At 39.8% G+C, this 131,167-nt stretch overlaps 5 protein-coding genes and 100 non-coding genes across 107 annotated transcripts; 2 read left to right on the top strand and 103 right to left on the bottom strand.

Moving 5' to 3' along the window:
- Positions 1 to 26,762: 26,762 nt before the first annotated feature.
- Positions 26,763 to 28,439, bottom strand: LOC6051561 (SET and MYND domain-containing protein DDB_G0273589). Its single transcript, XM_001867943.2, has one exon. It carries the CDS (start codon positions 28,437 to 28,439, stop codon positions 26,763 to 26,765), a length of 1,677 nt encoding a protein of 558 aa, XP_001867978.2.
- Positions 28,440 to 32,904: 4,465 nt separating this feature from the next.
- LOC6051563 (eukaryotic translation initiation factor 3 subunit K) lies at positions 32,905 to 33,977 on the top strand. Its single transcript, XM_001867944.2, has 3 exons — positions 32,905 to 33,086; positions 33,190 to 33,629; positions 33,692 to 33,977. Exons 1-3 carry the CDS (start codon positions 33,016 to 33,018, stop codon positions 33,844 to 33,846), a joined length of 666 nt encoding a protein of 221 aa, XP_001867979.2. The 5' UTR covers positions 32,905 to 33,015; the 3' UTR covers positions 33,847 to 33,977.
- A 118-nt stretch (positions 33,978 to 34,095) lies between these two features.
- LOC119768110 lies at positions 34,096 to 34,214 on the bottom strand. Its single transcript, XR_005277925.1, has one exon. It is a non-coding gene; the product is annotated as a 5S ribosomal RNA (ribosomal RNA).
- Positions 34,215 to 34,511: 297 nt separating this feature from the next.
- LOC119768168 lies at positions 34,512 to 34,630 on the bottom strand. The gene has a single exon (XR_005277985.1). It is a non-coding gene; the product is annotated as a 5S ribosomal RNA (ribosomal RNA).
- Positions 34,631 to 34,930: 300 nt separating this feature from the next.
- On the bottom strand, positions 34,931 to 35,049 carry LOC119768167. The gene has a single exon (XR_005277984.1). It is a non-coding gene; the product is annotated as a 5S ribosomal RNA (ribosomal RNA).
- Positions 35,050 to 35,346: 297 nt separating this feature from the next.
- On the bottom strand, positions 35,347 to 35,465 carry LOC119768166. The gene has a single exon (XR_005277983.1). It is a non-coding gene; the product is annotated as a 5S ribosomal RNA (ribosomal RNA).
- Positions 35,466 to 35,764: 299 nt separating this feature from the next.
- On the bottom strand, positions 35,765 to 35,883 carry LOC119768165. Its single transcript, XR_005277982.1, has one exon. It is a non-coding gene; the product is annotated as a 5S ribosomal RNA (ribosomal RNA).
- Positions 35,884 to 36,185: 302 nt separating this feature from the next.
- On the bottom strand, positions 36,186 to 36,304 carry LOC119768163. Its single transcript, XR_005277980.1, has one exon. It is a non-coding gene; the product is annotated as a 5S ribosomal RNA (ribosomal RNA).
- Positions 36,305 to 36,603: 299 nt separating this feature from the next.
- On the bottom strand, positions 36,604 to 36,722 carry LOC119768162. Its single transcript, XR_005277979.1, has one exon. It is a non-coding gene; the product is annotated as a 5S ribosomal RNA (ribosomal RNA).
- A 294-nt stretch (positions 36,723 to 37,016) lies between these two features.
- Positions 37,017 to 37,135, bottom strand: LOC119768161. Its single transcript, XR_005277978.1, has one exon. It is a non-coding gene; the product is annotated as a 5S ribosomal RNA (ribosomal RNA).
- Positions 37,136 to 37,436: 301 nt separating this feature from the next.
- Positions 37,437 to 37,555, bottom strand: LOC119768160. Its single transcript, XR_005277977.1, has one exon. It is a non-coding gene; the product is annotated as a 5S ribosomal RNA (ribosomal RNA).
- Positions 37,556 to 37,798: 243 nt separating this feature from the next.
- On the bottom strand, positions 37,799 to 37,917 carry LOC119768159. The gene has a single exon (XR_005277975.1). It is a non-coding gene; the product is annotated as a 5S ribosomal RNA (ribosomal RNA).
- Positions 37,918 to 38,220: 303 nt separating this feature from the next.
- On the bottom strand, positions 38,221 to 38,339 carry LOC119768158. The gene has a single exon (XR_005277974.1). It is a non-coding gene; the product is annotated as a 5S ribosomal RNA (ribosomal RNA).
- A 297-nt stretch (positions 38,340 to 38,636) lies between these two features.
- Positions 38,637 to 38,755, bottom strand: LOC119768157. Its single transcript, XR_005277973.1, has one exon. It is a non-coding gene; the product is annotated as a 5S ribosomal RNA (ribosomal RNA).
- Positions 38,756 to 39,050: 295 nt separating this feature from the next.
- Positions 39,051 to 39,169, bottom strand: LOC119768156. The gene has a single exon (XR_005277972.1). It is a non-coding gene; the product is annotated as a 5S ribosomal RNA (ribosomal RNA).
- Positions 39,170 to 39,463: 294 nt separating this feature from the next.
- LOC119768154 lies at positions 39,464 to 39,582 on the bottom strand. Its single transcript, XR_005277971.1, has one exon. It is a non-coding gene; the product is annotated as a 5S ribosomal RNA (ribosomal RNA).
- Positions 39,583 to 39,878: 296 nt separating this feature from the next.
- Positions 39,879 to 39,997, bottom strand: LOC119768153. Its single transcript, XR_005277970.1, has one exon. It is a non-coding gene; the product is annotated as a 5S ribosomal RNA (ribosomal RNA).
- Positions 39,998 to 40,293: 296 nt separating this feature from the next.
- On the bottom strand, positions 40,294 to 40,412 carry LOC119768151. Its single transcript, XR_005277968.1, has one exon. It is a non-coding gene; the product is annotated as a 5S ribosomal RNA (ribosomal RNA).
- A 295-nt stretch (positions 40,413 to 40,707) lies between these two features.
- Positions 40,708 to 40,826, bottom strand: LOC119768150. Its single transcript, XR_005277967.1, has one exon. It is a non-coding gene; the product is annotated as a 5S ribosomal RNA (ribosomal RNA).
- A 297-nt stretch (positions 40,827 to 41,123) lies between these two features.
- LOC119768149 lies at positions 41,124 to 41,242 on the bottom strand. Its single transcript, XR_005277966.1, has one exon. It is a non-coding gene; the product is annotated as a 5S ribosomal RNA (ribosomal RNA).
- A 295-nt stretch (positions 41,243 to 41,537) lies between these two features.
- LOC119768148 lies at positions 41,538 to 41,656 on the bottom strand. Its single transcript, XR_005277964.1, has one exon. It is a non-coding gene; the product is annotated as a 5S ribosomal RNA (ribosomal RNA).
- Positions 41,657 to 41,953: 297 nt separating this feature from the next.
- On the bottom strand, positions 41,954 to 42,072 carry LOC119768147. The gene has a single exon (XR_005277963.1). It is a non-coding gene; the product is annotated as a 5S ribosomal RNA (ribosomal RNA).
- Positions 42,073 to 42,369: 297 nt separating this feature from the next.
- Positions 42,370 to 42,488, bottom strand: LOC119768146. Its single transcript, XR_005277962.1, has one exon. It is a non-coding gene; the product is annotated as a 5S ribosomal RNA (ribosomal RNA).
- Positions 42,489 to 42,779: 291 nt separating this feature from the next.
- LOC119768145 lies at positions 42,780 to 42,898 on the bottom strand. Its single transcript, XR_005277961.1, has one exon. It is a non-coding gene; the product is annotated as a 5S ribosomal RNA (ribosomal RNA).
- A 297-nt stretch (positions 42,899 to 43,195) lies between these two features.
- Positions 43,196 to 43,314, bottom strand: LOC119768143. The gene has a single exon (XR_005277960.1). It is a non-coding gene; the product is annotated as a 5S ribosomal RNA (ribosomal RNA).
- Positions 43,315 to 43,614: 300 nt separating this feature from the next.
- On the bottom strand, positions 43,615 to 43,733 carry LOC119768142. The gene has a single exon (XR_005277959.1). It is a non-coding gene; the product is annotated as a 5S ribosomal RNA (ribosomal RNA).
- A 301-nt stretch (positions 43,734 to 44,034) lies between these two features.
- LOC119768141 lies at positions 44,035 to 44,153 on the bottom strand. The gene has a single exon (XR_005277958.1). It is a non-coding gene; the product is annotated as a 5S ribosomal RNA (ribosomal RNA).
- Positions 44,154 to 44,763: 610 nt separating this feature from the next.
- LOC119768139 lies at positions 44,764 to 44,882 on the bottom strand. The gene has a single exon (XR_005277956.1). It is a non-coding gene; the product is annotated as a 5S ribosomal RNA (ribosomal RNA).
- Positions 44,883 to 45,179: 297 nt separating this feature from the next.
- Positions 45,180 to 45,298, bottom strand: LOC119768138. The gene has a single exon (XR_005277955.1). It is a non-coding gene; the product is annotated as a 5S ribosomal RNA (ribosomal RNA).
- A 289-nt stretch (positions 45,299 to 45,587) lies between these two features.
- On the bottom strand, positions 45,588 to 45,706 carry LOC119768137. Its single transcript, XR_005277953.1, has one exon. It is a non-coding gene; the product is annotated as a 5S ribosomal RNA (ribosomal RNA).
- Positions 45,707 to 46,008: 302 nt separating this feature from the next.
- LOC119768136 lies at positions 46,009 to 46,127 on the bottom strand. Its single transcript, XR_005277952.1, has one exon. It is a non-coding gene; the product is annotated as a 5S ribosomal RNA (ribosomal RNA).
- Positions 46,128 to 46,417: 290 nt separating this feature from the next.
- On the bottom strand, positions 46,418 to 46,536 carry LOC119768135. Its single transcript, XR_005277951.1, has one exon. It is a non-coding gene; the product is annotated as a 5S ribosomal RNA (ribosomal RNA).
- A 250-nt stretch (positions 46,537 to 46,786) lies between these two features.
- Positions 46,787 to 46,905, bottom strand: LOC119768134. The gene has a single exon (XR_005277950.1). It is a non-coding gene; the product is annotated as a 5S ribosomal RNA (ribosomal RNA).
- A 293-nt stretch (positions 46,906 to 47,198) lies between these two features.
- On the bottom strand, positions 47,199 to 47,317 carry LOC119768132. Its single transcript, XR_005277949.1, has one exon. It is a non-coding gene; the product is annotated as a 5S ribosomal RNA (ribosomal RNA).
- Positions 47,318 to 47,610: 293 nt separating this feature from the next.
- Positions 47,611 to 47,729, bottom strand: LOC119768131. Its single transcript, XR_005277948.1, has one exon. It is a non-coding gene; the product is annotated as a 5S ribosomal RNA (ribosomal RNA).
- A 291-nt stretch (positions 47,730 to 48,020) lies between these two features.
- Positions 48,021 to 48,139, bottom strand: LOC119768130. Its single transcript, XR_005277947.1, has one exon. It is a non-coding gene; the product is annotated as a 5S ribosomal RNA (ribosomal RNA).
- A 288-nt stretch (positions 48,140 to 48,427) lies between these two features.
- LOC119768129 lies at positions 48,428 to 48,546 on the bottom strand. The gene has a single exon (XR_005277946.1). It is a non-coding gene; the product is annotated as a 5S ribosomal RNA (ribosomal RNA).
- A 290-nt stretch (positions 48,547 to 48,836) lies between these two features.
- Positions 48,837 to 48,955, bottom strand: LOC119768127. The gene has a single exon (XR_005277944.1). It is a non-coding gene; the product is annotated as a 5S ribosomal RNA (ribosomal RNA).
- A 294-nt stretch (positions 48,956 to 49,249) lies between these two features.
- On the bottom strand, positions 49,250 to 49,368 carry LOC119768126. Its single transcript, XR_005277942.1, has one exon. It is a non-coding gene; the product is annotated as a 5S ribosomal RNA (ribosomal RNA).
- Positions 49,369 to 49,665: 297 nt separating this feature from the next.
- LOC119768125 lies at positions 49,666 to 49,784 on the bottom strand. The gene has a single exon (XR_005277941.1). It is a non-coding gene; the product is annotated as a 5S ribosomal RNA (ribosomal RNA).
- Positions 49,785 to 50,074: 290 nt separating this feature from the next.
- LOC119768124 lies at positions 50,075 to 50,193 on the bottom strand. The gene has a single exon (XR_005277940.1). It is a non-coding gene; the product is annotated as a 5S ribosomal RNA (ribosomal RNA).
- A 290-nt stretch (positions 50,194 to 50,483) lies between these two features.
- Positions 50,484 to 50,602, bottom strand: LOC119768123. Its single transcript, XR_005277939.1, has one exon. It is a non-coding gene; the product is annotated as a 5S ribosomal RNA (ribosomal RNA).
- Positions 50,603 to 50,894: 292 nt separating this feature from the next.
- Positions 50,895 to 51,013, bottom strand: LOC119768122. Its single transcript, XR_005277938.1, has one exon. It is a non-coding gene; the product is annotated as a 5S ribosomal RNA (ribosomal RNA).
- A 292-nt stretch (positions 51,014 to 51,305) lies between these two features.
- Positions 51,306 to 51,424, bottom strand: LOC119768121. Its single transcript, XR_005277936.1, has one exon. It is a non-coding gene; the product is annotated as a 5S ribosomal RNA (ribosomal RNA).
- A 300-nt stretch (positions 51,425 to 51,724) lies between these two features.
- On the bottom strand, positions 51,725 to 51,843 carry LOC119768120. The gene has a single exon (XR_005277935.1). It is a non-coding gene; the product is annotated as a 5S ribosomal RNA (ribosomal RNA).
- Positions 51,844 to 52,141: 298 nt separating this feature from the next.
- LOC119768119 lies at positions 52,142 to 52,260 on the bottom strand. Its single transcript, XR_005277934.1, has one exon. It is a non-coding gene; the product is annotated as a 5S ribosomal RNA (ribosomal RNA).
- Positions 52,261 to 52,560: 300 nt separating this feature from the next.
- Positions 52,561 to 52,679, bottom strand: LOC119768118. The gene has a single exon (XR_005277933.1). It is a non-coding gene; the product is annotated as a 5S ribosomal RNA (ribosomal RNA).
- Positions 52,680 to 52,972: 293 nt separating this feature from the next.
- Positions 52,973 to 53,091, bottom strand: LOC119768115. The gene has a single exon (XR_005277931.1). It is a non-coding gene; the product is annotated as a 5S ribosomal RNA (ribosomal RNA).
- Positions 53,092 to 53,382: 291 nt separating this feature from the next.
- LOC119768114 lies at positions 53,383 to 53,501 on the bottom strand. Its single transcript, XR_005277930.1, has one exon. It is a non-coding gene; the product is annotated as a 5S ribosomal RNA (ribosomal RNA).
- A 295-nt stretch (positions 53,502 to 53,796) lies between these two features.
- On the bottom strand, positions 53,797 to 53,915 carry LOC119768113. Its single transcript, XR_005277929.1, has one exon. It is a non-coding gene; the product is annotated as a 5S ribosomal RNA (ribosomal RNA).
- Positions 53,916 to 54,212: 297 nt separating this feature from the next.
- LOC119768112 lies at positions 54,213 to 54,331 on the bottom strand. The gene has a single exon (XR_005277928.1). It is a non-coding gene; the product is annotated as a 5S ribosomal RNA (ribosomal RNA).
- Positions 54,332 to 54,631: 300 nt separating this feature from the next.
- Positions 54,632 to 54,750, bottom strand: LOC119768111. Its single transcript, XR_005277927.1, has one exon. It is a non-coding gene; the product is annotated as a 5S ribosomal RNA (ribosomal RNA).
- Positions 54,751 to 55,044: 294 nt separating this feature from the next.
- On the bottom strand, positions 55,045 to 55,163 carry LOC119768263. The gene has a single exon (XR_005278069.1). It is a non-coding gene; the product is annotated as a 5S ribosomal RNA (ribosomal RNA).
- A 300-nt stretch (positions 55,164 to 55,463) lies between these two features.
- On the bottom strand, positions 55,464 to 55,582 carry LOC119768262. Its single transcript, XR_005278068.1, has one exon. It is a non-coding gene; the product is annotated as a 5S ribosomal RNA (ribosomal RNA).
- A 298-nt stretch (positions 55,583 to 55,880) lies between these two features.
- LOC119768261 lies at positions 55,881 to 55,999 on the bottom strand. Its single transcript, XR_005278067.1, has one exon. It is a non-coding gene; the product is annotated as a 5S ribosomal RNA (ribosomal RNA).
- Positions 56,000 to 56,298: 299 nt separating this feature from the next.
- LOC119768260 lies at positions 56,299 to 56,417 on the bottom strand. The gene has a single exon (XR_005278066.1). It is a non-coding gene; the product is annotated as a 5S ribosomal RNA (ribosomal RNA).
- A 297-nt stretch (positions 56,418 to 56,714) lies between these two features.
- On the bottom strand, positions 56,715 to 56,833 carry LOC119768259. The gene has a single exon (XR_005278065.1). It is a non-coding gene; the product is annotated as a 5S ribosomal RNA (ribosomal RNA).
- Positions 56,834 to 57,132: 299 nt separating this feature from the next.
- On the bottom strand, positions 57,133 to 57,251 carry LOC119768257. Its single transcript, XR_005278063.1, has one exon. It is a non-coding gene; the product is annotated as a 5S ribosomal RNA (ribosomal RNA).
- Positions 57,252 to 57,552: 301 nt separating this feature from the next.
- LOC119768256 lies at positions 57,553 to 57,671 on the bottom strand. Its single transcript, XR_005278062.1, has one exon. It is a non-coding gene; the product is annotated as a 5S ribosomal RNA (ribosomal RNA).
- Positions 57,672 to 58,131: 460 nt separating this feature from the next.
- Positions 58,132 to 58,250, bottom strand: LOC119768255. Its single transcript, XR_005278061.1, has one exon. It is a non-coding gene; the product is annotated as a 5S ribosomal RNA (ribosomal RNA).
- Positions 58,251 to 58,553: 303 nt separating this feature from the next.
- On the bottom strand, positions 58,554 to 58,672 carry LOC119768254. The gene has a single exon (XR_005278060.1). It is a non-coding gene; the product is annotated as a 5S ribosomal RNA (ribosomal RNA).
- Positions 58,673 to 58,965: 293 nt separating this feature from the next.
- On the bottom strand, positions 58,966 to 59,084 carry LOC119768253. The gene has a single exon (XR_005278059.1). It is a non-coding gene; the product is annotated as a 5S ribosomal RNA (ribosomal RNA).
- Positions 59,085 to 59,378: 294 nt separating this feature from the next.
- LOC119768252 lies at positions 59,379 to 59,497 on the bottom strand. The gene has a single exon (XR_005278058.1). It is a non-coding gene; the product is annotated as a 5S ribosomal RNA (ribosomal RNA).
- Positions 59,498 to 59,793: 296 nt separating this feature from the next.
- LOC119768251 lies at positions 59,794 to 59,912 on the bottom strand. The gene has a single exon (XR_005278057.1). It is a non-coding gene; the product is annotated as a 5S ribosomal RNA (ribosomal RNA).
- Positions 59,913 to 60,213: 301 nt separating this feature from the next.
- Positions 60,214 to 60,332, bottom strand: LOC119768250. Its single transcript, XR_005278056.1, has one exon. It is a non-coding gene; the product is annotated as a 5S ribosomal RNA (ribosomal RNA).
- Positions 60,333 to 60,633: 301 nt separating this feature from the next.
- LOC119768249 lies at positions 60,634 to 60,752 on the bottom strand. The gene has a single exon (XR_005278055.1). It is a non-coding gene; the product is annotated as a 5S ribosomal RNA (ribosomal RNA).
- Positions 60,753 to 61,053: 301 nt separating this feature from the next.
- LOC119768248 lies at positions 61,054 to 61,172 on the bottom strand. The gene has a single exon (XR_005278054.1). It is a non-coding gene; the product is annotated as a 5S ribosomal RNA (ribosomal RNA).
- A 297-nt stretch (positions 61,173 to 61,469) lies between these two features.
- Positions 61,470 to 61,588, bottom strand: LOC119768246. The gene has a single exon (XR_005278052.1). It is a non-coding gene; the product is annotated as a 5S ribosomal RNA (ribosomal RNA).
- A 301-nt stretch (positions 61,589 to 61,889) lies between these two features.
- LOC119768245 lies at positions 61,890 to 62,008 on the bottom strand. Its single transcript, XR_005278051.1, has one exon. It is a non-coding gene; the product is annotated as a 5S ribosomal RNA (ribosomal RNA).
- Positions 62,009 to 62,303: 295 nt separating this feature from the next.
- Positions 62,304 to 62,422, bottom strand: LOC119768244. The gene has a single exon (XR_005278050.1). It is a non-coding gene; the product is annotated as a 5S ribosomal RNA (ribosomal RNA).
- A 298-nt stretch (positions 62,423 to 62,720) lies between these two features.
- On the bottom strand, positions 62,721 to 62,839 carry LOC119768243. The gene has a single exon (XR_005278049.1). It is a non-coding gene; the product is annotated as a 5S ribosomal RNA (ribosomal RNA).
- Positions 62,840 to 63,142: 303 nt separating this feature from the next.
- On the bottom strand, positions 63,143 to 63,261 carry LOC119768242. Its single transcript, XR_005278048.1, has one exon. It is a non-coding gene; the product is annotated as a 5S ribosomal RNA (ribosomal RNA).
- Positions 63,262 to 63,556: 295 nt separating this feature from the next.
- Positions 63,557 to 63,675, bottom strand: LOC119768241. Its single transcript, XR_005278047.1, has one exon. It is a non-coding gene; the product is annotated as a 5S ribosomal RNA (ribosomal RNA).
- A 301-nt stretch (positions 63,676 to 63,976) lies between these two features.
- Positions 63,977 to 64,095, bottom strand: LOC119768240. The gene has a single exon (XR_005278046.1). It is a non-coding gene; the product is annotated as a 5S ribosomal RNA (ribosomal RNA).
- Positions 64,096 to 64,388: 293 nt separating this feature from the next.
- LOC119768239 lies at positions 64,389 to 64,507 on the bottom strand. Its single transcript, XR_005278045.1, has one exon. It is a non-coding gene; the product is annotated as a 5S ribosomal RNA (ribosomal RNA).
- A 295-nt stretch (positions 64,508 to 64,802) lies between these two features.
- Positions 64,803 to 64,921, bottom strand: LOC119768238. The gene has a single exon (XR_005278044.1). It is a non-coding gene; the product is annotated as a 5S ribosomal RNA (ribosomal RNA).
- Positions 64,922 to 65,222: 301 nt separating this feature from the next.
- On the bottom strand, positions 65,223 to 65,341 carry LOC119768237. The gene has a single exon (XR_005278043.1). It is a non-coding gene; the product is annotated as a 5S ribosomal RNA (ribosomal RNA).
- A 294-nt stretch (positions 65,342 to 65,635) lies between these two features.
- LOC119768235 lies at positions 65,636 to 65,754 on the bottom strand. Its single transcript, XR_005278041.1, has one exon. It is a non-coding gene; the product is annotated as a 5S ribosomal RNA (ribosomal RNA).
- Positions 65,755 to 66,053: 299 nt separating this feature from the next.
- Positions 66,054 to 66,172, bottom strand: LOC119768234. The gene has a single exon (XR_005278040.1). It is a non-coding gene; the product is annotated as a 5S ribosomal RNA (ribosomal RNA).
- Positions 66,173 to 66,473: 301 nt separating this feature from the next.
- LOC119768233 lies at positions 66,474 to 66,592 on the bottom strand. Its single transcript, XR_005278039.1, has one exon. It is a non-coding gene; the product is annotated as a 5S ribosomal RNA (ribosomal RNA).
- A 297-nt stretch (positions 66,593 to 66,889) lies between these two features.
- Positions 66,890 to 67,008, bottom strand: LOC119768232. The gene has a single exon (XR_005278038.1). It is a non-coding gene; the product is annotated as a 5S ribosomal RNA (ribosomal RNA).
- A 300-nt stretch (positions 67,009 to 67,308) lies between these two features.
- Positions 67,309 to 67,427, bottom strand: LOC119768231. Its single transcript, XR_005278037.1, has one exon. It is a non-coding gene; the product is annotated as a 5S ribosomal RNA (ribosomal RNA).
- Positions 67,428 to 67,726: 299 nt separating this feature from the next.
- LOC119768230 lies at positions 67,727 to 67,845 on the bottom strand. Its single transcript, XR_005278036.1, has one exon. It is a non-coding gene; the product is annotated as a 5S ribosomal RNA (ribosomal RNA).
- Positions 67,846 to 68,141: 296 nt separating this feature from the next.
- On the bottom strand, positions 68,142 to 68,260 carry LOC119768229. The gene has a single exon (XR_005278035.1). It is a non-coding gene; the product is annotated as a 5S ribosomal RNA (ribosomal RNA).
- Positions 68,261 to 68,561: 301 nt separating this feature from the next.
- On the bottom strand, positions 68,562 to 68,680 carry LOC119768228. The gene has a single exon (XR_005278034.1). It is a non-coding gene; the product is annotated as a 5S ribosomal RNA (ribosomal RNA).
- Positions 68,681 to 68,979: 299 nt separating this feature from the next.
- On the bottom strand, positions 68,980 to 69,098 carry LOC119768227. Its single transcript, XR_005278033.1, has one exon. It is a non-coding gene; the product is annotated as a 5S ribosomal RNA (ribosomal RNA).
- Positions 69,099 to 69,394: 296 nt separating this feature from the next.
- On the bottom strand, positions 69,395 to 69,513 carry LOC119768221. The gene has a single exon (XR_005278032.1). It is a non-coding gene; the product is annotated as a 5S ribosomal RNA (ribosomal RNA).
- Positions 69,514 to 69,806: 293 nt separating this feature from the next.
- LOC119768218 lies at positions 69,807 to 69,925 on the bottom strand. Its single transcript, XR_005278030.1, has one exon. It is a non-coding gene; the product is annotated as a 5S ribosomal RNA (ribosomal RNA).
- Positions 69,926 to 70,227: 302 nt separating this feature from the next.
- Positions 70,228 to 70,346, bottom strand: LOC119768207. The gene has a single exon (XR_005278019.1). It is a non-coding gene; the product is annotated as a 5S ribosomal RNA (ribosomal RNA).
- A 300-nt stretch (positions 70,347 to 70,646) lies between these two features.
- On the bottom strand, positions 70,647 to 70,765 carry LOC119768196. Its single transcript, XR_005278008.1, has one exon. It is a non-coding gene; the product is annotated as a 5S ribosomal RNA (ribosomal RNA).
- Positions 70,766 to 71,060: 295 nt separating this feature from the next.
- LOC119768184 lies at positions 71,061 to 71,179 on the bottom strand. Its single transcript, XR_005277996.1, has one exon. It is a non-coding gene; the product is annotated as a 5S ribosomal RNA (ribosomal RNA).
- Positions 71,180 to 71,481: 302 nt separating this feature from the next.
- Positions 71,482 to 71,600, bottom strand: LOC119768173. The gene has a single exon (XR_005277989.1). It is a non-coding gene; the product is annotated as a 5S ribosomal RNA (ribosomal RNA).
- A 297-nt stretch (positions 71,601 to 71,897) lies between these two features.
- Positions 71,898 to 72,016, bottom strand: LOC119768164. The gene has a single exon (XR_005277981.1). It is a non-coding gene; the product is annotated as a 5S ribosomal RNA (ribosomal RNA).
- Positions 72,017 to 72,318: 302 nt separating this feature from the next.
- On the bottom strand, positions 72,319 to 72,437 carry LOC119768152. Its single transcript, XR_005277969.1, has one exon. It is a non-coding gene; the product is annotated as a 5S ribosomal RNA (ribosomal RNA).
- Positions 72,438 to 72,736: 299 nt separating this feature from the next.
- On the bottom strand, positions 72,737 to 72,855 carry LOC119768140. Its single transcript, XR_005277957.1, has one exon. It is a non-coding gene; the product is annotated as a 5S ribosomal RNA (ribosomal RNA).
- A 302-nt stretch (positions 72,856 to 73,157) lies between these two features.
- LOC119768128 lies at positions 73,158 to 73,276 on the bottom strand. Its single transcript, XR_005277945.1, has one exon. It is a non-coding gene; the product is annotated as a 5S ribosomal RNA (ribosomal RNA).
- A 302-nt stretch (positions 73,277 to 73,578) lies between these two features.
- On the bottom strand, positions 73,579 to 73,697 carry LOC119768116. The gene has a single exon (XR_005277932.1). It is a non-coding gene; the product is annotated as a 5S ribosomal RNA (ribosomal RNA).
- A 302-nt stretch (positions 73,698 to 73,999) lies between these two features.
- On the bottom strand, positions 74,000 to 74,118 carry LOC119768258. Its single transcript, XR_005278064.1, has one exon. It is a non-coding gene; the product is annotated as a 5S ribosomal RNA (ribosomal RNA).
- Positions 74,119 to 74,420: 302 nt separating this feature from the next.
- Positions 74,421 to 74,539, bottom strand: LOC119768247. Its single transcript, XR_005278053.1, has one exon. It is a non-coding gene; the product is annotated as a 5S ribosomal RNA (ribosomal RNA).
- Positions 74,540 to 74,838: 299 nt separating this feature from the next.
- Positions 74,839 to 74,957, bottom strand: LOC119768236. Its single transcript, XR_005278042.1, has one exon. It is a non-coding gene; the product is annotated as a 5S ribosomal RNA (ribosomal RNA).
- Positions 74,958 to 75,260: 303 nt separating this feature from the next.
- On the bottom strand, positions 75,261 to 75,379 carry LOC119768220. The gene has a single exon (XR_005278031.1). It is a non-coding gene; the product is annotated as a 5S ribosomal RNA (ribosomal RNA).
- A 297-nt stretch (positions 75,380 to 75,676) lies between these two features.
- LOC119768171 lies at positions 75,677 to 75,795 on the bottom strand. The gene has a single exon (XR_005277988.1). It is a non-coding gene; the product is annotated as a 5S ribosomal RNA (ribosomal RNA).
- Positions 75,796 to 76,147: 352 nt separating this feature from the next.
- LOC6051562 (39S ribosomal protein L12, mitochondrial) lies at positions 76,148 to 76,901 on the bottom strand. The gene has a single exon (XM_001867945.2). The coding sequence runs from the start codon at positions 76,777 to 76,779 to the stop codon at positions 76,225 to 76,227; it is 555 nt and encodes a 184-aa protein (XP_001867980.2). The 5' UTR covers positions 76,780 to 76,901; the 3' UTR covers positions 76,148 to 76,224.
- Positions 76,902 to 83,738: 6,837 nt separating this feature from the next.
- On the top strand, positions 83,739 to 100,055 carry LOC6051559. The gene is made up of 8 exons (XM_038252715.1): positions 83,739 to 83,980; positions 84,065 to 84,183; positions 84,260 to 85,313; positions 88,859 to 92,492; positions 92,609 to 93,477; positions 93,545 to 94,746; positions 99,034 to 99,528; positions 99,589 to 100,055. The coding sequence occupies exons 1-8, from the start codon at positions 83,954 to 83,956 to the stop codon at positions 99,845 to 99,847; spliced, it is 7,659 nt and encodes a 2,552-aa protein (XP_038108643.1). The 5' UTR covers positions 83,739 to 83,953; the 3' UTR covers positions 99,848 to 100,055.
- A 4,196-nt stretch (positions 100,056 to 104,251) lies between these two features.
- On the bottom strand, positions 104,252 to 108,711 carry LOC6051558 (protein midgut expression 1). 3 transcript variants are annotated; one of them, XM_001867948.2, is made up of 3 exons: positions 105,223 to 105,299; positions 104,675 to 104,710; positions 104,252 to 104,590 (listed from the first exon to the last, which is right to left on the bottom strand). In XM_001867948.2, the coding sequence occupies exons 1-3, from the start codon at positions 105,282 to 105,284 to the stop codon at positions 104,383 to 104,385; spliced, it is 306 nt and encodes a 101-aa protein (XP_001867983.2). In that variant the 5' UTR covers positions 105,285 to 105,299; the 3' UTR covers positions 104,252 to 104,382. The 3 variants fall into 3 exon arrangements, with proteins under 3 accessions (XP_001867983.2, XP_038110500.1, XP_038110499.1); XM_038254572.1 differs by lacking the exons at positions 104,675 to 104,710; positions 105,223 to 105,299 and adding an exon at positions 108,616 to 108,711; XM_038254571.1 differs by lacking the exons at positions 104,675 to 104,710; positions 105,223 to 105,299 and adding an exon at positions 108,207 to 108,387.
- Positions 108,712 to 131,167: the final 22,456 nt, after the last annotated feature.

Here is a 131,167-nt window from a genome sequence, read left to right as displayed (position 1 = left end):
ACCTAATGGAAATATACATCATTTATCATGATACCTTTTGGTACATGATAAATAATGTAAATTTACAGAAATATTTTTTTCTGTGTACTTCTTTTTACTTAAAATATAAGAAATGTTAGAAAAAACACAGCCTAAGTTGACCCCTAAAAAATGACATTTTTAAAAACATTGGCAAATTCACATAAAACAAGTCAAACACCCAACCCATAAATTAAAAAAAAAACTTTAAGAGTTCTTCTTTCTAATGCTTTCTAAAGATCAAAAATTGGTTAAATAATGGATTTTTGGTGATTTTTTATACCGAATCCGTCTAAAGGCGGTGTTGGGTTGTAGAGGGTTAAGTGGTCATAACTCGAGACAGGGTTGCCAGATCTTCTATTTTTTGGTCTCGATGGAAAGGTCTTTTGACTACCTAACCAGCAATGGGTCGATTGATGGATCCGTGCATCGTTTACATACATTTAAGTGAGATCCGGGTATATGTGAAAACACATGTTTTATACATAACTTTTGAACTACTTATCGAAACTTTAAACAATTCAATAGCGATGTATGGGACCCTAGTCAAATGCAACTGGTTTGATCAAAATCAGTTCAGCCCATGTGAGAGAACTCAGTGAAAATTTTAGTCACATACATACATACAAATGAACATATAAAAAAATCTTGAAAATAAAAAAAATACAGATTTTGGGAAATTGAGTTCTGCTAAATATATAGTTGATTCGAACAGGTTTCAAAAAAAATCAAATCAAATCAAATTATTCGCTCTACAGCATTGCCTTGGCGTTCTCGATTTCTAGATTCCTACTCGAAACTAGGTGTCCGAAGGTTTGATTGTTGAGGCAATTGTAAACCTCTTTTTACACCTAAGCTTCTTCCATCCATCCCGGGATTCGAACTGACGACCTTTGGATTGTTAGTCCAACTGCCTACCAGCGACTCCACCGATACAGGACCCAGGGAGACGACTCCTACACCTGGACTGAGCTTACGACCTAACCTTTTTTTAGGTTAGTCCGGGGCCAACATTTACTTCCCTGTCCGACGGAAGGCGTGATCAGACAAACTCGTCTCAAAATTTGCCACCGGGACCTTCTGGGATCGAACCCAGGCCGACTGGGTGAGAGGCAATCACGCTTACCCCTACACCACGGTCCCGGCTAACAGGTTTCAATTGAATCCTTATTTGGTATGGAATTGCTGAAAATTCAATTTTAGGACTAAAATTGTTACAAGCATTAATTTTTCTCTTATTTAAACCCTGTAATTATTAAATGTTGATGAAACATATTTCACAAAATGATTAAAGTATGATTTAAGTTAATATACGTTTGCTACCAAAAAAAATTAAAGTATAAGAATGTTGCAAACATTTCAAAAGTTAATATTTTAAGTGATATTATAAAGTTTTTTCATTGCAAAAGGCAATAATATGTTTTGGGGAATAGACATTGTTTTAATTTTAAGTTTTCAAAAAAAAGAAATTTAAAAAACAGTCGAACATAGCGATTGTGATTCTTTTTTCAATGTCAAAGCTTATTTACAGAGAATTGCTCAATCAAACCATCCAGAGTAATCCTTCCGAAGGGAAATTTTCCGGGCAAGGAGAGGAGGAGGAGGAGAACCGCGTTGTTTCTTCCTTGGGATGATCCAATCAGGCAGAATAATTAACTCAAGGGAAGTTCACCACCGTGATGTTCCTTAAACCCACCCTATCCCTCCTCTACTTAACTTGTAGAGCCCCGGCATTTTTGTTCTGACCCGCAAAAAAAACCCGAACCCTACCCCAACTAAATTGGTCAGTTAAGGGGAAGATTTATTTGTTTTTTCGTTTTGGTCCGCGGGCCCAGCTATGTCGGCCCCGCCAACGTAATGATCATTAATTTTAAAGTGACACTCGGAACGGAACTGGGGTTGTGGCCAGGTAGCGGTCCTTGGAGCTTCATTCACCCAACTGAAGAGTTATGCGCGCCTCTTCTCCACTTTCTTCGAGGGTGTGATGAGGGCACGCGGCCTGAGCACTGCCGAGGTGGGACGTGCGGACAAAAATCTAATTAAAAGTAATTTCTCCAGTGAACGCTAATTAATTGTAATTTGCGCTGTCACACTATACATTGGAATCGTAAATTTTGAGGTGAAAGGTTAATTTTTATGGCGGACCTAAGGGTTAATTTAGAGGGTTGTTTTGGGAGGTAAATTTGAACTTTCCCTTTCCTTCTATTGTCATTTTTTAACCTGTCTTTTGTCATTTTTTTTGTATTTTCTTTATTGTTTATTTTTAAAGAAATCATTTTTTTCTAAGTTTTTCTTCATGATTTGAGAAGTTTTGGATGAAATTTTGCCCATGGATTTCCTATGCCAAATGAAGTCATTTGCATCACTAGTTTTTCCATGCACATCTCCATACAATGTTGATGTCTGCTGAGCATACAAAATGGGTATGAAATAATAGTCTGATCGATTTGGTGTCTTCGGCAAATTGTAGGTTATGATTAGGTTTATTTCAGAAGAAAAAATAGATGCACTTTTTAATAGGTTTTAGGAGACTAACTGTTACATTTTTGAGCCAGATTGCGTGATGGTTCTAAATCTGATTTTAAAAGATATTTAGAGCTTTTTTGTTTGAATAGGTCCTTTAAACATATGAAAGACAATAGTTTCTAGGACCTCTTCAAAATAAAACTCTTGATATGAATAAAAAAACAGTAATTTTTGGAAATATAGAAAATCTGGACAAAAAATGATTACAAGTTTTTTTTAAACGAAATCAAATTTACATTCGAAAGTACTTAGGTTTTTTAGTATAAAAAATAATGTTTTAAAGCCTAAAAATAATATTTTAGGTATGCTGAGAAAATTTCCTAAAATATTCACTCTGGGGCTTTGAAATTGGACAATAATTTCTGGGATACAGCCCAACAAAGAATTTGAATCGATGAACATGAGTTTTACCTAATCAGCCTGTTTTTTTAACTGAAATTGAAATAAGTAAATTACAAATAACAAGCTAATTCGGTCTTAAATGAGCAGTTCTCTAGGATTTCGGTCATTCGATTTTTTTGTATTTTTTAATCCGGCTGAAACTTTTTTGTTGCCTTCGGTATGCCCAAAGAAGCCATTTTGCATCATTAGTTTGTCCATATAATTTTCCATACAAATTTGGCAGCTGTCCATACAAAAATGATGTATGAAAATTCAAAAATCTGTATCTTTTGAAGGAATTTTTTGATCGATTTGGTGTCTTCGGCAAAGTTGTAGGTATGGATACGGACTTCACAATGATACACGGTAAAAAAAATTTGGTGATTTTTTATTTAACTTTTTATCACTAAAACTTGATTTGCAAAAAAACACAATTTTTTATTTTTTGATATGTTTTAGAGGACATAAAATGCCAACTTTTCAGAAATTTCCAAGTTGTGCAAAAAATCATTGAGCGAATTATGAATTTTTGAATCAATACTGATTTTTTCAAAAAATCGAAATATTGGTCGCAAAAATTTTTCAACTTAATTTTTCGATGTAAAATCAAATTTGCAATCAAAAAGTACTTTAGTGAAATTTTGATAAAGTGCACCGTTTTCAGGTTAAATCCATATTTAGGTAACTTTTTTGAAAATAGCCACAGTTTTTCATTTTTTTTTTAATTAGTGCACATGTTTTCCCACCTTGGAAAAAATATTTTTGAAAGGCAGAGGAAATTCTCTATATTTTGCTTCTTTGGACTTTGTTGATACGACCTTTAGTTGCTGAGATATTGCAATGCAAAGGTTTAAAAAAAGGAAAATTGATGTTTTCTAAGTCTCACCCAAACAGCCCACAATTTTTCAATGTCGATATCTCAGCAACTAATGGTCCGATTTTCAATGTTAATATATGAAACATATGTGAAATTTCCCGATCTTTTTGAAAACAATATTTTCAAAATATTCAAATGAAGACTAACATTTCAAAAGGGCTAAACATTCAATATTACGCCCTTTTGAATTGTAAGTCTTAATTTGAAAATTTTGAAAATATTGTTTTCGAAAAGATCGGAAAATTTTACAAATGTTTCATAGATTAACATTGACAATCGGACCATTAGTTGCTGAGATATCGACATTGAAAAATGGTGGGCTGTTTGGGTGAGACTTAGAAAACATCAATTTTCCTTTTTTTAAACGTTTGCATTGCAATATCTCAGCAACTAAAGGTCGTATCAACAAAGTCCGAAGAAGCAAAATATAGAGAATTTTCTCAGCTTTTCAAAAATATTTTTTTCCAAGGTGGGCAAACATGGGCACTAATTTTAAAAAATGAAAAACTGCGACTATTTTCAAAAAAGTTACCTAAATATGGATTTAACCTGAAAACGGTGCACTTTATTAAAATTTCACTGGAGTACTTTTTGATTGAAAATTTGATTTTACATCGAAAAATGAAGTTGAAAAATTTTTGCGACCAATGTTTCGATTTTTTGAAAAAATCAGTATTGATTCAAAATTTCATAACTCGGTCAATGATTTTTTGCACAACCCGGAAATTTCTGAAAAGTTGGCATTTTATGTCCTCTAAAACATATCAAAAAATAAAAAAATTAAAAATAGTGTTTTTTTGCAAATCAAGTTTTAGTGATAAAAAGTTGAATAAAAATCACCAACTTTACCTTGTATCATTTTTTCCCAGTGTAGTCCGTATCCATACCTACAACTTTGCAGAAGACACCAAATCGATCAAAAATTCCTTCAAAAGATACAGATTTTGAATTTTCATACATCATTTTTGTATGGACAGCTGCCAAATTTGTATGGAAAATTATATGGACAAACTAATGATGCCAAATGGCTTCTTTGGGCATACCGAAGGCACCAAAAAAGTTTCAGTCGGATTAAAAAATACAAAAATTAAAATTGAAGAAAAAAGACCGATTTCGTAGAGAATTGCTCAAATATGAAATAAGGCTGGTACAAATTTTATTTAAATTTGTTGTCACACCACACCAATGTCAATCTGTGAAAAAGAATCTCAACAAACTCTTCAAAGTTTCTAAAAGCAACATATATTTAAATTTTGTGATTTAACCTAATTTTACCAGTCCATTTTGTATAATAATTCAGCATAAAACGCTGCGGATTTTATTTTATTCGTTACCTGAAGACTCCCAAACAAAATCGTTCAAGTAGCATCAGGAAACAACTGCACCGTGACACCGGAAACCCTCCCCTGGAGGGTCAACCAAGAATGCAGGCGTTCCGGATTTTCATCGCAGAGTAACATCCAGCGCTGAAGTATCGCCCTCGAAAATAAAACGAGAACAACAGGAAATTCAGGATTGAACACAACAGCTCGAGTGTGTCCTTCATCTTGTTTACCCACTGCAGGATATTATTTTATGCAACAACGGTAACGGGAGATTCTCCTCCGAAAAAAGGGAGCCAAGTTGAATCTGTGTGTGATATCCAATTCTCCAGCAGTGTTGTCAGCCAACTCTTGGTTCGATGGCTAAAGGATGGCCCCGCAGGAGTACAAAATACAAAATCTGTTTCCTCCAACAGAACAAGAAATGTGTTTCCCCTTTTCTGGTGCATACAATGAGAATAAAATACCTTTCTTTTTCGATGTCTTGCAGTAAACATGGATTTTGTGTTTTCTTCGGAAGTGAACTCACTTGCAGTTGACCTAGATTCCCTTTGATGTGCACCAAGCTCGATCGAACTTCAATGAGCTTATCTCAAAGCTTTGCCCAGATTGGACTTTCCCGGAAATTGATACACGATGCTAGAACAACCGTCGTCCTCTAAATCTGATCCAGTCACTTAATAATTAATTTCAATTAGAATGACAAACCGGCGTGTGTGGTGTGGTGACTTCAGCAAAATCTGGCAACCCCAGCCGGAACTTTCGAGGGTGGCAAAGTTCTGCCGAAATCGTTAAATATGCTTCAAACTCCAGCTGATGCTCTCTGGTGGCAACGCTAGAACAACTATATCGCAAAGCCCGCACCCCAACGAAAGCCATATCATACATGTTTCAGTTTGGGCAATCGAGAGCTAATCGCATTAGAAAGGATTTTGCTACGAGTAGCAGCAGTCAGTCGGTCGGTCAAGTCTAGCTTTTTATTGGGGAAGGGGGAGAGGGGGAGTGATTTCTGCACCGCGGGGGTTTCGGGAGCTGGAGTCACAGCTTTCAAATCCCGTACACGCTGCAAAAGTGTCACAATTGCCAATATCCTATTTTGCCAAACAATTCTCCGCGCAAAGAATAAACATCAAAAGTGAATGGGTTAGTGTGACCCTTATTTATATGAATCATATAAAGCTGAAATGCATTTTCATTTTAAACTGTCTTAATATTTCATATACTCCGTGTACGCACGAGAGCAAGCAGCAGTGAAGTGCTCAGTACTCTATCGTTATTTTCGGATTTTTTCGCCGTAATTGATTGTGATTACCCGCGAGTTTGCTTCTCCAGCATGCCGAAGGCCGGCCGTGGCCGTGGCAGTTCGAGTGCGGCCTCGAAAAACCCGCGAAGTTCGTCTACCGGCCGTGTGCAAAAAGGTAAACAAACCAACGCCGTGTCGACCGCCATTGCGCAGGGGAGCGTGAGCGCAGAAGGCATCGACAAAAAGTTACTACACCCCGAATATGTTCCGAGATCACCAGTGCGAGCCCTTTCAGGTACTTCCGGTGCCACAACCAGTGGCACATCAACATCCGCCAACATCCCCATCAGAAACGAGTTCCAGATGCTGAGCGACGATGAAAAAATCTACACATTTGACGAAAAGAACTTTTATCTGGTTCTGGAGAAATTGAAGAGTAAAAACTTCAAATTCTACACATTCGACCCGGTGTAGAAGACAGCCGTTAAGATCGTCTTGCAGGGATACCAAGACCGCCCTATCTTCGACCTCAAGAAGGACCTCTCGGGTGCTGGAATAACGCCGCGTGACATAAAAGTGCTCTCGCGGAAGACTACAGTCACAGGTACACACACACTGTACCTGTTGTACTTCGACCGCGGCATCGTCAAGATTCAAGACTTGCGGCGAACTAAAGCGTTGGACGGGTTTTGGGTAAACTGGCGGCTCTACTCAAAGAACCCGTCGGACGCAGCACAGTGCCACCGTTGCCAGAAATTCGGCCACGGCTCGCAGAACTGCATCATCCCGCCCCGCTGTATGAGGTGCGGTGAATCACACCTCTCTGAGGCGTGTGCACTGCCGTGCAAAGCGGACTTAGGGGACAAGGCAGAGCAAACCAAGGCGCGCATTAATTGCACCAACTGTGGAGGTAACCATACCAGCAACTACCGTCGATGTGACGCACGGAAAATCTACCTCGAAGAGCAGGAAAAGAGGAAGAAGAAACCAGCAGCGTCCCACCCTCCAGAGTTCTTTGCCCTCGCACGGGAGATGATGACGCGGTTTCGGACCTTCCGTAACAAAGCGGAGCAATTCCTGGCCCTTGGGGAGCTGATGATCAAGCACATCTATAAAAGATAAAAATCTGTGATCTAGTTCTAAGCTGTCTCTATTTCTATCCCCTTTCCCTTGCAATCTTAGGCTGGATTTCGTCATATATTTATATGATGCTTAAAAAATCCGTAAGTTAAAAAAAAGTACTCAAACCTGTGTGTTGATCAATTCTCGTTCAATTATTGAATTATCAACATCCAAAATGCTTTTAAATTGATCATCTGAACGTCTTTTGAATGAAAAAATTTTAATTGTTCTAAAGAAAAAAAAAACAAATAAGTATTGGAGGTCATGATAGCCGATACGACGTATTGCAAACAAACAAGAAATAACAATTCCTACTTCAATCTTTAACTCCAAAAAATTGTATGCTTTTGAAGTTCATATCCGTCGCCATGCTTTACGAGTTTAACGCTACAGCATGGTCATCAAAACAAGTACACTACACAGTATAAAAACATGGTAATATATCATCTTTCTTATCTTTATGTCAGAAAGATGTGTAATTTTACCCCTGAAATGTGTAATTTTGCCGCTTTTCTGGTGTAATACCACTTTTTCAGTCTAAATTGAGGTAAAATTACTTTTATGATGTAATATTCAGCCTTTCAAAAATTACATTTTTCAAATTTGCACAATTTTTTACTTGGTACAGGTAAAAAATAATTGATGATTTAATTTTTACTTTAATTTATGTAAAAAGATTACAAATTTCACTACAAAATATTGTTTCTACTCTTGCAATAAAAGAACAAATCTAGAGTTTTTTTTTTTGAATAGGTCCTATAAACAAATGAAACACAATAGCTTCTAGGTCTTAACATTCTTCACTAAACTACTTTACTTTACTAAACTACTCCTGTTTAATATTTAATTCGATATTCAGCTAAGCGTCAAAAAAATCGATCTTGGGTTAAAATTATTGGATGATCCTTTTTCAAAGCAAAAATATTTATTTTTATTTTCAAATTTAATTTTCAACGAACTGCGCATGTTAAAAAATTAAACAGTCAAAAATCTTAAACAAAAATATCGAAAAAAAAAGTTAAGTACAGCTCATAATAGAAAAATCCACAAGCCCGAGGAAATTGCAAATGGAAATCAAATTTAAGAACTGCTCAATGGTTCAATTTCTTTTTCTGAACGAGCTCTTATGTAAGAAAAATTTCCCAGTCACACTACTGTTGCAAACAAGTACACCAAACATGCACAATTCACACACACGCGCGCACAAACAAATATTCCAGAAGCCACTCTTGTGTGGTGGTCGTTTGAGAGAGCCAACCTCAGGAGGAGGCCATACTCATAAATTTGGCGCTGCTGACAGATATGACGGAAATAAATTTCGTTTATTTTACAAAATAGGTACTTATGCTCGGCGGTGGGTGAGGAATTGAATTTAGTACATTGGGGCATACACACAAACATTTGGCTCGATAGGGGGTGGTGGAGCAAGGATAGAAAAAAATCCAACCCATTTAGTTGTAAACAGCTATTGCTGAAAAATTGGAAAGTCAAGTGGTGAAATTTATGCGTTTGGCATTGGATCGGAACACTACAATTTGGCTGTATTATGCTAAAGTGTGTACTGTGGTGGTAGTGACAATAGATCAGTAAAATCTATGTAGATTTGTGTGAGCAAAACAAATTAATAACTGATGTAAATAATAATTTAATAAAATAGCGTGCGTCTCCATCGTTCATACCCATTTCGTGGAGGTACATGATTGTCTTACTTAAAAAAATTCTTTGCATTTGAAAAATGTTCAATGAACTTTTGTAGCTGTCACTAAAACCGAAAAATGAACTTCAGCACATCGTAATAAAATGATGAATGTCACTGACCAGCAAAACCACCTGGCCGAACCACATGACAATCACCTGTGATGAACTAGCAGCAGGTATAGACTCCGTTACCACCATCTGTGGAACGGATCGTGGTTTCGTGTATCTGTTTATACAAACACTTTTCCATCAGTGTCAGAAAAAAAGAGCCGAGAAAATTTCCATTATATTTAATCATCATCAGTGTGTGTGTGTATGTGTAGTGACCTGACCACGATCGAGTGGACCCCGTGTCGCTGTCGCTGATGTTGTTGTTTGTTTGCCACGGTACTGATCAATGTGGGAGGGGGAGGGGCAATTGGGGTAAGAGTGACATCAAGTCAAATTAAAATTCGCTGTGAAACAAATTAAACTTTCTAGAAAAATGTCGTGTTGAAAACATTACTGGTTGTATTTTTTAACATGTAAGATTTTTTTTAAATTGCAATTTTCGAATTCTACGAGCATATTTTATCAATTGATCTGAGTACATTGTTCGTTGTTAGTTTTTTTTTATGGAGCGGCCGTAGCTGAATGGTTACTGTGTTCGCTTTGTAAGCGAATGGTTCTAGGTTCGATCTCCATCAGCTCTCTACGAGAAAGTTAAGAACACAGAAATTTTAAACTATGAATATATGAACGAAAAATCAAAGTCACTCGAGTCGGAGTTCGATCCCCGTCCTTTGGATTGGGAAACAAAAATACTAACCACTAGGCCATGACGACTTGGTGAGCTTGGCCTGGAATTAAGAATACTGTTACAGATAGCGAGTTATGGCGCTATAACCACGGCAATTTATTGTCCAGGGCATTCATGAAAATACGGCGTCCCATCCGAGAGGGCACGGTGCTCCCAAAGAAGCGTATGGTGAGGTGTCCCCACGCTTCTTCCTCCCCTGTCGATTCAGAATTGTGTTGTTATATGAACACTTCGTGCTCAAACTCAACCCACTTCAACGAATCATGTCTCTGCGATACAACTTTACGCAGTAGGCCTGGCCGCTTTAACGTCGGTGGTGTTTCAATACATTCTTATGCAACGGTGCACTACAAATGTTAAGAAGAAGAGTGCTAGGCGTAATCTAAACTAAGGCACTCTCCAGGATCCCTTCGAAAGATTGGCTGCGCTAGGGTTTGATAAGATTTGTTTAGTTTTTAGTAGTCTTTCCGATTGTTTAGTGATGTTTCACGACTAAAAATTTAGTGATTCCTTTCGATCAAAACTAGCAAAACTGTCAAATCTTACTGACATTTTTTTTAAATAACAAGTTACAGACTTTTCGAAACAAAAAGCATTCCAAATAGCTAAACATCATTACGGTTATGCTACTTTTACAAATTTGCAATATATCAAAGTTGTTCTTTAAAAAATGGTGTATAAAGCCATTTGAGCATTTCTCTACGAAATCGGTCTTTTTTTTAGAATTTTAATTTTTGTATTTTTTAATCCGAATGAAACTTTTTTGATGCCTTCGGTATGCCCAAAGAAGCCATTTTGCATCATTAGTTTGTCCATATAATTTTCCATACGAATTTGGCAGCTGTTCATACAAAAACGATGTATGAAAATTCAAAAATCTGTACTTTTTTAAGGAATTTTTTGATCGATTTGGTGTCTTCGGCAAAGTTGTCGGTATGGATATGGACTACACTGAAAAAAATGATACACGGTAGAAAATTTGTTGGTGGTTTTTTAATTAATTTTGTCACTAAAACTTGATTTGCAAAAAAAACACTATTTTTAATTTTTTTTTTAATATATCTTTTAGAGGACATAAAATGCCAACTTTTCGGGAATTTCCAGGTTGTACAAAAAATCTTTGACCGAGTTATGAATATTTTAATCGATACTGATTTTTTAAAAAAATCGAAATATCGGTCGCAAAAATTTTTCAACTTTATTTTTCGATGTAAAATCAAATTTGCAATCTAAAAACTTTAGTGAAATTTTGATAAAGTGCACCGTTTTTTTGTTAAAGCCATTTTTAAGTAACTTTTTTGAAAACAGTCGCAGTTTTTCATTATTTTAAATTAGTGTACATGTTTCCCACTTTTGAAAAAAATATTTTTGAAAGGCTGAGAAAATTCTCTATATTTTGCGATTTTGAACTTTGTTGATACGACTAACATTTCAAAAGGGCTAAATATTCAATATTACGCTCTTTTAAAATGTTAGTCTTGATTTAAAAATTTTGAAATTATTTTTTTCGAAAAGATCGGAAAATTTCACTGTATGCTGTCAAATTTGTATGGAAAATTATATGGACAAACTAATGATACAAAATGGCTTCTTTGGGCATACCGAAGGCACCAAAAAAATTTCAGTCGGATAAAAAAATACAAAAAAAACGTTACTTAATCCACCTTTAGGTGGTTGGCGCCTTCCTCACATTCATAAAGTCAATACATTCAGTAAAAATAGCAACTTTCCCCCTTAACATGTTTAACAAATCAACTTTATTACTCATTTCTTTTGATAGGGTTCGCAGACCTTCAATATTTCTGGCTCATCGGCAAGATCTGATAAAAAAAACCTATCCAACGATAGTTCGCATGGAAGATTCAGACAATATTTCTATCACAATATCTGAAATCCGGCCTTCAAAAAGTGTATAAATAACACTTAAGAGGCAGTATTTGTAGATTCTGCTCGGTTTGTTCTAGAGGTCGTATCGAGGTGCTCCGATTTGGATGAAACTTTCAGGGTTTGTTTGTCTATACATAAGATGAACTCATGTCAAATATGAGCCCTCTACGACAAAGGGAAGTGGGTTAAAACGGGCATTGAAGTTTGAGGTCCAAAACACATGAAAAATATTAAAATTGCTCGCATTTCCGTAAAACTTCATCAATTCCAACTCTCTTAGATGCATCCAATGGTCTTTTGAAGTCCTTCAAAATGTGCTATAGACATCCAGGATTGGTTTGACTTTTTCTCATAGCTTTTGCAAATTACTGTTAAAAATGGATTTTGTAAAACCTTAATAACTTTTGGCAACAGCCTCCAACACCCATACTCCCATAGGTCAAAAGTTAGAGAATTTCATGGACTTTAAGCCTACGGTATTAACTTTTTGGTCAATCACAGTTTTTCTCATAGTTTTACGATTTTTCTAGAGCAAACATTTTACATCGTTAGTTTTTGCCCTGTAGGCCAAGAAGACGGCTCTTTTTGGTCTCAATTTTGTCATATTCGGAATCCTCGGACAATTTCACGTAAGTTAGAAGTATTGGAGTTGTAATTTTGATTTAAAAAATAATTAAATAAACATTTTTGAAAAAAGAAATAGATCTTATTTACCCTGTGATCAATACGTCAAATGCTGTATCAAGTAGGCGAAAACTTGTTTTACCCCTTATCTGACAAAATGCTAAATAATATTTTAATTAATTCTAAATGGCATTTTTTCCAATCAAATTCAAAATTCTAACACCTCAATCTAATGTAAAATTTTCTGAGGATTCCGAATATGTCAAAAAACCAAAAAGTGTCGCTAAGGAGGCCTACAGGGCAAAAACTAACGTTGTATAATGTTTGTTCTAGAAAAATCGTAAAACTATGAGAAAAACTGTGATTGGCCAAAAAGTTAATACCGTAGGCTTATAGTCCATGAAATTATCTAACTTTTGACCTATGGGAGTATGGGTGTTGGAGGCTGTTGCCAAAAGTTATTAAGGTTTTAAAAAAATCCATTTCCAACAGTAATTTGTAAAAGCTATGAGAAAAAGTCAAACCAATCCTGGATGTCTATAGCACATTTTGAAGGGCTTCAAAAGTCTATTTGAATGCATCTAAGAGAATTGGAATTAATGAAGTTGTACGGAAATGCGAGCAATTTTAAGATTTTTCATGTTTTTTGGACCTCAAACTTCAATGCCCGTTTTAACCCACTTCCCTTTGTCGTAGAAGGCTCATATTTGACATGAGTTCATCTCATGTATAGACAAACAAACCCTGAAATTTTCAGCCAAATCGGAGCACCTCGATACGACCTGTTTCACATCGGTGAAAAACTCGCTCTTAAGTGTTAATAACTTTTTATAGGGTTGTCAGATCTTCGGTGTTTTCTCATTGGAAAGGTCTTTTTAATACTTTTCTAAAAATGTATAACATGATAGGTTTTCTGTCCACCCACGTACACACATCCACACAGACATTTGCTCAGCACATGATTCTGAGTCGATATGTATAAATTAAATTCACTTGTTTTCTAAATTATTGGAATAAAAGATTTTTTTTTCAGATTCAAGAAATTAAATGATATGTCAAAATGCTGATAAGCCGACATAAGAAACCCGAAAATGTATTGCTTGGGAATTATCCGGACTTTTTTTTTAAATAAAGAAAAATAATCATTTATCATATACTAGTTTTTATTTCATGGAAAATTATGTAAGCTTGAAGTATAGGGGAAATTACTTAATTAATATTTACATGTAGATTTATGATAAGATCTCCACCTTAACTACCCAGCGTTGTGTATTCTTTCTGATGCACCGATTTTCCCCAGACATAAATTTTATCTACACATTTCTTTAGTTTACTCTTCTGACGAGTGCACTTGATTGAGTCCCTGTGTTCAGCTTCGGTTGTTTCTTGATTTTCCAACTTGGCGTAATCACTAGCCTTGATAGTAAACTGATTTGACGACTTTTGGAATAATGCAAGTGTGCGATTCATTTTGAGTACTGTAAGATGCCAACTGAACTTGTTTATCCTTCGACTAGTTGTTATAGTTTGATGAAGATTGTATCACGATTTCAGTATTTAAGTCAGCGATTTTAGATACCTGAAGGTAGACATTAACCTGTCATCAACCAATAGGTGGAAGAAACTTTAGAATATCTAACTTTACCTGGAAAATCTTACAAACATGCCATCAGTACTTGCAAATTAGGATAATGCCAAATTTAATTTAAAAAAAAATTGTCAAAAACTTTAAAAGTACTTTACCTTACACAACCTCATTGGCAAAAATCAGCACGCATCAATGATGAACTACGAGGGGAGAGAGGTTCTCAGGGATTTGCGTATGTCTGCTGTCGAGCCCACAGTGGAAAATGTAATTAGTCAATCACCCACCCGTTCGCTCATTGATTGATGGATGCTGACCGCATCAAATTGGAATACATACATACCTTACACACACAGACTTACACACACATGCATGCATATAGTGCACTTGGGTGCTCAGTATTTTTGGAAAATCATTTAAAACTGTGCTCAATTACTAGCAAATCAACATCTTTTCAAAGCTAAAGTTTGTTTTTGAAAAAATATATAACAAAATATGATTTGCAAAATTTCTATTAAAGCATAAGATTTATTTGAGAAAATAAATGCTCTCGAAATTGTTGCTGTGCGAATATTTTTGTCACCCTAATACACACATTACTATACTGTCTGCTGGATTGATGGAAAAATTAAGCATTCAAAAAAAAACCTGTCCATACTAATGTATTACGCACTGACCCAGCAAGAGGGAGGAAGGAAGTGGAAATGCTCATCAATGATATTGATAACCTCTGTCATCCAAACTTACAGAAGCCATTAATGTCAAAAGCATAATAAAAATGTGGTTTCAATTTATGATCCGTTTTTTTTTTTGTGATTGATATGCGTAACATGTAGGTCGCATATCATTACTTTGTAAGGGTTTTAAAATTACCTGTATATCAATGTAACATTTTCATTACTATGTCACAGAAGTCTTTGTGCATAAAACTGAGTTGAGAATCAGAAATCAGATTTGAGTATTGATCCACGAAAAAATCACTTGTTACTTTCCTAACCAAATTCACCTAATGGCTTGCATCCTTTTCTGCAACACATGAAAAAAAAACAAAACCCAAATCCAAAAAGTCTTGTTCCAACTTGGACATTAACTTTTAACTTTCCCGACCCAGTCCTCGAGGCGACGCGCAGTCACCCCCAAAAACGCCGTGTATGAGAAAAACACTTTTCGGGCGGTTTGCTTCGTCGTATCTTGAGGGAAAAAAACTCCTCCCTTTCCGGCTTGGTACCGTTGCTGATAGTGATTTTTTTTTTTTTCAATTTGTCTTTTTGCAGGAAGTTAATAAGTTCCTTAAGTTGCTGTTTGATTGATTTAAAAACTAAATAAAATTCTACTTTTATTGTAACCAATTTAAATACCGTTCCAATAGTGTTTCAAAAATGTCTGCTAAAGTCATCTTCTTGAAAATTTCTCAGCTACCATGGTATGTCCATGGGATGTCCAATCTTCAATATTTCTTAGGCGAAATTGTAGGAAATTTTCTGAACTTTACGAAACAATATTTTCAGGAATGGACATCCATGGACACTTTTTTGCCTTCCTCACCTTACTGAGGAAAGGCTATAAAATCACTCGAAAAATGAACTTATTAGTTTGACCTCGTAGACCCACCTTCACGTGTACATATCGACTCAGAATCATGTTCTGAGCAAATGTCTGTGTGGATGTGTGTCACTCGATTATCTCCAGACTGGATGAACGGATTTTGACCGTACTAGTCTCGTTCGATCCATCTTGGGGTCCCATAGGTCTCTATTTAAAATCAGCAAGTTTAGTTAAGTACTTTAAAAGTTATGCTAAAAAAACGATTTTGGCGAATTTCCGGAAGATTGTAAAAAGGGTGGTTTTTGCAAGAAAACTTATCATGTTATACATTTTCAGAAAGGTATTAAAGACCTTTCCAATGAGTCCAAAACATCGAAGATCTGACAACCCTATCAAAAGTTATTAGCACTTTAGTGTTATTTATACACTTTTCGGAGGCCGGATTTCAGATATTGTGATAGAAATATTGCCTGAATCATCCATGCGAACTATCGTTGGATAGGTTTTTAATCAGACCTTGCCGATGAGCCAGAAATATTTAAGGTCTGCGAACCCTATCAAAAGAAATTAGTAATAAAGTTGATTTGTTAAACATGTTGCTATTTTTACTGAATGTATTGACTTTATGAATATGAGGAAGGCACCAACCATCTAAAAGTGGATTAAGGAACGTTTTTAAAGTCAAAATACCGGAATTTATCGACAGAATATAAATTTGGCCGGCTACATTTTGAAAACGGCGCACGAAATAAAAAAAATTGTTAAGTGCTTTTCAATTGCAAATTCGATTTTACAATTTAAAAAATGAGGTCAAAAAATTTAAGTACAAGATTTTTTTAACAAAAATTTCTATTTAAAAAAAATACTTCTGAAACAGGACGTGGCGTTACATCGTGCTGCCACCTGTTTTTTTAAGTGCAAAAGTGGAAAAGTGCTGAGTCATCGTCTAAAAATAGACGGTGTCCTATCTCGCCCAGCAAAATGAAATCGATAAAGTAGTCGGTTTCGATGGAGGAAAAGTGGAAAACGTGGTCTAAAATAGCGACGCCATCCCCGTATGGCTTGAAAGATGCGGGTTTTGAGCCCTAAATCATATAAAAATTTTAAATATTAAAAATTACGGAATTGCCCAAAAATAAATTTTTGAGAAAAAAAAAGTTAATTAAAAAATCATATTTTTCTCCGTGTACCTATTTTTTCTGAATAGTCCTCCTCAATACCTACATTTCCCTCGAAATCTACCATTTTTGGACCCCTCGATTTCCGGGAAATTTTGTCGAGACTCCCGGGAAATTTTAAACTTATAATTATCGAAGCAATATTATATAAACTAAGGCCGTTGCAAATATTTTTTCAAAGTTTATGTCCCTCGGCTCTGACCCAAGTCAAGAAGGGGAGGGGGGGGGGGGGGGGTAATTTATGAAAATGTTTTGAAAGGAGTTCAAACATGATAAATATGATTATAAACGCGAGAAAATGCATTTTAACTGGTTTTCAGTTGGTTAAACTTTAATTTTCATTAAAATTTGGAAGTTTTTCGAAAAAAAAAATTTTTTTGGAGCATATTTGCAACGGCCCAATTAGAAAAAAAAAAAACATTTAAATAATTCAACTTTGTTTAGAACATTGCTTCTCTAATCTTCTTATTCAGAAAGTGTAAATATTAACTTGTAAAAAATCCAATAACTATAATTGAGAGAAGCCTAAAAATGTGGACCCCAAAATTTACCTTAAAAAACTTTGTCGTTACACCCCAGAAATGAGCTCTGGAGTTTTATTTTCAAACATTTTATTTTTATTATTTCTAAGAGTGAAAAGCCTTTTGAAGTTAAGTTCAATTTCCATATCTTCTCTCGGGCAATCCTTATAATCTAGTTTTTTTTTTTGTGATCATTTGGGTTTTCCTAATAACTGTACATTTTTCTTCAATGAATATTTACAGTTGACCTTGAAAATGAAAATTAAAAGTTCTAATTTGCTGTTTTGAGTCGTTGTTTATCACATTGCCAAAATTCCGAAAGCTGACGGTTCCTAATTCCTTTTTGGCTCCGTCCCAAACCGGGTTGGCCGCGCGCGTGTGTTTACAGCTTTGTAAATTGAACAAGGCTGTTTCTCTGTGCCTTTGGGTCTTTTTGGGTGGGTTCTCGCCTTTTCTCCGGGGCGGATCCCGGAATCGCCGGTGATACTGCTGATGCAGTTGACCTGCCGGATGGACCCCGCACATGAGGTGCTCTTCTGAAAGCATCAGCCCCAGCATAATGTATATTTATCGGAAGTGGGATGTTCTGCCCTCCTTTCTTTTTTTCTTCTTTTTTTTTTTTTTTTTTTTTGCTGGAAACAAGTTTTACGATGCCGAGAGCTTTTACCGAGAAAACACGGGTTGGTGCACCAAGCCAGAAGTAGTTTTGCGGACAAATCAGAGCGAGACTCCGGTCAGTCAGACCGGTTTTCGCTTGCCATATTGGAGTACCGTCCCTACCCACCTCTCGTTATTGATGGAGCTGAACCGAACTGTGAACGATTGCGACAAAAGCAGAGATTCCATTCGAAAATAAATAAATCTAGGACTAGCTATTTCAAACCAAAATTTTAGTGATAGAAAAAATTTAAACCAAAGAACTCGAAATTTCTAGAGTTATGATCAATATTCTTTGAAAATGAGCCTTTGCTTTGTTTCAGTGTTGGTATTATCGCGCTCTCGCGAGAAAATTTTCTCTCTCTCGAGTTCTCGCCGCGAGTCTCGAGCTGCCGAGAGAAACTCACCGATTGCCCGTGCTTTCTCGCGAGCCAGAATTGCCCGTTCGCGAGAAGTTGAACGTGTTAGAAACGAACAAAAAACAACACAGCGATTAAAGTTACACCTCTATACCATCGCCTGGTTCGTATTCATAAGCCTGATAAACAAATTGCTAGCTTGGGACGAACGGCTAGCACGAGGCGCTCGCGAGCGCTCGCGGCGAGAGCGAGAACGCGAACGAAAATGCGAGCGCGAGCGAGAAGAGAAAAGAACCTACAAGTTCTCTCCCTCGTTCGCGAGCGAGAAATGCTTTCCTTCTTCTCGCTTGAATTCCAACAATGCTTTGTTTTGATGCCTATTGTTTGCCCACCACATTCTTGTGGTCTTCAGTTGTCCGTTTCAACCCTTCAGGCTTCAGAAACTATCCCAGCGTACAGTTATAATAATCCCAAGTGATGATGGCAGATTTGGTGCCATTACTCAAGATTTATGCGAAGCAGCTCTAAAAATATTAAAATTTTGGACCTTTGGAGCTGCCAGTTCCGCATCCACAACTTCAGGTAACTGCTCTTGATTATCTTACGACTTACACTTTAATATCATCTGTTTCCTTCAGGTTCCTCTGCATCTCCTGATTGTGAGCTATCGCCAGCACATCTACCCATGCCAGGCATACGTGCTATTCAGGAGCTCCGTCTCGCTCCAACCAACATGTTCAGTGTTTGCACCTAGAACGTTTCCGGATTTTACGACGTGGCTGACCCGGAAACAGTTGACCATGTTGTTTTGTCACGCAACCCAGGCCGATGCAGTTCCCCACATGGGCGATGGCACCTCTATTGTCGTTCGTCGTTCACCCACCATTGCTTGGCTATTCGTTCCGGAGGACTTATATTTGTAACGTTCGATTGCAATGTCTCGATAATGATCTTACTATCTTCTCTGTCTAGCTCGTTTTTCGTCGAGCTGCGCGGATTTTGATGCGGTTAGGCGTTGTATTCCCGATTTTTTTTTTTTTTAGTTATTAGAAATCGAATTACCATCTTTTACGTTAGAGTTCTGGATGATGCAAAATTTGGAACCGTCTTTCAAAGTTTAAATTATGTGAAAAATCAATTTTACTCGGTGTCCTCCTGTGCCATCTAATTCCCTAGAGCTGATTTTTCTACTCGCAATATTTTGGAAACTGTTGGTTCGATTTTGAATTTAAAAAAAAATCTTTGTTAAACATTCTAAATCTAGTTTAATATTTAAAAATTTTCAAAATAAAGTATTTCAAAATAAATACTCTTTATTTTAACATTATTTTTAAGGAGTTACATACATGAAAATCGGCAAAAATGTCAGAGGTTGGTTTAAGCACCAACTTAAACTTTTTTTAAATATGATTTAATGACATTAACATATACATTTTCAACAATTAGCAAAATAAATTTTAAGACATTTGGCTGTATCATTGCCAAGATACAGCTATATGAAGTTAGCATTTTCATAAAACGGGTGCCACGATATCTCAACACTGCCTTGACCACCGGTCATGTGTGCATGACGAAGGCTGATTTTCAAAAAGTTCAAAGAGATACAAATATTTTTATGTTTTTCATATAAAAAATCGAAAGTTTTAGATTTTTGTATTTTAAAAAAATGCAATGTTTCAAAATTGAGCTTCGTCATGCACATGGGATATGTCTTGCGAGTCTTCACCCAAAATTTCAGACAATTTGGTCTATCCCAGCCGGTCCCTAAGATGACAGTTTTCGTGAGTTGCGCGTATACACCGACAGATGGCCAGTGGGCTTCGTCGGAGTCCACCAATGAAATACGCAACTCAAAATTTGCATGGGAAACTTTTTTTTCGAGACGGCTTTCGCGGCACGCTCACTTCAACTGTTCTAGACTAATATTTGAACGTGGCGTATCTCTAAACAACTTTTTTTAAGAAAATGATTCCAGACTGCATATTTTGTCGTTTTAAACCGAAACAAGACAAAAACTAAATTTATTTAAACTATTCGCCGTATTCAAAAGTTTGGCAAGATAATATCGAAGGCCGCCATCTTAGGCCCACTGCACAGTGGTCCGAAACCGAAATCTAGCGTGACAAAATTGATAGCGGCCACACGTTAAGATTTAGAGCTTTGGTGTCTTCGGGACAAATGATCAGGGTCAATAGGGGCATCTTTTGGTATGGTGGGCATTAGAGTGGTCCAAATTTTAGGGTGGTTCAGAATTTTTATTTTGGCGGGATGACGAGATAGCACTTTGGTGTCTTCAGAAAAGTTGTAGAGAACATCATTCTGAGCAACTTTGCTCAAAAACACAAAGCTCTATCTTCAAACGGGAAGTTTCTAGAGCCATTTTTGTAATTTAGGTTGAAGTGTTTATGAAAAAATGAGTTTTTTGAATTTATCAACTCAGGCTTGTGTCGTAGCGAGTTGGTGTCTTCTAAACATTTGTAGAACTTATCAAAACACACATTTATCTTCCAAGAGAGTAAAAATCGGACCTTTAAAACGAAAGTTATAGCTAAAATACGACGAAAAAGACGCCATTTTGAAATGTGAATAACTCCAAAAGGTGGTGGAGTTTGACCTCGCTCTTAGAAGCATCTGAAAGTACACATTTTAGAGTACATTTGCTGAAAATATCTCGGGGGTCTTTTTTGTTTAACTTATTTAATCTCAATTTGAAAATGAGCATTTTTTAATCGTTTTTTGCTCATAACTTTTGATAGAATTGACCAAAATTCATTTTCAAGAATAAAATGTTCATTTTGACAAGCTCTACAATTGTCTAGAAGGGCTCAAAATGTACAAAATGATCTAGTGGTTGTAAAAGAAGAAACAAGTTTTGGCTGAAATATTTCAGGAATCAACAAAATAATTTAATTTATTCCTGAAATATTTCAGCCAAAACTTGTTTCTTCTTTTACAACCACTAGATCATTTTGTACATTTTGAGCCCTTCTAATTGTAGAGCTTGTCAAAATGAACATTTTTATTCTTGAAAATGTATTTTGGTCAATTCTATCAAAAGTTATGAGCAAAAACGATTAAATGCTCATTTTCAAATTGAGATTAAATAAGTTAAACAAAAAGACCCCGAGATATTTTCAGCAAATGTACTCTAAAATGTGTACTTTTAGATGCTTCTAAGAGCGAGGTCAAACTCCACCACCTTGGAGTTATTCACAAAATGGCGTCTTTTCGTCGTATTTTAAAGGTCCGATTTTTACTCTTGGAAGATAAATGTGTTTTGATAAGTTCTACAAATGTTTAGAAGACACCAACTAACACAACCTGAGTTGATAAAAAAACTCATTTTTTCATAAACACTTCAACCTAAATTACAAAAATGGCTCTAGAAACTTCCGTTTGAAGATAGAGCTTTGTGTTTTTGAGCAAAGTTGCTCAGAATGATGTTCTCTACTTTCTGAAGACATCTCGTCATCCCGCCAAAATAAAAATTCTGAACCACCCTAAAATTTGGACCACTCTAATGCCCACCATACCAAAAGATGCCCCTATTGACCCTGATCATTTGTCCCGAAGACACCAAAGCTCTAAATCTTAACGTGTGGCCGCTATCAATTTTTTCACGCTAGATTTCGGTTTCGGACCACTGTGCAGTGTTTACTAGAAAAACGCTCGCAATGTTTGACAGTTCGTTTTGCGCATGGCAAATTTTCAGCCTAAATCATCTGTAACTTACTTTAATCATGAAATATCTTCATGAAACTTTCAGGAGTGATTGAAAATCATGTTTTAAGTTGATTTAATAAATTTTCTGTAATATGAAACTTTGTGATTTTCTACATGTATGTAACTCCTTAAGTTAAAATAGAAGAAAGTTTCACAAAAGTTTCATTTTATTTGACATTTTTTTTAAAGCCCTTCTTTTATCATCGTTGATCGGAAGGCACGCCGCTGGTTTTGTTCGTTTACGTTATTGTTTTAATTTCATCTCAAACGTTTACGCGGTGTCTTGCTTTCTTTCAAATTCGTTTTACGCAATAATTTATGACAACTTGCAGTTTTAGTATTAACTCATCAAACTATACATATTATGAAGAGTAATGGGCTATCTACAACCACTTATCTTAACAGCAATTCCCCACGAAAACAGCATGGAAAAAAACAAAAGTGCTCGGATCGGGCTCAAAATTTTTCTGGGGGTTCCCTGGCCGATATAATTAGACCCGTATTTTTTTGTTTGGCCATTAGGGTGACCTACGCCGTGTTAGGGTGGTCTGAAAAATTGCCATTTTCGTCGATTTTCGCAAAAACCACTTTTTTCGAAAAGTCATAACTCCTCGCTATTTTAACCGATTTCAATTGTCTTATACGCAAATGAAAGGTGATAAGTTGGCCTTTCAAAGAAAAATAATAAGAAGTTTCAAAAATCTAGCCTAACATATGAAAAGGGCGTATGAAACTTTAAAATGTCGTTTTGACAGTGTCTGGACCAAAGAGCCTATGTCTGGAAATATTTTTATCGGATTCTCCGGACATTTTTACATAACATACTAAAAAATGGGAGGAGTTCATTAACAGGATTCCGAGATATGATTTTTTGAAAATAAAATCCGTGTTTTTTGACGCGCCGCGCGCAAAAACCGGAGAATGACGAAATTGGCAAAAAATCAACTTTTTTCACTAAAACTGCGATAACTTTAAAATTTTAGCGATGACCTATAGATGTCTGGGTACCAAAATTTTTGTCATTAAAAGACGCAACTTTTGGTGTCCAGACATGTATAGGTCATCGCTAAAATTTTTAAGTTATCGCAGTTTTCGTGAAAAAAGTTGATTTTTTGCCAATTTCGTCATTCTCCGGTTTTTGCGCGCGGCGCGTCAGAAAACACGGATTTTATTTTCAAAAAATCATATCTCGAAATCCTGTTAATGAACTCCTCCCATTTTTTAGTATGTTATGTAAAAATGTCCGGGGAATCCGATAAAATTATTTCCAGACATAGGCTCTTTGGTCCAGACACCGTCAAAACGGCATTTTAAAGTTGCATACGCCCTTTTCATATGTTAGGCTAGATTTTTGAAACTTCTTATTATTTTTCTTTGAAAGGCCAACTTAACACCTTTCATTTGCGTGTAAGACAATTGAAATCGGTTTAAATGGCGAGGAGTTATGATTTTTCGAAAAAAGTGGTTTTTAAGAAAATCGACGAAAATGGCCATTTTTCAGACCACCCTAACACGGCGTAGGTCACCCTAATGGCCAAACAAAAAAATACGGGTCTAATTATTTTGGCCAGGGAACCCCCAGAAAAATTTTGAGCCCGATCCGAGCACTTTTGTTTTTTTCCATGCTGTTTTCGTGGGGAATTGCTGTTAAAACATCTAAGTAAAGTAAAATAGATAAGTTACTTAGGAAAGTACGTAACTTACGGTTGTCATCTACAATCAACTTAGAAAATTGTTGGTCTGCAGTTGTTTGATTTCCTTTGATATTGAAACGTCAACTTGACGTAGATTTTGAAACTTTCCAATCCATACGTCAAGTTTCTAATTTGATTACTTTTCCATTGTAGAAGATCAGATTCATTTACATTGATTCTAATTCCTAAGCTAAGTACAATTTTCTAATTTAAGTGATTTGGATAGCTCATAAAGCGTCTTGTACTTAGTATTTTTGATATTAGCTCACGTTATCTTAATTGTACATAAAGCTTAAACATACTGATAAGTCCATCCCATAGCACTACTGCTCGGTTGGCACGCGCTCGGTCAAAAACCATTTCTAATTAATTAACATTGTATCTTTCCGCAGCCGGCTGCCTAAGATTTTTTAAATTTCAACCGATAACACATTGATCATGGTCGCATAACCAATCTTACTAACCCCACAAAACTCATGTGATACTTTGTCGAAGACGCAGCCAATTTAGCGGTCTCCATCACTCAAGTATCGGACTAATATTCCTATCCACTTCTCCGTGATCTTACCACTGGTCATGGCCGGCGCCGTGATTGATCAGCAAGATAGGGGTCTTTGAAAGTTGTGAAGTGGTGATGATTGGTTCCTACTTTTCATCTGTCCATGGAACAATTTTTGGAGGTTCTGATCAATAACGGAGTAGCAACTACGGGTAGACACCAATGCTATGCTATGCTATGTACCTACAGATCAGATTTATCAATTCGAATGAGTGAATCCGTATTTGCTAATTGGAACGACTGACAGCTGTCAACAGCACGAAACCATGTGCGCGGAAAACTATCAACAAAGGGTCAAAATTTAAACATTAGTTAGACAACTCAATTTTGACGTTTGAGTGCTTTTTAATTCGAATACGTTCGCATTAGCGAGCATTCGAGTCAGCGGACATCCGAAGCAGCGAAATTGGAATTAACGAATCCGCTTTGTTCTAATCATAACATACCTACCATAGGGACGTGGCGTTACATCGTGCTGCCATCTGGTTTTTTTAAGCGCAAGAGTGGAAAAGTGCTGAGTCATCGTCTAAAAATAGACGGCGTCCTATCTCGCCCAGCAAAATTAAGTCGATAAAGTAGTCGGTTTCGATGAGAAAAAGTGGAAAACGTGGTCGCCGTCTATTTTTAGACGATGACTCAGCACTTTTCCACTCTTGCGCTTAAAAAAACCAGGTGGCAGCCACGTCCCTATAACCTTAATGACCGAAGGGCTTTTGTTAATTTGATTTGGTTAACCGCGGTGGATTTTCTTGAAATAATTCGAACTGTCAAAAATTCACCAAAGCATCTACCGCATTGATTGCACAAAAATCTGTGGTAGAAAAGTATCCACCGGTAGATGCCGGTGGATATTTGACAGTTCGAATTATTTCAAGAAAATCCACCGCGGATAACCAAATCAATTTGGGTACTAAAGCCCTGGGTGCTGAATAGTGGTTCGCAAAACGGCCTCAATTTTGAACTGTCTAAGTGGAACCAATTTACTGTTTGCCAAAAGTAGAAAGTATTGTTATCGATCATTAAAAAAGGTTTTTTTTTGCTGGAATGAAAAATTTTTGGCTTTTGAGGAACTGAAGTTGAACTCAAGAATTTATAAGAAAGTTGAAGACGAGATCTTATTTTTTTATAATTATGAATGAAAATTGTTTATAGAGTCGATGCGGTTGTAACCAACTAGAAGCTGTCTTTATTGTTTGATTCCGGTTGAAATCCTACTGGTTAAGTGAAAATCTTCTCAGTTTGTTGGATCAGCTTTGCTAGAATTAGCGATGTTTTTCCCTGGGCCAGGAAGAGCTGCATTCCCAAATCAGCCAGGGAATTTATCTGCAACATCGCAGAATGACACTCTCGCCGCAGGACTTCGTCACACATAAAAAAGCATCTTCTAAGCGATCGAAATTTGAAAACACACAATTTTCCAGCAAAAAATGTCTAAAACTCGACAAAATAAAACACATACATACTTGATTATCAAACAGCTCATTTACCAGTAAGAAGTAAGTCATGCTTGTGCTTGAACAGCCTCCTCCTTTAAGATGTAAACAAAGTGGGATCATTCGAAAATCACGTTACGCATTCTCTCTATTCATCACCCAGCTAAAGCCCTATGTCAATTTTTATGCACAACGGTAAAAACCACGATTAAAAACCATTTCTGATCACTTTTTTTCATTTTAATGCAAAACAAAATTTTGACAAGACAACATTTTTTCGATGGATCAACTATGGTCCCCTTGGAACGAGCTGTCAAGAAGGACCGCGAGGTTAATTTTTCAAAATTGATTTAAAATCCATTTTGAACTCTTTGTGGTCGTACAAAGGGTTATTGTACTTAGAATAATAAGCTCTATCGCTGTAAACAATAATATCAACAATCTAAGCTTCATTTTAGGACCCAATTAACAAAAGCCCTCCAAACTCGATCAGAAAATCCCTTCTCAAGATACAGATTTTCGAACATGCCCATTTACTATGACCATGGCACTGCATGACACTGCAGTCCGCAAAATTGTACGGAAAAAAAAAACTAATTATTTTTTTTTTAATTACGCATTTCGTATGGATTATTTATTTATTTCTTCTTTCCCACAGCTTGTTGTTGTTGTTGTCTCGGAGTGCCGCTCTCTTTCGATGAGCCAAACTATTTTCGAAATAGCAGTTTGCACGCTTCAACGATGCCGCTCTCTCCCCAGCTGAACTTCTTTCATCTATAAATCGTTGGTGCAAGAAGCAAAGAAGTGATCCGGAGTCAACAAGCCGCTTAAAAGGCGACATCGAATTGAAAAAGTTTGAAGTGCTTTCGGCGGCAGACAGACAGGCCACAAGTTGGCACAAGGGGGACATTTAAATTTTACTTCGTAACAAATTAATGGTTTTATTCGAGAAGGTAGTTGAGTAACTTCGAGGTTTGAGTTCTGAACAGTTTAAAAGTTTTCGTCAAATAGTCAGTTGTCAGCGACGGCCAGCGCCACCGCCCTCGCCAGCGCCTCATTCTCCCTCTTGACCATCATGCGCAGCGTTCCGTGGTAGACTTTCAGCGCGACCGCCCACTCCGGGTTCGGATGGAGGTACGCGTACCGCTGAACGTACTGCTGCAGCGCGTTCGGTTTGGCCGCGTCGTTCGCCTCCGCTTGCATGACCCTTTCCAGCACGCGCCAATGCTGAACGGCCTTCGGTGGGAGCTCCTGGCCTTGGGCGCGCCACTCGGCGTGGGTCTCGGGGTTGCAAACGACGCACCGGCAGGCGAAGTCGAATTCCTCGTCCATTTCAACGGATTCCGCGGTCCAGAACGTACGCCCGTTGGTGATGCAGATTTGTTCGCCTGGGCGAATCGGTCGCAGCACGACAATCTTGACGCGGCCGGCGTCCAGCACGATGACCGCGTTCGGATCGCACGAGTGGTTCAGGACGGAGGCAAGCGAGCAAAACATGTTGACAACCAAGCCGCCGTCCGGATCGCTGCTGTACGCGAGGTTGATCGCCAACTCGCTAAACTCGAGGAAGGAGTTCATCATGAAGCGCTTCTGCGACTTGGTGCGGATGAGCGATTTCACCAACGGATGCTTCCCGAAAAGTACGTCGTACATGGCCGCGCAGAACCGGAATACGAATAGGTTGCGTGTACGGCCAACGGGCGCCGCTTTGACAAACTCCTTGAACTCCTGGACGCGATCATCGTTGGCAAAGTCAATCGACAGCGGGTTTCCTGCCGTTCGAGCGTTCGTCTTGCAAAACTCCATCATCTGCCAGACGTCGTCCTTGAACAGGCTCAGCCCGTAAAAGAACATCCTCGGGCCGAACATCGTGTTGGAGAAGGCAAACTCGCGCAACTTCCCACCAATGCCACACTCGAACCGATGGCAAGTCTCACGATCACGATCGCGACATTCTTCGCAGCAGTACATGTACGAAACGCACTCCAAGCACGGAATCAAGCTATGAAAGTTCGCGTTGGAACACCAGCTACAGTTGAAGTACCGCAACCCGCTATCAATAACCGCCATCATCGACTTCTCGTCCAGCAGAACGTCGCCCGGCCGGAAGTCCCGCTCAGCACAAAAACCTCGTCCCAGCTCCGGAAAAATCTCCATCCGAATCTGTGCCGCCATAAACGGAATCTTGATCCCCATCCTCGGACAGGGAACCGCCCCCAGCGAACGCCCACCATCCAACTTATCTCGGCAATTCCGCTCCCGCTCGCGAAGCTTCCCCTCAAGCCCCTCCGGATAGCAATTCCCCCTTGCCAGCGCAATATTCGCCAACGCCAACTCGTACTCTCCCAGCTCCCAATAAACAGCCGATCGATTCCCGTACCCCAACCCAAGTTCCGGCGACCCGACCTCCGCGTAACAAATACCTTCATTATACCGCCCCAGCGCCTCTCGATACCGCTGCCGGCGGTAAAACTCGTTCCCCTCCTGGCGTACCTTCCGCGAACGCTCGTCGCACTTGACCGGTTCGGCGATGTTAAAGAGTGACTCGTGCTTGCCCAGGTACTTCCGCCACCAGTCCGTTTCCGCCAGCACCGTGATCGGGTGCGCTCCGATGCGTTTGTACAGGAGCTTGCCGACGACGGCGTGGCACGGTGACTCCGCGGGTGTGGGTTTCTCCGGGGATTCCATGGCCGGGAACTCTCGATCCGATGGGTTTTGATCGTTTTGATTGTTTAATGGCGCGTTTTTTTGTAGACAAACAAGTTTGACACTTGCCGCAGGGCTGGAATTCTTTGTGGCAGCTATTCACAGACAAACACACGAAAAATCGCGGTTTACCCATTTCACTAATGCCATCTATTTGTAAATATGGGGATTGCTTGAGGAGAAAAAATTGACGCCTGCATTTTAAATAGCGCTAACCCAGTCAGTTTAATTTGAATTATCGAGAAATTAAAAGTGCAACATGGAGTTAAACTTTCTGTCAAGCTTCTGTGAAGTTTACCATGATAGTTGCGAAAGTTTAACTCCATGTTACCGGCTCACATCTCTCTTTTTAATTTCTCGATAAAGGGAATTCGATTTGTATCATATACTAATTAGGTTTAACGCCGACTCGATTTGGAGGTTAGAAAGGAGTGCACTGTTTACATATGGGTCATTCCATCTCAACTGTGCACGAAAAAGTGCAAATTTGAAAATTACCCTCTCCGATCCTGCTCAAATTTGGCAGGGCTGTTGATACTATCAAAACATGCAAGAATCCCGAATTTCATCCACATCGGACCACCCCCTCCATTTTTGTACCTCCCCAAAAAATCGACTTTTTGGCGATTTTTGACCAAACCTCCTAGTTTCAAATGATGATAACTCAGGAACCACAAATCTTAGAGGGTCGGTCTTAGACTCAATTTTGAAGGAAATTGGACGTAGAATCCATTTCCGTGATCAAAATGTCGATTTATTTATTTATTCTACCTGTATTGCGCAATTGAAAACTTTAAATGGTTGTATCTCAAAACACCCCAACTTATTTTTTTTATTTGACCTCACCATCGTGTTCCTCGGCCAATTTTACATAAGAATCACTTATCGACAGAAATGAATATGTTTCGTTCCAGAGATATCGAATTTTAAAGTTCTGTGTTTTCGAGATTACCTACAACAGCTTCATTCGCCGCATCTGCTAGAAGCATACAGGCGGGCCGATCAATAACGGCTACCTGATGTTCTGGGAGATGAATAATTTAATTTAAATTTTAAAAAATTTACGCAAATATTTATTCAAATGGCTGATACCCACCTTGATCAATCTATTTTTGTGAAAGGAATATTTATTGGGTTATTTTGAATGAACCGTTTTTTACGTGTTGCTAACCGTTTCATAGTACCTCCGAGGCCATGACTAGGGCCTTTATCATGGGCGGTAGCAAAATAGTGCCATTCAGCAAAAACCCCAAAACCTGCTTTATTATTATTATTATCATTACTATAGTTTACTATTGACACTTTAACATAATTTGACAAATTTGATTTATGGTTTAATAGATTGATCATATTAAATCACTTTTTATATTGTTAGCCAGCTCGATTTGATTGAAAGATGATTTTGGTCAAGATACATTTAATTTTAAAAAATCTTCATACGTGAGGACAGCAGCCGTGATAGAAGAAAAAACACTGTTGTTCGGATGGTGTCGAAATCATCGCAACTAAATTTGGGGAATTAGCCGCTTTGAAGCAGATCAAACTTTGTGATTTGCTTACATTTTTCAATTTTATACTTTCCAGAAATCCTTTTTCTATTCCTTGTGATCGTCCTTCACTAGAGTACAACGTATCAACAAATTTGATTCATTTTAATTCATATTTTTTACTCAATAATGTATCGTGCACTTATTGTTCAGTGTTACAAACAAGATTAATTGCATTTTCCTGCTCGCTTCGTCGGAATCCAATTCTGCCCTTTACTGTGTGTCGTTATTGCTCTGTCCTGTGGGTTAGCACAGAAATTCATTTCATTAATTTTTTTGAGCAGACATTTCGCGATTATTCGCGATTAAACTTCAGTTTCCTACAGTGTTATACAGTTAATTTTTGCCCAATTTGATAAAGATTATTTATGATGAAATATTATTTCAATAAATGACCAGGTAGCAGTTATTGATCGGCCCACCTGTGTGCTTCTAGCAGATGCGGCGAATGAAGCTGATGTAGGTAATCTCGAAAACACAAAACTTTAAAATTCGATATCTCTGGAACGAAACATATTCATTTCTGTCGATAAGTGATTCTTATGTAAAATTGGCCGGGGAACACAATGGTGAGGTCAAATAAAAAAAATAAGTTGGGGTGTTTTGAGATACAGCCGTTTATAGTTTTCAATTGCGCAATACAGGTAGAATAAATAAATAACATTTTGATCACGGAAATGGATTCTACGTCCAATTTCCTTCAAAATTGAGTCTAAGACCGACCCTCTAAGATTTGTGGTTCCTGAGTTATCGTCATTTGAAACTAGGAGGTTTGGTCAAAAATCGCCAAAAAGTCGATTTTTTGGGGAGGTACAAAAATGGAGGGGGTGGTCCGATTTGGATGAAATTCGGGATTCTTGCATGTTTTGATATTATCAACAGCCCTGCCAAATTTGAGCAGGATCGGAGAGGGTAATTTTCAAATGCTGTTCCGCTTCAGATGGAATGACCCATATGGTACGTTCGTTTGAAGAGCCGGTGCGGCACTGAGTGCCGCACTTGTCGGTGCCACCCAAGTAAACATCCAGCACTAAGAAAAGTCATAAGTAAGCTGTTTGTCAGCATTGAAAAGCAGAATAGTCATAAAACAGCTAAGATTAGAACAATTTAGCTCTAAAACAACTGCTCTGGTAGAAGCCGAAATCCAGCTGATTTGATGCTGCTGCTGGCAACACTGATGTATTTTTTTCCCATTTATCTGGCAACTCAGTTGCAGTGCAAAAGAGAGGAATGAAAAAAAGCAAACTTCTTGCTCACTCTTTCTCAAGCTCTTTCTTGTAATCAAAACAAACCATCTGTGGAAAAAACTTATTTGATGACTAGCGTCGAATTGGGTCCTAAAATGAAGCTTAGATTGCTGATATTATTGTTTACAGCGATAAAGCTTATTTTTCTGAGTACAATGACCCTTTGTACGAGCACAAGGAGTTTAAAATGGATTTTTAAATCAATTTTGAAAAATTTACCTCGCGGTCCTTCTTGACAGAAAAGCTCCTACTTGACAGCTCGTTCCAAGGGGACCATAGTTGATCCATCGGAAAAATGTTGTCTTGTAAAAAAAAAATTTGGCATTAAAATGAAAAAAAGTGATCAGAAATGGTTTTTTATCGTGTTTTTTACCGTTGTACATAAAAATTGACATAGGGCTTTAGTACCCAATTGGAATGTATTTTTTCCAGCTTTTCAACTGACAACAGGGGAAGGCATGGCTTTAAAGCAATGACAATTTTGTAGGGAAAACAGGTAAGAGGAATTTCGCCGTTCCCGAAGTTCCCTACGTTGTGTCTTTTTATATGGAGAGGATCAGGTGAAAATTCAACAACGTAGCAACAGTGGAAACAGGAGCAGCCGCATTTCAACGGAGGGCTGGAGCAGATGGTTCAGCGGTCCCGGCAAGTTCGATTTGAGGACCAGACCAATAAAATTGCCCATGCGTGGATTTTCATAGAAAATTATTAATAATAATAATATTAACATACCCACGGCTACAGGTGGTAGAAATTTCCACAATCATGATGTCGAGACCATTCTTAGGGCAAGAAAAAGTCCAATCAAGCATTTTAAACATTTCCCAAACAAGTGTGACAACACGGGCGCAGGATCCATCAGTAATCATCGAAGACTACTTCTGGTATCTGGCATCATATCCCCAACAAAGCAATTTCAATCAAATAAATCAACTTATCTGGTTCACAAAAAGTAGGGGAACAGCATCTAATTCCAGCGTGCCTCTAATGTTGGCAGGTCAGAACTTTGACATTCAATTAAAGCTAACTAAAAGCGTTTTCAACTGAAATCGAGTGATAAACAGCTCAATAAGAATTGAGCAAGCAAGTTTCTTTCAAAAGTTTTGCATAATTAGTTATTTAAATAGTGAAAATCAGCAAATTGGATGGAGTTAGGAGCGAGAGCTTAACCTGCCAAACATACGAGAATTTCACCTAGCTCTACTCGTTTGTGTACTTGGTTCCAGTAAATTTCAAGTAACACTTCAGATTATTAAAATGGGTATATTTCCACAAAATTCAGTGATACTTCAAATTCTTAACTATGTTTCTCTGATTAGTCTGCAATGCGTCAAAAAAGCCATCGCGAAACAAAGCAAATGATAATTTAAATTTTCATTGCTTCTCAGTATTAGAGCCTATTAGAGAATTTAAGAACATTCAGATTAACAATTAAAAGCATTTTAGAATTTGATAATTCTTAAATTGATGGAGAATCGATCGAAAAGCGACATTGTTTTCAACTGGCCTTAGAGCCATTTGAAAACTAACTCGAGATTTTATATTTTCAATGCGCCATCTACATTTCAAATGAAGTACTACACAACAGCTTACTAAAACAGCTACTTTAATCCCACCCCTGCCACACTGACAGTTCGCACAAAACGCACAAACTGTCAAACGCGTTCGTTCCTCCTTCTTTTCTCACTGCTTGCAGTTTTGGTCGTCGTGGTCGTTCCGGAACATTATTTTGTGCCGAATTTTCAACGCTTGTTGCCCCCGGAAATGGACCATTACGTCAAGATGGAAGACGGCAAGGTGATGCCGATTCAGGAAATGCTCAAAAGCATCGAACGGTAAGGAATTGGGACGGAGAGTTGGTAGAAGAATATCGGCGTTCAATTCTAACCTCTGCGTTTTTGTTTACGTGTGTGTGTGCGTCATCTTCTCCCCGACTAGGTACAATCCGGAACACTTGAAGGTGATTGAAGCGTACGTGGAGGACCAGGCCAAGGACAACAAGTACGACCTGGAGGCGAACCTGGCCTGCCTGAAGCTGTACCAGTTCAACCCGCAGATGATGAACCTGGATGTGACGTACACGATTCTGCTCAAGTCGCTGACCAACTTCCCGCACACGGACTTTGTCCTGTGCAAGTGTCTGCTGCTGCCGGCCCAGATGAACGACGACTCGGTCAAGGAGATCGTCTACCTGGCGGACATCCTGGAGAAGTGTGACTTTACGCTGTTCTGGTCGCGGGTGCAGAAGAATCCGCAGTTCTTCAAGAAGATCACCGGCTTCAGCGAGTCCATCCGGAAGTTTGTGTGCCACGTCGTCGGCATCACGTTCCAGTCGATCGAGAAGCAGTACCTGGTGCGGCTGCTCGGCGATGTCGATGGTAAGTTGCGGAATGGAACTATTTTCGAAAACCAAATAATTCATTTTGAACAATCATTTTAGACAAAGTCCTCAACGCCTGGGTGAAAAAGAACGGCTGGAAGGAGGAGGGCGAGTACATCCTGGTGGCCCAGCAGGAAGGCAACATCAAGACCAAGCACATTACCGAAAAGATCGACTTTGAGAATCTGGGCCCGCTGATGGCCAACTGTCTGTAGAGAACCAGTTCCGGAAGGACGTTGCCAGAGCAGCATTCCTAGAAGTTTTAAGATCGGTCGAGGACAAGTGGCGGTTAAGTGAAGGAAAATAAAAGAAAGAGATTCAGACACAGTCTTGTGGAATCCACCAACTTACATCGATTATTTATGCCGAAAATTGCAACAAAAAAGAATGTCACCAGAAAACAATTAAAAAGGTAAGCTCAACAAAACATGTTTGAAAGATATTAATCACAGAAAAATCAAAAAGGCCAACGACACGCGACGTTCCCAAGCGGTCACCCATCTAAGTACTAATCGCGCCCGATGTTGCTTAACTTCGGTGATCGGACGAGAACCGGTGTTTTCAACATGGTATGATCGTTGACAAAGTTTGGCTGTTCTGGAAGGACTTTTGTGCTGTTTGTTTGGGGTGGGTGAAGATGGGAGAACGTTTTTCTCTCTTTGAATTTGAATGTTGCTTTTGTGTGTGCTTTGATGCAAACAAAAGGGAATCGTGTTTTTTTGCGTGATTTTGAGCGTGTGTGCCTGGGTTCGAATCCCGTCGGAGGCAAAATAAAAGTTTTTTTTCCGTTAGTAAAATTCTTTTTATCAACTGAATATTGGTAAAAAAGACATTGAAAATTGATAATCAATCGCGATTTCATGGTGCAAAATAGCAAAAATGCCAACGACACGCGACGTTCCCAAGCGGTCACCCATCTAAGTACTAATCGCGCCCGATGTTGCTTAACTTCGGTGATCGGACGAGAACCGGTGTTTTCAACATGGTATGATCGTTGACAAAGTTTGGCTGTTCTGGAAGGACTTTTGTGCTGTTTGTTTGGGGTGGGTGAAGATGGGAGAACGTTTTTCTCTCTTTGAATTTGAATGTTGCTTTTGTGTGTGCTTTGATGCAAACAAAAGGGAATCGTGTTTTTTTTTTGCGTGATTTTTAGCGTGTGTGTCTGGGTTCGAATCCCGTCGGAGGCAAAATAAAAGTTTTTTTTCCGTTAGTAAAATTCTTTTTATCAACTGAATATTGGTAAAAAAGACATTGAAAATTGATAATCAATCGCGATTTCATGGTGCAAAATAGCAAAAATGCCAACGACACGCGACGTTCCCAAGCGGTCACCCATCTAAGTACTAATCGCGCCCGATGTTGCTTAACTTCGGTGATCGGACGAGAACCGGTGTTTTCAACATGGTATGATCGTTGACAAAGTTTGGCTGTTCTGGAAGGACTTTTGTGCTGTTTGTTTGGAGTGGGTGAAGATGGGAGAATATTTTTCTCTCTTTGAATTTGAATGTTGCTTTTGTGTTTTGAATGCTGATGCAAACAAAGGGAATCTTGTGTTTTGGGTGATTTTGAGCGTGTGTGCCTGGGTTCGAATCCCGTCGGTGGCAAAATAAAGTTTTTTTCCGTTGGTAAAATTCTTTTTTATCAACTGAATATTGGTAAAAAAGACATTGAAAATTGATAATCAATCGCGATTTCATGGTGCAAAATAGCAAAAATGCCAACGACACGCGACGTTCCCAAGCGGTCACCCATCTAAGTACTAATCGCGCCCGATGTTGCTTAACTTCGGTGATCGGACGAGAACCGGTGTTTTCAACATGGTATGATCGTTGACAAAGTTTGGCTGTTCTGGAAGGACTTTTGTGCTGTTTGTTTGGGGTGGGTGAAGATGGGAGAACGTTTTCTCTCTTTGAATTTGAATGTTGCTTTTGTGTGTGCTTTGATGCAAACAAAAGGGAATCGTGTTTTTTTTTTGCGTGATTTTTAGCGTGTGTGTCTGGGTTCGAATCCCGTCGGAGGCAAAATAAAAGTTTTTTTTCCGTTAGTAAAATTCTTTTTATCAACTGAATATTGGTAAAAAAGACATTGAAAATTGATAATCAATCGCGATTTCATGGTGCAAAATAGCAAAAATGCCAACGACACGCGACGTTCCCAAGCGGTCACCCATCTAAGTACTAATCGCGCCCGATGTTGCTTAACTTCGGTGATCGGACGAGAACCGGTGTTTTCAACATGGTATGATCGTTGACAAAGTTTGGCTGTTCTGGAAGGACTTTTGTGCTGTTTGTTTGGGGTGGGTGAAGATGGGAGAATATTTTTCTCTCTTTGAATTTGAATGTTGCTTTTGTGTTTTGAATGCTGATGCAAACAAAAGGGAATCGTGTTTTTTTGGGGTGATTTTGAGCGTGTGTGCCTGGGTTCGAATCCCGTCGGTGGACAAAATAAAAGTTTTTTTTCCGTTAGTAAAATTCTTTTTTATCAACTGAATATTGTAAAAAAGACATTGAAAATTGATAATCAATCGCGATTTCATGGTGCAAAATAGCAAAAATGCCAACGACACGCGACGTTCCCAAGCGGTCACCCATCTAAGTACTAATCGCGCCCGATGTTGCTTAACTTCGGTGATCGGACGAGAACCGGTGTTTTCAACATGGTATGATCGTTGACAAAGTTTGGCTGTTCTGGAAGGACTTTTGTGCTGTTTGTTTGGGGTGGGTGAAGATGGGAGAACGTTTTCTCTCTTTGAATTTGAATGTTGCTTTTGTGTGTGCTTTGATGCAAACAAAAGGGAATCGTGTTTTTTTTTTGCGTGATTTTTAGCGTGTGTGTCTGGGTTCGAATCCCGTCGGAGGCAAAATAAAAGTTTTTTTTCCGTTAGTAAAATTCTTTTTATCAACTGAATATTGGTAAAAAAGACATTGAAAATTGATAATCAATCGCGATTTCATGGTGCAAAATAGCAAAAATGCCAACGACACGCGACGTTCCCAAGCGGTCACCCATCTAAGTACTAATCGCGCCCGATGTTGCTTAACTTCGGTGATCGGACGAGAACCGGTGTTTTCAACATGGTATGATCGTTGACAAAGTTTGGCTGTTCTGGAAGGACTTTTGTGCTGTTTGTTTGGGGTGGGTGAAGATGGGAGAACGTTTTCTCTCTTTGAATTTGAATGTTGCTTTTGTGTGTGCTTTGATGCAAACAAAGGGAATCGTGTTTTTTGCGTGATTTTTAGCGTGTGTGTCTGGGTTCGAATCCCGTCGGAGGCAAAATAAAAGTTTTTTTTCCGTTAGTAAAATTCTTTTTATCAACTGAATATTGGTAAAAAAGACATTGAAAATTGATAATCAATCGCGATTTCATGGTGCAAAATAGCAAAAATGCCAACGACACGCGACGTTCCCAAGCGGTCACCCATCTAAGTACTAATCGCGCCCGATGTTGCTTAACTTCGGTGATCGGACGAGAACCGGTGTTTTCAACATGGTATGATCGTTGACAAAGTTTGGCTGTTCTGGAAGGACTTTTGTGCTGTTTGTTTGGAGTGGGTGAAGATGGGAGAATATTTTTCTCTTTGAATTTGAATGTTGCTTTTGTGTTTTGAATGCTGATGCAAACAAAAGGGAATCTTGTGTTTTTGGGTGATTTTGAGCGTGTGTGCCTGGGTTCGAATCCCGTCGGTGGCAAAATAAAAGTTTTTTTTTTCCGTTGGTAAAATTCTTTTTTATCAACTGAATATTGGTAAAAAAGACATTGAAAATTGATAATCAATCGCGATTTCATGGTGCAAAATAGCAAAAATGCCAACGACACGCGACGTTCCCAAGCGGTCACCCATCTAAGTACTAATCGCGCCCGATGTTGCTTAACTTCGGTGATCGGACGAGAACCGGTGTTTTCAACATGGTATGATCGTTGACAAAGTTTGGCTGTTCTGGAAGGACTTTTGTGCTGTTTGTTTGGGGTGGGTGAAGATGGGAGAACGTTTTTCTCTCTTTGAATTTGAATGTTGCTTTTGTGTGTGCTTTGATGCAAACAAAAGGGAAGGTGAATCGTCCCGTTTTTTTTCCGTTAGTAAAATTCTTTTTTATCAACTGAATATTGGTAAAAAGACATTGAAAATTGATAATCAATCGCGATTTCATGGTGCAAAATAGCAAAAATGCCAACGACACGCGACGTTCCCAAGCGGTCACCCATCTAAGTACTAATCGCGCCCGATGTTGCTTAACTTCGGTGATCGGACGAGAACCGGTGTTTTCAACATGGTATGATCGTTGACAAAGTTTGGCTGTTCTGGAAGGACTTTTGTGCTGTTTGTTTGGAGTGGGTGAAGATGGGAGAATATTTTTCTCTCTTTGAATTTGAATGTTGCTTTTGTGTTTTGAATGCTGATGCAAACAAAAGGGAATCTTGTGTTTTTGGGTGATTTTGAGCGTGTGTGCCTGGGTTCGAATCCCGTCGGTGGCAAAATAAAAGTTTTTTTTTTCCGTTGGTAAAATTCTTTTTTATCAACTGAATATTGGTAAAAAAGACATTGAAAATTGATAATCAATCGCGATTTCATGGTGCAAAATAGCAAAAATGCCAACGACACGCGACGTTCCCAAGCGGTCACCCATCTAAGTACTAATCGCGCCCGATGTTGCTTAACTTCGGTGATCGGACGAGAACCGGTGTTTTCAACATGGTATGATCGTTGACAAAGTTTGGCTGTTCTGGAAGGACTTTTGTGCTGTTTGTTTGGGGTGGGTGAAGATGGGAGAACGTTTTTCTCTCATTGAATTTGAATGTTGCTTTTGTGTGTGCTTTGATGCAAACAAAAGGGAATCGTGTTTTTTGGGCGGATTTTAGCGTATGTGCCTGGGTTCGAATCCCGTCGTGGACAAAATAAAAGTTTTTTTTTCCGTTGGTAAAATTCTTTTTTATCAACTAAATATGGTAAAATAGACATAGAAAATTGATAATCAACCGCGATTTCATGGTGCAAAATAGCAAAAATGCCAACGACACGCGACGTTCCCAAGCGGTCACCCATCTAAGTACTAATCGCGCCCGATGTTGCTTAACTTCGGTGATCGGACGAGAACCGGTGTTTTCAACATGGTATGATCGTTGACAAAGTTTAGTTGTTCTGGAAGGACTTTTGTGCTGTTTGTTTGGGGTGGGTGAAGATGGGAGAACGTTTTTCTTTCTTTGAATTTGAATGTTGCTTTTGTGTGCTTTGATGCAAACAAAAGGGAATCGTGTTTTTTGGGCGGATTTTAGCGTATGTGCCTGGGTTCGAATCCCGTCGTGGACAAAATAAAAGTTTTTTTTTCCGTTGGTAAAATTCTTTTTTATCAACTAAATATGGTAAAATAGACATAGAAAATTGATAATCAACCGCGATTTCATGGTGCAAAATAGCAAAAATGCCAACGACACGCGACGTTCCCAAGCGGTCACCCATCTAAGTACTAATCGCGCCCGATGTTGCTTAACTTCGGTGATCGGACGAGAACCGGTGTTTTCAACATGGTATGATCGTTGACAAAGTTTAGTTGTTCTGGAAGGACTTTTGTGCTGTTTGTTTGGAGTGGGTGAAGATGGGAGAATATTTTCTCTCTTTGAATTTGAATGTTGCTTTTGTGTTTTGAATGCTGATGCAAACAAAAGGGAATCTTGTGTTTTGGGTGATTTTGAGCGTGTGTGCCTGGGTTCGAATCCCGTCGGAGGCAAAATAAAAGTTTTTTCCGTTAGTAAAATTCTTTTATCAACTGAATATTGGTAAAAAGACATTGAAAATTGATAATCAATCGCGATTTCATGGTGCAAAATAGCAAAAATGCCAACGACACGCGACGTTCCCAAGCGGTCACCCATCTAAGTACTAATCGCGCCCGATGTTGCTTAACTTCGGTGATCGGACGAGAACCGGTGTTTTCAACATGGTATGATCGTTGACAAAGTTTAGTTGTTCTGGAAGGACTTTTGTGCTGTTTGTTTGGGGTGGGTGAAGATGGGAGAACGTTTTTCTTTCTTTGAATTTGAATGTTGCTTTTGTGTGTGCTTTGATGCAAACAAAAGGGAATCGTGTTTTTTGGGCGGATTTTAGCGTATGTGCCTGGGTTCGAATCCCGTCGTGGACAAAATAAAAGTTTTTTTTTCCGTTGGTAAAATTCTTTTTTATCAACTAAATATGGTAAAATAGACATAGAAAATTGATAATCAACCGCGATTTCATGGTGCAAAATAGCAAAATGCCAACGACACGCGACGTTCCCAAGCGGTCACCCATCTAAGTACTAATCGCGCCCGATGTTGCTTAACTTCGGTGATCGGACGAGAACCGGTGTTTTCAACATGGTATGATCGTTGACAAAGTTTAGTTGTTCTGGAAGGACTTTTGTGCTGTTTGTTTGGGGTGGGTGAAGATGGGAGAACGTTTTTCTTTCTTTGAATTTGAATGTTGCTTTTGTGTGTGCTTTGATGCAAACAAAAGGAATCGTGTTTTTTGGGCGGATTTTAGCGTATGTGCCTGGGTTCGAATCCCGTCGTGGACAAAATAAAAGTTTTTTTTTCCGTTGGTAAAATTCTTTTTTATCAACTAAATATGGTAAAATAGACATAGAAAATTGATAATCAACCGCGATTTCATGGTGCAAAATAGCAAAAATGCCAACGACACGCGACGTTCCCAAGCGGTCACCCATCTAAGTACTAATCGCGCCCGATGTTGCTTAACTTCGGTGATCGGACGAGAACCGGTGTTTTCAACATGGTATGATCGTTGACAAAGTTTAGTTGTTCTGGAAGGACTTTTGTGCTGTTTGTTTGGGGTGGGTGAAGATGGGAGAACGTTTTTCTCTCTTTGAATTTGAATGTTGCTTTTGTGTTTTGAATGCTGATGCAAACAAAAGGGAATCGTGTTTTTGGGCGGATTTTAGCGTATGTGCCTGGGTTCGAATCCGTCGTGGACAAAATAAAGTTTTTTTCCGTTGGTAAAATTCTTTTTTATCAACTAAATATGGTAAAATAGACATAGAAAATTGATAATCAACCGCGATTTCATGGTGCAAAATAGCAAAAATGCCAACGACACGCGACGTTCCCAAGCGGTCACCCATCTAAGTACTAATCGCGCCCGATGTTGCTTAACTTCGGTGATCGGACGAGAACCGGTGTTTTCAACATGGTATGATCGTTGACAAAGTTTAGTTGTTCTGGAAGGACTTTTGTGCTGTTTGTTTGGGGTGGGTGAAGATGGGAGAACGTTTTTCTTTCTTTGAATTTGAATGTTGCTTTTGTGTGTGCTTTGATGCAAACAAAAGGGAATCGTGTTTTTTGGGCGGATTTTAGCGTATGTGCCTGGGTTCGAATCCCGTCGTGGACAAAATAAAAGTTTTTTTTTCCGTTGGTAAAATTCTTTTTTATCAACTAAATATGGTAAAATAGACATAGAAAATTGATAATCAACCGCGATTTCATGGTGCAAAATAGCAAAAATGCCAACGACACGCGACGTTCCCAAGCGGTCACCCATCTAAGTACTAATCGCGCCCGATGTTGCTTAACTTCGGTGATCGGACGAGAACCGGTGTTTTCAACATGGTATGATCGTTGACAAAGTTTAGTTGTTCTGGAAGGACTTTTGTGCTGTTTGTTTGGGGTGGGTGAAGATGGGAGAACGTTTTTCTTTCTTTGAATTTGAATGTTGCTTTTGTGTGCTTTGATGCAAACAAAAGGGAATCGTGTTTTTTGGGCGGATTTTAGCGTATGTGCCTGGGTTCGAATCCCGTCGTGGACAAAATAAAAGTTTTTTTTTCCGTTGGTAAAATTCTTTTTTATCAACTAAATATGGTAAAATAGACATAGAAAATTGATAATCAACCGCGATTTCATGGTGCAAAATAGCAAAAATGCCAACGACACGCGACGTTCCCAAGCGGTCACCCATCTAAGTACTAATCGCGCCCGATGTTGCTTAACTTCGGTGATCGGACGAGAACCGGTGTTTTCAACATGGTATGATCGTTGACAAAGTTTGGCTGTTCTGGAAGGACTTTTGTGCTGTTTGTTTGGGGTGGGTGAAGATGGGAGAACGTTTTTCTCTCTTTGAATTTGAATGTTGCTTTTGTGTGTGCTTTGATGCAAACAAAAGGGAATCGTGTTTTTTGGGCGGATTTTAGCGTATGTGCCTGGGTTCGAATCCCGTCGTGGACAAAATAAAAGTTTTTTTTTCCGTTGGTAAAATTCTTTTTTATCAACTAAATATGGTAAAATAGACATAGAAAATTGATAATCAACCGCGATTTCATGGTGCAAAATAGCAAAAATGCCAACGACACGCGACGTTCCCAAGCGGTCACCCATCTAAGTACTAATCGCGCCCGATGTTGCTTAACTTCGGTGATCGGACGAGAACCGGTGTTTTCAACATGGTATGATCGTTGACAAAGTTTAGTTGTTCTGGAAGGACTTTTGTGCTGTTTGTTTGGGGTGGGTGAAGATGGGAGAACGTTTTTCTCTCTTTGAATTTGAATGTTGCTTTTGTGTGTGCTTTGATGCAAACAAAAGGGAATCGTGTTTTTTGGGCGGATTTTAGCGTATGTGCCTGGGTTCGAATCCCGTCGTGGACAAAATAAAAGTTTTTTTTTCCGTTGGTAAAATTCTTTTTTATCAACTAAATATGGTAAAATAGACATAGAAAATTGATAATCAACCGCGATTTCATGGTGCAAAATAGCAAAAATGCCAACGACACGCGACGTTCCCAAGCGGTCACCCATCTAAGTACTAATCGCGCCCGATGTTGCTTAACTTCGGTGATCGGACGAGAACCGGTGTTTTCAACATGGTATGATCGTTGACAAAGTTTAGTTGTTCTGGAAGGACTTTTGTGCTGTTTGTTTGGGGTGGGTGAAGATGGGAGAACGTTTTTCTTTCTTTGAATTTGAATGTTGCTTTTGTGTGTGCTTTGATGCAAACAAAAGGGAATCGTGTTTTTGGCGGATTTTAGCGTATGTGCCTGGGTTCGAATCCGTCGTGGACAAAATAAAGTTTTTTTCCGTTGGTAAAATTCTTTTTTATCAACTAAATATGGTAAAATAGACATAGAAAATTGATAATCAACCGCGATTTCATGGTGCAAAATAGCAAAAATGCCAACGACACGCGACGTTCCCAAGCGGTCACCCATCTAAGTACTAATCGCGCCCGATGTTGCTTAACTTCGGTGATCGGACGAGAACCGGTGTTTTCAACATGGTATGATCGTTGACAAAGTTTGGCTGTTCTGGAAGGACTTTTGTGCTGTTTGTTTGGAGTGGGTGAAGATGGGAGAATATTTTTCTCTCTTTGAATTTGAATGTTGCTTTTGTGTGTGCTTTGATGCAAACAAAAGGGAATCGTGTTTTTTGGGCGGATTTTAGCGTATGTGCCTGGGTTCGAATCCCGTCGTGGACAAAATAAAAGTTTTTTTTTCCGTTGGTAAAATTCTTTTTTATCAACTAAATATGGTAAAATAGACATAGAAAATTGATAATCAACCGCGATTTCATGGTGCAAAATAGCAAAAATGCCAACGACACGCGACGTTCCCAAGCGGTCACCCATCTAAGTACTAATCGCGCCCGATGTTGCTTAACTTCGGTGATCGGACGAGAACCGGTGTTTTCAACATGGTATGATCGTTGACAAAGTTTAGTTGTTCTGGAAGGACTTTTGTGCTGTTTGTTTGGAGTGGGTGAAGATGGGAGAATATTTTTCTCTCTTTGAATTTGAATGTTGCTTTTGTGTTTTGAATGCTGATGCAAACAAAAGGGAATCTTGTGTTTTTGGGTGATTTTGAGCGTGTGTGCCTGGGTTCGAATCCCGTCGGAGGCAAAATAAAAGTTTTTTTTCCGTTAGTAAAATTCTTTTTTATCAACTGAATATTGTAAAATATACATTGAAAATTGATAATCAATCGCGATTTCATGGTGCAAAATAGCAAAAATGCCAACGACACGCGACGTTCCCAAGCGGTCACCCATCTAAGTACTAATCGCGCCCGATGTTGCTTAACTTCGGTGATCGGACGAGAACCGGTGTTTTCAACATGGTATGATCGTTGACAAAGTTTGGCTGTTCTGGAAGGACTTTTGTGCTGTTTGTTTGGGGTGGGTGAAGATGGGAGAACGTTTTTTCTCTCTTTGAATTTGAATGTTGCTTTTGTGTTTTGAATGCTGATGCAAACAAAAGGGAATCGTGTTTTTTTGGGGTGATTTTGAGCGTGTGTGCCTGGGTTCGAATCCCGTCGTGGGCAAAATAAAAGTTTTTTTCCGTTGATAAAATTCTTTTTTATCAGATGACTATTGTAAAATAGACATTGAAAATTGATAATCAATCGCGATTTCATGGTGCAAAATAGCAAAAATGCCAACGACACGCGACGTTCCCAAGCGGTCACCCATCTAAGTACTAATCGCGCCCGATGTTGCTTAACTTCGGTGATCGGACGAGAACCGGTGTTTTCAACATGGTATGATCGTTGACAAAGTTTGGCTGTTCTGGAAGGACTTTTGTGCTGTTTGTTTGGGGTGGGTGAAGATGGGAGAACGTTTTTCTCACATTGAATTTGAATGTTGCTTTTGTGTTTTGAATGCTGATGCAAACAAAAGGGAATCGTGTTTTTTTGGGGTGATTTTGAGCGTGTGTGCCTGGGTTCGAATCCCGTCGTGGGCAAAATACAAGTTTTTTTTCCATTGGTAAAATTCTTTTTTATCAGATGACTATTGTAAAATAGACATGAAAATTGATAATCAATCGGACGAGAAACCGGTGTTTTCAACATGGTATGATCGTTGACAAAGTTTGGCTGTTCTGGAAGGACTTTTGTGCTGTTTGTTTGGGGTGGGTGAAGATGGGAGAACGTTTTTCTCTCTTTGAATTTGAATGTTGCTTTTGTGTGTGCTTTGATGCAAACAAAAGGGAATCGTGTTTTTTGGGCGGATTTTAGCGTATGTGCCTGGGTTCGAATCCCGTCGTGGACAAAATAAAAGTTTTTTTTTCCGTTGGTAAAATTCTTTTTTATCAACTAAATATGGTAAAATAGACATAGAAAATTGATAATCAACCGCGATTTCATGGTGCAAAATAGCAAAAATGCCAACGACACGCGACGTTCCCAAGCGGTCACCCATCTAAGTACTAATCGCGCCCGATGTTGCTTAACTTCGGTGATCGGACGAGAACCGGTGTTTTCAACATGGTATGATCGTTGACAAAGTTTGGCTGTTCTGGAAGGACTTTTGTGCTGTTTGTTTGGGGTGGGTGAAGATGGGAGAACGTTTTTCTCACATTGAATTTGAATGTTGCTTTTGTGTGTGCTTTGATGCAAACAAAAGGGAATCGTGTTTTTTGGGCGGATTTTAGCGTATGTGCCTGGGTTCGAATCCCGTCGTGGACAAAATAAAAGTTTTTTTTTCCGTTGGTAAAATTCTTTTTTATCAACTAAATATGGTAAAATAGACATAGAAAATTGATAATCAACCGCGATTTCATGGTGCAAAATAGCAAAAATGCCAACGACACGCGACGTTCCCAAGCGGTCACCCATCTAAGTACTAATCGCGCCCGATGTTGCTTAACTTCGGTGATCGGACGAGAACCGGTGTTTTCAACATGGTATGATCGTTGACAAAGTTTGGCTGTTCTGGAAGGACTTTTGTGCTGTTTGTTTGGGGTGGGTGAAGATGGGAGAACGTTTTTCTCTCTTTGAATTTGAATGTTGCTTTTGTGTGATGCAAACAAAAAGGGAATCGTGTTTTTTTGCGTGATTTTTAGCGTGTGTGTCTGGGTTCGAATCCCGTCGGAGGCAAAATAAAAGTTTTTTCCGTTAGTAAAATTCTTTTTATCAACTGAATATTGGTAAAAAAGACATTGAAAATTGATAATCAATCGCGATTTCATGGTGCAAAATAGCAAAAATGCCAACGACACGCGACGTTCCCAAGCGGTCACCCATCTAAGTACTAATCGCGCCCGATGTTGCTTAACTTCGGTGATCGGACGAGAACCGGTGTTTTCAACATGGTATGATCGTTGACAAAGTTTGGCTGTTCTGGAAGGACTTTTGTGCTGTTTGTTTGGAGTGGGTGAAGATGGGAGAATATTTTTCTCTCTTTGAATTTGAATGTTGCTTTTGTGTTTTGAATGCTGATGCAAACAAAAGGGAATCTTGTGTTTTTGGGTGATTTTGAGCGTGTGTGCCTGGGTTCGAATCCCGTCGGTGGCAAAATAAAAGTTTTTTTTTCCGTTGGTAAAATTCTTTTTTATCAACTGAATATTGGTAAAAAAGACATTGAAAATTGATAATCAATCGCGATTTCATGGTGCAAAATAGCAAAAATGCCAACGACACGCGACGTTCCCAAGCGGTCACCCATCTAAGTACTAATCGCGCCCGATGTTGCTTAACTTCGGTGATCGGACGAGAACCGGTGTTTTCAACATGGTATGATCGTTGACAAAGTTTGGCTGTTCTGGAAGGACTTTTGTGCTGTTTGTTTGGGGTGGGTGAAGATGGGAGAACGTTTTCTCTCTTGAATTTGAATGTTGCTTTTGTGTTGCTTTGATGCAAACAAAAGGGAATCGTGTTTTTGGGCGGATTTTAGCGTATGTGCCTGGGTTCGAATCCCGTCGTGGACAAAATAAAAGTTTTTTCCGTTGGTAAAATTCTTTTTTATCAACTAAATATGGTAAAATAGACATAGAAAATTGATAATCAACCGCGATTTCATGGTGCAAAATAGCAAAAATGCCAACGACACGCGACGTTCCCAAGCGGTCACCCATCTAAGTACTAATCGCGCCCGATGTTGCTTAACTTCGGTGATCGGACGAGAACCGGTGTTTTCAACATGGTATGATCGTTGACAAAGTTTAGTTGTTCTGGAAGGACTTTTGTGCTGTTTGTTTGGGGTGGGTGAAGATGGGAGAACGTTTTTCTTTCTTTGAATTTGAATGTTGCTTTTGTGTGTGCTTTGATGCAAACAAAGGGAATCGTGTTTTGGGCGGATTTTAGCGTATGTGCCTGGGTTCGAATCCGTCGTGGAAAAATATGTTGGTAAAATGAAACATAGAAAATTGATAATCAACCGCGATTTCATGGTGCAAAATAGCAAAAATGCCAACGACACGCGACGTTCCCAAGCGGTCACCCATCTAAGTACTAATCGCGCCCGATGTTGCTTAACTTCGGTGATCGGACGAGAACCGGTGTTTTCAACATGGTATGATCGTTGACAAAGTTTAGTTGTTCTGGAAGGACTTTTGTGCTGTTTGTTTGGGGTGGGTGAAGATGGGAGAACGTTTTTCTCTTTGAATTTGAATGTTGCTTTTGTGTTTTGAATGCTGATGCAAACAAAGGGAATCTTGTGTTTTGGGGTGATTTTGAGCGTGTGTGCCTGGGTTCGAATCCGTCGGAGGCAAAATAAAAGTTTTTTCGTTAGTAAAATTCTTTTTATCAACTGAATATTGGTAAAAAAGACATTGAAAATTGATAATCAATCGCGATTTCATGGTGCAAAATAGCAAAAATGCCAACGACACGCGACGTTCCCAAGCGGTCACCCATCTAAGTACTAATCGCGCCCGATGTTGCTTAACTTCGGTGATCGGACGAGAACCGGTGTTTTCAACATGGTATGATCGTTGACAAAGTTTGGCTGTTCTGGAAGGACTTTTGTGCTGTTTGTTTGGGGTGGGTGAAGATGGGAGAACGTTTTCTCTCTTTGAATTTGAATGTTGCTTTTGTGTGTGCTTTGATGCAAACAAAGGGAATCGTGTTTTTGGGCGGATTTTAGCGTATGTGCCTGGGTTCGAATCCGTCGTGGACAAAATAAAAGTTTTTTTTTCCGTTGGTAAAATTCTTTTTTATCAACTAAATATGGTAAAATAGACATAGAAAATTGATAATCAACCGCGATTTCATGGTGCAAAATAGCAAAAATGCCAACGACACGCGACGTTCCCAAGCGGTCACCCATCTAAGTACTAATCGCGCCCGATGTTGCTTAACTTCGGTGATCGGACGAGAACCGGTGTTTTCAACATGGTATGATCGTTGACAAAGTTTGGCTGTTCTGGAAGGACTTTTGTGCTGTTTGTTTGGGGTGGGTGAAGATGGGAGAACGTTTTCTCTCTTTGAATTTGAATGTTGCTTTTGTGTGTGCTTTGATGCAAACAAAGGGAATCGTGTTTTTGGGCGGATTTTGAGCGTATGTGCCTGGGTTCGAATCCCGTCGTGGACAAAATAAAAGTTTTTTCCGTTGGTAAAATTCTTTTTATCAACTAAATATATTAAAATAGACATAGAAAATTGATAATCAACCGCGATTTCATGGTGCAAAATAGCAAAAATGCCAACGACACGCGACGTTCCCAAGCGGTCACCCATCTAAGTACTAATCGCGCCCGATGTTGCTTAACTTCGGTGATCGGACGAGAACCGGTGTTTTCAACATGGTATGATCGTTGACAAAGTTTAGTTGTTCTGGAAGGACTTTTGTGCTGTTTGTTTGGGGTGGGTGAAGATGGGAGAACGTTTTCTCTTTGAATTTGAATGTTGCTTTTGTGTGTGCTTTGATGCAAACAAAGGGAATCGTGTTTTTGGGCGGATTTTAGCGTATGTGCCTGGGTTCGAATCCGTCGTGGACAAAATAAAAGTTTTTTCCGTTGGTAAAATTCTTTTTTATCAACTAAATATGGTAAAATAGACATAGAAAATTGATAATCAACCGCGATTTCATGGTGCAAAATAGCAAAAATGCCAACGACACGCGACGTTCCCAAGCGGTCACCCATCTAAGTACTAATCGCGCCCGATGTTGCTTAACTTCGGTGATCGGACGAGAACCGGTGTTTTCAACATGGTATGATCGTTGACAAAGTTTAGTTGTTCTGGAAGGACTTTTGTGCTGTTTGTTTGGGGTGGGTGAAGATGGGAGAACGTTTTCTCTCTTTGAATTTGAATGTTGCTTTTGTGTGTTGCTGATGCAAACAAAAGGGAATCGTGTTTTTGGGCGGATTTTAGCGTATGTGCCTGGGTTCGAATCCCGTCGTGGACAAAATAAAAGTTTTTTTCCGTTGGTAAAATTCTTTTTATCAACTAAATATGTAAAATAGACATAGAAAATTGATAATCAACCGCGATTTCATGGTGCAAAATAGCAAAAATGCCAACGACACGCGACGTTCCCAAGCGGTCACCCATCTAAGTACTAATCGCGCCCGATGTTGCTTAACTTCGGTGATCGGACGAGAACCGGTGTTTTCAACATGGTATGATCGTTGACAAAGTTTAGTTGTTCTGGAAGGACTTTTGTGCTGTTTGTTTGGGGTGGGTGAAGATGGGAGAACGTTTTTCTTTCTTTGAATTTGAATGTTGCTTTGTGTGTGCTTTGATGCAAACAAAGGGAATCGTGTTTTTGGGCGGATTTTAGCGTATGTGCCTGGGTTCGAATCCCGTCGTGGACAAAATAAAAGTTTTTTTTTCCGTTGGTAAAATTCTTTTTTATCAACTAAATATGGTAAAATAGACATAGAAAATTGATAATCAACCGCGATTTCATGGTGCAAAATAGCAAAAATGCCAACGACACGCGACGTTCCCAAGCGGTCACCCATCTAAGTACTAATCGCGCCCGATGTTGCTTAACTTCGGTGATCGGACGAGAACCGGTGTTTTCAACATGGTATGATCGTTGACAAAGTTTAGTTGTTCTGGAAGGACTTTTGTGCTGTTTGTTTGGGGTGGGTGAAGATGGGAGAACGTTTTTCTCTCTTTGAATTTGAATGTTGCTTTTGTGTGTGCTTTGATGCAAACAAAAGGGAATCGTGTTTTTTGGGCGGATTTTAGCGTATGTGCCTGGGTTCGAATCCCGTCGTGGACAAAATAAAAGTTTTTTTTTCCGTTGGTAAAATTCTTTTTTATCAACTAAATATGGTAAAATAGACATAGAAAATTGATAATCAACCGCGATTTCATGGTGCAAAATAGCAAAAATGCCAACGACACGCGACGTTCCCAAGCGGTCACCCATCTAAGTACTAATCGCGCCCGATGTTGCTTAACTTCGGTGATCGGACGAGAACCGGTGTTTTCAACATGGTATGATCGTTGACAAAGTTTGGCTGTTCTGGAAGGACTTTTGTGCTGTTTGTTTGGGGTGGGTGAAGATGGGAGAACGTTTTCTCTCTTTGAATTTGAATGTTGCTTTTGTGTGTGCTTTGATGCAAACAAAGGGAATCGTGTTTTTGGGCGGATTTTAGCGTATGTGCCTGGGTTCGAATCCGTCGTGGACAAAATAAAAGTTTTTTTCCGTTGGTAAAATTCTTTTTATCAACTAAATATTGTAAAATAGACATAGAAAATTGATAATCAACCGCGATTTCATGGTGCAAAATAGCAAAAATGCCAACGACACGCGACGTTCCCAAGCGGTCACCCATCTAAGTACTAATCGCGCCCGATGTTGCTTAACTTCGGTGATCGGACGAGAACCGGTGTTTTCAACATGGTATGATCGTTGACAAAGTTTAGTTGTTCTGGAAGGACTTTTGTGCTGTTTGTTTGGGGTGGGTGAAGATGGGAGAACGTTTTCTCTCTTTGAATTTGAATGTTGCTTTTGTGTGTGCTTTGATGCAAACAAAGGGAATCGTGTTTTTGGGCGGATTTTAGCGTATGTGCCTGGGTTCGAATCCCGTCGTGGACAAAATAAAAGTTTTTCCGTTGGTAAAATTCTTTTTTATCAACTAAATATGGTAAAATAGACATAGAAAATTGATAATCAACCGCGATTTCATGGTGCAAAATAGCAAAAATGCCAACGACACGCGACGTTCCCAAGCGGTCACCCATCTAAGTACTAATCGCGCCCGATGTTGCTTAACTTCGGTGATCGGACGAGAACCGGTGTTTTCAACATGGTATGATCGTTGACAAAGTTTAGCTTGTTCTGGAAGGACTTTTGTGCTGTTTGTTTGGGGTGGGTGAAGATGGGAGAACGTTTTTCTCTCTTTGAATTTGAATGTTGCTTTTGTGTGTGCTGATGCAAACAAAAGGGAATCGTGTTTTTGGGCGGATTTTAGCGTATGTGCCTGGGTTCGAATCCCGTCGTGGACAAAATAAAGTTTTTTTCCGTTGGTAAAATTCTTTTTTATCAACTAAATATGGTAAAATAGACATAGAAAATTGATAATCAACCGCGATTTCATGGTGCAAAATAGCAAAAATGCCAACGACACGCGACGTTCCCAAGCGGTCACCCATCTAAGTACTAATCGCGCCCGATGTTGCTTAACTTCGGTGATCGGACGAGAACCGGTGTTTTCAACATGGTATGATCGTTGACAAAGTTTAGTTGTTCTGGAAGGACTTTTGTGCTGTTTGTTTGGGGTGGGTGAAGATGGGAGAATATTTTTCTCTCTTTGAATTTGAATGTTGCTTTTGTGTGTGCTTTGATGCAAACAAAAGGGAATCGTGTTTTTTGGGCGGATTTTAGCGTATGTGCCTGGGTTCGAATCCCGTCGTGGACAAAATAAAGTTTTTTCCGTTGGTAAAATTCTTTTTATCAACTAAATATGGTAAAATAGACATAGAAAATTGATAATCAACCGCGATTTCATGGTGCAAAATAGCAAAAATGCCAACGACACGCGACGTTCCCAAGCGGTCACCCATCTAAGTACTAATCGCGCCCGATGTTGCTTAACTTCGGTGATCGGACGAGAACCGGTGTTTTCAACATGGTATGATCGTTGACAAAGTTTAGTTGTTCTGGAAGGACTTTTGTGCTGTTTGTTTGGAGTGGGTGAAGATGGGAGAATATTTTTCTCTCTTTGAATTTGAATGTTGCTTTTGTGTTTTGAATGCTGATGCAAACAAAAGGGAATCTTGTGTTTTTGGGTGATTTTGAGCGTGTGTGCCTGGGTTCGAATCCCGTCGGAGGCAAAATAAAAGTTTTTTTTCCGTTAGTAAAATTCTTTTTATCAACTGAATATTGGTAAAAAAGACATTGAAAATTGATAATCAATCGCGATTTCATGGTGCAAAATAGCAAAAATGCCAACGACACGCGACGTTCCCAAGCGGTCACCCATCTAAGTACTAATCGCGCCCGATGTTGCTTAACTTCGGTGATCGGACGAGAACCGGTGTTTTCAACATGGTATGATCGTTGACAAAGTTTGGCTGTTCTGGAAGGACTTTTGTGCTGTTTGTTTGGGGTGGGTGAAGATGGGAGAACGTTTTTTCTCTCTTTGAATTTGAATGTTGCTTTTGTGTGTGCTTTGATGCAAACAAAACGGGAATCGTGTTTTTTGGGGTGATTTTGAGCGTGTGTGCCTGGGTTCGAATCCCGTCGTGGGCAAAATAAAAGTTTTTTTCCGTTGATAAAATTCTTTTTTATCAGATGACTATTGTAAAATAGACATTGAAAATTGATAATCAATCGCGATTTCATGGTGCAAAATAGCAAAAATGCCAACGACACGCGACGTTCCCAAGCGGTCACCCATCTAAGTACTAATCGCGCCCGATGTTGCTTAACTTCGGTGATCGGACGAGAACCGGTGTTTTCAACATGGTATGATCGTTGACAAAGTTTGGCTGTTCTGGAAGGACTTTTGTGCTGTTTGTTTGGGGTGGGTGAAGATGGGAGAACGTTTTTCTCACATTGAATTTGAATGTTGCTTTTGTGTTTTGAATGCTGATGCAAACAAAAGGGAATCGTGTTTTTTTGGGGTGATTTTGAGCGTGTGTGCCTGGGTTCGAATCCCGTCGTGGGCAAAATACAAGTTTTTTTTCCATTGGTAAAATTCTTTTTTATCAGATGACTATTGTAAAATAGACATGAAAATTGATAATCAACCGCGATTTCATGGTGCAAAATAGCAAAAATGCCAACGACACGCGACGTTCCCAAGCGGTCACCCATCTAAGTACTAATCGCGCCCGATGTTGCTTAACTTCGGTGATCGGACGAGAACCGGTGTTTTCAACATGGTATGATCGTTGACAAAGTTTGGCTGTTCTGGAAGGACTTTTGTGCTGTTTGTTTGGGGTGGGTGAAGATGGGAGAACGTTTTCTCTCTTTGAATTTGAATGTTGCTTTTGTGTGTGCTTTGATGCAAACAAAAGGGAATCGTGTTTTGGGCGGATTTTGAGCGTATGTGCCTGGGTTCGAATCCCGTCGTGGACAAAATAAAAGTTTTTTTCCGTTGGTAAAATTCTTTTTTATCAACTGAATATTGTAAAATAGACATAGAAAATTGATAATCAACCGCGATATCATGGTGCAAAATAGCAAAAATGCCAACGACACGCGACGTTCCCAAGCGGTCACCCATCTAAGTACTAATCGCGCCCGATGTTGCTTAACTTCGGTGATCGGACGAGAACCGGTGTTTTCAACATGGTATGATCGTTGACAAAGTTTGGCTGTTCTGGAAGGACTTTTGTGCTGTTTGTTTGGGGTGGGTGAAGATGGGAGAACGTTTTCTCTCTTTGAATTTGAATGTTGCTTTTGTGTTTGCTTTGATGCAAACAAAAGGGAATCGTGTTTTTGGGCGGATTTTGAGCGTGTGTGCCTGGGTTCGAATCCCGTCGTGGACAAAATAAAGTTTTTTTCCGTTGGTAAAATTCTTTTTATCAACTGAATATTGTAAAATAGACATGAAAATTGATAATCAACCGCGATTTCATGGTGCAAAATAGCAAAAATGCCAACGACACGCGACGTTCCCAAGCGGTCACCCATCTAAGTACTAATCGCGCCCGATGTTGCTTAACTTCGGTGATCGGACGAGAACCGGTGTTTTCAACATGGTATGATCGTTGACAAAGTTTGGCTGTTCTGGAAGGACTTTTGTGCTGTTTGTTTGGGGTGGGTGAAGATGGGAGAATATTTTTCTCTCTTTGAATTTGAATGTTGCTTTTGTGTTTTGAATGCTGATGCAAACAAAGGGAATCGTGTTTTTGGGGTGATTTTGAGCGTGTGTGCCTGGGTTCGAATCCCGTCGTGGGCAAAATAAAGTTTTTTTCCATTGGTAAAATTCTTTTTTATCAGATGACTATTGTAAAATAGACATGAAAATTGATAATCAACCGCGATTTCATGGTGCAAAATAGCAAAAATGCCAACGACACGCGACGTTCCCAAGCGGTCACCCATCTAAGTACTAATCGCGCCCGATGTTGCTTAACTTCGGTGATCGGACGAGAACCGGTGTTTTCAACATGGTATGATCGTTGACAAAGTTTGGCTGTTCTGGAAGGACTTTTGTGCTGTTTGTTTGGGGTGGGTGAAGATGGGAGAATATTTTTCTCTCTTTGAATTTGAATGTTGCTTTTGTGTTTTGAATGCTGATGCAAACAAAAGGGAATCGTGTTTTTTTGGGGTGATTTTGAGCGTGTGTGCCTGGGTTCGAATCCCGTCGTGGGCAAAATACAAGTTTTTTCCGTTGGTAAAATTCTTTTTATCAACTGAATATTGTAAAATAGACATGAAAATTGATAATCAACCGCGATTTCATGGTGCAAAATAGCAAAAATGCCAACGACACGCGACGTTCCCAAGCGGTCACCCATCTAAGTACTAATCGCGCCCGATGTTGCTTAACTTCGGTGATCGGACGAGAACCGGTGTTTTCAACATGGTATGATCGTTGACAAAGTTTGGCTGTTCTGGAAGGACTTTTGTGCTGTTTGTTTGGGGTGGGTGAAGATGGGAGAATATTTTTCTCTCTTTGAATTTGAATGTTGCTTTTGTGTTTTGAATGCTGATGCAAACAAAAGGGAATCGTGTTTTTTTGGGGTGATTTTGAGCGTGTGTGCCTGGGTTCGAATCCCGTCGTGGGCAAAATACAAGTTTTTTTTCCATTGGTAAAATTCTTTTTTATCAGATGACTATTGTAAAATAGACATGAAAATTGATAATCAACCGCGATTTCATGGTGCAAAATAGCAAAAATGCCAACGACACGCGACGTTCCCAAGCGGTCACCCATCTAAGTACTAATCGCGCCCGATGTTGCTTAACTTCGGTGATCGGACGAGAACCGGTGTTTTCAACATGGTATGATCGTTGACAAAGTTTGGCTGTTCTGGAAGGACTTTTGTGCTGTTTGTTTGGGGTGGGTGAAGATGGGAGAATATTTTCTCTCTTTGAATTTGAATGTTGCTTTTGTGTTTTGAATGCTGATGCAAACAAAGGGAATCGTGTTTTTGGGGTGATTTTGAGCGTGTGTGCCTGGGTTCGAATCCCGTCGTGGGCAAAATAAAGTTTTTTTCGTTGGTAAAATTCTTTTTTATCAACTGAATATTGTAAAAAAGACATTGAAAATTGATAATCAATCGCGATTTCATGGTGCAAAATAGCAAAAATGCCAACGACACGCGACGTTCCCAAGCGGTCACCCATCTAAGTACTAATCGCGCCCGATGTTGCTTAACTTCGGTGATCGGACGAGAACCGGTGTTTTCAACATGGTATGATCGTTGACAAAGTTTGGCTGTTCTGGAAGGACTTTTGTGCTGTTTGTTTGGGGTGGGTGAAGATGGGAGAATATTTTTCTCTCTTTGAATTTGAATGTTGCTTTTGTGTTTTGAATGCTGATGCAAACAAAAGGGAATCGTGTTTTTTTGGGGTGATTTTGAGCGTGTGTGCCTGGGTTCGAATCCCGTCGTGGGCAAAATACAAGTTTTTTTTCCATTGGTAAAATTCTTTTTTATCAGATGACTATTGTAAAATAGACATGAAAATTGATAATCAACCGCGATTTCATGGTGCAAAATAGCAAAAATGCCAACGACACGCGACGTTCCCAAGCGGTCACCCATCTAAGTACTAATCGCGCCCGATGTTGCTTAACTTCGGTGATCGGACGAGAACCGGTGTTTTCAACATGGTATGATCGTTGACAAAGTTTGGCTGTTCTGGAAGGACTTTTGTGCTGTTTGTTTGGGGTGGGTGAAGATGGGAGAATATTTTTCTCTCTTTGAATTTGAATGTTGCTTTTGTGTTTTGAATGCTGATGCAAACAAAAGGGAATCGTGTTTTTTTGGGGTGATTTTGAGCGTGTGTGCCTGGGTTCGAATCCCGTCGTGGGCAAAATACAAGTTTTTTTTCCATTGGTAAAATTCTTTTTATCAATGAATATTGTAAAATAGACATGAAAATTGATAATCAACCGCGATTTCATGGTGCAAAATAGCAAAAATGCCAACGACACGCGACGTTCCCAAGCGGTCACCCATCTAAGTACTAATCGCGCCCGATGTTGCTTAACTTCGGTGATCGGACGAGAACCGGTGTTTTCAACATGGTATGATCGTTGACAAAGTTTGGCTGTTCTGGAAGGACTTTTGTGCTGTTTGTTTGGGGTGGGTGAAGATGGGAGAATATTTTTCTCTCTTTGAATTTGAATGTTGCTTTTGTGTTTTGAATGCTGATGCAAACAAAAGGGAATCGTGTTTTTTTGGGGTGATTTTGAGCGTGTGTGCCTGGGTTCGAATCCCGTCGTGGGCAAAATACAAGTTTTTTTTCCATTGGTAAAATTCTTTTTATCAACTGAATATTGTAAAATAGACATGAAAATTGATAATCAACCGCGATTTCATGGTGCAAAATAGCAAAAATGCCAACGACACGCGACGTTCCCAAGCGGTCACCCATCTAAGTACTAATCGCGCCCGATGTTGCTTAACTTCGGTGATCGGACGAGAACCGGTGTTTTCAACATGGTATGATCGTTGACAAAGTTTGGCTGTTCTGGAAGGACTTTTGTGCTGTTTGTTTGGGGTGGGTGAAGATGGGAGAATATTTTTCTCTCTTTGAATTTGAATGTTGCTTTTGTGTTTTGAATGCTGATGCAAACAAAAGGGAATCGTGTTTTTTTGGGGTGATTTTGAGCGTGTGTGCCTGGGTTCGAATCCCGTCGTGGGCAAAATAAAGTTTTTTCCGTTGGTAAAATTCTTTTTATCAACTGAATATTGTAAAAAAGACATTGAAAATTGATAATCAATCGCGATTTCATGGTGCAAAATAGCAAAAATGCCAACGACACGCGACGTTCCCAAGCGGTCACCCATCTAAGTACTAATCGCGCCCGATGTTGCTTAACTTCGGTGATCGGACGAGAACCGGTGTTTTCAACATGGTATGATCGTTGACAAAGTTTGGCTGTTCTGGAAGGACTTTTGTGCTGTTTGTTTGGGGTGGGTGAAGATGGGAGAATATTTTCTCTCTTTGAATTTGAATGTTGCTTTTGTGTTTTGAATGCTGATGCAAACAAAAGGGAATCGTGTTTTTTTGGGGTGATTTTGAGCGTGTGTGCCTGGGTTCGAATCCCGTCGTGGGCAAAATACAAGTTTTTTTTCCATTGGTAAAATTCTTTTTTATCAGATGACTATTGTAAAATAGACATGAAAATTGATAATCAACCGCGATTTCATGGTGCAAAATAGCAAAAATGCCAACGACACGCGACGTTCCCAAGCGGTCACCCATCTAAGTACTAATCGCGCCCGATGTTGCTTAACTTCGGTGATCGGACGAGAACCGGTGTTTTCAACATGGTATGATCGTTGACAAAGTTTGGCTGTTCTGGAAGGACTTTTGTGCTGTTTGTTTGGGGTGGGTGAAGATGGGAGAATATTTTTCTCACATTGAATTTGAATGTTGCTTTTGTGTTTTGAATGCTGATGCAAACAAAAGGGAATCGTGTTTTTTTGGGGTGATTTTGAGCGTGTGTGCCTGGGTTCGAATCCCGTCGTGGGCAAAATTAAAGTTTTTTTTTCGTTGGTAAAATTCTTTTTTATCAACTGAATATTGTAAAAAAGACATTGAAAATTGATTATCAATCGCGATTTCATGGTGCAAAATAGCAAAAATGCCAACGACACGCGACGTTCCCAAGCGGTCACCCATCTAAGTACTAATCGCGCCCGATGTTGCTTAACTTCGGTGATCGGACGAGAACCGGTGTTTTCAACATGGTATGATCGTTGACAAAGTTTGGCTGTTCTGGAAGGACTTTTGTGCTGTTTGTTTGGGGTGGGTGAAGATGGGAGAATATTTTTCTCTCTTTGAATTTGAATGTTGCTTTTGTGTTTTGAATGCTGATGCAAACAAAAGGGAATCGTTTTGAGCGTGTGTGCCTGGGTTCGAATCCCGTCGTGGGCAAAATAAAAGTTTTTTTCCGTTGCTAAAATTCTTTTTTGAAGATGGGAGAACGTTTTTCTCACATTGAATTTGAATGTTGCTTTTGTGTTTTGAATGCTGATGCAAACAAAAGGGAATCGTGTTTTTTTGGGGTGATTTTGAGCGTGTGTGCCTGGGTTCGAATCCCGTCGTGGGCAAAATACAAGTTTTTTTTCCATTGGTAAAATTCTTTTTTATCAGATGACTATTGTAAAATAGACATGAAAATTGATAATCAACCGCGATTTCATGGTGCAAAATAGCAAAAATGCCAACGACACGCGACGTTCCCAAGCGGTCACCCATCTAAGTACTAATCGCGCCCGATGTTGCTTAACTTCGGTGATCGGACGAGAACCGGTGTTTTCAACATGGTATGATCGTTGACAAAGTTTGGCTGTTCTGGAAGGACTTTTGTGCTGTTTGTTTGGGGTGGGTGAAGATGGGAGAACGTTTTTCTCTCTTTGAATTTGAATGTTGCTTTTGTGTTTTGAATGCTGATGCAAACAAAAGGGAATCGTGTTTTTTTGGGGTGATTTTGAGCGTGTGTGCCTGGGTTCGAATCCCGTCGTGGGCAAAATAAAAGTTTTTTTTTTCCGTTGGTAAAATTCTTTTTTATCAACTGAATATTGTAAAACAGACATTGAAAATTGATAATCAATCGCGATTTCATGGTGCAAAATAGCAAAAATGCCAACGACACGCGACGTTCCCAAGCGGTCACCCATCTAAGTACTAATCGCGCCCGATGTTGCTTAACTTCGGTGATCGGACGAGAACCGGTGTTTTCAACATGGTATGATCGTTGACAAAGTTTGGCTGTTCTGGAAGGACTTTTGTGCTGTTTGTTTGGGGTGGGTGAAGATGGGAGAACGTTTTCTCTCTTTGAATTTGAATGTTGCTTTTGTGTTTTGAATGCTGATGCAAACAAAGGGAATCGTGTTTTTGGGGTGATTTTGAGCGTGTGTGCCTGGGTTCGAATCCCGTCGTGGACAAAATAAAGTTTTTTCCGTTGGTAAAATTCTTTTTATCAACTGAATATTGTAAAAAAGACATTGAAAATTGATAATCAATCGCGATTTCATGGTGCAAAATAGCAAAAATGCCAACGACACGCGACGTTCCCAAGCGGTCACCCATCTAAGTACTAATCGCGCCCGATGTTGCTTAACTTCGGTGATCGGACGAGAACCGGTGTTTTCAACATGGTATGATCGTTGACAAAGTTTGGCTGTTCTGGAAGGACTTTTGTGCTGTTTGTTTGGGGTGGGTGAAGATGGGAGAACGTTTTCTCTCTTTGAATTTGAATGTTGCTTTTGTGTTTTGAATGCTGATGCAAACAAAAGGGAATCGTGTTTTTGGGGTGATTTTGAGCGTGTGTGCCTGGGTTCGAATCCCGTCGTGGGCAAAATAAAAGTTTTTTCCGTTGGTAAAATTCTTTTTATCAACTGAATATTGTAAAAAGACATTGAAAATTGATAATCAATCGCGATTTCATGGTGCAAAATAGCAAAAATGCCAACGACACGCGACGTTCCCAAGCGGTCACCCATCTAAGTACTAATCGCGCCCGATGTTGCTTAACTTCGGTGATCGGACGAGAACCGGTGTTTTCAACATGGTATGATCGTTGACAAAGTTTGGCTGTTCTGGAAGGACTTTTGTGCTGTTTGTTTGGGGTGGATGAAGATGGGAGAATATTTTTTTCTCTTTGAATTTGAATGTTGCTTTTGTGTTTTGAATGCTGATGCAAACAAAAGGGAATCGTGTTTTTGGGGTGATTTTGAGCGTGTGTGCCTGGGTTCGAATCCCGTCGTGGGCAAAATAAAGTTTTTTTCGTTGGTAAAATTCTTTTTTATCAACTGAATATTGTAAAAAAGACATTGAAAATTGATAATCAATCGCGATTTCATGGTGCAAAATAGCAAAAATGCCAACGACACGCGACGTTCCCAAGCGGTCACCCATCTAAGTACTAATCGCGCCCGATGTTGCTTAACTTCGGTGATCGGACGAGAACCGGTGTTTTCAACATGGTATGATCGTTGACAAAGTTTGGCTGTTCTGGAAGGACTTTTGTGCTGTTTGTTTGGGGTGGATGAAGATGGGAGAATATTTTTTTCTCTTTGAATTTGAATGTTGCTTTTGTGTTTTGAATGCTGATGCAAACAAAAGGGAATCGTGTTTTTGGGGTGATTTTGAGCGTGTGTGCCTGGGTTCGAATCCCGTCGTGGGCAAAATAAAAGTTTTTTTTTTCCGTTGGTAAAATTCTTTTTTATCAACTGAATATTGTAAAACAGACATTGAAAAATGATAATCAATCGCGATTTCATGGTGCAAAATAGCAAAAATGCCAACGACACGCGACGTTCCCAAGCGGTCACCCATCTAAGTACTAATCGCGCCCGATGTTGCTTAACTTCGGTGATCGGACGAGAACCGGTGTTTTCAACATGGTATGATCGTTGACAAAGTTTGGCTGTTCTGGAAGGACTTTTGTGCTGTTTGTTTGGGGTGGGTGAAGATGGGAGAATATTTTTCTCTCTTTGAATTTGAATGTTGCTTTTGTGTTTTGAATGCTGATGCAAACAAAAGGGAATCGTGTTTTTTTGGGGTGATTTTGAGCGTGTGTGCCTGGGTTCGAATCCCGTCGTGGGCAAAATTAAAGTTTTTTTTTCGTTGGTAAAATTCTTTTTTATCAACTGAATATTGTAAAACAGACATTGAAAAATGATAATCAATCGCGATTTCATGGTGCAAAATAGCAAAAATGCCAACGACACGCGACGTTCCCAAGCGGTCACCCATCTAAGTACTAATCGCGCCCGATGTTGCTTAACTTCGGTGATCGGACGAGAACCGGTGTTTTCAACATGGTATGATCGTTGACAAAGTTTGGCTGTTCTGGAAGGACTTTTGTGCTGTTTGTTTGGGGTGGGTGAAGATGGGAGAATATTTTTCTCTCTTTGAATTTGAATGTTGCTTTTGTGTTTTGAATGCTGATGCAAACAAAAGGGAATCGTGTTTTTTTGGGGTGATTTTGAGCGTGTGTGCCTGGGTTCGAATCCCGTCGTGGGCAAAATTAAAGTTTTTTTTTCGTTGGTAAAATTCTTTTTTATCAACTGAATATTGTAAAAAAGACATTGAAAATTGATTATCAATCGCGATTTCATGGTGCAAAATAGCAAAAATGCCAACGACACGCGACGTTCCCAAGCGGTCACCCATCTAAGTACTAATCGCGCCCGATGTTGCTTAACTTCGGTGATCGGACGAGAACCGGTGTTTTCAACATGGTATGATCGTTGACAAAGTTTGGCTGTTCTGGAAGGACTTTTGTGCTGTTTGTTTGGGGTGGGTGAAGATGGGAGAACGTTTTTCTCTCTTTGAATTTGAATGTTGCTTTTGTGTTTTGAATGCTGATGCAAACAAAAGGGAATCGTGTTTTTTTGGGGTGATTTTGAGCGTGTGTGCCTGGGTTCGAATCCCGTCGTGGGCAAAATACAAGTTTTTTCCGTTGGTAAAATTCTTTTTATCAACTGAATATTGTAAAATAGACATGAAAATTGATAATCAACCGCGATTTCATGGTGCAAAATAGCAAAAATGCCAACGACACGCGACGTTCCCAAGCGGTCACCCATCTAAGTACTAATCGCGCCCGATGTTGCTTAACTTCGGTGATCGGACGAGAACCGGTGTTTTCAACATGGTATGATCGTTGACAAAGTTTGGCTGTTCTGGAAGGACTTTTGTGCTGTTTGTTTGGGGTGGGTGAAGATGGGAGAACGTTTTTCTCTCTTTGAATTTGAATGTTGCTTTTGTGTTTTGAATGCTGATGCAAACAAAAGGGAATCGTGTTTTTTTGGGGTGATTTTGAGCGTGTGTGCCTGGGTTCGAATCCCGTCGTGGGCAAAATTAAAGTTTTTTTTTCGTTGGTAAAATTCTTTTTTATCAACTGAATATTGTAAAAAAGACATTGAAAATTGATTATCAATCGCGATTTCATGGTGCAAAATAGCAAAAATGCCAACGACACGCGACGTTCCCAAGCGGTCACCCATCTAAGTACTAATCGCGCCCGATGTTGCTTAACTTCGGTGATCGGACGAGAACCGGTGTTTTCAACATGGTATGATCGTTGACAAAGTTTGGCTGTTCTGGAAGGACTTTTGTGCTGTTTGTTTGGGGTGGATGAAGATGGGAGAATATTTTTTTCTCTTTGAATTTGAATGTTGCTTTTGTGTTTTGAATGCTGATGCAAACAAAAGGGAATCGTGTTTTTGGGGTGATTTTGAGCGTGTGTGCCTGGGTTCGAATCCCGTCGTGGGCAAAATAAAAGTTTTTTCCGTTGGTAAAATTCTTTTTATCAACTGAATATTGTAAAAAGACATTGAAAATTGATAATCAATCGCGATTTCATGGTGCAAAATAGCAAAAATGCCAACGACACGCGACGTTCCCAAGCGGTCACCCATCTAAGTACTAATCGCGCCCGATGTTGCTTAACTTCGGTGATCGGACGAGAACCGGTGTTTTCAACATGGTATGATCGTTGACAAAGTTTGGCTGTTCTGGAAGGACTTTTGTGCTGTTTGTTTGGGGTGGGTGAAGATGGGAGAACGTTTTCTCTCTTTGAATTTGAATGTTGCTTTTGTGTTTTGAATGCTGATGCAAACAAAAGGGAATCGTGTTTTTTTGGGGTGATTTTGAGCGTGTGTGCCTGGGTTCGAATCCCGTCGTGGGCAAAATAAAAGTTTTTTTCGTTGGTAAAATTCTTTTTTATCAACTGAATATTGTAAAAAAGACATTGAAAATTGATAATCAATCGCGATTTCATGGTGCAAAATAGCAAAAATGCCAACGACACGCGACGTTCCCAAGCGGTCACCCATCTAAGTACTAATCGCGCCCGATGTTGCTTAACTTCGGTGATCGGACGAGAACCGGTGTTTTCAACATGGTATGATCGTTGACAAAGTTTGGCTGTTCTGGAAGGACTTTTGTGCTGTTTGTTTGGGGTGGGTGAAGATGGGAGAACGTTTTTCTCTCTTTGAATTTGAATGTTGCTTTTGTGTTTTGAATGCTGATGCAAACAAAAGGGAATCGTGTTTTTTTGGGGTGATTTTGAGCGTGTGTGCCTGGGTTCGAATCCCGTCGTGGGCAAAATAAAAGTTTTTTTTTTCCGTTGGTAAAATTCTTTTTTATCAACTGAATATTGTAAAACAGACATTGAAAATTGATAATCAATCGCGATTTCATGGTGCAAAATAGCAAAAATGCCAACGACACGCGACGTTCCCAAGCGGTCACCCATCTAAGTACTAATCGCGCCCGATGTTGCTTAACTTCGGTGATCGGACGAGAACCGGTGTTTTCAACATGGTATGATCGTTGACAAAGTTTGGCTGTTCTGGAAGGACTTTTGTGCTGTTTGTTTGGGGTGGGTGAAGATGGGAGAACGTTTTCTCTCTTTGAATTTGAATGTTGCTTTTGTGTTTTGAATGCTGATGCAAACAAAAGGGAATCGTGTTTTTGGGGTGATTTTGAGCGTGTGTGCCTGGGTTCGAATCCCGTCGTGGGCAAAATAAAGTTTTTTTCGTTGGTAAAATTCTTTTTTATCAACTGAATATTGTAAAAAAGACATTGAAAATTGATAATCAATCGCGATTTCATGGTGCAAAATAGCAAAAATGCCAACGACACGCGACGTTCCCAAGCGGTCACCCATCTAAGTACTAATCGCGCCCGATGTTGCTTAACTTCGGTGATCGGACGAGAACCGGTGTTTTCAACATGGTATGATCGTTGACAAAGTTTGGCTGTTCTGGAAGGACTTTTGTGCTGTTTGTTTGGGGTGGGTGAAGATGGGAGAACGTTTTTCTCTCTTTGAATTTGAATGTTGCTTTTGTGTTTTGAATGCTGATGCAAACAAAAGGGAATCGTGTTTTTTTGGGGTGATTTTGAGCGTGTGTGCCTGGGTTCGAATCCCGTCGTGGGCAAAATTAAAGTTTTTTTTTCGTTGGTAAAATTCTTTTTTATCAACTGAATATTGTAAAACAGACATTGAAAAATGATAATCAATCGCGATTTCATGGTGCAAAATAGCAAAAATGCCAACGACACGCGACGTTCCCAAGCGGTCACCCATCTAAGTACTAATCGCGCCCGATGTTGCTTAACTTCGGTGATCGGACGAGAACCGGTGTTTTCAACATGGTATGATCGTTGACAAAGTTTGGCTGTTCTGGAAGGACTTTTGTGCTGTTTGTTTGGGGTGGGTGAAGATGGGAGAATTTTTCTCTTTGAATTTGAATGTTGCTTTTGTGTTTTGAATGCTGATGCAAACAAAAGGGAATCGTGTTTTTGGGGTGATTTTGAGCGTGTGTGCCTGGGTTCGAATCCCGTCGTGGGCAAAATAAAGTTTTTTTCCGTTGGTAAAATTCTTTTTTATCAACTGAATATTGTAAAAAAGACATTGAAAATTGATAATCAATCGCGATTTCATGGTGCAAAATAGCAAAAATGCCAACGACACGCGACGTTCCCAAGCGGTCACCCATCTAAGTACTAATCGCGCCCGATGTTGCTTAACTTCGGTGATCGGACGAGAACCGGTGTTTTCAACATGGTATGATCGTTGACAAAGTTTGGCTGTTCTGGAAGGACTTTTGTGCTGTTTGTTTGGGGTGGGTGAAGATGGGAGAATATTTTCTCTCTTTGAATTTGAATGTTGCTTTTGTGTTTTGAATGCTGATGCAAACAAAAGGGAATCGTGTTTTTGGGGTGATTTTGAGCGTGTGTGCCTGGGTTCGAATCCCGTCGTGGGCAAAATAAAAGTTTTTTCGTTGGTAAAATTCTTTTTTATCAACTGAATATTGTAAAAAAGACATTGAAAATTGATAATCAATCGCGATTTCATGGTGCAAAATAGCAAAAATGCCAACGACACGCGACGTTCCCAAGCGGTCACCCATCTAAGTACTAATCGCGCCCGATGTTGCTTAACTTCGGTGATCGGACGAGAACCGGTGTTTTCAACATGGTATGATCGTTGACAAAGTTTGGCTGTTCTGGAAGGACTTTTGTGCTGTTTGTTTGGGGTGGGTGAAGATGGGAGAATATTTTTTTCTCTTTGAATTTGAATGTTGCTTTTGTGTTTTGAATGCTGATGCAAACAAAAGGGAATCGTGTTTTTTGGGTGATTTTGAGCGTGTGTGCCTGGGTTCGAATCCCGTCGTGGGCAAAATAAAAGTTTTTTTTTTCCGTTGGTAAAATTCTTTTTTATCAACTGAATATTGTAAAACAGACATTGAAAATTGATAATCAATCGCGATTTCATGGTGCAAAATAGCAAAAATGCCAACGACACGCGACGTTCCCAAGCGGTCACCCATCTAAGTACTAATCGCGCCCGATGTTGCTTAACTTCGGTGATCGGACGAGAACCGGTGTTTTCAACATGGTATGATCGTTGACAAAGTTTGGCTGTTCTGGAAGGACTTTTGTGCTGTTTGTTTGGGGTGGGTGAAGATGGGAGAACGTTTTCTCTCTTTGAATTTGAATGTTGCTTTTGTGTTTTGAATGCTGATGCAAACAAAAGGGAATCGTGTTTTTGGGGTGATTTTGAGCGTGTGTGCCTGGGTTCGAATCCCGTCGTGGGCAAAATAAAGTTTTTTTCCGTTGGTAAAATTCTTTTTATCAACTGAATATTGTAAAAAGACATTGAAAATTGATAATCAATCGCGATTTCATGGTGCAAAATAGCAAAAATGCCAACGACACGCGACGTTCCCAAGCGGTCACCCATCTAAGTACTAATCGCGCCCGATGTTGCTTAACTTCGGTGATCGGACGAGAACCGGTGTTTTCAACATGGTATGATCGTTGACAAAGTTTGGCTGTTCTGGAAGGACTTTTGTGCTGTTTGTTTGGGGTGGGTGAAGATGGGAGAACGTTTTTCTCTCTTTGAATTTGAATGTTGCTTTTGTGTTTTGAATGCTGATGCAAACAAAAGGGAATCGTGTTTTTTTGGGGTGATTTTGAGCGTGTGTGCCTGGGTTCGAATCCCGTCGTGGGCAAAATAAAAGTTTTTTCCGTTGGTAAAATTCTTTTTTATCAACTGAATATTGTAAAAAAGACATTGAAAATTGATAATCAATCGCGATTTCATGGTGCAAAATAGCAAAAATGCCAACGACACGCGACGTTCCCAAGCGGTCACCCATCTAAGTACTAATCGCGCCCGATGTTGCTTAACTTCGGTGATCGGACGAGAACCGGTGTTTTCAACATGGTATGATCGTTGACAAAGTTTGGCTGTTCTGGAAGGACTTTTGTGCTGTTTGTTTGGGGTGGATGAAGATGGGAGAATATTTTTTTCTCTTTGAATTTGAATGTTGCTTTTGTGTTTTGAATGCTGATGCAAACAAAAGGGAATCGTGTTTTTTTGGGGTGATTTTGAGCGTGTGTGCCTGGGTTCGAATCCCGTCGTGGGCAAAATAAAAGTTTTTTTTTCGTTGGTAAAATTCTTTTTTATCAACTGAATATTGTAAAAAAGACATTGAAAATTGATTATCAATCGCGATTTCATGGTGCAAAATAGCAAAAATGCCAACGACACGCGACGTTCCCAAGCGGTCACCCATCTAAGTACTAATCGCGCCCGATGTTGCTTAACTTCGGTGATCGGACGAGAACCGGTGTTTTCAACATGGTATGATCGTTGACAAAGTTTGGCTGTTCTGGAAGGACTTTTGTGCTGTTTGTTTGGGGTGGGTGAAGATGGGAGAATATTTTTCTCTCTTTGAATTTGAATGTTGCTTTTGTGTTTTGAATGCTGATGCAAACAAAAGGGAATCGTGTTTTTTTGGGGTGATTTTGAGCGTGTGTGCCTGGGTTCGAATCCCGTCGTGGGCAAAATAAAGTTTTTTTCCGTTGGTAAAATTCTTTTTATCAACTGAATATTGTAAAAAGACATTGAAAATTGATAATCAATCGCGATTTCATGGTGCAAAATAGCAAAAATGCCAACGACACGCGACGTTCCCAAGCGGTCACCCATCTAAGTACTAATCGCGCCCGATGTTGCTTAACTTCGGTGATCGGACGAGAACCGGTGTTTTCAACATGGTATGATCGTTGACAAAGTTTGGCTGTTCTGGAAGGACTTTTGTGCTGTTTGTTTGGGGTGGGTGAAGATGGGAGAACGTTTTTTCTCTTTGAATTTGAATGTTGCTTTTGTGTTTTGAATGCTGATGCAAACAAAAGGGAATCGTGTTTTTGGGGTGATTTTGAGCGTGTGTGCCTGGGTTCGAATCCCGTCGTGGGCAAAATAAAAGTTTTTTTTTTCCGTTGGTAAAATTCTTTTTTATCAACTGAATATTGTAAAACAGACATTGAAAATTGATAATCAATCGCGATTTCATGGTGCAAAATAGCAAAAATGCCAACGACACGCGACGTTCCCAAGCGGTCACCCATCTAAGTACTAATCGCGCCCGATGTTGCTTAACTTCGGTGATCGGACGAGAACCGGTGTTTTCAACATGGTATGATCGTTGACAAAGTTTGGCTGTTCTGGAAGGACTTTTGTGCTGTTTGTTTGGGGTGGGTGAAGATGGGAGAATATTTTTCTCTTTGAATTTGAATGTTGCTTTTGTGTTTTGAATGCTGATGCAAACAAAAGGGAATCGTGTTTTTTGGGTGATTTTGAGCGTGTGTGCCTGGGTTCGAATCCCGTCGTGGGCAAAATAAAAGTTTTTTTTTTCCGTTGGTAAAATTCTTTTTTATCAACTGAATATTGTAAAACAGACATTGAAAAATGATAATCAATCGCGATTTCATGGTGCAAAATAGCAAAAATGCCAACGACACGCGACGTTCCCAAGCGGTCACCCATCTAAGTACTAATCGCGCCCGATGTTGCTTAACTTCGGTGATCGGACGAGAACCGGTGTTTTCAACATGGTATGATCGTTGACAAAGTTTGGCTGTTCTGGAAGGACTTTTGTGCTGTTTGTTTGGGGTGGGTGAAGATGGGAGAACGTTTTTCTCTCTTTGAATTTGAATGTTGCTTTTGTGTTTTGAATGCTGATGCAAACAAAAGGGAATCGTGTTTTTTTGGGGTGATTTTGAGCGTGTGTGCCTGGGTTCGAATCCCGTCGTGGGCAAAATAAAGTTTTTTCCGTTGGTAAAATTCTTTTTATCAACTGAATATTGTAAAAAGACATTGAAAATTGATAATCAATCGCGATTTCATGGTGCAAAATAGCAAAAATGCCAACGACACGCGACGTTCCCAAGCGGTCACCCATCTAAGTACTAATCGCGCCCGATGTTGCTTAACTTCGGTGATCGGACGAGAACCGGTGTTTTCAACATGGTATGATCGTTGACAAAGTTTGGCTGTTCTGGAAGGACTTTTGTGCTGTTTGTTTGGGGTGGATGAAGATGGGAGAATATTTTTTTCTCTTTGAATTTGAATGTTGCTTTTGTGTTTTGAATGCTGATGAAAACAAAAGGGAATCGTGTTTTTTGGGTGATTTTGAGCGTGTGTGCCTGGGTTCGAATCCCGTCGTGGGCAAAATAAAAGTTTTTTTTTTCCGTTGGTAAAATTCTTTTTTATCAACTGAATATTGTAAAACAGACATTGAAAAATGATAATCAATCGCGATTTCATGGTGCAAAATAGCAAAAATGCCAACGACACGCGACGTTCCCAAGCGGTCACCCATCTAAGTACTAATCGCGCCCGATGTTGCTTAACTTCGGTGATCGGACGAGAACCGGTGTTTTCAACATGGTATGATCGTTGACAAAGTTTGGCTGTTCTGGAAGGACTTTTGTGCTGTTTGTTTGGGGTGGGTGAAGATGGGAGAACGTTTTTCTCTTTGAATTTGAATGTTGCTTTTGTGTTTTGAATGCTGATGAAAACAAAAGGGAATCGTGTTTTTTGGGTGATTTTGAGCGTGTGTGCCTGGGTTCGAATCCCGTCGTGGGCAAAATAAAAGTTTTTTTTTTCCGTTGGTAAAATTCTTTTTTATCAACTGAATATTGTAAAACAGACATTGAAAAATGATAATCAATCGCGATTTCATGGTGCAAAATAGCAAAAATGCCAACGACACGCGACGTTCCCAAGCGGTCACCCATCTAAGTACTAATCGCGCCCGATGTTGCTTAACTTCGGTGATCGGACGAGAACCGGTGTTTTCAACATGGTATGATCGTTGACAAAGTTTGGCTGTTCTGGAAGGACTTTTGTGCTGTTTGTTTGGGGTGGATGAAGATGGGAGAATATTTTTTTCTCTTTGAATTTGAATGTTGCTTTTGTGTTTTGAATGCTGATGAAAACAAAAGGGAATCGTGTTTTTTGGGTGATTTTGAGCGTGTGTGCCTGGGTTCGAATCCCGTCGTGGGCAAAATAAAGTTTTTTTCCGTTGGTAAAATTCTTTTTATCAACTGAATATTGTAAAAAAGACATTGAAAATTGATAATCAATCGCGATTTCATGGTGCAAAATAGCAAAAATGCCAACGACACGCGACGTTCCCAAGCGGTCACCCATCTAAGTACTAATCGCGCCCGATGTTGCTTAACTTCGGTGATCGGACGAGAACCGGTGTTTTCAACATGGTATGATCGTTGACAAAGTTTGGCTGTTCTGGAAGGACTTTTGTGCTGTTTGTTTGGGGTGGGTGAAGATGGGAGAACGTTTTTCTCTTTGAATTTGAATGTTGCTTTTGTGTTTTGAATGCTGATGCAAACAAAAGGGAATCGTGTTTTTGGGGTGATTTTGAGCGTGTGTGCCTGGGTTCGAATCCCGTCGTGGACAAAATAAAGTTTTTTTCCGTTGGTAAAATTCTTTTTATCAACTGAATATTGTAAAAAGACATTGAAAATTGATAATCAATCGCGATTTCATGGTGCAAAATAGCAAAAATGCCAACGACACGCGACGTTCCCAAGCGGTCACCCATCTAAGTACTAATCGCGCCCGATGTTGCTTAACTTCGGTGATCGGACGAGAACCGGTGTTTTCAACATGGTATGATCGTTGACAAAGTTTGGCTGTTCTGGAAGGACTTTTGTGCTGTTTGTTTGGGGTGGGTGAAGATGGGAGAACGTTTTTCTCTCTTTGAATTTGAATGTTGCTTTTGTGTTTTGAATGCTGATGCAAACAAAAGGGAATCGTGTTTTTTTGGGGTGATTTTGAGCGTGTGTGCCTGGGTTCGAATCCCGTCGGTGGACAAAATAAAAGTTTTTTTTCCGTTAGTAAAATTCTTTTTTATCAACTGAATATTGTAAAAAAGACATTGAAAATTGATAATCAATCGCGATTTCATGGTGCAAAATAGCAAAAATGCCAACGACACGCGACGTTCCCAAGCGGTCACCCATCTAAGTACTAATCGCGCCCGATGTTGCTTAACTTCGGTGATCGGACGAGAACCGGTGTTTTCAACATGGTATGATCGTTGACAAAGTTTGGCTGTTCTGGAAGGACTTTTGTGCTGTTTGTTTGGGGTGGGTGAAGATGGGAGAACGTTTTTTCTCTTTGAATTTGAATGTTGCTTTTGTGTTTTGAATGCTGATGAAAACAAAAGGGAATCGTGTTTTTTGGGTGATTTTGAGCGTGTGTGCCTGGGTTCGAATCCCGTCGTGGGCAAAATAAAAGTTTTTTTTTTCCGTTGGTAAAATTCTTTTTTATCAACTGAATATTGTAAAACAGACATTGAAAAATGATAATCAATCGCGATTTCATGGTGCAAAATAGCAAAAATGCCAACGACACGCGACGTTCCCAAGCGGTCACCCATCTAAGTACTAATCGCGCCCGATGTTGCTTAACTTCGGTGATCGGACGAGAACCGGTGTTTTCAACATGGTATGATCGTTGACAAAGTTTGGCTGTTCTGGAAGGACTTTTGTGCTGTTTGTTTGGGGTGGGTGAAGATGGGAGAACGTTTTCTCTCTTTGAATTTGAATGTTGCTTTTGTGTTTTGAATGCTGATGCAAACAAAAGGGAATCGTGTTTTTGGGGTGATTTTGAGCGTGTGTGCCTGGGTTCGAATCCCGTCGTGGACAAAATAAAAGTTTTTTTCCGTTGGTAAAATTCTTTTTATCAACTGAATATTGTAAAAAGACATTGAAAATTGATAATCAATCGCGATTTCATGGTGCAAAATAGCAAAAATGCCAACGACACGCGACGTTCCCAAGCGGTCACCCATCTAAGTACTAATCGCGCCCGATGTTGCTTAACTTCGGTGATCGGACGAGAACCGGTGTTTTCAACATGGTATGATCGTTGACAAAGTTTGGCTGTTCTGGAAGGACTTTTGTGCTGTTTGTTTGGGGTGGGTGAAGATGGGAGAACGTTTTTCTCTCTTTGAATTTGAATGTTGCTTTTGTGTTTTGAATGCTGATGCAAACAAAAGGGAATCGTGTTTTTTTGGGGTGATTTTGAGCGTGTGTGCCTGGGTTCGAATCCTGTCGGTGGACAAAATAAAAGTTTTTTTTTCGTTGGTAAAATTCTTTTTTATCAACTGAATATTGTAAAAAAGACATTGAAAATTGATTATCAATCGCGATTTCATGGTGCAAAATAGCAAAAATGCCAACGACACGCGACGTTCCCAAGCGGTCACCCATCTAAGTACTAATCGCGCCCGATGTTGCTTAACTTCGGTGATCGGACGAGAACCGGTGTTTTCAACATGGTATGATCGTTGACAAAGTTTGGCTGTTCTGGAAGGACTTTTGTGCTGTTTGTTTGGGGTGGGTGAAGATGGGAGAACGTTTTTCTCTTTGAATTTGAATGTTGCTTTTGTGTTTTGAATGCTGATGCAAACAAAAGGGAATCGTGTTTTTTTGGGGTGATTTTGAGCGTGTGTGCCTGGGTTCGAATCCCGTCGTGGGCAAAATAAAAGTTTTTTTCGTTGGTAAAATTCTTTTTTATCAACTGAATATTGTAAAAAAGACATTGAAAATTGATAATCAATCGCGATTTCATGGTGCAAAATAGCAAAAATGCCAACGACACGCGACGTTCCCAAGCGGTCACCCATCTAAGTACTAATCGCGCCCGATGTTGCTTAACTTCGGTGATCGGACGAGAACCGGTGTTTTCAACATGGTATGATCGTTGACAAAGTTTGGCTGTTCTGGAAGGACTTTTGTGCTGTTTGTTTGGGGTGGGTGAAGATGGGAGAACGTTTTTCTCTCTTTGAATTTGAATGTTGCTTTTGTGTTTTGAATGCTGATGCAAACAAAAGGGAATCGTGTTTTTTTGGGGTGATTTTGAGCGTGTGTGCCTGGGTTCGAATCCTGTCGGTGGACAAAATAAAAGTTTTTTTTCCGTTAGTAAAATTCTTTTTTATCAACTGAATATTGTAAAAAAGACATTGAAAATTGATAATCAATCGCGATTTCATGGTGCAAAATAGCAAAAATGCCAACGACACGCGACGTTCCCAAGCGGTCACCCATCTAAGTACTAATCGCGCCCGATGTTGCTTAACTTCGGTGATCGGACGAGAACCGGTGTTTTCAACATGGTATGATCGTTGACAAAGTTTGGCTGTTCTGGAAGGACTTTTGTGCTGTTTGTTTGGGGTGGGTGAAGATGGGAGAACGTTTTTCTTCTTTGAATTTGAATGTTGCTTTTGTGTTTTGAATGCTGATGCAAACAAAAGGGAATCGTGTTTTTTTGGGGTGATTTTGAGCGTGTGTGCCTGGGTTCGAATCCCGTCGTGGGCAAAATAAAAGTTTTTTTTCGTTGGTAAAATTCTTTTTTATCAACTGAATATTGTAAAAAAGACATTGAAAATTGATAATCAATCGCGATTTCATGGTGCAAAATAGCAAAAATGCCAACGACACGCGACGTTCCCAAGCGGTCACCCATCTAAGTACTAATCGCGCCCGATGTTGCTTAACTTCGGTGATCGGACGAGAACCGGTGTTTTCAACATGGTATGATCGTTGACAAAGTTTGGCTGTTCTGGAAGGACTTTTGTGCTGTTTGTTTGGGGTGGGTGAAGATGGGAGAAAGTTTTTCTCTCTTTGAATTTGAATGTTGCTTTTGTGTTTTGAATGCTGATGCAAACAAAAGGGAATCGTGTTTTTTTGGGGTGATTTTGAGCGTGTGTGCCTGGGTTCGAATCCTGTCGGTGGACAAAATAAAAGTTTTTTTTCCGTTAGTAAAATTCTTTTTTATCAACTGAATATTGTAAAAAAGACATTGAAAATTGATAATCAATCGCGATTTCATGGTGCAAAATAGCAAAAATGCCAACGACACGCGACGTTCCCAAGCGGTCACCCATCTAAGTACTAATCGCGCCCGATGTTGCTTAACTTCGGTGATCGGACGAGAACCGGTGTTTTCAACATGGTATGATCGTTGACAAAGTTTGGCTGTTCTGGAAGGACTTTTGTGCTGTTTGTTTGGGGTGGGTGAAGATGGGAGAACGTTTTTCTCTCTTTGAATTTGAATGTTGCTTTTGTGTTTTGAATGCTGATGCAAACAAAAGGGAATCGTGTTTTTTTGGGGTGATTTTGAGCGTGTGTGCCTGGGTTCGAATCCTGTCGGTGGACAAAATAAAAGTTTTTTTTCCGTTAGTAAAATTCTTTTTTATCAACTGAATATTGTAAAAAAGACATTGAAAATTGATAATCAATCGCGATTTCATGGTGCAAAATAGCAAAAATGCCAACGACACGCGACGTTCCCAAGCGGTCACCCATCTAAGTACTAATCGCGCCCGATGTTGCTTAACTTCGGTGATCGGACGAGAACCGGTGTTTTCAACATGGTATGATCGTTGACAAAGTTTGGCTGTTCTGGAAGGACTTTTGTGCTGTTTGTTTGGGGTGGGTGAAGATGGGAGAACGTTTTTCTTTCTTTGAATTTGAATGTTGCTTTTGTGTTTTGAATGCTGATGCAAACAAAAGGGAATCGTGTTTTTTTGGGGTGATTTTGAGCGTGTGTGCCTGGGTTCGAATCCCGTCGTGGGCAAAATAAAAGTTTTTTTTTTCGTTGGTAAAATTCTTTTTTATCAACTGAATATTGTAAAAAAGACATTGAAAATTGATAATCAATCGCGATTTCATGGTGCAAAATAGCAAAAATGCCAACGACACGCGACGTTCCCAAGCGGTCACCCATCTAAGTACTAATCGCGCCCGATGTTGCTTAACTTCGGTGATCGGACGAGAACCGGTGTTTTCAACATGGTATGATCGTTGACAAAGTTTGGCTGTTCTGGAAGGACTTTTGTGCTGTTTGTTTGGGGTGGGTGAAGATGGGAGAAAGTTTTTCTCTCTTTGAATTTGAATGTTGCTTTTGTGTTTTGAATGCTGATGCAAACAAAAGGGAATCGTGTTTTTTTGGGGTGATTTTGAGCGTGTGTGCCTGGGTTCGAATCCTGTCGGTGGACAAAATACAAGTTTTTTTTCCGTTAGTAAAATTCTTTTTTATCAACTGAATATTGTAAAAAAGACATTGAAAAATGATAATCAATCGAGATTTCATGGTGCAAAATAGCAAAAATGCCAACGACACGCGACGTTCCCAAGCGGTCACCCATCTAAGTACTAATCGCGCCCGATGTTGCTTAACTTCGGTGATCGGACGAGAACCGGTGTTTTCAACATGGTATGATCGTTGACAAAGTTTGGCTGTTCTGGAAGGACTTTTGTGCTGTTTGTTTGGGGTGGGTGAAGATGGGAGAACGTTTTTCTTTCTTTGAATTTGAATGTTGCTTTTGTGTTTTGAATGCTGATGCAAACAAAAGGGAATCGTGTTTTTTTGGGGTGATTTTGAGCGTGTGTGCCTGGGTTCGAATCCCGTCGTGGGCAAAATAAAAGTTTTTTTCGTTGGTAAAATTCTTTTTTATCAACTGAATATTGTAAAAAAGACATTGAAAATTGATAATCAATCGCGATTTCATGGTGCAAAATAGCAAAAATGCCAACGACACGCGACGTTCCCAAGCGGTCACCCATCTAAGTACTAATCGCGCCCGATGTTGCTTAACTTCGGTGATCGGACGAGAACCGGTGTTTTCAACATGGTATGATCGTTGACAAAGTTTGGCTGTTCTGGAAGGACTTTTGTGCTGTTTGTTTGGGGTGGGTGAAGATGGGAGAACGTTTTTCTTTCTTTGAATTTGAATGTTGCTTTTGTGTTTTGAATGCTGATGCAAACAAAAGGGAATCGTGTTTTTTTGGGGTGATTTTGAGCGTGTGTGCCTGGGTTCGAATCCCGTCGTGGGCAAAATAAAAGTTTTTTTTTTTCGTTGGTAAAATTCTTTTTTATCAACTGAATATTGTAAAAAAGACATTGAAAATTGATAATCAATCGCGATTTCATGGTGCAAAATAGCAAAAATGCCAACGACACGCGACGTTCCCAAGCGGTCACCCATCTAAGTACTAATCGCGCCCGATGTTGCTTAACTTCGGTGATCGGACGAGAACCGGTGTTTTCAACATGGTATGATCGTTGACAAAGTTTGGCTGTTCTGGAAGGACTTTTGTGCTGTTTGTTTGGGGTGGGTGAAGATGGGAGAACGTTTTTCTCTCTTTGAATTTGAATGTTGCTTTTGTGTGTGCTTTGATGCAAACAAAAGGGAATCGTGTTTTTTGGGGTGATTTTGAGCGTATGTGCCTGGGTTCGAATCCCGTCGTGGACAAAATAAAAGTTTTTTTTCCGTTGGTAAAATTCTTTTTTATCAACTGAATATTGTAAAATAGACATAGAAAATTGATAATCAACCGCGATATCATGGTGCAAAATAGCAAAAATGCCAACGACACGCGACGTTCCCAAGCGGTCACCCATCTAAGTACTAATCGCGCCCGATGTTGCTTAACTTCGGTGATCGGACAAGAACCGGTGTTTTCAACATGGTATGATCGTTGACAAAGTTTGGCTGATCTGGAAGGACTTTTGTGCTGTTTGTTTGGGGTGGATGAAGATGTGAGAACGTTTTTCTCTCTTTGAATTTGAATGTTGCTTTTGTGTTTTGAATGCTGATGCAAACAAAAGGGAATCGTGTTTTTTGGGTGATTTTGAGCGTGTGTGCCCGGGTTCGAATCCCGTCGTGTGCAAAATAAATGTTTTTTTTTACGTTGGTAAAATTCTTTTTTATCAACTGAATATTGTAAAATAGACAATGTTAATTGATGATCAGTGCTGGTTGCATGGTCAATGCATTGCTTTATCTATCAGTTAGCTCTGAGAAGTTTCTTTGCGTTAATTTGATAAATTCAAGATTAGTTTTTAGTTGTTTATTCACTACACAATCCTTAAATCAAACAAAACCTTTCCTTTGGAAATTCAGCCCCTCCCGTTACTCTATCTCGATGACTGCTCCAACTTTGGTGAACGCTTCCTTAAGCTTCTCGGCCTCTTCCTTGGGAATGTCCTCTTTCACAATCGTGGGCGCACTTTCGACGAACTTTTTCGCCTGGACCAGGTTCATGCCCTCGAGCAGGTTCTTGACCTCCTTGATTAGCGCCACCTTCTGCTTCTCGTCGAACTTAACCAGTTTCACCTTAAAGCTCGTCTTGACCACCTTCGGGGCGGCTTCCTCTTCGTCGACGGGTGCGGCCGCCATCGGAGCGGCGGCAAATCCGGCCGGCATCAGGGCAGCATCGGGCAGGTTCAATCGCTTCTTGAGCAGCCCACTCAGTTCGGAAACTTCGAGCAGGTTCAGGGCGGCAATGTTGTCCACAATCGAGACCAGCTTTGGGTTGGCCGGCTTATCGACACCCTCCGGAACGGGAATCGTCAGTTTGTCCGCCGATGAGGCAACGGCGGCTTCCGCGTTCCGGACGCCCCCGGTGGAAGAAATGTGACGCAAACTGGCACGGGTAAGACCGAGCACGGCACGTAGCTTCAGCATTGCTGCAAGTTCTGTAAAGATTCCGTTTTATTCCGGTTAAAAATCGGCAAATTGTTCTTCAGTTTTCCACTCGTGTTACGTTATTTTGAGAAAGCGCATGAATTTTGACAGATGCGACTCCAGCAGATTCGATTACATAACGTCAAACTGAGGCAGGGTTGCCAGCGAGGTAAACAAGAGCAACAACTATGCGATGCGCCATCTGAGTTTGAAATGTGTCGCACGGCGATTTTCGATTAGGGCGGTTACACGATCAAGAACTTGCCAAAGATTCAATAAAACCCAGTCACGAAATATTCTAGCAGAGCTGATTCTGTCAGAATCCTGCTAGAACCATGTAACTTTTCTGCTAAAAGGCTGTTAGAATATCCACCTCTGTTAGAACTCTGCTAGAATCCTGCTAGAACGCCGTGGCTGGGAAGTCTTAAAAGATTTAAATATATTTACAGCCCATGGTCACAGCAAGTAACCTTCCAGCATTTAAAAGAATAACTGTTCGGCTCTGAAAGCGTTTTTACCATAGAATATAAGCCTATAAGGCTTTCTAGGCCCAGTGAAAAAAATACAATTTAACTCAATAATGACGAACTTCTCGTCACAGTGTTCTGATGCAAACAATGATCGAGCTCGAGCTGTCACAGCCCTGCGAAGTATGTTGGCTGACATATCGAGCGGTCAGTCAAAAAAACCAGCTAGAAGTCGCCTGACAAAAAAATTTTGCTAGAAAGAGATAGGAAACCTGATGCAAACAATCGTCCAGCTGTAATGTTAACATACTTTGAATGTGTTGGTAAGTTTCTGACTAGAAAGCCTTATGTTGTAACCTAAAATAAATGTTTGTTAAAATTTGAAATGTTCGGGACAGAATCTTGCTTACTTTGATATTTTTAAATTACTTTTCCAATTGGGTACTAAAGCCCTATGTCAATTTTTATGTACAACGTTAAAAAACACGATTAAAAACCATTTCTGATCACTTTTTTTCATTTTAATGCAAAATTTTTTTTTGACAAGACAACATTTTTTCGATGGATTAACTATGGTCCCCTTGGAACGAGCTGTCAAGTAGGAGCTTTTCTGCCAAGGTCCTTCTCGAGATTAATTTTTCAAAATTGATTTAAAAATCCATTTTAAACTCTTTGTGGTCGTACAAAGGGTCATTGTACTCAGAAAAATAAGTTTTATCGCTGTAAACAATAATATCAGCAATCTAAGCTTCATTTTAGGGCCCAATTGTCAAATTCAGTGTGAAAGGTGCCCGAGCTCGTGCCTGAACGTGCCCGATGGTGCCTGAAAAGTGCCCGATGGTGCCTAGGGCTCTTTGATGAGAGTGGCTTTACCCTAGATAAAGCTTATATTTTAAATAAAATAATGAAATTAAAAATAATGAGATTAGAGATTCAGAATTTCTACAATCAATCCCCGGTGGTTGGACACTTTTTCGTTTAACACTTTTTGACATAGGACTATGTCTCTACTTACTATATTGGGGGGCCAGTTCAGAAATTCGATCCAAAGCGTCACTTTTAAGCGTTAAAAAAGGGGACATTTTGAACGCTTATATCTTTTTTCCCTGTGAATCAATCCAGACGGTTGGACCACCAATCGAAAGAGAAAGACTTCAGCTATCGTTTAACTACATAGATAGTTTGACTAAACATAGTTAAAGCACTTAAAACATGCAATCAAAATGAGTAATTATTCAGTACAAATCGGACAGATGACCAATCAGAGCGAGCGTATGCATTCGAGGCCGCGCCCCTTTTGTGCCGTTCTCCGGCTGTGCCGCTATTTAAGCAGAAAATTTCGCAAAAGCAAGTCATTTTGGAACGAGCACTCCAAAAATGCACGTCGGGCCGGCGCGGAGCAGCAGCAGCTGCAGCCAATAGAAGAAGAGGACCAGCAACCAGAAGGCAGAACCAGCAGCAGCAGAAGGAGGAAATTCGAGCGAAGCGGACCGGTGGAAGTTGCTATGATGCGGCGGTTCTCATGAAAAATGGCCAATTCGACAGTGGTGGAAAAAACCTGGAGTGACCGGTGCCCTCGAAGCAGGTTCCCCCGGAGCCCGGGGGAACATTTATAGAACCATACGAGTTGTGGCAATATGGGTATCAAAATTCATGGTTTTAGATACTGAACATGATAATGGCCATTTACATTTACATTTACAGAATCATACGAGTTTTGGCAATATGGATATCGAACTTCATGGTTTTTGATACTTAACATGAAAATGGCCATTTCGACAGTAGTGGCCACACCCTGGAGTGGCCGGTGATCTTAAAGCAGGTTCCCCCGGGGCCCGGAGGGCCTTTTACAGAATCATACGAGTTTTGGCAATATGGATATCGAAATTCATGGTTTTTGATACTGAACATGAAAATGGCCATTTCGACAGTGTTTACAGAACCATAAGAGTATTGGCAATATGGGTATCAAAATTCATGGTTTTTGATACTGAACATAATAATGGCCATTTCGACAGTAGTGGCCTCAACCTGAAGTGGCCAGTGATCTCAAACAGGCTCCCCCGAGGCCCGGAGGGCCTTTTACAGAACCATACGAGTTTTGGCAATATGGATATCGAAATTCATGGTTTTTGATACTGAACATGAAAATGGCCATTTCGACAGTAGTGGCCACAACCTGGAGTGGCCGGTGATCTTAAAGCAGGTTCTCACGGGGCCCGGAGGGCCTTTTACAGAACCATACGAGTTTTGGTAATATGGATATCGAAATTCATGGTTTTTGATACTGAACATGAAAATGGCCATTTCGACAGTGTTTACAGAACCATAAGAGTATTGGCAATATGGGTATCAAAATTCATGGTTTTTGATACTGAACATAAAAATGGCCATTTTGACAGTAGTGGCCACAACCTGGAGTGGCCGGTGCCCTCAAAGAAGGTTCCCTCAGGGCCTGGGGGGACATTTACAGAACCATACGAGTTGTGGCAATATGGGTATCAAAATTCATGGTTTTTGATACTGAACATGATAATGGCCATTTCGACAGTAGTGGCCACACCCTGAAGTGGTCGGTGATCTTAAAGCAGGTTCCCCCGGGGCCCGGAAGGCCTTTTACAGAACCATAAGAGTATTGGCAATATGGGTATCAAAATTCATGGTTTTTGATACTGAACATAATAATGGCCATTTCGACAGTAGTGGCCTCAACCTGAAGTGGCCAGTGATCTCAAAGCAGGTTCCCCCGAGGCCCTTTTACAGAACCATACGAGTTTTGGCAATATGGGTATCAAAATTCTTGGTTTTGATACTGTACATGAAAATTGACATTTCGACCGTAGTGGCCCTAACCTGGAGTTGCCGGTGCCCTCAAAGAAGGTTCACCTTGGGAGAACATTTATGACAATTTTGCCGACAAATCTATGTAACAAAATAAAATAATCTTATTCCAGATTTCACTAGCAATCCAAAAACTCATTCAAATTGTTTGGTCCTATGTCTTTCGGTTATGTCTCTGACAAACCATCTTGAACTTTTTAATTTGTACCTCGTTGGTTGGGCAAAGTCAAACTAAAAAGTGATGAACTGTCACTTTTTACAAGGGACTCACACTTACTATCGAGAAATTAAAAGTGAGAATGTGAGCGTGCAACATTGAGTTAAATTTTTCAAAGTGCCATGGGAACCTTCACAGCAGCTGCACAGAAAGTTTAACCAGGGAGAAGGGTTAACTCCATTTTGACACACACTCTCACTTTTAATTTCTCGATTAAACCAAACGTTGAAACTAAAAAATTGATTACTTTTCCATTTTAATTCAAATAGGCAATGTGCAATTTGCAAAGTAAAATGATTGTAGCTGCAAGCGATTTTTTGCATTGCGTGTATTTTTGGGCAGTACGTGCAATATTTAAAATATTCACACTGAAAGCCCGACCTTGGTAATTTTAAGAATATTTGCTAAAAAATCTGCTTTTAAAGTTAACTGTGGCTTTTTGGTGAATGTAAACGCAAGTATTATAGAATGTACCATGCTTCCAAAAAATTGCAGTTACGAAATCAGTATCTTTCTCTCCATATTGGTGGGTTAAAATTACCATACCGCTCCCGACATAATCAAACTGGCTGCGGTAATCAGTTAATCCAAGCACGGAATGTTTTCAGCAAAATTACGTCAGTGTGTGTCCTCAATATAATCCTTCAATATGGTAGCAACTATACAGTATACAGTCATCCCACATATTCGGAACACCCACAAATTCGGAACACTTTTGTGATAATTTGTCAATAGCCAAATGAATCTTTTTTGGTGACCCTTCTATTTTTAGGACCTTTATTTGGACATTCTCTTGCTATTTCACTAGCAAAAGGAGTTCTTTTTGAATAAAAAACTGCATTTCGAGACTGTTTTGTTCAAAGCTGCAAAACACTGCCTCTAAATTGCCTGTTCCATAATTGTGGGATGTTATTATGCCTCCCACAATTGTGGAACACCTGAATTTAACAGATATTTTCACAAAAAAGTTTATCAGACCATTTATAAAACATTATTAAGCTTTAGTTTCATTGTTTCTAGTGTGTGAAGTCATTATTTTGTAGAAAATATGTACTCCTGGAGAAAATCAAAGTTTGTTTACATCCGTAAGAAAAAAGTGTTCCGAAGTTGTGGATTTCAAGGGTCAAAGTTTATCTTCAAAAACTTGATATAAAAGTTAAAATTTGCAGTTGTTCGATACAGCATTCGAAAGATCGCAAGAAAAGCTTTCATATGAAGGTAAAAGCGAATCATTAAGTTCAATTATTGATTTTCTATGATTTTTTGAACATTGGCCGATCTGCAAACTGTTCCGAATATGAGGGATGGCTGTACCACAGACAAACAGACGTGACTCTCCATACAAATTATTTTTGAAATCCATCGTCCTTCATCAAATCACCAAATCACGGCGACGCCGCCAGCGCTGCCTGGTGAGCTGATGCCGAAGCGCAACCCAAACATACCAATACAAACCCATTACTGTCATGTGTCACGTCAGTGTATGCGTGAGACAATCAAGCCTAAACGATCGTAAACATCAACAGCTGCAAGTTAAAATTTGCAGTTGTTCGATACAGCATTCGAAAGATCGCAAGAAAAGCTTTCATATGAAGGTAAAAGCGAATCATTAAGTTCAATTATTGATTTTCTATGATTTTTTGAACATTGGCCGATCTGCAAACTGTTCCGAATATGAGGGATGGCTGTACCACAGACAAACAGACGTGACTCTCCATACAAATTATTTTTGAAATCCATCGTCCTTCATCAAATCACCAAATCACGGCGACGCCGCCAGCGCTGCCTGGTGAGCTGATGCCGAAGCGCAACCCAAACATACCAATACAAACCCATTACTGTCATGTGTCACGTCAGTGTATGCGTGAGACAATCAAGCCTAAACGATCGTAAACATCAACAGCTGATCGAAATAATTTTGTTGTTGCTACTCGATGAAAAGAATAAAAATCAACACCGAAGGCCGAAGATGGTTCCGTTTCCAATAGCAGAACCTTATGAGCCAAATTATGCGGCAGCACCAGCAACGACGCATCACAACCGCAACCGACAGAGATCAAATAACTGGTCCTCCCAGTTGCTACCAAGTTCTGTCGAAGATTTCTCCTCCACCGAAACCTCGAATCATTACACCTAACACCATCATCAACAAGATGCCCCTGGTCACGAAAACATCAGTAGTGGCCGCCGAAATAGATAAATCCAATTCAAACCTACCAGAAATAATCCCCACGATGGGCGTTTCGGAAATTTCCACGGGGAACGTGTCCACGGCGCAGTTAAGTTGCATCAAACAACAAATGCAAAAAGTGGCAAAGATTCCAAAAAACGCTACCGCAAAATTTACATCGAAACAGAACCACAGAAACTGAACTGGAAAAAGATTGAGTGGCGCAACATCGCCAAAAAGCCAAAAGGACGACCAGCAGCAGCAATCTGAGCAGCAGTCCACGAAGGGTAAGCAGGTTGCTCCGAAGGAGTAACTCCACCACAGGATCTGGCTTCCTCCGCAGTAGCCGGCGCCTCAGCAGCAACCTCGACATTGGCAGGCAGTTGAGCAGGCCTACCGGGTTATTAGTGGGGAAGAGGCTATGGCCAAGACTGCCCCAATTTTGTCCTGGAAAGCCTGGATTGTAATTCACGGTTAGAATTCCAGAATTCCATAAATATTTGTGCTCTCATTTGCTGCTTCGCACGTGCTCACGCTCAACTTAAAAACAAAAACACGCTTCACACACACTGAAAATAGACGGGCGAGCTGTCACGACAGCAGCGCCATCGGCGCGCCGGGTGAGTGGATGCCGAAACAAAATTGCATTTGAAATAACCGTTTTTGGAGGACGATGGTTCGGCACTCGAGTGTCCCGTCTGTTTGTCTGTGGCTGTACCATGGTTGGGTTTTCAGTGCACACAAAAACATAGATTTATTTTTTATCTATTATGAAGGCAAACAAAAATCAAAATACGAGCGCAACCTGCCAATGCCTGTTGCGCCACAGGCTGATGTATACACGTTAACGACAAACCACTACATTTTTGTTCGGCGCAACAGAAGTGATGCGCCCCAGTCAAATCAATCCGAATTCTGAAACGGAATCTATTGAGAATCGTACACAAATTCCGTTTCAAACGCAACAATTGGTTAACCGGTTCGAACACGGAACCGGTTGTTGCGTTTGAAACGGAATTTGTATACGATTTATATTGGATTCCGTTTCAGAATTCGGATTTAGTTAACTGGGGCACTTCCGTTTGGTGGTGCGCGTTTAAAAAAATATATTTATTTAAAATTCTTTGAAAACTAAAAAGATCCCCAAATCTGGCAGCACTGCCTCAGTTCGCAACCCGATCCCATTCCGAACCGCTTGCTTGAAATTGTCTCACCCGTTGACAATTTTCTTGCTCGCCCTTCTCTTCAAAAGCGGTTATTTTTTGAAGCAACCGGTTCGGCAGCAAAAAGATGCATCGCGTAGAAAAACAGCGAAAGAAGAGAATTTCCAAAGCCAAAAGTTTGCGTCCGCTTTTTCGGGTGCAAATTAGTGAACTTCGTGCGTGAAATGTGTGAAAATCGGTGGCGCGAGTTGCAACGAAGCGATTGATAGTGAAGAACCAGTGAAAAGTGTAATTTTAAGCTTGTGGGGAAAACAAAATGAGCTCCAAGGGCAAACGGTCTTCGGTGAGTTGTCCGTTGGAAGAGTGGCAGCAAATTAAATTTTGACAGAATCGCTAAAGGAGAGTGTGTTTGTGTTTTGTTTCGCAGATTCTGAAGAGGCGTCCCTCGGTGGGCGCCGGTGGCAGTTTGGAATCGAGTCCAACGGAAACGACCGGAACGGGGCGGGTCACGAAGCGAATCGGGTTCAAGCCGAAAAAGTCCGTCAAGTGAGTAAACAAGGATGTTTGTGTGTTTTTTGGAGGTGAATTTCGGATTTAACGGTTTTTTGACGTGGATTTTTAGGGAATTCTTCGCAAGCGATGAAACGGCCACAATTTGGTGCAATTCGTACGAGTTGTCTGCCGAGGGGACGCCCCTTCACGTGACGATTAATGACACGACGGTGAATGATGGAGAATCACGGCAGGACAAGGAGAATGTCGAGGACAATCGGCGGAACAGCATCAACAGCAGTGCCTGGAACCTGTCAGTGTCCGTGTCCGAGGAGGAAAAACGCCGGATGAAGTCGGAGATTTCGATGAATTCTAGCGTGTTGAACGTGACGGATCGATTGACTTTGGAACCTGCGCCGTTGAATATCCCGCCCAGACCGGTGCTGGCCCAGAAACAAACCGAACTCGTGGTCGATTCTAGCGCCATGGACGTCAGCCCGGCCAAAGTGTCCGACGGCCGGCACAACTCCCCGCGCAAGACAATCTACTTCCACCCGAAGCAGAACATGTTCATCACAATTGACGACGTCGTCTCGAACGACCGGAAAAACGAGGCCACCATCCCGGAACAACAACCCTCTCCGAACGACACGGACATCAACTTTTTCGGACCACCCCGGCAAAGCAGCCTTCGTCCGCCGGAAGCCGCCCCCGCCAAAATCCTCTTTCAAACCTCATCCTCCACCAGCATGAACCCGGGAAATCCCTGGCGGAACAAGTCCGTCCAAACGTCCGACATCAGCGCCGGGTGGTCATCGCACGCCGGAATCGACCCGCCACCCAACCAACCCCGGTACACCTTCTACAACAGTCAGTTTGAGATCTCCGAGGCGTGGAACTCGCATCCGGCGGCCGCGCTCAAGCTACGAATGCTCCAGCAGGGTCTGGAACCGCCGCCGGACTTTGACGATCCGAGGCTGTCCGGCGGGGGAGGTGGAGGGAGCGGGAGGACCAGTGATGTGGACACGACGCTGGCAATTACGCAGACCGTGGCGAAGATGTTGAGGCCGTCGATGGGCGGTGGCTCGAGGACGGTGTCGCTGGACAGTACACGGGTTAGTGAAGGTGGCGCGGAAATTGTGGTGGAGAGCGAGCCGGAAGCGATGGAGGTGACCATTGGGAAGGTGAGTGATTGTGCTTGTTTTTGTTATTTTGGCAAAGTTTGAGTCAAGAGAGGTCAAATGTAACGTGACGGGACAACATCGTGCAATTGGATGATTTTTATTCACAAAAGTGAAGAACTCTGCTCTGCTAGCGAGTTTGTAAAAAAAAAACCCTTTTTCTGCAGTTGTTTCAAAAATGAAAAACGAAGATTTTACTTCCTGAATCAAAGAAATTCGGCATTTTTTTTTAATTGACAGGTACTTCATTTCGTGACGGGACAACCCAGATATTTTGCAAAAGAGGGTTCTGCTCGCGTTATTCCGTCACGAAATAAAGCAACTGTGAGAATCTGACTGACGAGGCAACTTTAACTAATTTGAAGTCGCTGAGCTCGAATATGACCCCTAGAATACTCCTAAATACTCAAGGAACGTGCAATCCAAGATGACGGCCAATATGGCGAAGCTAGGAAATTGGATTGTACTTTGGAGTATTCTAAGGTTTATATTCGAGTTCAGTTACATTTCTGTATGAAAATTTCATAAATTCTAGCTTCGCCATCTTGGCCGCCAACTTGAATTTAACAATCCCTGAATACTTTGGAGTATTCAAGAGGTTGTATCCGAGTTCAGCTATCCCAAATTAGTTAAATTTAAACAAAAATTCTTTTATGATGGTTTTTTCCGTTCAACCGCAATTTTAGAAGCCATCTAGAATATCTCGCTTTCTTTGAGACCCAGGAAAAGCAACAGGCAAATTTGGATTCAGGAGGGTCGATTTAGTCTAGATCGATCAAAAACTGGCCTGTTACACGATTTGCTTCTAGACACAAGAAATGAGAACCTTTTTTAAATTCGTACCTTGAGCAAAAAATTGGCGTGAGCGGACAACGCAAACATGCGTCAGTTGTAACTCTGGTTGCTTTTGACCAATTTTTGATTTCTAAGAAGCATTTTAAAGGGTTTTTGTTTTAATAAGAAGAGAATCCGAAATATGATGCAAATTCGATTTTTCGAACCTTTGCCAACTAAACAATTATATTTTTTCGTGACAGGACAACGCTCCCATAAACCCCCTTTTTAAATATCCGGTATGATTTTATTCTTACAGATCTGCTTTCATCAATAAGAGGGCTTAAAATTCATTTAAGAATGATTAAATATCTGCATTCCACCCATTAATTTAAGCACTTTTTTTAAGTTGACAAAATTAAAAATTTCCAGCATTCAGACATTTTACAACTTTTTCTCACAGATATGTTTTTTTGTGTGGTTCAAATAGTTGGAAAACATGGAAAACTATCAGATCCATCCAAAGTTCAGCTTGAAAAAGTGACTGGTTGGTAAACAAGTGCTAAGAATCGGTCATTTGCGGTTCAAAGTTCAAGCCAACTAGTGACAACGACTGTGAAAACGGGCAGCACTGGAACAGCACAATTCTTATTGGAGCCCTGCTTTATCGATAGAGGAAAAATAGATCCCCCTGTCGTGTTATCTTGCGTTCAGATCGGAAGTCTTCCTTACCGATTCCTACTACAGTCATCCCTCATATTCGAATCAGTTTACAGAACGGCCAATGTTCAAAAAATCATAGTAAATCGATAATTGAACTAAAAGATTCGCGCTTTTCCTGCGATCTTTCGAATACTGTATCAAACGATGTAGAAAAAGTGGAAAACGTGGTCTAAAAATAGCGACGCCATCCCCCTATGACTTCACACTCTGAAACCAACGAAATTCAATCTTAGTTATGCTTTATGAATGGTCTGATAACTTTTTTTTTGTGAAAATGTCAGTTAAATTCAGGTGTTCCACAATTGTGGGAGGCACAATAACATCCCACAATTATGGAACAGGCAATTTGGAGGCAGTATTTTGCTGCTCGGAATAAAATCGTCTTGAATCACATTTTTTTTGTTAAAAAAGTACTAATTTTACTAGTGACATAGCAAGAGAATGTCCAAATAAAGGTCCTAAAATAGTAGGGTCGACAGAAAAGATGCATTTAGTATGCTATTGAAAATTATCACAAAAGTGTTCCTAATTTGTGGGTGTTCCGAATATGAGGGATGACTGTATTATAACATTCTAAATCAACAGCTGAACTGATTCTCCTGTTAAAGATTTTTTCCACGCAGGAGCCTAAAAGGTAGTTGCAAACTTTTAATGTTGATGTCCCTAAACTCTGACTAAAGCCAAATAATAATAAAAAAATATTTATAAAAAAAAACATTGAATAATGTTTGCTACGGCTTAAAAATAAAAAATAAAATGATTCGAACGAAAATTGTATCTGCATACTTGGGGGAACAGCATCTAACTCCATCTTTCTTTTAATTTAATTTATGATTCATATTGATAGGACAATGCCAATCATGTCACGAAGTTTGACCATTTTCAATTTTTAAATGTTTTCCATACACCCCAAGTTTCGATCTCACTAGGTTTTTTGGCCAAATTTTCCCTAGATTTTGTTAAATTGCATTTGAAGAACCTTCTGTTACCAAGAGGTTATTGAAAAGCAAATAGTTCCAAGGAACACATTTATTCACACAAGTTGTAAAGTTGTTATTTCGGTAAATAAAATGAATTGAATTAAAAAGTGTTTTCTATGAGAGCTGATGTCACGAAACAAAACTGCTTTTTTAAATTTACCAAACGTTTCAAACTGTAAAATTAAATCAACCAATACAATATCAAGCTGGTGGAACTGAAGCTGTAGGATTTATAAACTGGAAATGTGTTTCATATAACTTTTGCTGGTTAATTGTTTCAATACTTGTTGATAAATGAATGAACAACACTGATTTCTTCAAGGATTTCTTTCATTTTTCGGAATCATTCTTCGGTGATGAATTCATGTTGTTTCTTAAGGTTTAATTTCTATAATCAATTATTTCTTTGAAATCATACAAGTTGTAACGTTCCCAATGTTAAAAAGATCAGAAAAAATTGAATCAGTGACAAAAAATAATTCAAAAAAATAAATGTTGTCAATCCAACAAGCAAAAAAGAACTCTGTTGGAAGCAATCTTCATCGAAAATGTCCTATTCTTATTGGAACACTGCCTTTCCGATGGGAGTTTTCCAATTCACACCACTTCACAGTCTACGTATAATTATCGGAAAAGCAGAACTGGTATATTTATCGTCGACTGGTCGGTAACGTAGATCCTTATTTAAAAACATTCTTCACGGCTATTTATAAGGGGCAAAGTAGATCTACTGCAGACATGCGCAGAAAACAGTGGGCTGAAGAGTGAATATTTGGACGCAAAATTTGAAACTTGTGAATGAAGACTTTTTGCATGTTTATTAGGTAGTTGTTTGTGGTTTTTCAAACATAATAAGTGAAATAATAACATGCATTTTTTTGTTTTTAACTGTATGCATAAATAATAATTATAAAATCGACTGATTACCTCGAAATTTACAAAGTGTTACTTCAAACAAAATATATTGAAGTAGGCTCTCTGTTGTTAAATTTTTGTCTTTTCAAGTGTCAACGACATCAACCTTCTTAAAACATATTATGCCACCCTTAACCACCTCAATCTCCCTTCCAGGACACCACCCACCACGTGGACATCCCGATGCAAACGGATGACGACGACGACGGGGACGATCGTCACCAGCGCAAACCTCCACCAAGTGTGGAAGCATCCCCGAGCGACGTCCTACTTCCGCCTAACGCCCTGAGCCGAGCCCGGCCATCGTTCATCCCGAGCGGCAACGCCGCCGATATTACAATGGACGAAAGTTACTGTCCTCCTTCGCCGGAACCTGTCAAATTGGAGGCCAGCGACAGTAAACGGATTACGTTGGCGGTACCCGTTCCGATGGAGGTTCTGGCGGCGGCGCCGCCCTCGTCGCAATCGCGACAAACCATACTGAACGAGGAGAAGATCGTGTTGGACGTTCCGACCAGCCGGTTGAACCCGGTGCGGCACACCGTGTTTGGAGCCCAGATGGAACTCGCAGGTGAAAAGGAGGAGGAGAAGAAGCGTACGGCGCTGCCGCAGATGGAGACGGTCAAGGTTGATTTGGCGGATTTGGTGTTTGCACGGAACAGCATCGGGTTGGATTTGGTTCCGGCGGTGGCGACGCCGGCTGAGGCGAACCGGCCGAAGATTCATCGGATTGCGCCACGCGCGCTGGGATTCAACTTTGGCGAGGCGACCCCATCGACAAGTGCAGGCGTTAAGCCTGTTGAGGTTCCGAAGCAGCCTCCCCGAGTGACGATCTATTCCGGAGATGTGGTGGAGCAAACGCGGATTGAAGAACCGGAGCCCCGCAAAACTATCGTGCAGTCGCTGGACGTGTCGATGGCGAGTCCTGTGGAGGAGCCTTCGGCTCCGAAGTCACGCGGAACCGTATTTGTCAGCGAAGACGTCAACGAATCCGTTACGGAACCCGCCGTTAAGCTGAACCATCTTCGTCCGACGATGCTGTTCAACGAGAAGCTCGAGGTTAGCAAGTTGGAACCGCGGTCCGGATCGCTGGAAGACCTGCGCCGGTACGGTCAATCGCGCAAGACGATTCTGTCGTCCGGCGATGACGAGGTAATTGTGCTGGATTCGCCGGACGTGACGGGACGAATGTCGCTAAAGTCCGGCCATCGTGGAACGCTGCTGGCAAGTGGTGACATGGACCGCACGAGACGGACGCCGTCGCCGGTTGAAAAGCAGCAGCAGGAGCAGGTCGTTTCCAAGTCTCGTCAAACTATGGCTGACGCAGTCAGTATGGAGCAAACGATGGCGGCGAACAGCAGCATAAGTCCGGTGACGGTGCCGAGTCGGATCACCGTGTACGACGCCGATCGCATGGACGAAACCCGGATTAAGGATCTGATTTCGCCGGAAGTCTTCGTTCAACCGGTTGCACCCAAGACCCGTCAAACGTGCTACCAAGCGGAAATGGACGAAACGGTACCGATTGGGAGAAGCGTTGACGCAGTGCCAAACCCCTCGCGGAAGTCGGTGCTTCACGAGGTCAACATGGACGAAACGCGCGGAGTTGTTGCCGTCCAGCAGCAGTCGGTGCTTCAGAAGTCGCGCCAGACCAGCTTCGCCGTGCAGGATATGAACGAAACTAAGGTTGGAGGTCAACCGGTAGAAATGGATGAAACGGCGAGGGCTGCCAACAGGACGCTGCAGAAATCTAGACAAACCAGCTTTGCCGCGCAAGATATGAACCGAACCGCGAGTCCTGACGTGCCGCAAAGTGTGACTCAACACGTTGAAATGGACGAAACGTGCAGGAATGATGCGCTGGAGCAGAGCAAAGCCTCCAGGACGCTTCCCAAACCTCGGCAGACCAGCTTTTCCGTGGAGGATATGAATGTAACGAGAACCGGGAGTCCGGTTGATCAACAGCAGAATGCGCTGGAGCAAAGCAAGGCTTCCAGGACGCTTTGCAAGTCTCGACAGACTAGTTTCGTTGCGCAGAACATGAACGTAACAAGAGTCGCAAGTCCGGTTGATCAACAGGTTGCAATGGACGAAACCGGTAGAACTTCCAAGTCGCGCCAGACTAGCTTCGCTGTGATGGACATGAATCAGACCGGGCGTCCGAGTGCAGTCCAACAGGTGGAAGCGGATTCTGGGTTGCTTCAGAAATCTCGCCAGACAAACTTCACCGCTCAAGATGTTAACGAAACCGGCGTAATTCAGCAGGTTGACAAATCTTCCAGGGGGTTGGAGAAATCACGCCAGACAAGCTACGCCGCGCAGGAGATGAACCGGAGTCCCGTAGTGGCCCAACACGTTGCTATGGACGAATCGTTGCGGCCGGATCCGCTAGAGCAGAGTAAGGCCTCCAGAACGCTCCAGAAATCGCGCCAGACAAGCTTTGCCGTGCAGGACATGAACGAGACAAGAGCGCGGAGTTCACCGTCCAAGGTCGAGCAGCTTGAAATCGACGAAACTGCTAGGACTTTCAACAGAACGCTGCAGAAATCACGCCAAACTAGCTTCGCCGTCCAGGACATGAACCAGACTGGAAGAGTTAGTCCGAACTTGCGGCGAAGCGAGGTTGAAATGGACGGGTCTTCGCCGGCGCCAGCCTGGCAGCTAAGCAGATCTCAATTTGCGACCAGCAAATCCTGCGTAGATCCGCTCGAGCAAAGTAAAGCTCTTCAGAAGTCGCGTCAGACAAGCTTCGCCGTCGAGCAAATGGACGAAACGCTGGCCGGTCACGCCAAGTCTGTGGTTGTTGAACATCTTCAGAAATCGAACCGGCAAACTGTGTATCAGGAAGCGGAAATGGAGCAAACTAGGCGTGACTTTGGGAATCAACTGGAAGTGGACGACCAAAACACAAGACTTTCAAGGTTGGAGCATAGTCGTGCTTCGCGAATTCCGCGCCACACGAGCTTCGCCCTGCAGGACATGAACGAAACCGGCGTTGAACAAAACGTTTCGGTAGAGGTCGCGACGAAATCGTGGCAACGCAGCAAGTCTACGCACAGAGATGAAGTCCAAAAGTCTCGTCAGACCAGCTTCTCAGCGGAAAACATGGACGAAACCAGCGTTGAATCGTCTCGTCTACTTAAAACCTCCTCAAACATTTCAAATCTGCAAAAGTCCCGCCATACCACTTTCCAACCCGCCGAAATGGACCAAACCCGCTGCCAATCCCCGCTGCACATCGAAGAAACAATCCTCCAATCGCCCCAGCGAGCCGACGACCATCAAGCCTCCCAAGCGCCGTCCCTCTTCCACTCCACGAACCACTCGACGGTCGTGGAACGGCCCCGCCAAACCGCCATCTTCAACGACGCCGACGACATCGACGACGGCTACGGAACGGTTCCGATCGGCCAGCAGCAGCAGGTCGTCGCGACCACATTCTCCTCGCCGCATTACAATCTGGAGCAGTCGATCAAGCGACATTCGATCGCTGCGGCAAGTTCACGCCCGCGGCACACGATCTACGCCCAGGAGTCGATGGAGGAGACGACGGTGGGGATGCCGCGGACGTCGGACGGGTGTCGGTTGGTGGTGGAGGAGGAGGAGCGCCAGAAGAGGACACCACCGCCTGCGGCGGTAGAGAAGGAGGGGGTGGGGGCGGCGATGAAGTCTCGCAAGACGGTCTACTGCGAGGACGATATGGAGCAGACCACCGTTGGGTTCCGGTTGAGGAGGGTGGCGGAGGTGGAGTCGCCAGTGTTTAAGGAGCCGAGTCCGGTGAAAGAGAGAGGTATGGGGAAGTACAGGAACGCTCTGCAGAATAGTTATTACCTTTGTTGTTTGCAGAGCTGCTTCAGGGCACATCTTTTAAATTACTAACAAGACTAAAATTACTTTCTATTGCAGCTCCTTCCCCGGAAGTCATCAACCGCGCCATCGTCACTTCTCAACCCATCCGCTCCCGCCAAACCATTCTCGCCCCACAGGACATGGAACAATCGCTGATGCAGCAATCGATGGAGGTTTCGGTGATCAAATCCACTCCCCGGAAAGCCGAGGTTTCACACCAACAGCAGCACCATCCGCCGCGCCGTACTATCATGCTGTCCGAGGGTATCACCGAAGAATCGTTCCAACAACCGCAGCGACCGTTCAAATTGGAGCAGACCGCGTCGCCTTGCCCGTCGGACCAGGACTACGAAGAATCGTTAACGGTTGAGCTGAAGCAGGAAGACAAGTCGGACTTTTCGTTTACGATGCCGGCCCTGCCGGAGGATCGTGTCTTAAGAAGTTCGGCCGTTATTCCCGCTTATCGAATGGCCCCGGTTGGGCGGAACGGTCCCGCCGGGAAGTCGCTAGTTCCGGAAGAGCTTAACACTACGGATGGGCTGGTGCCGCAGGGGGGACGGATGTTTCCCGGGGTGGTTCGCGTGCCGATGGATGAGTTGAGTGAGATTTCTGGGCTGGCGGACACGAGTCGGTTGTGTCGGCCGGCTCGGCCGGTCGCGATACTGGCGGGGGATGTTAGCTCGTTTGCGCTGCTGAAGGAGGTGACGGAACCGTCGATACTGCACCCGGTGGATGTTGCGGTGCCGTCGGTTCCGACGTTGGTGATTCAGGAGACGCCCAGGAAGACGAGCTTGATTCCGGTGGCGCGGCGGAGTCGGGGGAGCATTTTCAACCGGCAGAGCGTGGATATGGACATGTCCGGGGTGACGGTGATGGAGGGGGGAACTCCGGAGAGTGAGGAGAAAGGTGTGGAGGAGGAGGAAATGGTATGTATTAGCTGCGATTCTTGAAGAAATTGTAAATGCAAGCTTAATATCTATCTAATTTCTACAGATCAAAGTTCCTATCGAGTCGGAACCCACGAATCTCAACGCCAGCGAAGAGGACGAGTTCTACGACGCGGAAACTAACCCAGTACTAGAGGAGCGAGAAGTCCCGGTGGGCCCACCAATCTCCGAACAGTCTACGATGATGCACCTGGACGTGAACCAAACGGCGGCCGGCCTCAAAACGCTCAAATTCATCGACATTGACGAACTCGAGCAGACGACTGCGGCTTGGCCGCAGCAGCAGCAGAAACGACTCCTTTCGCAGATCTCCAAGTCCGTACTACTTGAGCAAGAGGAGAACGATCCGTTGAACGTTTCCCTTTCCGACGATTACCCGTTGAAGAAGCGGAAAACGGTCGCCGTTCCAACGCCGGCCAAGGACCCGCTGACGGTGACCGAAGAGGACAAACCTCCCCGAAAGTCACTAAGAAGAGTCACGTTCCAACCGGAGCTGGAGCTGGAAACGGTCACGATCAAAAAAGAGTGCGACACGATCGTCGAGGCGAACGAAACGTACACCCCCGAGGAAAGCCGCTTCGACCCGTCCGTGTTCATCGTGGAAGAGAGCGACATGCTGGCGAACGAGTCCAACATTTCCCTGGTGGTGGCGTCACCTACCGCGCAAGAAAGCAGTAGCTCGCGAACAACAACCACGACCAGGGCGTCCACGTCCAAGTACGACAACAGCATCTACCGCGAGTACGGCAACCTGACGCTGAACGTGGACCAGCTCGGCAGCACCTCGTGCATCGTCATCAGCGACGACTCGATCACCGAAACCAAACCAACCCCACCCCAACTCCGCCTGACGCTGGCCGACCTCCCCAAACGAATACGCAAATCGCGTGAATCCCTGGTCCTCAACTCGACCGTAGCCAGCGAAGTGATGTACGAGCTCAACCACGAAGTGACGGCCGCAAAGCAGCTGCCGCAGAGATCGAGGAGGACGATGGCCGCGGTGCGGCAGGAAACGGTGGAGACGGTTCGCGAAGCGTGGGAGACGAACTTTGGGCGGATTCTGCAGTCGGTGGTTGATGTTACGAAGGCAGGCGATTTGCCGCTGGACGAGCGGATCCGGGAGATTCTGGGGAGGCCCATGAAGGAGGCGTTGCCGTTGCCGCAGTGTTTGGAGCGAGGGTTGACGGGGGCGGCGGGACAGCTGCCGGAGGTGCCCTCGATTTGGTTCCTGAGCGAGAACTTTTTGAGGTGAGTGAAAGGGGTATTAGGGCCATTAGGGGGAATTCTCGTATGTTTAGCAGGTTAAGAACTCGCTCCTAACTCCATCCGATTTGCTGATTTTCACTATTTAAACAATTAATTTTGCAATTTTTTTTTATAGAAGCTTGCTTTTATCATTTCGACATTTTGTCCAGTTGATTTTTTGTAAATTCGACCTTTTGTTCAGTTAATTTCACTTTTTGTCACTAAAACTTGATTTGAAAAAAAAGGTGCAGGTGGTTATGTTACACATGACCAGTATGACAAAGAACTTTGCAAGATGATTGTTGAAATTTCGATTAGAATGTCCGGTCCAAATTTCCCCATGATTCCCTTATAATTAACGTCCTATCGAACTAAGGGGACGGAAATTGCAAGTGGAGCTGAAATAGAAATCGAGGTGAAATCAATTGACTTTCCTTCACCACTCGAAAGTTAACAAGATGCGGGAATGTTTTTGCAAGGCTGTTGCAAGCAATCGGTGGCAGTAAAGGAAATTTGAACAGCAGACATTAAAACTGCCCTTTACAGGGCTATAATTGATTACGAGATAGTTATTCTAAATTTCCAGAAACAGATTTTCGCAGCGGCACAAAAAAATTGCATCGCAGTAATCTATTTATTACTTCCTGCCTAATATTATTAAATTGCTTAAAGCAATTTATTTTAACTGCTTAACTTCAGATAATGGCCAAATGCAACTTTTTATGTCCAGTATCAAAAACCATAAAGTTTGATACCCATACTGCCCCAACTCTTACGGTTCGGCAAATGTCCCCCCATCGGAACATCCGCGAGGCCTCCGGCCACTCCGGATTGTGGCCACTACTGCCGAAATGTCAAATTTCATGTCCAGTATCAAAAACCCTAAAGTTTGATACCCATTTTCCCCTAACTCTTATGGTTCCGCAAATGTCCCTTTATCGGAACGTATAGAACGTATAGAAACCTTAGGACAAAGTTTTTTGTCAAAAAATATTTTTCGATGTAAAATATAATTTGCAATCAAAAAGTAGTTTAGAGAAATTTTGATAAAGTGCACCGTTTTCAAGTTATAGCCATTTTTAGGTAACTTTTTGACAATAGTCGCAGTTATTTTTTTTTTTGCAGGCCAAGGATTGATACCTAAGAGCATGCAATGGCACTGACCTTGTTGCGTGCTCTTCGGTTGACGTCCACGTAAGGAACATCCTGGAAGGAGCGTAACTAACTACATCCGTAGTTCTGTTAGATCATCCGAATTATCTTGATCAGAACAGTATAGCTCTGGTTCCTTGCGAGTGTCCTATTTTCTTACCTCCACGTTGGCTTGGTTTTCATGATGACCTAGCTGGTGGCCTGTGGAAACGGATCGTAAACCTTTGACCACCGCGGGTCAGAGTCGAGACGGCTAAAAGAAAGGGGCGCGACAATGTGGGAAAGGGAAGTAATTTGTGATTGTAGACGGTATTGTTTTGATTCGCAGTATGTTGAGTCAACTGCTGTGGATGTACCTGAAACATCGTACAACGGGGTCTCTCTTCTCTTCATTCTCAGCTACCACATCTCCTATTTTTATTTTGCTCTTCTGATTCCCAATTCTTTACTAATGCTTCTATTTAATATCCAACATTTGATTTTAATTTTACTAACTTTTGATTCTCTTATCTCTCAAAGCTTTTCAACTCTTTTCTATCAATTGATACTGCCTTAAAAATATTCTTTTCCTTATTGTACTAGTAATATCAAGTCTATTTATCATTCGCCTATTTTTTTTTTTTTTTGATTTTATTGCGAATTTATTTATTTGAATAATTCTTTATCTGTCCTATAAATTATCATTACTATAATCTAAGCTTGTTTTGTATCTCAATTTATTAACTATTGTCTAATTTTACATCTAATACATCTAGCTTCTCATTTTTATTCTTCAAAATACGCTCATAATTCTCTTACTATTGATACTTGATTTTTATAAAATAAATTCTCTTTTACTGTCTATTGTTCTCAATCTTCACCCTTTTTTTTCAAACAATTGAGGTTTGAGCCCTTACTCAATTTATGGAATGGTTAAAGGATTAACACAAATATTACTATTGTATTTTTGGTAAACTTTTCTAAAATACTTAGGACCAAAATATTGTAACAAAACACCGCGACAGAAGATTTAGCAACAGATAAACACGACTCAACAATAGGGAAGATTTCAGGAGAAAGCAATACACAGTAAATAACAATTAGTTTTTAAATTCAAACTAAAAATAAAACAGTTTTTGCTTTAATGAAAGTTGATAGGCACACTATAAATGGTTAGGCGCTTATACTTACATCAAACCCTACGTAATGTACCACCCCCGGCCGAGTTAAAATGCGTAACCGGAAAAGAAGGTGTGCATGCCTGGCACGAACACTCAAAGCGTGTTCTAGCGTGCTGCTCGTACTGACTCAGAGCAAGGGTGAGATGTAGGTGTAAGGGCAGTGCGTGTTCGTCGGGAACCTAGTGCATAAGATCGGTCAAGGCCCGTTCTTACACTGAAAATTGCGAATTGCGAATTGCGAATTGCGAATAGTCGCAGTTATTTTTTTTTTAATAAGTGCCCATGTTTGCCCAGTTTTGAAAAAAATATTTTTGAAAGGCTTAGAAAATTCCTTACACTTTGCTTTTTTGAACTTTGTTGATACGACCCTTGTTTGCTGAGATATTGAGATTTAATAACAGGAAAATTGATGTTTTCTAAGTCTCACCCAAACAACCCACCATTTTCTAATGTCGATATCTCAGCAATGTTTCAATGTTAAAAAATGAAACACTCGTAAAATTTTTCGATCTTTCCGAAAACATAAATTTTTATAAATCAAGACTAACATTTCAATTTTTTTTTTAAAAGATCGGAACATTTTTCAAAGATTTTTTGTCCGTACTGAAAATTTCTTAAAAGTTGGCATTTGATGTCCCCTAAACCATATCAAAAAATAAAATAAGAAATTGTGTTTTTTTTTGCAAATCAAGTTTTAGTGACAAAAAGTAAAATTAAAAACCACGAAAAAAAAAAAATTACCGTGTATAATTTTTTTCAGTGTAGTCCTTATTCATACCTGCAACTTTGCAGAAGATACCAAATCTATCAAAAAATTCCTACAAAAGATACAGATTTCTGAATTTTCACATATCATTTTTGTATGGACAGCTGCCAAATTTGTATGGAAAATTATATGAACGAACTTATGATGCAAAATGGCTTCTTTGGGCATACCGAAGGCACCAAAAAAGATTCAGTCGGATTAAAAAATACAATAAAAAATCAAATGACCGAAATCTCAGCGAATTGCTCAGTTGGGTTTGATGAGTGAATTAATGAGTTTGATTATTGAGTTTGGTGAGTGAGTGAATTTGATAATTGAGTAGGTTTGGTGCGTGAGTTTGATGATTGTGTGAGTGAGATTGGTGAGTGAGTGAATTTGATGATTGAGTAAGTGAGTGACTGAGTGAGTTTAATGGTTAAGTGATTTTGATGATTGAATGAGTTTTAAGATTATATGAGTATGAAGATTGAGTGAGTTTAATGTTTGAGTGAGTTTGACATTGAGAGTGAGTTGGAAGATTGAGTTAGTTTAAAGGTTCAGAGAATGTCAATGTCGAATGAGTTTGAAGATTGAGTGAGTTTGGAGATTGAGTGAATTTTAATGTTGAGTGAGTTTGAAGATTTAGTTAGCTTAAATATTGAATGAGTTCGAAGGTTGATTGAGTTTAAGGATTGAGTGAGTTTGGATATTGAGTGAGTTTGGATATTGTGAGTGAGTTTGATGATTTAGTGAGTTTGGAGATTGAGAGTGAGTTTGAAAGTTGAGTGAGTTTCAATGCTAAGTGAGTTTGGAGATTGAGAGTGAGTTGGAAGATTGAGTTAGTTTGATAATTGAGTGAGTTTTAATGTTGAGTGAGTTTGATGATTGAATGAGTTTAATAACTGATAGTGTTTGATGAACGACTAAGTTTGGTGAGTTATTGAACATAGCGCATTAGTGAGTTTGGTTAGTGATTAAATAAATTGGATGCATAAGTAATTTTGAAGTGGAGTTTGATGATTAAGTCAGATTAAGTATGATTGGTGAATTTGGCGAGAGAGTCAGTTTTGTGTTTGAGTTAGATTAACGAGTGAGCTTTATAATTGAGTCAAAATCTTAAATTTATGAAAAAATGTGAAAAATGTACAATCATTAAGAGAAAAAGTACATACTTAGTACATAATCATAAAAAAATCAACTAATTTGACGTTTTCCATTTTTTTCGCTTCACAGAACCACCCTCAGTGACGCCCCCACCTCTTCATCGGAAGTCTTCACCCCGTGCCACCTACCTGCCACACCCAGCTCCACCACCCTGGTCCGAAATCGCCTCGAAACGCAAGGTTTCCGCTGGTTCCTGGACTCATCGTGCGAAGCATCCGAAAGGCGTCTCTACTTGCGACATCGAACGCTTCGCACCCTCAAACTCATAATCCACCTGCAGAAAATTCCCTCCGACTGTGGCCACCACGACCGCATCGAGCGGCTTGAGTTGGTCGAGTGCTGGCGGCAAGCCGTTCCGTCGACGAGGTTGCTCGCGGCGCACGCCGAGTTTATGGAGATTGGACCGAAGAACGTGCGGGACGTGCTGAGCTCGATGTGCACCAGTACGGGCCACTTGATGAGCCTGGTGGTGCATCTGGACACGCTGGTCGAGCAGGTGCTGGGCAAGGTGGACGCGCTGTGGCGGATCGTCAAGAACAACGGCGCCGTGCTGGAGGAGTTTGGGTGAGGAAACTTTAAAGTCTTAAAGGTAGTCGAAACTAATGAAGGGTTTTCAATTTTCAGGACGGACCGCCGGTTACGGATCAGCAAGTACTTCGAGTACCAGCACGGGCAGACCGTCCACTGGAACCGGCTGGAGGTTCAGTTTGACGCGATCGACCGGATAGAGCGCAGCTCGGTGAGCTTTCACCGCTCGGACCTGCATCAGCACTGCGCGAGTTTGTTTCCCACCGAGCAGCAGTGCGGCAAGAGCGGCCTCCAGGGACTGGTCTTTCTGGAGTGTCTGCTGTGGAACGTGGAAAAGTTGGCGCTCGAGTGCTGAACAACAAAACACAAATTACTTCGTTTTACGCAATTGTAGTATATTGTACATGAGTTTTTTTTTGCTTCTTCTATTCTACCAATTTTGATAACGACTTTTACACAGTCTTAACCCTAAGTCAAAGTATTTAGTAGCTCGGCGTGGACGTTGGATCTATGGATTCGTTTTTTAGGTAAAAAAATAAAACTTGTTTTGAGGAAAACTCGAACCGTTGTCCCCTTTCCTAGCTCGAAAGAACCGTCCTCCGGAAAATCCCGCTAATTGTATAAGCATTGGCTTTGTCTAGCCAAGAAAAACGTTCTGCTTGGGCGCATCGATGAATCTGCTGCTGCTTTGTATGCAACTTCCGCGTTGTCTTCGTTCGTCTTTTGCCGGAAGAAGTGGCGGAACCAGCGCCAAAGTGGCAAATAAAGCAGCTTTCGGTGTGTGTCTGTGTGTTTTCCCTGCGTTGCGTTGCAGGCAGCGTGGCGAAGCTGTAATAAGAACAGCTTCTTATTGGATTATGTACGCTTCAAATATTTATGGCTTAATTAAAAGGAGCTGTGGTGGGAGAAGGGAAGTTTTCGTAATAAGTTGGATGCTGTCGTCGAATGCATTTTCCGTTTTCGAAAGCCACGTGGAGGAGGTTCCGTTGGGTGGAGTTTGGACGAGGAGAAATTTTTTGCCTGCAGCAAATTTTGGTGTAACGAAGTTAGAGTCGCTTAGACTTCAAAGAAATTGACCTAAAAATAGATAAAAAGACATCAACAACAGCACAAAAGTCCTTCCAGAACAGCCAAACTTTGTCAACGACCATACCATGTTGAATAAACCGGTTCTCGTCCGATCACCGAAGTTGAGCACCATCGGGCGCGATTAGAGCAATTCTCTAGGAAATTGTTTTTATTTTATTTTAATTTTTGTATTTTTTAATCCAGCTGAAACATTTTGAAGGAATTTTTTGATGGATTTGGTGTATTGGGCAAATTTATAGGTATGGATAAGGTCTACTGTAACACTGAAATAAAATTATATACGATAATTTTTTTTGTTGTAATTTTTAATTTCACTTTTGTTATTAAAACATGAATTGCAATAAAAAACACTATTTCCGCTATCAAATGCCAACTTTTTAGAATTTTCCAGAATGTGCAAAAAAATTTAACCGAATTATGATTTTTTGAGTCAACACTGCTTTAAAAAAAAAAAAAAATAATCGAAATATTGGTTGCAACAATTTTTCAACTTAATTTTACATTAAAATTACAATAAAAAAGTACAAGTTCACCGTTTTCAAGTTATAGCCATTTTAATGTAACTTTTTTGAAAATAGTCGCAGTTATTCATTTTTTTAAAATTAGTGCCCATGTTTGCCACTTTTGAAAAAAAAAAATAATTTGAACATTTGGGAAAATTATCTATATTTTGCTTTTTTGAACTTTGTTGATACAACCCTTAGTTGCTGAGCCTATTGCCATGCAAAGATTTAAAAACAGGAAAATTGATGTTTCTCAAGTCTCACCCAAACAACTCACTATTTTCTAATGTCGATATTTCGGCAACTAATGGTCCGATTTTCAATGTTGAAGTATGACAAATTCGTGAAATTTTCCGATCTTTTCGAAAACAATATTTTTACATTTTTAAATTAAGACTCACATTTCAAATGTGTCAAAAATTCAATATAACGCTCTTTTGAAACGTTAGTCTTGATTTTTTTAATATTGTTTTCGAAAAGATCGGAAAATTTTACGAATGTTTCATGTATCAACATTGAAAATCGGACCGTTAAATGCCAACCCAGCGTACACATGAAGCAAACCAAAATGTCAGTTCACTGCTAGCATCTGACTGTAAGCCTACTGTGTCCGTTCAACCACTGCCGCCTGACTCGTGCCGGTCGGCTGCTGGAGAATGAGAGACGTGAAAAAATGTGCTACACTCACTCAATTCGTGTCGTATGACAGACTCGTAAAATCCTCTCTAAACACTATTTTGACTATTTTTAAACAATTGAATGGTTCTAGACTGTGCAAAACACTTAAAACAATCATAACTTATAATCAAAATTACATTTCCACGCATAAATACCAACTTTTTGTGTAAAAACTTGTTTCTTTATGTGTGTGCGTGCAACGTCGAATGAGCTTTGGTCGACTACTGCCGCACTCACGACTGAGTCGGGTTTGTTTATGTCACGGTTTTGCGGTTCAGTGAATGGATCTGAAAAAATCGTGTATGCATCGCCGATTTTCGCGTCAGGACCCCTGACATTTTCAGCTCTTGCTGAGATATCGACATTAGAAAATGGTGGGTTGTTTGGGTGAGACTTTAGAAAACATTCCATTTTCCATTTTCTAAATCTTTGTATGGCAATATCTTAGCAACTAAGGGTCGTATCAACAAAGTTCAATAAAAGCAAAATATAAAGAATAGGATGTAACAAAAATGACTTGTTGGTGGGCATTCAGGGGATTGTTCTGGTGGGCATACTGAGCCCAAATCCCAAATATGAGCTTGATTAGACGTAACTAACAGGAGCTGGCGCTCCGCCCTTCAATTTTAAATCGGATTCAACCCGTAAAAATTTTTTTTTTCAAAAATGTCAATTTGTCAAAGTTTGTCATTTTTTCGAAAAATTGGTCGACGCCCGAGACGCCATTTGATTTTGTACCGAGCTCCAGGATACTCCAAACTTCAATGTTATATATACCAAAAGATGCGAAAGCAACTGGCCTACACGCTGGTGATGTTTTTGGTAAACGCCATCGTGGCCAAAATGCCTAAAAAAATGTCATTTTTGAAAAAATCTTTTTTTACGGGTTAAATTCCATTTAAAATTAAAGGGCAGAGCGCCAGCTCCTGTTACGTCTAATCAACCTCATATTTGGGATTTGGGCTCAGTATGCCCACCGGAACAAAGCCCTGAATGCCCGCCAAAAAGCCATTTTTGTTACACTCTAGAAAAGAATTTTCTTAGTAAAGTAAATCTTTCCCTGTTCCTGAGGGGAACACCCTTGAAGAGTATCGGGGCCGGCATTTACAAAGCGGATTCAGTGGCAGTTTTCAATTTAACTAATGTTAACATGTTAACATTCCATAGGTCGCCTTCCTAAGGTGTCGTTGATAAGGTCCAGCTTGTGAAGATGCACTACCTTCCCTTTACTAAGCAATCGAATCCAGAAAGAAACGATCACCAGTTGTGTTGGTCCGAGCCGGGATTTGAACCCCGATCTACCGCTTACAAGGCGGATGCGTTACCACTATGCTACGTGACTCGGTCAATTTTCTTAGCCTTTCTATTTTTTTTTTCAAAAGTGGGCAAACATGGGCCCTAATTGAAAAAAATGAAAAACTGAGATTATTTCAAAAAAGTTACCTAAAAATGGCTATATCTTGAAAACGGTGCACTTTATCATAATTTCACTACAGTACTTTTTGATTGCAAATTAGATTTTTCATCGAAAAATGAAGTTGAAAACCCAGTACGACCAGTATCTCGATTTTTGAAAAAATCTGTGTTGATTCGAAAATTCATAACTCCGTCGAGGATTTTTTGCCCATTCTGGAAATTTCTGAAAAGTTGACATTTTATGTCCCCTAAGACACCAAATCGATCAAAAAATTCCTTCAAAAGATAAAGATTTTTGAATTTTCATATATCATTTTTGTATGAACAGCTGCCAAATTTGTATGGAAAGTTATATGGACAAACTAATGATGCAAAATGGCATCTTTGGGCATACCGAAGGCACCAAAAAAGTTTCAGACGGATTACAAAATACAATAATTAAAAATAATAAAAATAGACCGATTTCGTAGAGAACTGCTCTTACGTGTATCTAGTTATGAGTAAATGAAACATATTTAAAGAGAATTAAATTTTGTAGGTTGGACATTTTAATTTAACCAAAATTCGAGAAAATGTGAGGAAGGCATCAACCACTTTACTTATTTTAGTAAAAAATATTAATAATCAAATAATTTTTACTAAAATTGTTAATAGTTAGTTTGTTTTTGAATTTTTGCAATCATTTTTTTTGGGGTGAGAAACTCTTATAATTTAAGTCTGGAAAAAGTAGGGAATTCGAAAACGGAATTTGACTGGCCACCCTGATTCTATCTGATTCAGTTGTTCGTTGCTATTCGACAACCTTAAACATTTTTTATGTTTATATTTTTTGTATTTATTAGTATTTATCACATTTATGTTGTTTTTAAATTGAAGTCTTTATAGAAAGTATTTTCAAAATTGATGGTCAGATCTTCATTTGTTGAGGCAAATTTATTATATTAATCAGTATAAATAAGATCTATCTCTATCTTTTAAAAATACAAAACCCGATATTTGACACTTAGAGCTTAGCTAATTTTAAATTAATTCTCTAAAACGGAATTTCGGTACATTAACACAGGCACAAATCACATTTTCAGAAATAAAATGTTTACTCCACACACTACTCTGTATTTACATCGTTTTTGTATAAATTACAATCACACATTTAAAAACCGCTAAATTTTGCGCTGATCACCACAATTTCATCCATAAACTCTCCTTAACCATGCAACGAATCATCATCCTCCAATTTCGGATACAACGTGCTCAGCAGCCTGCTGACGGGGGTGGTCGTCGTGGTGGTACTCGCGTTGCCGCTGTCCGCGTTGTGGAAGATCCCAAAGTAGATTCCGAGCCCGATGGCCAGCGCTACGATCAGCACCACAAAGATGATACAGCAGAGCGTTTGAAACGCGCACTGGCAGCAGCTGGAATGAAAGTGAGAATGGTTTATCTTTTTGGGTGAAATTTGATTTTTTTGGAGACACAGTAGGAAGTTTGAGGGTTATTACCAGCAGACCACTTTCTTCGTACAATCGCAACAACATCTGAAAATGCCACACATGGTTAAAACTTATTAAAAAGTGAAAATTTCTACAATGTTAAGGTTTTTGAACTGCGTCGAGTACTGAGTCAACCCAGTCTGGTTATAGTTTCCCTTGGTCTTGGGACCGGAATCAACGCGGTTCCTTTATCTATACAACTTAAGCCTCGTAAAAGGTTCCGAGTAAATGGGATTCCTAAGCAAACGAAGTCAACGCTAGTCACAGAGTTACAGTACTTTCCCTTAAGGCCAACCACCGACCCAGATAACAGGTCCACTTATCATTCAAAACAATAATCGATGAGTCAACCCCGGCTGGTCCAAATCAATATCTTTGGCGAAACTGACAAAAGTGTGCTATTTACATGCACCCAGCTCTTTATCAGGCTACCGTAAAAAATAAATAAATAAAAAATAAAGATTCCGGAACCGCGGTTCAACACTTTTATAACCAGAGCTGAGCTGTCGACTACTGACTACAGACTACAGTAAAGAAGGTGAGAAAATTAACTTTACCCGACCCCTCCTTTGACGGCGGTGGCACAGAATTCATACAATCCCGATAATATGCAACACATTTGTCACAATTGTTAGATTGTTTACACAGGTGACAATTCAGATGACGAAGACGACGACGGCCAGTTATCTCATCTCGTTAGAGAGCGAGGTCTACTAAGATGTGTTGGAGATAGTTTGTTTTTTTGTTTTTTCAACTAAACTCTTCTGAATTTAGGCCAATGTAGGGGAACAGCATCTAATTCCAGCGTGACTTTAATGTTGGCAGGTCAAAACTTTGACATTCAATTAAAGCTAATTAAAAGCGTTTTCAGCTGAACTCGAGTGATAAATAGCTCAATGAGAAGTGAGCAAGAAAGTTTCTATCAAAAGTTTTGCAACATTATTTGTTTAACATTCCAACGCCCAAGGCTCCAAAAAAGTTGGAACGGTAACTTCAACTCAATGGTCCTCGGGCATAACTCAACAAATCATGATGATTCTTCTTTCCAGTGATTTGTTAGGATGTCTAGATGATTCTTGAACATTGCAGAACTTAATTTGATCAAACCTGTAATTTTTGCGATCAAAAACATCGTTCCAACTTTTTATTTCGCGTGTAAAAAATAATTCGCCAAAAATTCCGCGTTCCTTTTTAAAAAAGGTGGAACGATGTTTTCGGTCGCAGAAATTACAGATTTGTTAAAAATCACTGAAAACAAGAATCGTCCCGATTGGTTGAGTTATGCTCTAGAACCAGCGAGTTGAAGTTGCCGTTCCACCTTTTTTGGGAGGTTTGGGCGTCCGTGTAAGTTGGACATGCGTTGGGCGTTCCAGTGTTAAATAGTTTCACTATTCAGCAAATTGGATTAAAAACCAAAAGTTTATGTGTTAGTCCAAACCTGAGCAGTTTTTTTTAAAGATTTCAATTGCAAATTCGGCTACGTTTCTTCGAATATTTTTAGCTATATATAGCCTGTATACTAGGGTGCCCAGAAAATATGACCCCCTGCTCCACAAGCGAAAAACGGTGTTTTTGGTCATTTTAAGCATCTGTGCAAAACTGTAAGAAAATTGAGTTTCCCATACTTTTTTCCTTTTTTTTCATACAAACTTCACCTTCGAGTATCAATGGGTAAATGTTGACCGATTTTGCTCATATTTGGCTCAGAGTCCTAAAATAGCTTATGGAACAATATTCAGCTTGTAGAGTGAGGTTTTTAAAAAAGTCCCATATTCTGGGCACCCTACTGTATACCCTTAATAAAGACAAATGTATTCCAATAAATTGTGTATCCAAAGCAAAAACTGTCACCAAAATGTCCTTACCTGAAATGATTTCTAACCAAAGGTTGAACATTTCGTGATCAATAAAAAAAATATATTGTATAGTTTATTTCACAAACACATTTGGTATGATTTTCCTTGTTATGGAAACTTAACTCTTTAAACAGTCATATAATTCACCCAATACTAGGATTTTTTTTAAATGCACACAGTTTTTTTGTTTTATTTATTTGAAACCGAATTTCACACTTCACAGCTTTGATTGCTGGAAACATTCACCTGCTCTTTTGGTTGAAAACCGCTTGTCTAAAACATTTTATGATTATTTTTGCTTCAAAACTTTGAATGTTAGGCTTAACATTTTAGTTTTATAATTTTATTTAAATTTGGTTTTGATCAATTTATATATTGATTAATTTTTCTACATTTTACTTTACTGGGTTTTGGTCGAATTTATATATAAAAGCAGAACTAAAATCAACTATTACAAGCAAAAAAAAGTCTTCATCATTTGAATGTGTTGTCTTGAACATTAGATGAATTCAACAAATATGGTTGTTTATTTATAAAAACATGTGTTTTTTGACGAGTTTTTTGAAACTATAAAATTGAAATCTCCTAATAATTATTCGTTGTTGGTAGGATTTAATTGTTTGAATTTGAAATGATTAAAAAAAAATCCTAAATTAACCCTCTGCTACTCATCCCCGTCTCTAGGCGGGTTTCGTATTAAATACGGAAAGGGGATCCATCGTCGAAATGCGAGAAAGTTCGCTTAAACCTGCCTAAACTAGAGAAAAAAAAACACTTTTTTTCAGACTGCCTGATTTGGAAACGGGCCAAAATTGACTGAACCAGTAAAAAAAGTTACTGGTTTAGTAAAAAATTTCACTGTTTGGGGGATTCGTTTCCAGCGATTTTTTTTTTTACAAATTCAACCAGGAAATTTTTCTGTTGATTTCGTAAGACATTGCGCTGGTCTGCTTGTGCTAAAATGAACCACAAGATTATTTCGCTGGTTTCGAGAGATTTTTTATTTCGTGTTGGAATTGTTGACTTTTTTGATAATCCAGCAGATTGTAAAATTTCAATTGAGTGATCAAGAACACTGCACTCTACCACTTCACAACACATATTTTGCTTCTTTGTTTCACTCAGTTCAAATCTTGTTGTGTTCCGTCAACCAATTATGAGAGAGTGAATCAAATCAAACCATCTACTTTAACCCCCCAGGTATTTTGTGACCTCTACACGGAGAAAAAAGAGTTCCTAAAATCGTGAAAAAGCGTTCATTGAAGTGGGAACCACGAAAAAAAAATCGTACCATGGGATTTGAACACTTTGTTCGAGGTTCCCATTTTCATGAACGCTTGTTCGCGATTTTGGGAACTCTTTTTTCTCCGTGTACTGCAAGTTTCTGGTCAAACCCAATATAAACTGATTTTTTTCACCTCTTAAACTTTTTATATTTTTGGCCATACTCTTCAATCAGAATCTGTTAACTTTTTTTTTGTGCTTTCCACAATATCCTGATTCTTCACATGTTTTATTTACAAACAACAAATAATTTTTAATAAGCATGAAATTAAGCCCCATGAATCAGGTTAAACGCTAACTAGAACGCTAATATAAGAGTAGTTCATAAAACTAAGGAAAGTCGCTGAAAAGATGTTTTTTTTGTGGTATTTTTCGATTCAATCTTCAAAAGTTTAACGTACCAACACGCAATGCTACCGGCACACTTGCAACAACATTTCAGTACTCCACACATGATTTAGTTGCGCGAACAAACTCCGATTTTATAAAAAAAACTACAAAAACACTCCAATTTTTTTAACGACATTCGGCGGACTGGTTTGGAATACTTGGCAAAATGGTGATACCTATTTTGGGGGTAATCAATTGGTACGACTGCAATCTAATCCGCGAGTGTTATTCATTACATAGCTTGTCTGCTGATAAACCTCACGAAAAAGACAAAAGGATAGAGACTTGATAAAGGTGACGTCGAAGGGTAGTTTGACGACCATTGTACGACAAAAAATTGAACTCCTGTCTTCATATTAATTTTTCGTTTTTTTTATGAGTTATAAATGGCTTAAATTTATGGTAACTTCAGCGACTTACCAGCATGCAACAGTGGCAGCACAATCACATAAACAGCCAAAAATAGAGCACATTTTTTTCAATATTTTGTGATATTAGTCCAAAAATCAATTCATCCTAGATCGCAAGCTTCGTTCAACTGGCTTTCAATTCGCGCCTGCATAGTGCAGCTGATTTATGGTGGTAAATATTGGAAGATTGACAAGACAAGGGCCCGTTATCTGCTTAATAGTTGGAAACGAGGAAGAGCTTCATGAGGTTGGGATCGTCCATAAACCATGTTAAATGAAAATTACAACTAGTTTTTAATAATAACTGACGTATTAAACATTTGTTTTTGAATATTTTGAAGTACGAACATTTTTTTAAAAACTATTTGTCATGAAATTAATATTTACATTAAATGTAAGAATTGTTCGAAGGCTAAGTAAAATTAATAACAATAAAAAAATATTATTTAAACAAATTTGTGTCATATCCATTGCAATAGTTCTCAAATTAACAAGTAAAAATATGCTACGTGCATTGAGTCACTTACAGACGTTCTTCGCAACCTTTTACATCAGCTCAGTAATAACGCGCTGGTTATCACATTCGCAGCAGCAATTGTGTTGCAAAGTATAATTCATTTGTCGAAACTTATTGCGAATAATCCGCGTGGAAAAACGTGCGCGCACTCATCCTCGGTTGGTGAGAGTTCAATGGGGTAAAATAAGCATTGTTTTGCCTTCCTCACTGAGGTAAGGCTATAATCCTGCTCAAAAAATGAACTTTGTATAAAAACGTCGGAGACCCACTTTCAGGTATACATATCGAATCAGAATTCAAAAGTTATGTTGTCTCACATATATCCGGATCTCACTTAAATGTATGTAAACTATGTCCGGATCCATCATCTGACCCATCGTTGATTAGGTTATCAAAAGACCTTTCCGATTAGTCCAAAACATTGAAGATCTGGCAACCCTGCCTGGAGATATGGCCACTTAAGTGATATTTATGTACTTTTTTATTCCGGATCTAAAAAATAGATGAAATTTGTGTACAACCTCATCATATCAGCCATTATTGGTAATGAGTGAGCAAGGCTCCAACCACGTAGGTGGATTAAGTTAGTTTTAATAAAAATAATAAATAAAATAAAAATTCATGGTATGGTTATCCAATTTAAGAATCCTACAATTTAAACGAAGTTCATGGTTTGTGGAACTGCGAAGAAATCTGTTTAACTATTATGTTGCAAAATTAAAAACTGTGCAATGCAAACCGAAAACCTCCACATTGTTGTCACTTTTCATATGATAGAAGTTTCAATCTTGTTGTGCTATCTTGACACACCCTGATGTAAGTGCGACAACTGGCCAAAGGGATTTCATGTCAGAACGCGTTTGACACACGTACAAGTCAGACTACCGTAAACATTTGTAATTATAGCTCGGGACTCCGGCAACCAAATTCAACTAAACTTCGAGAAAATGCACAGAATGGAAATCCAAACAAAACGTGTTTGTTATTGTTTACATTGCGTGTTTTCGTTTTTGTTTCTTCATGGTCAAATATTAAAACGCGTTTTTCTCGGAACGTCAAAAAGCGACGTGCGACAAAATTGCACGACAACGTCGAAAAGACGAAAATTGTGAGTGGCTGGCATTTTTTTTCTCAGAACCTGTATCACAAAGTAATAGTTTTCGACACTGTGTTGGGTGTTGACACATTCGGAACCCAAATAAAGAAGGGAAAACATTTGTTTATGGAATCCTATTCGATGTTTTTTGAGCTGCAAAAAAGCTGTATGCAACTGGAAATAATCATCATTTTGCAACTGGTCGCATAAACTCCCAGTTTAGCCCAATTGCCCCTCTCGAAATCGCAATCCGGAGTCGCGTCACACTCATCTTGCTCGCTCCACACGGGGGAATATATTTTCACAATTGGCCCCTCTTTGGCTGTCACACCATTAACACCACGCACTTTGCAGCAACGGGCAATGTTCCGCAACGTGGCTTCTCGATTGGCAGGACCTGGGACCATCACCCGGCCGGAGGAAGAGCGACATGGCCGCAAAAACCCGCCCAAGCCAAGTCAAGCCAACTGGGCGCGAGCAATGTTCTGCCACATTATACACATTGTTTCAGTGGAATCGGGCGTCAATTCATTACTACATTAAATTATATTTATTAACGTCGAATTGATTCGACTTGATTTATTGGCGCAAATTACCGGCGGCTCGAAATTTTGCCTTTTATGTTTTCGCGGCCGTCCAGGTCGGGGAATCGATGCCGCCGCAGCCCGGGACGGGATCTCCAGGGAACTGGCACTCAGTTGATTAAAAACAACTTTTAGCTAGTAAAATTTTAACAAACGATAGCCTAAATTTGGTGATAAGCGTTTAAGTGGAGAAAGAACATTTTTTTCGGGATTTCCCAGAGTTCAAACTGCATTTGACTAAAATTCCTATATGAATTTGGTCGCAATTGCCGGTTGTGGCAAAATAGCACGACGAGATCGACACAATTTTTGGTATGAAGAGTGTCAACATGAAACATTTTTCTTTGTTTTCAGTAGAACATCTCAAGATTGAAATCGAGTTTAAGGGATTTGGGAAATTTAAAAGGAAAATCATTCAATGCTGTACGACTTAAATTATTTCTGCTTGAAATACACGTGTGACAAGATAACACGATCAAGTTAAAATGTCTAATATTGAATGATTTTTTTTCAAGCCTGAGTGTACTTTTCACACCAATAAGGGTCCATTATGTTGTTGCCTGGAAGTGTGAGAAGAGTCTCTTTTTTCGTGAAGGCACATGTGTAGGATGTTGTCGAGGAATCTTGTTGACCGCCGGGGCATCTGTGGCGGAGATTATGGATGCAACGTGACTCGCTCCATCGCAAAGGTGTTGCTAAGAGGTCACTGAAGATCATGGTTCATCAGATCTCTGGTCTAAAATTGATGGCTGCAGGAAATGTGTAACGATTATGGGCATGGGAATGCAGATTTGGGATCTGTACCTGGGGACCATCCATAAACCACGTGGACATCTTAGGTGGGGGGTCAGCGGTTGTCCACGCTCCATACAATAATGATTATATGGAAATTGTCCACGAAGGGGGGGTTTCTGAGATTTCGAACAAGTGTACACGTGGGTTCTGGATGGTCCCCTGGTAAACATTCGAGAAATTTGCCGAACACTAATTAATTGATGTCAAGAAATTCTGAATGTACAAAATATGATAAAATTTAATACTCGCAATATGCAATGTACAACACGTTTGAAAAGTGGAATTTTTCGTTAATGATTTTAAAGAATATTACATTGAATCCCATTTCCCATCTTTAGAGATCAAATTAACAACTCTTGTTTTCATTTAATCGCAAACATTACGGGTACGCTACGGGTAGACACCAATGCTATGCTATGCTAATCGCAAACATTATAATATGTAGCTAAGAAGTTAAAATTTCAAAAATGTGACGGTCGCAGTAAAGAAACTCTTACACATATTATGACTTGAATCGTAAAACATTTTCTTTGAATAAAAATCATATCTCCTTAAAAATTTCAAATAATGCTGTAATTTACCATACAATTTTTTCTGTGGCGAATCGGGACACATAGGGCGGATTGGGACTGCTATTTGGCCAGGTTCTTGCACTATCAACTAATTATGTGCATCGATTTCCTAATTGAAAGCTTTTAAAGGCTTTTAAAACTGCTGTCCATATTCATACTGTAGTCGCGATTCGCCCCAGTTGAAGGCAGTAAGTTTTGTAATCAGTTAGTGCTGTTAACTGAAGTGACATTCACAGGATTTATATTTTTTCAATAATATAAAGTATTTTACTTAAATAGGGTTCAATAATCAGTACTTCAAAAAAGAAAATTAAAAATTGTTATTTTAAACCTAATGGTCACTGCGTTTCTTATACATATTAGATTGAATTAATTAATTAATTAATTAATTGACTTCAAACTCATGGACAATTTTTGAGACTGTTTCAAGGTATAAATATAATAAACCTTTTTTGACACAAAAATTTAAATTTTCAAAACTCAATGGTCCTGATACTTATTTTCTAATAATTATTTAGAAAAATATTGATATCAACATTCAGGCCTGAAAGTATTAAATGTTTGTTTTAACATAGTTTTTTCTAACTTTCAATGAATCCTTATACATTTGAGGTTTAGTATGTAAATAATAAATTATAACTCAACCAAAAATTCATCAGCACATAATTAAAAAAAACACATAAATTGTTATTTCCTTTATTTTTGCATGCGATCTAATTGCATTTGTATACAAGATTTATATGAAAATATTTTGTGTATTTATTAAACATTATTATTTTTTTTTTATAAATAATTACAATTTCTGCATACAGATAAAAATATGTGTTTTTTTATCAGCCCTCAACTAGATAGGCTCGACACAAATGTAATAGCCATAACTAACAATTTCCCAAACATCTACCCTTGGCAACAAAATGATTTTTTCCCCGTCAAAAAGTCGCTTCAGCAAATCCGAACGATCCAATCTCGATGATTAGTTCCCGGATATGAACTGATGATGTTGTTAGCACACGAATAAAAATCAAACAATAAAACACCCTGAGCGTGACATTGTTGCCCTAGTTATTTAATTTGATGACTCAACATGGCCAGTTAGCATCAGCTAGCACCAGTTAGCAATAGTAGAGCAGGAAGGACATCCCGCCATCATCATCGCGCGGCGTGGCGCGGCCAGTAACCAGTAACGAGAATGGCAGTAAAATTTTGATGTCCCTCTGCCGGCTGACTGCCAGCGAAAATTTTACAAGGCTACTCAACCCGGCCAGTTCCAGTTAGTAGAAAATAACTTGTAATAATAATAATAATGATGGACAGCTTGGTTCCTTCTGCGCAGATTATCATCGCCTGGCAACTTGGAACAGCATTTCGTGACAGCAGTAATATTGTTTTTAACTGCCCTGATTATAAGTATCAAATTGGCTCCAGTAAAGGGTTATTCCGATGAGCACTTTCCGTTGGTTGGTTTGGCCTGGTTTAACGATGCGCTTCGGATTTTAATTTGTTTGTAATTGGCCCATTTGGCTACCGTGCCACGTGTGAGGTGGAACTTTGTGCGCGGGATGAGCAAGTTGGCTAGCTGACAATGTAATTATCGGCAAATGGTATTCCATTGCATTTGGTTTTTGTAAATAACAACACAATTTTTTTTTTTCGGTTTTTAAAAATAGTTTATTTACCCATTGTTCGTGTTACAAACTATCATAACCTGCTCTTAACAAATGTTCAAACTATTTCCAAAAAAAATCCTTATGTTTTTTCGCTCATTCCATCTATGCTCTCTTATTTCCTTTTTCAAAACAAATAATGACGGTTCTGATACTCTCAAATTGTAACTGATTGTTTTTACTGCAAGCCATAAAGCTGCCTTTTCTGATTCGCTTTTCTCATCGAGATCTAATTGAAGAATATCCTCTAAATCAACTACATTCATTTTATATCGATTTTGGACAATACGACTACTCCATTCCCACACTTCTTTTGCTCTTGGGCACTCTTTTATTCTGTGTGAATTAGAATCAATTCCACCACATTTGTCGCAAACAGCTGACGTCAAATTTCCAATATTGTAATTTAATAATTTTTCTTTGTTAGGTAATAAATCATTTACGAAACCAAACATTTTTGCCCGATCTTTCATTTCGAGGAAGCTTTCACTACAATTTTTCCAAATTAAAGTCCACTTTAAACTCAATTTCCCTTCAATAGCTGGTGATTCACTATTAAGTGAAACAAAATAATTATACATCAATTTTACAGTATTTAAATTATGATTGGCAACAACTGCCTTCCCTTCATTCAACCATTCCCTTGCATTACGTGTAAGTTTCTGCGGTGAATCTATCAAATAACTTTCATCCAGTTGTGTTCCATGTGCATTTAAATTATAAAAAATGTTTTTCAGAAATAATGCCTTAGATTTTGCTTCTGGATCAACAAGCCTAAGACCTCCCTTGAAAAAATCTAAATAAAGTTGTTTTCTATCTAATTTAAACTTTGAAGCCCGAAATATTTTTTTCTTAAGGAAAACGCTAAATTGTCCCACCAGATTTTGTCTGAAGATTTTCGGTTACGTATGTTAGAAAAAGGAACTTTCAACAAACTTTTTATATTTTCTATAGAAAAAAAAAAACTGTTAACATAATTCAAATGCTTCCCTATTTGTATTTGGATTAAACCACTCATGAAAGTTGGTCACTCATCACCTTCTCAGACTCAAATATTTCACACAGTCATGGAACTGCTCCCTAATTGCTTTATATCGCTTTAATTTGTAGTCACAATGTTGGACACTACGATCTATCTGCTGCCGTATAGATGCATCGCCCATCAGTTCCACTTTGGAGGCACGCAACGTCATCCATGACCTAGCCATTACAGCCAAGTATGGGGTTCACGAGGAAACCTGCTGCTACCTTAATGCTGGCTGCTTCGCTGCTACTCTATTCCAGAAATAGCCACCCCCTGCGTGACTCCAGGGAAGGGAACTAAATTTCGCTTCGAAACTTTATCGCCGACGCCACCGCCGTGCCCAGCGCGATTTTAATCGACTTTTGAATTGTAGAAAAACATGCCATCACTTCAAAAACCCATTTCCAACCAACAGGGCACACCTTGAGCCTTTTAGGGCGGGAGGGTCAACGGGAGAGGAGGGAAGGTTTTATCAATCCGATCTAGACGATCATGCTCATTTGATGGTTTCATTTACGTTTGCCGCGAAGAGCGCGGCGTGAGCTTCCAAAATTATCCACCCAGTCCTGTCCTCTGTGGATGAGTGGGCGCGAACGTGGACCCCCCTCTCGTAACTAAGTGATGCAAAATGTAGGGCTGCCAGAAGACATCCACACAGAAAAAAATATTTCTGTAAATTTACATTATTTATCATGTACCAAAAGGTATCATGATAAATGATGTATATTTACATTAGGTTCATTGGAAATTTACATTTGATTCATTGCAAATTTACATTAGTTTTGAAAATTTACATTAGTTTTGGAATTTACATTAGTATTGAAATTTACATTAGTTCAAATCAACTAATTCTGATTGGCAAATGGGAATGAGAAGCTCGACTTGGATTGCAGTAGGAAAAGGGTGTGGCCTATGTTCTATTTTAAAATGAGTGAAGAGGACAGCAAAAGAAAATTAAGATTTTAAAAAGTTGTTTCACAGGTAGGGGACGCTTTCTCGTCGACGGCCAAGTGTAATAACGCTGGACTGGAATCGAACGGACGACAGGTAGAATGTTCAGTGTTACTGCTGCTACCCGCTGCCGACTGAGCCATCTTCGCATTTTATAAACGAGCGGCTAAAGCATCAACTTGTTCAGGTCGAGGCTCAGGCAGTGGGCCAGCGAAGGATGAGAGCGATAGTAAGAGAACCAAATATTACTATTTTTAGTTCGGGTAGTTTTGAAGTCAACGTTTGGCAGAAATACATTGGATATATGATTTACATTGAATAGGAATTTACAGGAAGCCGAACACGTGTAGAAATTCATCAGATTTGAGTTTCCATTCTCAACGTTTCCATTAGATTCATGATTTACATTAGATTTGGATTTACATTGGAGTAATTTCCATGACTTTTTACTCTTTACATCATATTTCAACATTACATTGAGTGAGTTTACATAAGAAACAGTAATTACGTGCTGAGTAAATTTACATATTTTTTTCTGTGCAGAACATTGGTTTTGTTTGTATTTTGAAAGATTATTAAAGTTATGTATCATTTTCACTTATTTTTATCAATTCGTTTAAAGTGTTATATCAATAATTGTGTCGAATTATGTAACTGTTTTTCAAAGATGACCAAACATGGTCAGACAATAAGAAGATCAGAAGACGATACTTTCGTGACGGATCCACGTTTGTACGCATGTGTTTTCAGTTTGTTGCTGATAGCTTTAAAATCTGTGGGAAAAGGTACCAATATTTGTACAAATTTGGAAAGTACATTAAATTTCCAATGGCCAACTCACACAGCAGTTGCCCCGACCACTCTTCGATTTGCGTGAAACTTTGTTCTAAGGGGTAACTTTTGTCTCTGATCACGAATCCGAGGTCCGTTTTTTGATATCTCGTGACGGGGAGGCGGTACGACCCCTTCCATTTTTGAGCATGCGAAAAAAGTGATGATTTTCAATAATTTGCAGTCTGAAACGGTGTTTTTTCGTGTTTTTTTCTGTCTCTTTTGTGTCGCTGTTCGAGTGCATGGGGTGATTGGCTATTATAATTAAATAATGGCAAAAACCACCAAAAATCCCGTTTTTTCAACATTTTTATTTTTAAAACCGCTGTATCTTCCCAAGGATTGGACATAGGACAATGGTCAATACGGAGACTTTTATGTAAAATTGTCTGGAGAATAGGGTGCCCAGAAAAAATGACCCCCTGCTCCACAAGTGGAAAACGGTTTGTTGGGTTATTTTAAGCATCTGTGCAAATTTTGAGCGAAATTGGTTGAGATTAACCCATTGATACCCGAGCCTAAAGTTGGTGAAAAAAATGTTTTTCATACAAAATTGACTTTTTTAAATCGCTAATAACTTTTCAGGATTAAGTTTTACAGCTTTGGTATGTTCTACAAAGTTGTAGAGCATTAAATTTCCAATGAGAATCTCACTTTTGGGAATATTTGGATGTAAGTAGCGCACCGTGTAGACCAAACTGTAAGAAAATTGGGTTTTCCATACATTTTTTCGATTTTTCCCATACAAACTTCACCCCCGAGTATCAATGGGTAAATGTTTACCGATTTGGTCATATTTGGCCCAGAGTCCTAAAATAGGTCAAGGAACAATATTCAGCTTGTGGAGCGAGGTTTTAAGAAAAAGTCCCGTATTCTGGGCACCCTACTGGAGAATCGATTCCCACAACTGGTTTTTAAAAAATTTGACGTTTAGACCACTTTTCAAAAAAACAGTTTTAGTAAATGATTGTTGTATTTTTTTAGGAGAGACATACCATCTTGCATTTTTCGTCAGTCTTTTAGTAACAAAACGACGACGAAAAAAAATCGTGACATCACCTTCAAATTTAAGTTTTAGACTTAAAAATCAAAAAATCTCATAGATGTGGCGTGTATTTTTGTTTCAGTGTATTTTTTTCAGAAAGCCCGTCCAATTTCCTACAAGTTTGTCTTTGACCACTTTATGATACGACGCAACGGCTTCGAGATATAGTAATTTTTAAATTACATAAAAATATTTAAATACCTTACGCCCTTCTCAAATGTTATTCTCGAGTACTATTTGCTCCATATGCACAAAAATGGCTTATATAGGCCTAGGATAACATGTCTACAATGTTTCATTGAAATCGGAGAGGGTCGGGTACAAAAGTATCAGAAAAATTCCTGATTTGAGCTGGAATTGCTCCATATACATTTGCCGACAAAAAACGAATCATAACATAACTTCCCCTCCACGAAAAACGAATGATAACAAAGCCTCCCCCTCAATGACAGCAGGGTGATGTAGACGTTTGTGATTTCAAAAGAAGTTATGTTTGTTTTTCTTTAATATAATGACGGAAATAATGTTTTATTGAATATGGATGATCAAGTATCCATAAAAGCAACGCTTTTCATCGTTTGTTATTATTAGAACATCTTCTTTTAAAAATGATGCTCAACATTCAAATGCGTTTTTCTCAAAACGCACGGTTTGTACATGATGATTTTTGAAATGTTGGCGTCGAAATTGCTAACTTGGGACGAATGGCCAGCACAAGGCATTCGCGAGCGCTCGCGGCGAGAATGAGAATGCGAGCGCGAGCGAGAAGGGAAAAGTATTACAAGGTCTCTTCCTCGCTCGCGAGCGAGCAATGCTTTCCTCCTTCTAGCTCGAATTCCAACACTGCAAAATACTCAAATAATGTGCAATCCAAGATGGCGGCCAATATGGCGAAGCTAGAAAATTGGATTGCATTACCTGAGTACTTTAGAGTATTCTAAGGCTCATTTTCGAGTTTAGCAACCCTAAATGAATTAAATTTGTCCTGTTGACTGCCTGTTACATTTCAGTATGAAAATCTCCAATATTCTAGCTTCACCATCTTGAATTTCACATTCCCTGAATACTTTGGAGTATTCAAGATGTTGTATCCGAGTTCATCGATCCCAAATAAGTTAAATTTGACAAGTTGACTAAAAATCTTTAATGGTGGCTGAATGGAAATTCAGCCGCCATATGAGACGCCATCTTGAATATCTCGCTTCCTTTTGAGACCCAGGAAAATCAACAGGCAAATTTGGATCCAGGAGGGTCGATTTAGTCTAGATTGATCAAAACTGGCCTGTTACACGATTTGCTGCTAGACACGAGAAATGAGCACCTATTTTTTTTTTGATTCGTGCCTTGACCAAAAAATTGGCGTGACGAGACAACGCAAACTTGCGTCAGTCGTCACTATGGTTATTTTTGATCAATTTTCGATTTCTAAGAAGCATTTTCAAGGGAGCAACTCTCTACGAAATCGGCCGATTTCGACCATTTTTATTTTTTGTATTTTTTTATTTGACTTAAACTTTGTGGGGGCCTTCCATATGACCAAATAAGCTATTTTGCGTCATTGGTTCACCCATACAAGTCTCCATACAATTTTGGCTGCTGTCCATGCAAAAATGGTATGTAAATATTCAAATAACTGTAGCTTTTGAGTGAATTTTCTGATCAATTTGTTGGCTTTGGCAAAGTTGTAGGTATTGTTGAGAACTTTTGAGAAAAAAATAGATACACGGAAAAAAAATTGCAGATTTTTTAATCAACTTTTTTCACTAAAACTCAATTTCCCAAAATACGTATTTTTTTTATTTTCGAGATTATTTGATATGTTTTAGGGGAAAAAAATCCGCAACTTTTGAGCCATAGAGAAACATGGTCAAAAAATCTGTCGCCGAGTTATGAATTTTTGAAAAAAATAGTGATTTTTGAAAAAAACGAAGTTTCATGCAAAAACTAATTTGACATTATTTTTTAATGCAAAATTGAATTTGCAATCGAAAAGTACTTTATAGATTTTTTGATAAAGGGCCCCGTTTTCAAGATATAGCCACCGAAAGTTCAATGTTAGCGAAATATTTGCAGTTTTTCGATTTTTAAAAATAGTGACCATGAGTGCCCATTTCTTAAATATTTTTTTGGAAAAGTTCAGCAAATTTGCTATAAAATTGTCTAAGAGATTGGACCTCGGGTTGCTGAGATAGAGCCGCTTTAAGAAAAAGAAACACGAAAATTGAAGTTTTCTAAATCTCACCAAAACAACCCACCATTTTCTAATGACGATATCTCAGCAACTAATGGTCCGATTTTCAATGTTAATACATGAAACATTTGTGAAGTTGATTTTTTTGAAAAAAAATATTTTATTTTTTTTAAATCAAGACTAACATTTTAAAAGGGCCAAACATTGAATATTACGCCCATTCAAAATGCTAATCTTGATTTAAAAAAAAAATCCCTCAACAATACCTACAACTTTGCCGAAGACACCAGAAAATTCACTCAAAAGTTACAGTTATTTGAATATTTACATACAATTTTTGTATGGACAGCAGCCAAAATTGTATCAAGACTTGTATGGATGAACCAATGACGCAAAATAGCTTATTTGGTCATAGGGAAGGCCCCCACAAAGTTTGAGCCAAATAAAAAAATACAAATAAAATCCATTTCCGGTTTTGGTAGAGAATTGCTCTAGGGGTTTTTTTTAATACGCGGAGAATCCGTAATATGATGCAAATCCGATTTCACGAACCTTCGCAAACTAAACAATTGTAATTTTGCGTGACGGGACAACGCTTCCATAAACCCCCTTTTAAAATGCCCTGTATAATTTTATACCTACAGAATCTGCTTTTATCAAGAAGAGGGCTTATAAAAGAGTGATTTTATTATAAAATTCCGTTTAGAATGATTAAATATCTGCATTCTACATTAGGGTGTTTCATCCAAACAAAAAAGTTCTCAGAATCAGGCAAACCGAGATTCCCCTAGTAGAGGATACCCATAGGGACTCTCATGCCAAATATCAGCCCATTTGGTTGAGAATTGGCCTGTCCCCAGCGGTTCAAAGTTTACATGTAAATTACTATGGGATTTTTATGATTTTCGTTCAATCGTTTTTACAGGTCTGGGGACAACATGGATTCACTCGGAATAAAGACAGGTGTGTAGGGGATGGTCCAATGAACAAATTCCAGAAGGAATTAGGGTTGTCCATTCTGTCCCCAAGGTGCGCATTGGATCGACGTCCGGTGTCTCCAGAATCATCGATTCACCCTTCAAATTTAGGCATTGTCCTTAGTATGCTATGACGGTTAGGAGAAAATTACGACGCCTCATGTCAGACGGTGAACACGTGGCAGAGCATCTACTTCAGTTTTGGCTCAGAAACATTCTTTAAAGTATTAAAATTATAATAATTGATGTTCCTGGAAGAATTTCAACTATTCTAAATAAAGTAAAATGATGATTTTGTGTTAATAATGCAATCGATGCCTCTCCACGTGTTCACCGTCTCATATGGGGCGTCGTGGTTTCCACCTAGCCGTCATAGCATACTAAGGAAATGCGATGCTTTTGAAGGATGAATCGTTGGTTTTGGAGACACCGGACGTCGATCCAATGCGCACCTTGGGGACAGAATGGACAAGCCTAATTCCTTCTGGAATTTGTTCATTGGACCATCCCCTACACACCTGTCTTTATTCCGAGTGAATCCATGTTGTCCCCAGACCTGTAAAAACGATTGAACGAAAAGCATAAAAATCCCATAGTAATTTACATGTAAACTTTGAACCGCTGGGGACAGGCCAATTCTCAACCAAATGGGCTGATATTTGGCATGAGAGTCCCTATGGGTATCCTCTACTAGGGGAATCTCGGTTTGCCTGATTCTGAGAACTTTTTTGTTTGGATGAAACACCCTATTCTACATATCCATTAATTTGAGAAATTATTTAAAAAAAAGTTGGCAAAATAAAAAATTTCCAGCATTCATAGATAGGAACTTTGGCGTGGAAGTATGTTTTTTTGTGTGGTTCAAATATTTGGAAAACATGGGAAATTATCAGGTCCATCCAAAGTTCAACTTGAAAAAATGACTGCTCGGTAAACAAGTGCTAAGAATCGGTCAGAAATGATTGTAAGGGATTGAAACGATTGGCTCATCCAACAATGTGTCGCATAATATATCTGGGCATAAATTTCTTCAGTAAAACTGAGGACCAGCATAAAAATCTGACAGGCTGTCAGATCTTCGAAAAGTGTGTCTCATCGAAAAGTCTCCCAAACACCTATGATCAAATCGGAAAAAAATAATTAGGAAATGGTTTAAGAAACCAGAAAATTTGTCTGACAACCCTATTCAAATGAGGGGGAAAGTGGGTGGCAAACGAGGCTAATTCACAGTGGCTTAAACGGCTATTCTGCGCACAGGAATTAGCTTTCTTCAGCAGCCGCAAAAAAGAGAAAGATTGTGTTTACATGCTGACGTGCTTTCATTTCTGATTTAGCTGATAAGATCTACATTTAAGCCATCGAGGGGGGTGGGATTCCAAAATTGATCCGATTCGCTGCCTGCTGATTCGCTACCTGCCCACCGCAATTAAACGTTCCCACAGCAAGACGATTAAAATTTAACTTTGAAAACTCCATTATTGTGGCCGCCAACCGCCAGGTAACATGTGCGCGGTTCGAGTGAGTGAGAACTAATTAGCGATAATGAATATTAGTTTTGTGAACGATTCGGCGTGCGCACAGCGCAGCTTTTCCTTGTTCTGGCCAGCAGGCGCCAAAAGACGTGCCGGGGTTTTCGGAGAAAAAACAGTGGAACACATGGCGTTGGACCCGTTCCGCTACAACAGGTCCAATTTTCAACGGGTTTTCATCGAGTTATTAGCGTGTTTCTATAATGATATCGTTAAGCTTTCTTAGAAATTCCACTTAAAGAAAACGCGTCAGGAAAAAGATCATTCGAATATTTGAATAATAAAGATGTGACAACTGGCCTTCAATAAAATTGAAAAAGTTTTAGAAGTTAATCAACTTTAATTAGGGAAATATTGATAAACATTTGTGAACAAAAGTTGACCGAAATTTGTTCAATAGCTATCTGAAATTCGGATCTAAAAATACTGTTTTGACGTCCATACCAAACTTACGTCAAAATCGGGAGAATCAATGTTTACTAAATATTTTTTGTAGTCAAGCTTAAATGGTGTCCTCAACACAGCTGCATACTTTTTTGCACTAATAATTAGGTAATTTGGAGAAAGACAGGGAGCCCTTACAATACGTCATATAAAAACAGCTGTCCATAAAAATATTCTTAAGTCAGTATCGTGAGTAAGGTTTTCTAATCGATATTGCTAAATACATGTTCGTTTAAAATCACAAAGATAAATGTTATACAATTTATTTTAAATAGTTTACAATCAATTGTACAATCCTTTTCATTTAAAATTTAAATGTTCATAGATAATTATTCCACTGCTCCCTGATTTTTTGGGGATTTTTTGAAGAGGGGAAAATTCTGCAATGGTATAATGAAACTAAAATGAAGGCTGATAGTAGAGTCAGAGTCTGAACTGTATTACCATAATTTGTTAACTGCATTTTAATTCTAGATTCTTTTTGTTAAGTTTACACTTCAGTTTTAAATTTTTCATATTCAGAAATCAAACAGTATTCAAGCCAACTTAATATTAAGGGCAAATATATTTATCAAGAATGTTTGTGAAACAATTTTGAATTTATAGATTAATTCTGGAACTGGATATTACCAAAATCGAAATAAATCGTTTGTTGCAAGAATTTGCGTCAGTGCGTGGCCGAATGGTTACGCTGTCCGCTTTGTAAGCGGATGATTCTGGGTTCGATTCCCATCTGCTGCAACCTTCCATCGGATGAGGAAGTAAAATGTCGGTCCCGGCCTTGGTTGTTAGACCGTTAAGTCATTCCAGGTGTAGGAGTCGTCTCCATGCCATAAGTACAAACAACACACCAAACCAAGCCTACTCCGGTGGAATCGCTGGCGGCGGTTGGACTCGCAATCCAAAGGTCGTCAGTTCAAACACTGGGGTGGAAGGTTCCTTGGAGTAAAAGAGGTTTGGGTGCTCTCCCCATTCAAGCCTTCGGACTCCTAGGTTCGAGCAGAAACTTGCAATAGAGACCACAAAAGACCCTGGGGTCGTTAATGTGGATGGTTTGTTGTTTTGTGCAAGAATTTGTCGATAAAGTTTCTGAGTTAAATGCAGACTTAACTATTCGATTATTATCCAAAAACCTACAAATGCTCCAATCTTCAATGTTTGGGCACTTATCGTGATTCATAATTGATAGAAAACATTCCCGTGCACAAGACATCAGACATGAGCGCCAAGCTAAACTCAAATTATGTCCAATTATAGAATAACCTCACCAGAAATTCTCTTCCTTATGATGGACGAATCTTTTCATAACCGCCGCCGCCACGCCACGCCAAAACGAAGCCAAATATTTTTGTTTCTAAATTAAATTTATCCACCCGAGCATCTCGGAATCATTCGTCCGGCTGTCCGGAGAACTCCTGAAGCAGTTTCAGCGGCCAAAACATCCTTCGGTCACGCTATTTGGGTATTTATCCGGGGCTTTTTTTTCTCGGTCTTTTCTAAGTTCTCTGAGAAGAAGCTCAAGGCGTTTGATGTTGGCTGTTTCCTTTCTCTTTTTTTTCGGTTATTTTGACTCCCAAATGATATATAATTAAATGATAACCATTTAATTTAATGTTGTCCGTGGCCGAAACGTTCTAGCGCAGTTCTGCCTTTGGATCGGAATTTCTTCCTCGGCGCACGAAACCAGTCAAATTATCAAAAGAAATGATGCATGCGACTGACGAGGTGGTGGTGGAGGCTGTATGTTGATTTAGGCGTTATTAGTTTTTAATGAGAACATTTGGCAGCGCCTCATAAAGAAATCAAAAATCCTCGAAAAATATTCATTTCGAATGGAAACAAATTATCCGCACGCAGGAGCTGCGTTATTGAGAATTCATCGGCAGGTTTGTATAATTTTGTGGTGCTTTGGAATTATAACGGATTCTCTAAACTGCATTTTAAACAGCAGGTTCATCAACCGGTCATTTCCGTTCCGGAGAGTACAGGTCCGAGCCGTATAATCTGAGAATGTCTAGACTTGTTTTTCGACTTAGCGTGAAATTGTTTACCGCATTAGTCATTTTGTATTTTAGCAAACAAAAATGTCAAACTTTGAAGACAAGTGGTTTAAAAATTGATATTCATGCAATTTTTTTGGTAAGATTTTGAAAATATTTTGAGAAGTATGAAGTCAAGCTCCCTCTTTGATATTTAAAGATTACTGTTGATACAAAATCACTATTTTCAGGAGTTCCCACTCCAAAGCTTGTTTTATAATTATTTTCAATGTTGAGGCACATACTAAATTAACTAAATGTAGTGAGCCCAGCAGAGTTAAGACAATTTATCGACTGTTCTAATGAAACGAATTAAATCATTATCAAAAGTAGGTTTAGTTATTTCAAGCTTTGTTTGAGCCAAAGTGTAAAAAAATCGACTTTTGGTCATATTTTGGGTTTAAATGATAATTTCACATGGACACTCAAAATATGACAAAACAAGCGATTTTTAAATCTTTGGCTCAATTCTGAGAACAGATTAAGATTCAGCAGGCAAAATTACATGGAAAAACATATATTTGGACAATTTTCAAATTTCGTTAGGGTGGTCACATATGGTTTTCCCAAGAAAATTCGATTTTTTCAAATGAAGATATCTCGAGTATAAAGAAAAATACCACTGAGATTTTTTCAGCGTTCAGCGTGGATCTCCTTTTTCAAATTTGCATGCTCAACGCTTATTTTTTGGAGCTCTAAAAGTGCTCACTTTTCTCCAAATGTTAATCCTGAAATGCCACGTTCAAAAAACTGATTTTTAAAGTTTTTCTCAGATGCTTTCTATAAATTTGTTCGTAGAAGGCGTAGATTACGAGACAAAATTTTGGTGTCTTGGATAAAGTTGCTTGGATTGGCAAGCCCAATCTAGAAGATAACAAAGTTAGATTTTCAATATCACCCTATTCGTGAACAACCCAAATTTTCAACCAAACCAAAAGTTGCTTCTTTTCATTTACAACAACTTTTCTGAAGACACCAAAGCTCCGAAACTTCACCATTTCTCGTAAAATCCATTTCCCACTTAATTTTGCGATCTGGACCACTGTGCAATGGTTGCTGCGATACTTTGTGCAAACAATATTGTAAGTTTCGTAAAATACGACGTATTCGAAAATGAATCCAAACGTACTAAAATATTTGCACAGACTTATAAAATGAAAAAAACTAAAAAAAAAGTTTTACACATTTTCGTAAAATGGTCTTCAAATTATTTTCATAGCGGTGAAATAGCCGAGTGGGTTGGGGCGCGGCCTTGGTAATCTGAATATGACTCTCGCTGGATTGGTGTTATTTTTGGGGTGAGCAGACCTGATTTTTTCTTCGGTACAAGCTTTTTGTGTACACGTTTTCTCACACAATATTACATGCTTTTTCTCACAAAGGTGATGTGCATGCTTTTGCATGCGATTTTACCATCGGATTTTTGCTATGTAACCCCCCTGTAACGCGTAACACAAGGCAAATTTTGATGAATGCTTTTATGAAAATTTTGCGTTACGTCACAATATTTTTCATCACACCCAAAAAAAAAAAAATCAAACCATCCACATTAACGACTCCCGGGTCTTCTGTGGTCTCTATTGCAAGTTTCTGCTCGAACCTACACAGAAAAAAATATTTCTGTAAATTTACATTATTTATCATGTACCAAAAGGTATCATGATAAATGATGTATATTTACATTAGGTTTGTTGGAAATTTACATTAGATTGATTGGAAATTTACATTAGTTTTGAAAATTTACATTAGTTTTGGAATTTACATTACTTTTGGAGTTTACATTAGTTCAAATCAACTAATTCTGATAGGCCAATGGGAATGAGAAGCTCGACTTGGATTGCAGTAGGAAAAGGGTGTGGCCTATGTTCTATTTTAAAATGAGTGAAACGGGCAGCAAAAGGAAATTATGATTTTAAAAAGTTGTTTCACAGGTAGGGAACGCTTTCTCGTCGACGGCCAAGTGGAGTAACGCTGGACTGGAATTGAACGGCCGGCGGGTAGGATGTTCGGTGTTACTGCTGCTACCCGCTGCCGACTGAGCCATCTCTGCATTTTATAAACGAGCGGTTAAAGCATCAACTTGTTCAGGTCGAGGCTCAGGCAGTGGGCCAGCGAAGTTTGAGAGCGATAGAAAGAGAACCAAATATTACTATTTTTAGTTCGGGTAGTTTTGAAGTCAACGTTTGGCAGAAATACATTGGATATATGATTTACATTAAATAGGAATTTACAGGAAGCCGAACACGGGTAGAAATTCATCAGATTTGAGTTTCCATGCTCAACGTTTCCATTAGATTCATGATTTACATTAGATTTAGATTTACATTGGAGTAATTTCCATGACTTTTTACTCTTTACATCATATTTCAACATTACATTGAGTGAGTTTACATAAGAAACAGTAATTACGTGCTGTGTAAATTTACATATTTTTTTCTGTGTAGGAGTCCGAAGGCTTGAATGGGGAGAGCACCCAAACCTCTTCTACTCCAAGGAACCTTCCACCCCAGTGTCTGAACTGACGACCTTCGGATTGCGAGTCCAACCGCCGCCAGCGATTCCACCGGAGTAGGCTTGGTTTGGTGTGTTGTTTGTACTTATGGCATGGAGACGACTCCTACACCTGGAATGACTTAACGGCCTAACAACCAAGGCCGGGACCGACATTTTACTTCCTCATCCGATGGAAGGTATCACACCCACCCACCCCCAACTTTCGTAACATTTCGTAACAGACGCCGACACTCCCTTCCCCCTAGCTGCGTTACGTAATAAAAGAACGCTCCCTAAAATGGCACTGTGAACGGGCGGAGAGGAACAATCCCGAAATTACGGAGAGAGTACTTTACTCGTAGGTTCATTTTCCACAAAATTCACCCTTAAAAAAAATTGTCGATACCGAGATTCGAACCCGACACCTTCGACATATTGAATTGCGCCTTTGCCTATCGGTCACCTCGGTTCCAAGGTTAAGTGGTGATCATTTGTTCATATAAGCTTTTCAATTGGACGAACTGTTTTAATGAACGAATGAACACGATTTGTTATTGTTGTAGCGCGAGAGGTCTTTACTCTCGCCAAATAGTACTTACCTCTCGTTTCTTTTCGAAAGGACTACTCGCATGGACTCGTTCATTCGTTAATTGATACAAAAATCTCGAACAAGTGTCATACATCGACATTCGACATCTGACCACTCCTTTGTCACGAAGCTGTGGTGGCCGAGGCAGTTAGTCATTGGGCTAGTATGTCAAAGGTTTCTGGTTCGATTCCCGTTGTCGACACTTTTGGTTTTAATGGATGAACATTTTTGCAAATGAACCTCGAGAGAATAATTCTTTCGCCCACCTTGAGCTGTGTTCTCTGTGTCCGTAAATGGTACCACTATTCTCTCGTCTCAAAGCCATTATTCTCTCGGACTAGCGCTGCCCAGTTTTGGGTGTAGAAATCCGCAAACAGTCTATTGCAATTTCCTTAACGTATTTCGCCCATACAGCATCATAAGGAAAACTGTATCGAATCCTGTTTTCCCTCATCCGTCAAAACGGAACCGATAAGGTTGCCATAACCTCACCTTTTCTGTAGTCGTGTGCAGGTCGTGGTGAATGCAGGAAAAGGAAACGAGGTCCCCCCCTTCCACCCCTTGGAATAGGCAACATGTCATAGATCAAAGGGCAACCTCAACCGACCATATTCTCTCCACAGGCAAAACACAAAACGACCTCCTTGTATCTTCTTTACGATGAACGCTAAGGTATTATGCTGGGAATCGCTGTGTAAGTGTGGATACCAACAACATAAAGGGGACGCACGGTGATTTTCCTGGAGGAAAGTTTTCCCTTTTGGAGAAGCTTAGTTCGGCTTGTATCGTTTTAGCGGGAGAAGGAGCGCCAGCCAGGGATAACGACATTTTACCGGAAGCATCCTTGGGCTAGGATGTGTTTACTCGATACTGATTATGGTGCCGGTAAAGAGAGAAGAAACGCTAAACACCACTTTTACGATAGAATGTGGCTGCCAGCGGGTTGTCAATAAAGGACACGACCCCGTGACGATCTTCCTCTCGTTCTTTGATGCATTTGTAACACAGTTAAAAACATCTTCATGTGCTTATTTTCATTTTAATGATTTTTTTCTTTTTTAAAGCGTATGATTTTATTTTTTTAAGATTTTTTGAAAAGTGACTTCTGTATACGTATTCGGTTATTTTTGTTGGTAATGCAGCTAAATGTAATTTCCCTCACAGAAAATTGCAACAAAGTCCCGGAATTTGAAAACTTTCAGTCAAGCTGAAGTGCATGATTTAGCGTAAATTTGCATTTTCCACAAGACAGCGTTCAATGCAATGATGATCAAGGGCTACAAGGGACTTGAAGGGTAGGCAAATGGCAAGTTGTAAAAGGGACCCACTTTGATAGGAAAATTTTCCCCGGGTTCGTACCGCACTATTGCGCTGGTGTTTCTCAACGGAGCTTTTTATCGAACAGCTTTGGCTTCATTTTTTTTCTGCCGCCCTTCTTCCCCTGCCCGGGAATCGAACCCGAGAACAGATGCGCTTGCAACGGGGGCGACGGGCGTAATCGATAATGAAGAGCAGAATGTGCCTGCTGCCGGCTGGATGGTAATAATGGTTGTGCTTTTCGGGATGAGATATGAATATTTTCCAGCGATTGGAATTTTTCAATGAAAAATGCTTTGCTACGGAGGCGGAGTATTTCTTCCATTTTCTATCATTTCCGATCGAGCCGAGCCTTGGTAGAGTACACATTATCGGTGGAATTTGTTCGATAATTATTTATTGTTTCAACATCTTCTTTGAGCTGTTGTCAGGATAAGCTCTGCTGGGTGGAATCTTGCCCGGAAAAAGTTGGCAAAGTTATATGTTGGCTGGAATGCTTTGGAAGTAACGAGGAAAGCTTCTTCTCGCACGGCACGATCGAAAACATTCTTCATTAGAGGCAAATATTAGCTCGAAAATGTTGTTGTCTAAAAGCATTCTACTTGTCTACTTGATCAAGGTCGGGTCTTTACAAGCTTTAGGTTTGGTAATAAGCTGTAATACTTTAATTAAATTTATTGGTTTTTATTATTATTAAGATATTTGCATGAAAAAATTACTTTAAAAAATTAAATATAATAAAAAAAGCCCTGGAATATAATTGAAATCAAAAGTTTTTTTTCTGAAAATTGAGGACCTTTCATTTTTATACCGAATTACAAATTTTGAGCCAGCCAACTAAACTCAAGTAAGTTATTAAGTGTTCTAAAAAAAACGCCTCAGAAATTCTTCAAAAAATGATCATTATTTGTGGGCATGTTTTTTTTATGTCAAAAGAGTTGAAGACATTTTGCATCATAACTTCAAGTCTCCCTACAGTTTTGGATGTTGTCTATAAAAAACGCTATTGACCGATTTTTAGCAAAGCTGCTCCTAAATGTAACTTTTTTCAATTTCAAAGTGATTTTTAAAAATGTTTCCAAATATGTAATAACATTGTTGGGGGGTTTCTTTTGCTTTGGCACTACAGCCAAAACGCAGAAAAAAATTAGATTTTTTTAAAGGAGTTGAAGAATCTGTCTATTAAAATATTCAATAAAACTATATGTTTCGAAAAAAAGTTTCCGACACCAGAAAAGCTGTAGATCAAGGGAATGAATAAAATAAGAGGAATCACCAATCCTCATAACTAATTTCAAGATTTTTGAGATGAAACAAGAAAACGCGATCAAAATTTTTTTGGACGAATACACTGGCCATAATTGAAGTATTACGAGAAAAACACGTTTTTGTGTTCGTCACCAAATCTTCACCACAGCCAAATTCAAAGGGGAATTGGATAGTACAGGGTGCCAAATTGTTTCATTCTTTTCTGAGGTAAACATAATTTTGTTACCCAAAAAAGTCATAGGAATGAAAAAAAAAATGTTTCAAATAAGCTCTGCATGACTCGTGTGCATTATACGTGCAAAATTTAAGATTGTTTATTTTTTATTCTTTGGTCTGACAGTTTTGATCTGACAGCTCTATTCTGGATTTTGGTCTGGAGCAAGCGAGGGATAGATATTGCTTAGAAAATCCTGGAAAACATAGTAAGGATCACGCTTTTGAAAAAAAAAATGGTTTTCTAATTTGATTTTTACAGATTTTTAGCACAAAAAAATAATTACAAAAATGGTTTCGAACGAAATATTTTTGGATATGTTTTGATGAAAAAAATTGACCATTTTGAGCACAAGTTAGGCAAAATTCATTTGGCATTATTCTGGGATTTTTTGTAAAATACAGATATTTAGAAAAACTTA

Source organism: Culex quinquefasciatus, chromosome 2 (assembly GCF_015732765.1).
Source record: "Culex quinquefasciatus strain JHB chromosome 2, VPISU_Cqui_1.0_pri_paternal, whole genome shotgun sequence".
In the NCBI taxonomy this organism is placed as follows: domain Eukaryota; kingdom Metazoa; phylum Arthropoda; class Insecta; order Diptera; family Culicidae; genus Culex; species Culex quinquefasciatus.
This window is presented reverse-complemented; position numbering and strand designations above follow the sequence as displayed.

Bases quoted from the DNA above. Each gene is read 5' to 3' on its own strand.
- LOC6051561 (XM_001867943.2), bottom strand. From the start codon at position 28,439: ATGGAATCCCCGGAGAAACCCACACCCGCGGAGTCACCGTGCCACGCC.
- LOC6051563 (XM_001867944.2), top strand. From the start codon at position 33,016: ATGGACCATTACGTCAAGATGGAAGACGGCAAGGTGATGCCGATTCAG. The intron at 33,087-33,189 runs GTAAGGAATTGG...CTCCCCGACTAG, and splicing joins ATGCTCAAAAGCATCGAACG to GTACAATCCGGAACACTTGA. The intron at 33,630-33,691 runs GTAAGTTGCGGA...CAATCATTTTAG, and splicing joins GCTGCTCGGCGATGTCGATG to ACAAAGTCCTCAACGCCTGG.
- LOC6051562 (XM_001867945.2), bottom strand. From the start codon at position 76,779: ATGCTGAAGCTACGTGCCGTGCTCGGTCTTACCCGTGCCAGTTTGCGT.
- LOC6051559 (XM_038252715.1), top strand. From the start codon at position 83,954: ATGAGCTCCAAGGGCAAACGGTCTTCG. The intron at 84,184-84,259 runs GTGAGTAAACAA...GTGGATTTTTAG, and splicing joins AAGCCGAAAAAGTCCGTCAA to GGAATTCTTCGCAAGCGATG. The intron at 93,478-93,544 runs GTATGTATTAGC...TAATTTCTACAG, and splicing joins GTGTGGAGGAGGAGGAAATG to ATCAAAGTTCCTATCGAGTC.
- LOC6051558 (XM_001867948.2), bottom strand. From the start codon at position 105,284: ATGTGTTGCATATTATCGGGATTGTATGAATTCTGTGCCACCGCCGTC. The intron at 104,711-105,222 runs GTAAAGTTAATT...TGGCATTTTCAG, and splicing joins GCCGTCAAAGGAGGGGTCGG to ATGTTGTTGCGATTGTACGA. The intron at 104,591-104,674 runs GTAATAACCCTC...CTTTCATTCCAG, and splicing joins ACGAAGAAAGTGGTCTGCTG to CTGCTGCCAGTGCGCGTTTC.